This window comes from Microcebus murinus, chromosome 6 (genome assembly GCF_040939455.1).
Source record: "Microcebus murinus isolate Inina chromosome 6, M.murinus_Inina_mat1.0, whole genome shotgun sequence".
In the NCBI taxonomy this organism is placed as follows: Eukaryota; Metazoa; Chordata; class Mammalia; order Primates; family Cheirogaleidae; genus Microcebus; species Microcebus murinus.
Window position 1 is genome coordinate 1,980,559 of NC_134109.1, and position 136,166 is coordinate 2,116,724.

The 136,166-nt window shown below is 60.7% G+C and overlaps 5 protein-coding genes and 3 long non-coding RNA genes across 10 annotated transcripts; 2 read left to right on the top strand and 6 right to left on the bottom strand.

The window, feature by feature from the left end:
* Positions 1 to 4,622: 4,622 nt before the first annotated feature.
* Positions 4,623 to 8,114, bottom strand: LOC142871358 (uncharacterized). Its single transcript, XR_012919603.1, has 3 exons — positions 7,983 to 8,114; positions 5,979 to 6,313; positions 4,623 to 5,018 (listed from the first exon to the last, which is right to left on the bottom strand). It is a non-coding gene; the product is annotated as an uncharacterized LOC142871358 (long non-coding RNA).
* Positions 8,115 to 8,409: 295 nt separating this feature from the next.
* Positions 8,410 to 16,701, top strand: CDCA4 (cell division cycle associated 4). The gene is made up of 2 exons (XM_012746473.3): positions 8,410 to 8,517; positions 14,711 to 16,701. The coding sequence occupies exon 2, from the start codon at positions 14,717 to 14,719 to the stop codon at positions 15,443 to 15,445; it is 729 nt and encodes a 242-aa protein (XP_012601927.2). The 5' UTR covers positions 8,410 to 8,517; positions 14,711 to 14,716; the 3' UTR covers positions 15,446 to 16,701.
* Positions 16,702 to 20,545: 3,844 nt separating this feature from the next.
* CLBA1 (clathrin binding box of aftiphilin containing 1) lies at positions 20,546 to 32,106 on the bottom strand. Its single transcript, XM_012746476.3, has 11 exons — positions 31,819 to 32,106; positions 31,581 to 31,721; positions 30,202 to 30,427; positions 29,179 to 29,235; positions 29,004 to 29,073; positions 28,337 to 28,464; positions 27,324 to 28,288; positions 25,921 to 26,066; positions 24,169 to 24,298; positions 22,662 to 22,778; positions 20,546 to 21,214 (listed from the first exon to the last, which is right to left on the bottom strand). The coding sequence occupies exons 1-11, from the start codon at positions 32,104 to 32,106 to the stop codon at positions 21,050 to 21,052; spliced, it is 2,433 nt and encodes an 810-aa protein (XP_012601930.2). The 3' UTR covers positions 20,546 to 21,049.
* A 9,307-nt stretch (positions 32,107 to 41,413) lies between these two features.
* On the top strand, positions 41,414 to 66,853 carry AHNAK2 (AHNAK nucleoprotein 2). Its single transcript, XM_076003644.1, has 8 exons — positions 41,414 to 41,555; positions 45,426 to 45,484; positions 45,594 to 45,692; positions 46,354 to 46,455; positions 47,224 to 47,374; positions 47,663 to 47,847; positions 48,007 to 65,993; positions 66,317 to 66,853. The coding sequence occupies exons 4-8, from the start codon at positions 46,441 to 46,443 to the stop codon at positions 66,573 to 66,575; spliced, it is 18,597 nt and encodes a 6,198-aa protein (XP_075859759.1). The 5' UTR covers positions 41,414 to 41,555; positions 45,426 to 45,484; positions 45,594 to 45,692; positions 46,354 to 46,440; the 3' UTR covers positions 66,576 to 66,853.
* A 2,595-nt stretch (positions 66,854 to 69,448) lies between these two features.
* On the bottom strand, positions 69,449 to 76,293 carry PLD4 (phospholipase D family member 4). Of its 2 annotated transcripts, none has more exons than XM_012746481.3 (10): positions 76,148 to 76,293; positions 74,010 to 74,278; positions 73,058 to 73,241; positions 72,628 to 72,748; positions 71,961 to 72,088; positions 71,219 to 71,419; positions 70,854 to 70,993; positions 70,551 to 70,716; positions 70,371 to 70,467; positions 69,449 to 69,916 (listed from the first exon to the last, which is right to left on the bottom strand). In XM_012746481.3, the coding sequence occupies exons 1-10, from the start codon at positions 76,172 to 76,174 to the stop codon at positions 69,714 to 69,716; spliced, it is 1,536 nt and encodes a 511-aa protein (XP_012601935.1). In that variant the 5' UTR covers positions 76,175 to 76,293; the 3' UTR covers positions 69,449 to 69,713. The 2 variants fall into 2 exon arrangements, with proteins under 2 accessions (XP_012601935.1, XP_075859768.1); XM_076003653.1 differs by having other exon boundaries at positions 74,010 to 74,170; positions 76,148 to 76,292.
* Positions 76,294 to 81,614: 5,321 nt separating this feature from the next.
* LOC105861060 (uncharacterized) lies at positions 81,615 to 83,038 on the bottom strand. Its single transcript, XR_001149354.2, has 3 exons — positions 82,955 to 83,038; positions 82,713 to 82,808; positions 81,615 to 82,489 (listed from the first exon to the last, which is right to left on the bottom strand). It is a non-coding gene; the product is annotated as an uncharacterized LOC105861060 (long non-coding RNA).
* Positions 83,039 to 86,039: 3,001 nt separating this feature from the next.
* Positions 86,040 to 114,354, bottom strand: CEP170B (centrosomal protein 170B). 2 transcript variants are annotated; one of them, XM_076003655.1, is made up of 19 exons: positions 114,181 to 114,354; positions 110,935 to 111,065; positions 104,223 to 104,312; positions 101,538 to 101,618; positions 101,044 to 101,100; positions 99,966 to 100,104; positions 97,711 to 97,815; positions 97,034 to 97,507; positions 96,029 to 96,747; positions 95,543 to 95,716; positions 94,970 to 95,060; positions 93,137 to 94,837; positions 91,552 to 91,687; positions 89,157 to 89,316; positions 88,686 to 88,829; positions 88,513 to 88,601; positions 87,997 to 88,090; positions 87,824 to 87,875; positions 86,040 to 87,728 (listed from the first exon to the last, which is right to left on the bottom strand). In XM_076003655.1, exons 2-19 carry the CDS (start codon positions 111,037 to 111,039, stop codon positions 87,481 to 87,483), a joined length of 4,659 nt encoding a protein of 1,552 aa, XP_075859770.1. In that variant the 5' UTR covers positions 111,040 to 111,065; positions 114,181 to 114,354; the 3' UTR covers positions 86,040 to 87,480. The 2 variants fall into 2 exon arrangements, with proteins under 2 accessions (XP_075859770.1, XP_075859769.1); XM_076003654.1 differs by having other exon boundaries at positions 91,552 to 91,792; positions 114,181 to 114,353.
* An 8,813-nt stretch (positions 114,355 to 123,167) lies between these two features.
* Positions 123,168 to 134,166, bottom strand: LOC142871359 (uncharacterized). The gene is made up of 2 exons (XR_012919604.1): positions 133,976 to 134,166; positions 123,168 to 123,894 (listed from the first exon to the last, which is right to left on the bottom strand). It is a non-coding gene; the product is annotated as an uncharacterized LOC142871359 (long non-coding RNA).
* Positions 134,167 to 136,166: the final 2,000 nt, after the last annotated feature.

The window sequence follows — 136,166 nt, forward strand, 5'->3', positions numbered from 1 at the left end:
GGCTGCTGTACCTGCCTCCAACTTGGTGGCTTAAGACAACAAAACTAGTCTGTGCGGTCCTGGAGGCCAGAGGCCCCGTTTTCATCTTTTGCTGCCACAGAGCAATGACTGCACAGCCCTATTGCTTCCCGTGTTGGATTCTGCCCTGCACTGCCCGGGGGCGGGGCACCGTCTCTCCCCGAGGGTGGGGAGAGCCTCGCTCTGGGCACAGAGCACCTGGCCCAGGTGAGGGCTGCAAGCACCTGGGGGGTCTCACAGTGGCAAGAAACCCACAGGCAGGAGGTGACGCCTCCCGTGGGGGGCTGAGAGGGTGCCAGGTGTGATGGTGTGGGGCCACATGAAATGGATGCTTGGCGGGACCCAGAGGGGACCCAGGCAGTCACCGGTGGCTGGCACAGAAGTTCCGTGCAGAGACCAGTCCATGGTCCCTGGCTGGAGGGATGGTGCTCCCCTGAGTGGCCGGCCGCTGCAGGGACCTTCCCCAGGGCGAAGCCCAGACGGAAAGGGGCCGCCCCACACACACACTAGGTGAGCAGCCCCCAGGGAGAGAGGCCGGCCCTGTCCTGGAGGCTGACACCCTCGGGGCAGAGGGCCGAGGCACCAGGCTGGCTCCGCAGGACGGGGGCAGTCGAGAGGTGGTGGGCAGGGGACCGCCTGGGCCGCCCCTCCGCCACGCCAGTCCCCAGCTCCCCAGCCACAGGCCGGGCTCCCCCGCTCTGACCGCCAGAGACGGCCACAGCAGGGTTCCACCGTCAGTCACTGACCACAAGGCTTCATGTCGTCTGACTTCTTGTCGTCTGACTCATGCTGCCCCCCACGCTCCCCTGAGAAGTGAGTGGGGGAGGGAGGGAGCGAATGAGTGGGTGGGGGGATGAATGAGTGAGGGAAGGCGGTGGAGCTGAGGAGGGAGCCCGGGGCCACCCTCCGTCCTCCAGCCCCACACCGACCCCGCCCGCCGGGCCCCGAGGGAGGGACGCCCGCCCTGCCCACTTCTGTGCCCTCAGCTCCCAGACAGGACCCGGCCTGCGCGGCCCCTCCTTGCCCGAGTGAGCATGAAAGGGCCAAATGGCCGCGTGCCCACCTCCCCACAGTCAGCAGGTGCCTTGGAGGGCCCACGCAGGCTCCCTGGCATTGCCAGCACTCACCTGTGCCCCAGTAGTTAAGAGTTACCAGCAGACCGGAGGGCCCTGCAGCCAGGTGTGCTCGGGCTTCCCGCCATGACCAGTGCCAGGCGGAGCGGGCTCTGCAGGGCCCGCCTGGTGAGTCCCGCTGGAGCAGCAGCCCACGCTCCCGCTGCTGGGACCACCCGCACCCGCCTGCCACCGAGGGGCCCGGGAAGCTCAGACAGCGCTGCTGGGAGTTCTGGGCTCCCACTGCCTGGAGCTGGTCTGGGGGGGCATGTCCCCCCACCCCGCCGCCCCCACGGGACAGATGTGCCCTGCTGGGAGCCCTGGCCATGTGGGACAGCACAGGGCGGGGGTGGTGTGCCATGCATGCCTGGACTATAGGGTGAGGAACGTGGGAAGGAGTGCACGCTGGTGCCTCGTGGTGCCATGCCAGGGGTCGTCCTGGGCCAGCCGGCTGTGTCTCTGGGCCCGGGTAAAAATCCCCGACAGCTTGCTGTGGGCAGGCTCCTTCAGCCCTCCGCGCTTCAGTCTCTTCACCCATTTGGGAGTGCCGGCAGGGACTGTTCCCCCAGGGCGCTGGTGGAGGTGCCGTTGGTCCCACACTCAGGCTGGCCTGGCACAGAGCAGGTGCTCAGAAATAAGGTCTGTGTCCATCTTAGCTTCGTCACTGGCCCCAAGGTGATCCCATGGGATGGGAAGGTCACTTGTGAAACAGTCTGTCGGCTCCCAGTAGCGGCCCCAGAGGGCACCAGGTGGCAGGTTTAGCTTCCCCACGCCTCACCCGCCCGCAGCCACCAGGGGGCAGCAGCTGACACGGGCGCCCGCGGGCCAGTGGCAGGGCGGCTGCCTCTGACCGCTGGGGCCTTCCCGGCCATCCACCTTGCTCAGCCTCCCACACTTTGCCTAAAGGTTTTCAAGCCTATATAGGCGCCCCTGGAGAACACATGGTATTGCTTTGGGTGTACGCTCTTATCCAACTTTTTATTTTGAAATAATGTCTAATTTGCAGAAAAGTGGCAGACACAGCGCAGAGATCCCGGATGTCCCCTTTGCACAGATTCCCAGTTGTCACATTACCGAATTGTCTCGGTCTCTCTCACGCTCACCCTCCGTGTAACTATCCTTTCCTGAATAAGTTGCAGACTCGATGCCCGTTTCCCATCACATCTCGGAGAGCGTTTTCAAAGTAAACGGACTCTCTCCCAGGTAATCACGGTCAACCCTAAAAATCAGGAAACCACCAGTGACGCATGGTCCCCGCCAAATCCGCACAGCCCTGCCGACGTCCCGCTTTGAAGACACCCTTCGGGGGCCTTTGCGGAGCGTGCCTCACTGAGGCTTACTCTGCGCCTGTGATTTCTGCGTGTCCAGCAGGCATCCCACAGGAGTGAGGCTGGCTTCTTCTCATAGCACCTATGGGAGGCCCATGGTGCCAATGTGGCCACTATTGGTGACAATAACTCCTTTTTTTTTTTTTTGACACAGAGTCTTGCTTTGTTGCCCAGGCTAGAGTGAGTGCCGTGGCGTCAGCCTAGCTCACAGCAACCTCAAACTCCTGGGCTCAAGCAATCCTCCTGCCTCAGCCTCCCGAGTAGCTGGGACTACAGGCATGCGCCACCATGCCCGGCTAATTTTTTCTATATATATTAGTTGGCCAATTAATTTCTTTTTATAGTAGAGACGGGGTCTCGCTCTTGCTCAGGCTGGTTTCCACTCCCAGAGTGCTAGGATTACAAGTGTGAGCCACACCTCCGGCCTGACAATAACTCTTGTCACTTGGGTAAGATGCTATCTGCCAAGATTTCCCACTGTGGAGCTGATTAGCAAGCATTTTGCATTCATTCTAATACGTAATTATTACATAGTTTCTGCAGGGAGACCGTCAGATCTGCTCTGTGAGGTCATGCTTCTGTCTCGGACGTGTGTGTGTCTTGTCCCTTGAGTGTGACTAGGAGACAGCCCCTGAGACTGGGTGATTTACGAAGAAAGGAGGTTTATTTAGCTCATGGTTCTGCGGCTGAGCAGGTCCAGGGCCTGTCCCTGGCTTCTGGGGAGGGATTCCAAGCTGCGTCACAGAGAAGGCCAGAGGGGAAGCGAATGCGTGCAAGGGGGGAAACCGAGGGAGGCCTGGCTTTGTGACACTACCCCCCTTTTTTAAAGACAAGGTCTCGCTCTGTGTCCCAGGCTGGAATGCAGTGTTGTCACTGCAGCCTCTAATTCCTGGGCTCAAGTGATCCTCCTGCCTCAGCCTCTCGAGGAACCGGGACTGCAGGTGTGAGCCCAGCATATGTACATTCTTATGTCTGTATTTAGGTCAGTCTGGGACCACTACCTGTAACTTTAAGTGGCCTTTTGACATGTCTCTTTACTCTTTGAGCACTTCACTACTTCCTGGTACGAAATGTTGAATTTACTCTGATTCTGCAGTCCCAGGCTGACCCACTTCTCCAAGGAGCCCTGCTTCCTTCCAGTGGAGAATGGCTTTTACAACCAAGATCGGAGCCTGGCACAGCGGCTCAGGCCAGCAGCCCCGGCTACTCAGGAGGCTGGGATCTTTGGACTGGGATGGGTGTGGGTGGGTGGCAGTGCAGTCTCCCGCCTGGCCCTGGGGCCGGGTGCTTGGATTGGACGCTGAGGCTGCTACCAAGTGAGGGGCTCCCATGTGAGGCCAAAACCCTGAATGCAGATTTTCTTTTCTTTTTTTTTTTTTTTTTTGAGACAGAGTCTGGCTCTGTTGCCCTGGCTAGAGTGAGTGCCGTGGCATCAGCTTAGCTCACAGCAACCTCAATCTCCTGGGCTCAAGCGATCCTTCTTCTTCAGCCTCCCGAGTAGCTGGGACTACAGGCATGTGCCACCATGCCTGGCTAATTTTTTTCTATATGTTTTTAGTTGGCCAATTAATTTCTTTCTACTTTTAGTGGAGACGGGGTCTCGCTCTTGCTCAGGCTGGTTTTGAACTACTGACCTTGAGCAATCCGCCAGCCTCGGCCTCCCAGAGTGATAGGATTACAGGCGTGAGCCACCACACCCGGCCACAGATTTTCTTTCTGTTTTTTTTTTTTTAGATTTTCTTTATTAAAGAAATATTGTGTTCTTTGACTAGGCAACACAGACACATGGGAATAATTTCAAAGGAACCAAAAGACAGAGCCCCACTTGGCACACCACCCTGAGATAGCCCCTGGGGCTAGCCTCTTGGGCATCTAGCCTTGTTGTCCCCAACATCCCCGGCAGTGGGCTGGTATCTGTGGTGGCCGGTTAGGAACCGGGTCGCAGCCACTCCCCCTCACTCATATCATGCCTGGTCTCCTCCTCTCCCCACCCAGTCTCCCGGTCACCCCAGCCCCCCACCCCATGGAAGAACTGTCTTCCAGGAAACGGCACAGCAGGAGGTGAGTGAAGCTTCATCTGTATCCAGGGCCGCTACCCATGCCGCTACCCATGCCGTCACCGCCTGAGCTCCGCCACCCCCCACCCCCCACCCCCATCCCTGGAAAAATTGTCTTCCATGAAACTGATCTCTAGTGCCAAAAGGGTTGGGGACTGCTGCTTTATGAACTTATTGAAGTAAAAACATGCAACACTCCAAAAGGGAACGCCAATGATTCAGCACCACCACTCAGATCCAGACAGGAACGGTCACCAGGCCCCGGAAGACCCCGTGCTGTCTTGGGGTCATCCCCTGGCACAGTGTCCCTCGGCCTGATCTGCGTTGCACATCTGTGGAATCAGTTGTGACTTTGAGCCCAGCTTCTCTCCCTAAACACTGTGTTGGGGGATCCACCCGTTTTGTTGCCTATAGCAGTGGTTTGTCCGTGCGTGTCGCTGTCAAATACTGCCTGCGTGTCCACTCTCCTGCTGGTGGGCATTCGGGTGGTTTTCAGTCTGAAGCTGTAAGCATAAAAAAATAAGGAGAGATGAATCTCTAAGTTAAAATAAGGTTTTAGGGCCGGGAGTGGAGGCTCACGCCTGTCATCCTAGCACTCTGGGAGGCCGAAGTGGGAGGATCGCTCAGGGTCAGGAGTTTGAAACCAGCCTGAGCAAGAGCGAGACCCCATCTCTACTATAAATAGAAAGAAATCATTTGGCCAACTAAAGATATATAGAAAAAATTAGCCGGGCATAGTGGTGCATGCCTGTAGTCCCAGCTACTCGGGAGGCTGAGGCAGGAGGATGGGTTGAGCCCAGGAGTTTGAGGTTGCTGTGAGCTAGGCTGACGCCATGGCACTCTAGCCCAGGCAACAGAGTGAGACTCTGTCTCACAAAAAAAAAAAAAGAAAAAGAAAAAGAAAAAGAAAAGGGTTTTATTTGGGGGCTGGGCATGGTGGCTCATGCCTGTAATCCTAGCACTCTGGGAGGCCGAGGTGGGCAGATTGCTTGAGGTCAGGAGTTCGAAACCAGCCTGAGCAAGAACGAGACCCCGTCTCTACTATAAATAGAAAGAAATTAATTGGCCCACTAAAAATATATAGAAAAAATTAGCCAGGCATAGTGGTGCATGCCTGTAGTCCCAGCTACTCAGGAGGCTGAGGCAGGAGGATCGCTTGGGCCCAGGAGTTTGAGGTTGCTGTGAGCGAGGCTGACGCCACGGCACTCTAGCCTGGGCAACAAAGTGAGACTCTGTTTCAAAAAAAAAAAGGTTTCATTTGGGAATAATATACAAGAAGTAGGATTGCAGTCCAGGACATGCACACAGACTGGGGTGGCCTCCAGTGTGTCCAGAGGACCAAGAGAAGGGTTAGGGTTTGAGTGTGGATGGGAGGTTACACAGGAGTACTGTTGCCGGCCGAGCCTTTCCAGAGTTGGTGGGCTCTCACTGGCAGGGGTCCGTGGTTGCCGGGGAGGACTCACATTCCCTGGATGCCTGTAGGGCCCCGTGGTTTTGGGCTGGGCTCATGCAGCAGGGTGCCAGGCAGGTGTTCCCCCATAAGCGGCTGCTGTCCTCGCGTGGCTCGCACAGCGAGCTGCGGGCTGGAAACATTCCGTGGAGCAGCTCCTGCCATCCGGCAGATGGTGTGTGAGGACCCCGCCTTCACGGCCTTTCCCGGCTCCAACTTGCCAGGCTTTGACACGCGTGACTCCGTTTTGAATCTGACAGCTTACACAGGCTGTGATGGGTAACTGTTGTAAATTCTCTCCTACACGTCTGTGTGTGAACACACACGTGCCTTTCCATGGGGCACATCCTGAGGAAGAGAATGCTGAGTCACAGGCCACGTGTGCCCAGCTCTGGCAGAGCCTGCCACGTGGTTCTCCAAATGATGGTCCCGCCTCCAACTGTCTCAGTCTACAGGATTCTCCTGGCTCCTTGTGGCCCTTTGTGTTTCCATGTAAATTTTAGAATCGGCTCGTCAATTTCCTTAAAAACTGTCTGGGATTTTGATTGGGATTGCATTGAATCTGAATTGGGAGATCTCTGATGTCTTTACAGTAGTGAGTCTTTGATCCATGAACCTGGCATATTCCCCCACTTATTTAAATATCACTTTCTCTCAACTACAATTTGTAGTTATCTGCATAGAGGTCTTGCACGTTGGTTGTTAAAATGTTTTTGGTGCTTAGGAAATAATATCGTCATATCACAGCATCCTCAAACTCCTGGGCTCAAGTGATCCTCCTGCCTCAGCCTCCGAGTAGCTGGGATCACAGGCGTGCGCCACCACTGCACCCAGCCCCTTTTGGTATCTTAAGATGTTCCCCACCCCCTCACCTAGAGGCCTATATGAACAGTGTACCCATCTCACTCCCAGCTTTTTTTGACAGCATGTACCAACAAGGTTAGCACATAAGCACCTATTTCCTCACCCCTCTCTTCTTCCATTGCACAGGAGAATTTCTGTGTTTGTATCTGGTTCTCAGCTGCAGCCCTGACCTGCTGTGGGCACTCAAAAGTGTTACTTCAACCAGTGGCTTCAGGACTTTGCATCCTATTTAAGACATCTTCCACTAATAAATTATTTTCAAGAAATCTCTGCTTTCTGAGAAGAAAAATAGCGCAGAGCTGTGAAACGGGAACAGGGGACTCACTGGCAAAGCCACACCGGCAGCCACAGCAGCTCCAGAAGCCCGGCCTCCCCCAACCCCCATCCCCCGGGGCAATTGTTTAAAGGCATTGTGTTCCAGACCCCACACGCTGCCTTGCCCATTATCTCCTAGTTCCTAGAACTTGCACTCCAAAGAACAATGTAGAGCCAGTCAATAGCTTATGTTATTTTAATGCAAATTACTGCTAAGCAACAGCACCGTTTTCCCCAAAATAAGACCTACCCATAAAATAAGCCCTAGCAGGATTTCCAAGCGTTTGCACAATATAATCCCTACCCCGAAAATAAGACCCAGTGATGGGCCTGGCTACACAGAGTATCTGCACAACCCATGCATTTCCTCCAGGAGCCGGAAAAAGACCAGCAGCCTTCTCATCTGCCCCATGAGAGAGCTCTGTGGCTCGACAGGAGAGCTTGGGGCCAACGGTTCTAAAGGAAATAGAGTCGCAAGAAATTCAGGATGGAATTCGGGGTTTGCAGAGTTATGATGATGTTCCAGAAGAAGACGACTTAACTCTATTTGAGTAAATGTAGATTGTTGTACCCTCCTTAAAAAAAATAACATATCCCTTGAAAATAAGCCCTGGGGTGTCTTCTGGAGGAAAGATAAATACAAAACCCTGTCTTATTCCCGGGGAAACGCGGCAGGAGCTGCCCCTCTCCCTTAGAAACCCACTCGTCAGCGCTAACAGCAGTGTATGTTGGGGCAACTGGAGCCGAGCTGCGGGTGCCGCCTCCCAGGAGCTCGGCCCCCGTCTCGGCGCGGCTGTCCTCCGGCAGGCGGGCGCCGCCTTCCCGGCTCACTTCTTACCGCGAACCTGGAGGCCCCGGCTGCCGCTTTCCGGACAGCCCAGGACCGACCTCAGAGCCCGGCCCTCCCCGGCGAGAAGCCAGCGCACGCCCCTGCGTGCCGGTCTGTTTCCTCTCAGGCCCGCCGCCCCACACGCCCCGCCCCGCGCGCGCGGCCGAGCCCCCGCAGGTTCGCCCCGACCCTCCGGCGGTCCCTGGCGCAGGCGCGCTCAGAGCCCGGCGCGCGGACTCCTGGGAGCCGGCGGGGCGGGGCCGGCGCGCGGGGCGGGGCGGGCGGCCGAGAGCGCGCGCGGGTCCCAACGGCCGCGGCCGCCGCGCGGGAATACGCGCCGCCGAAGCCCCGCCCCGCGCGCGTTTGAACCCGAGGCCCCGCCCCGCGCCCGGCCAGTCAGCGGGCGCCATGGCGGCCCGGCGAGCGCGCTGAGTGGCGGCCGCGCGCCCGCCCCGCCCCGCCCCGCCCCGGCGACGGCGCCCCTCCCTTGGCGGCGGCGGGGCGCGGCGGCGGACCGGGCCGGGCGGGCGGCCGCGCGGTGCAGGTGAGCGTCCCGGCGGCGCGAGGGCGGCCTCGGGCCGGCTGCGGGCGGCGCGCGCCTTTGTGAGGCCGGCCCGGCCTCGGCGGGGCCTGGGGCGCCGGGGCGCCGCGCTCCGGCTCCAGTCGGCGCCTGCGGTCGACCGGCGCGGCCGCGGCGGGGCGGGCGCGGGGGAGCCCTGCCCTGCGGTCCGAGCCCCGGCCCGGCGTCTCCCCGCGTCCCGCGTCCTCGCGCGGCGGGCGGTGCGTGGCGGGCGGTCGCCGCGGAGCTGGGAGTCGGCCGGGCGCCGGGGCCGAGCGGGCGGCGGCGGGGCGATGCCTGTGCCGGAGCCCCGGGGCGGGCGGTCTCTGGCGGGCTGCCTGCCTGGTGAGTGTTCGCCCCGGGCCTTCCCTTTGTCCCGCGGTGGAGTCGCGAGTCAGGTGGGCGGCGGTCTCCCCTGCTCCCTGCCGCCGGTGCCGCGGGTCGGGCCTGGGGAGGGCGGCCGGGTGAGGGAGGGGAGGCTCCGCAGCCCCGGGCGCGCAAGTGGGCGTCCTCGCTGGGCTGCCCACGCCCGTCTCCCGGCCTAGGCGGCTGGGACTGGGACGGGTCCCGGAGACACCGCCAGAAGTCAGGCAAGCTTCCCTCCGCGTTCTCAGGAGCTGCTTGGCCCTCAGATAGGATCACCATGAAGAAATGTCTTTTATGCCAGTTGGGAGATGCACAGAGTTTTTCCCTGCTGTGTCTCCTCTTCTGGTTGTCTTTGTGTTGGGTGCACAGACAGCAGGACTGAATTCACCATTCTTTCAAAATGAGCTGCAGGGCTTCGCGCCTGTAGGCCCAGGAGGATCGCTTGAGGCCCGGAGTTCAAGACCAGCCTGAGCAACATAGTGAGACCCCATTCCTACAAAAACAAGAAAAACTGGCCGGGTGTGTTTGCACGCGGGAGGCAGAAGCAGGAGGATCGCTTGAGCACAGGAGTTTGAGGTTGAAATGAGCTAGGCTGACACCACGGCACTCTAGCCTGGGCAACAGTAAGACCCTGCCTCTTAAAAAAAAAAAATCAGTTATGACCCTTTTCTAGGAAGAATGGCAGATTTTATCTTGGAAAGAGGACTGGGAAGTTTCCCTCAATGTGCTGCTGGCACGTGTTACTGGGGAAAAGAAAGTTTGTGTATTGTTCCAAGTAACAAAAAATACCTGAAATTGTTTCTGGAAAATCTGCTGCAGACTAGTGGGATGGCAAACTCCCATGTGCCCATCACTCTGCGGGCCTGGGCACTTGGGCCATACTGGGCTCTTTCCCTGTTTGCCTTTGATAAAGCATTTCAAAGCCAGTCTGATTGGGGGCTAGAAATTAACATTGTTAATGTAGATTTACCTTAAAAACCTAGGACTCTAGAGTGCTTGGCAGTGGCTGCAGGCCTGTCCCCGGCCATCCCAGCCCCACTGAACAGGGCCTGGGAAGCTGCATTTCCAGTGGCCTCATGGGACTGCTGGGCCCCTGAGATGGGCTGCAGTAAGTGATGGGGCCCGATGGACAGGGGTCCCTGGGCCGTGGCTCTAGGTGAGCATCTCAGTGCTCTGCCTGCCACTGCTGGCCTCTGCTCCCTCACCTTGTGCCAGCCAGTCCCGCCACTCCATCTGCCCCCATGTGGGACATAGCAGAGGTCCTCAATCTGTCTGGGTCTCTTCATATTTCTCTTTGGCCAGTGTTTGGTCCAGAGGCCACCGGGCAGTGCTGAATGGACTGAAGGGTAAACCCTGAGCCTTGCTGTACCACTGAAGCCCTGAGGAGCTGGTGGGATTTTAGGCCTTTACCTGGATGCATGGAAAGGCCTCCCTCACATCACAACTTAGCGGGGGCTCTGCTCCTCGGATACTTAGGGCCTTTTTTTTTTGTCGCATTATATCAGAAAGGATCCAGTAGCCTTAGGCCAAAGTTGCACAGATGGGCACAGGTGTGCCCAGTCCAGGAGGGTCTGTTCTCACCTCTGTTCTGGGCGACGACTCTTAGGGCCAATGAGACCATGCCCTGCCGGCTTTGTCGCAAACACAAATACCTGAGTGAGGTGGCCCTCACAGGCCACCTTCTGAGCCTAGCCTTGTCCCTTTGCTCTCCAACGCAGGTTCTGGGTGATAGTACTTCAGGGTTGTACACTGTAACAACTGCCTGTGAACTTTACTGCTTTTTGTAGTGATAAATCTGCCAGCACTTTATTTTTCTTTATAATCAAGGTATAATTTAATACACTGCCATGAGCAAGCATTAATTGTATGGTTCAGTGACTCGTGACAAATGCACGGACTCGTGTGACATAGGCACCTGTGTGGATGGTGTTCCCTTCCACTGTTCTGGAGAGTTCTCTCTTGCCCCTTGTCACATCTCCCACTCTGAGGTGGTGCCCTTTCTGTGCTTAGGACGTTGGTTACCGTCGCCTGTCGTAGAGATTCAGGTACATAGGGTCCTGAGGTACCTATTTTTTTGTGTCTTCTTTTTTTGTATAATGTTTTGAGATTCACCCGTGTTGCTGCATAAAGCATTAGAGCTTTTTGTTGCTGAGTTGTAGTCCATTGTCAGAATACACCATATATATGTTGCCTCAACGTATTTATTTTAAATCTTGAAAGAATGTTTACATTGAGGGTGATGAAACAAGGCTAACAGTAGAGCAGGGTGTCTTGTCCTGCTGAAGAGTGGATTTGGGACACGATAGGAACAGTCACCCTGTGCACAAGATTCCCACGTCCCAGGGAGAGGTGGGGTGCAGTGGAGAGGGAAGGAAGGTGAATTTGACTGTGGGGCTCTGAGTATTGGTAACGTAGGGGGAGTTTACCAGCAAATGTGCAGTTCCGACTGCTGCCCTCAGGCTGCCGACACCACCAGGCACCAAGCACTGAACTCATCTGTTTAAGGTCCCCTACAAGAGGCTTCTAAAACCCGTGCCTGGCCTTCAGAAAGGTTCGCAGTCTCCAGGGGTTTACCCACTTGTGGACTCATGAGTCTGGGATTTCCAAGGACCCTTCGGTAGGGTGTTAGGTGCTCAGTGTAACTTCTTGAGCTGCTTCCAGGAGTGAGCTGTGTGTCTCTCCAGCCAGCCCTATTCTTATTCTCGCCCTTTTGTGGTTTGCCCCCACCCTCCTCCTGTTGGCTGTACTCAGTCCTGTACACCCACCCATATTGCCAGGGGTCTTGCTGCTGGTCTTCTGGAGTCAAAAGAAGCCATGGGAGAGGCCACCAGGGGTGCTCTGTTTGTAAACTGGGGCTGAATTCATGTTATTCGATGGATTGAGTTTGAGTATACTAAATTAAATCTGTTGACATGCAGAGTCAGAATTTTAGACATGGTTGCAAAGAGATGCAGAAAACCAAAGAGGCAAAGGGGCTTGCCACAGAGGAATCCTTGGAACTTAAATTTTATTCCCCAACTCAGGGTCTGTTTTTATGGTTTGACATAGTCATATGTTAATTTTCAATATGCTTAGCAATTTTAAGCCAGTGACTTAAAAAAGTGATTTGGTTAAAAACAAAAAAGCCTGTGTACAATTTAAATTTTTAGCTAAGACAAACAGCTTGAATACTCACTAGAGGTAAGAGTATGTTGAGATAGTCTTGTGTTTTGGTGGTAAGCTCTTACTTTCATTGCCTAAAGGTAGCCAAAGGGTCTGTTATGCAGGTGTGACAGATGGCTTCTGGCCTGAGGGGCTGTGTTGAGAGTGACACCTCAGTGCTGTTCTGGGGAAATTAGTCCTTTTGGGGAAAATAAGCTATGATCACTTAGTTTTTCTTTCAACTTTTTACTATGGAATAATTACAGATCCACAGAAAGTTGCCAAGAAGTGTCCAGGACATCCTGGTGTCCTTCCTCTGCTCCCCCAGGGCTGGCATCCCTGCAGGGCACACAGCCCAGCCCAGGTCCCAGCGGCCTGATGTGGGGGCTGTGCCTGTGCGGTCGGAGCACTTCGTGCGAGCACCCCACAGTCCAGGAGTGGAAGGCTCACCCCAGAAATCTCCCCAGGCACGTCCTTTTCTGCCCACGTGCCTCGGCTCTGTCACTGCAGGAGTCTTACATAAGCAGGACCGTGCAGCAAGTACTGAGCCTTCAGAGGCTGCTGCTTCCCCACAGCATCGTGCCCTTCAGATCTGTCCAAGTGATCCTGTGTATCCAGTTCATTGCTTTCTGCTGTGGTGTGGTGGGTGTGGGTGGGTCAGTTTGTGTGGCCACGCCCCCGGTGAAAAGGACTGTCTCTAGTTTGGGACTGTTGTGAACATTCTTGTGCACATTTTTGCATGAACACTGGTTTTCATTTCTCTGGGATAATTGCTTAAGAGGTCACTTAATGTAAAATTTAAGGGTGTCACATGTACAGAAGATGAGATGTGTGGCATTGAAAGGAAATTCAGAGGGAAAGGGGCCTCTTTTTTCTGTCTATTCGAGGGTAGGACCAGAAGGGGTGAGCTTTGGAGGGAGCGCCCAGGAGGGTGCAGTTGGCAGCCAGTTCTGTAGCCCTGGGAGACTCCGAGACCCCAGGTGGGCAGCACACGCCCTCACCTCTGCGCTCCAGAAGCACCTGGGCATGCCCAGTCACAGAGAATTATCAGGTTGGAGAAAAAAAAATTCTAAAGTTTGCATATTTATAAGATTATAATACTGTTTATGCATAACTTGGATTATTAATAAAATAAAAAATGTTTAGCTACATTACAAACGTGTGAAGAGAGAAACTTGATCTTGCATCAGGGCTCAACTTTTTTTTCCCTGAGACTGAGTCTCACTCTTTCCCAGGCTAGAGTGCCATGGCATCAGCCTAGCTCACAGCAGCTTCACACTCCTGGGCTCAAGTGATCCTCCCGGCTCAGCCTCCCGAGTAGCTGGGACTACAGGCATGCGCCACCATGCCTAGCTAATTTTATTTTTTCTATATATTTTTAGTTGGCCAATTAATTTCTTCCTATTTTTGTTAGTAGAGATGGGGTCTCACTCTTGCTCAGGCTGGTTTTGAACTTCTGAGCTCAAACAATCCACCCACTTCGGCCTCCCAGAGTGCTAAGATTACAGGCATGAACCACGGCGCCTGGCGAGGGCCCAACTTTCTGCTCTGGGAAGGGCCCTGTGCCAGGGCCTGCCGGCACGTAGCTCCCCCAGAGGTGGTACTGTCAATAGCTTCCCTCTGCTCTGCTCATAATTCTCCAAAGATCTCCCAGTTTAGGGTCAGTTCAAAGGATCAGTGTCCATGTGTTTTTCTTTCTGGGTGGAGACAGGGCTGGTAGCCCATCCAGCGCATGCGTGCTGTGCACCTGGCGGAGCCTTCACGGCAAGGCTGAGTCTCAGGTGCCACAGCAGGGCTGCCTGGGTCTGGGGCAAGATCCAGGAATTTGCATTTGCAACGTGCAGCACCAGTGCTCTGAGTCACACGCTGAGAGATGTCTCTGCTGGCTGCACACTGCCGCACACATGCCCGGAAGTGTTTTGGTAGCTTGAAAAGAGAGAAAGAGGTGGCCTCAAGGTTGTACAAGCTTGTGCCTAAGGGAGCTTGGGGACAGGATCAGGTCTGAGGAGTGTTGGGAGAAAGCAACCTGGCAGAGGCTCTGAACCCAGCGGGGTCCAGGGAATCCATGTGAGCCCTAAGGCAGGCTGGGTTCGTGGGCTCTGCAGCGTCTGCGGGGGGCACTGCGTCCCTCCCTCCTAGAACGTGGTGCAGAGCCCAGCTGCCCGCACTGGGGAGGAGTGCCAGCAGGCAGGCCCGCCCTGCGTCCTGGAGGTGCCACTCCCCAGGGCTGCCTGCAGTCCGCGTGGACACTCGTGAGTGGGAGCACTGAAGAGGGAAGGAACTCGCCCTTCTGGAATGCAGACGTGACGTCGTCCCTGGTCAGAGTCCCACGGGAGTCAGCAGAAGGGCAGGTGCCCACCCCCGCCCTTGGGCCCTCTGCAGAGGTGCTGCGATTAGATTTGTGAAACAGGCTTCCAGCCTAGCTCTTAAAAAATATATTTCTCCTATTTTTAGTCCCTTTATCTTTTTTGGAGAAAATTGTTTTACAGTTTAGAGATTGGTCTGGATCAGAGACATCCGTGCGGGGGCTGCTGTTCTGAGGGAGAGCTGCCTCCCAGGTCTTCTCTGCCTGTCAGGCATCACTGCTCCTTTCTCGGAGCCAGAGATTGAACCGTGGGGCACTGTCTGCCAGTCTGCCCTGTGCTAAACGGCATCTTCTTGGTCTCGGCAGGACACCATGTTTGCACGAGGATTGAAGAGGAAGTGTGCCGACCACGAGGAAGACATGGGGGGAGCCCTGGCGGGCTTCAAGGCTGTCCCCTCCTACAGCCTGCAGCGGCAGTCGCTCCTGGACATGTCCCTGGTGAAGCTCCAGCTCTGCCACATGCTGGTGGAGCCCAACCTCTGCCGCTCAGTCCTCATAGCCAACACGGTCCGGCAGATTCAGGAGGAGATGAGCCAGGACGGGACGTGGCGAGTGGCAGCGCCCCAGAGCACAGGGCGGGCTCCCCTCGACCGCCTGGTCTCCACGGAGATCCTGTGCCGCTCAACACGGGAGCAGGACGGGGTGTGCCCTGCCCCTGGCATGGGAGACGACCACGTGCTGGGCCCTGTTTCTGAACTTTCCACAGTCACCTCAGCACAGATGCCAAGGAACCCACAGAACAGCGTCTGGGAAATGGACAACCCTCGAGAAAACAGAGGAAACTTCCAGAAGTCACTAGATCAGATCTTTGAAACGCTGGAGACCAGGAACCCCAGCTCCACGGAAGAGCTGTTCTCAGACATGGACAGTTCCTACTATGACCTAGACACGGTGTTCACAGGCGTGGTGAGCAGGGCCGAGCCGGGCCCCTGTGACGGGCTCCAGGGCTTGGCCCCGGTGGCCACCTCTCCCCCCGGCCCCAGCTGCAAGTCGGACCTGGGCGAGCTGGACCACGTGGTGGAGATCCTGGTGGAGACCTGAGGCTGGGCCACAGGTGCCCCGGGTGCTCGCTGGTCTTTGCCACCTGAACATACCGAGCACTCGACCCCGAGAAGAGTGTTCTCTGCAGCTGGTGGGTCAGCGGGGCCACCGCCCCAGCTGGTCACAGCCAAAAAGGGCCACATGGGCTTCCTGGCCCGGACCAGCCTTGACATGTCCACAGCCTGGCCCCTCGTCCCTTCTGTGTTCCAGCTGCAGCCACCTCAGAGGACGGCGAGCCGCAAGCTGCATCAACCTCGTTTAAATTTAGATAGGTGAATTTTAAAAATTAAGTTTTATATGTTTTGGGCAGTATTTTGCCTTAAGAGATATTTTTTAAACTTTTTATACTTTACCTCTTTAGATTTTTTCAGCTATTTTCTTAAAAGTATATTTTTTCTATAAACATCCTCTGCTGCTACATTAGAAACTTTTATAGCAAAACAATTGCAGTTGGTATATTTCATTTTTTTTAAGGTTTAAATAAGGGATTTTTTTTTTTGCAATGAGCTTCACTACACTCTGAGTCACCAGTGTAAATGTATCATGTTTTTACTTTAAATTTATGTGACCCTCTTCATTATGTTGTGCTACAATTAGAGCTCGATTAAAATCGAGTACCATGTACAACCACTACACATTTTTTGTCATTAGAAGATCTACCGTATGAGCCATGTGTTTCTAGACTTTAGCGTAAATTATGGAGGGTTTTATTTATGCCTATTTATATGTAAACATCATTGAAAGTGAAGGTCAGTGATTGGAAATCGTGGGCACTAGGTGCTTTCCTGAGACTGCCCCTGCCGGTGGTGCCCTGGCGGGTGGTGTTCATGGAGGGCCCCCGTCAGGTCCCCCAGCACGGGCACCTGCCAGGTGAGGACTGCTGCTCGCGGGGTGTGCACAGAGGCTGCCGCGTGCCAGGCACACAGGTGTTTAGAAAGCGTGTGTGTCCGTGTGCTGTTGGACCGGAGAGGCCTTTACGTTTAGAATGAAAGGAATCTGAATCCGTGTAATTTATGGCCGTTGGTTTTAAGGGTCTTTGACAGTGCTGCCATAGGAAGTGGGGGGGCTTGCACCTGTCAGACCCTTGTCCCAGGTCAGGCTGCTTCCCCACCCCCACCCACGTTTCCTGTTTGCCATGCTTATTCTAATTTCCTTACCCCTTAGCCAAAAAGGTTTGTTTTCTTCTGTGCATACGACCGTCCTTTAATATTGGTGATGTAAGCCTCACTTTATTAAAAATTATCCAACAAGCAGAATGGAAATGTGTTCTCTACTGTGTCACAGCCATGGACCTCCTCTTCCCGTCCAGCCTTTGTGTCTGGTGTGGAGTGGGAAGAATGCGTTGGGGTGCAGTAAGTAGGCGAAGGATCGCTTTCCTCCTCTTGACCACAGGGGCTCCCAGCTAAACTACCCTGCCTGCCCAGCCCCTGCCTCTCCCCTGGGTCCCACAGCCTGAGACCCCAGGGCTCTACAGAAAGGCTGTGACAGTGCGGGCAGGCCTGGCTCTCCTGTGGGTCTCCACACGCACCGACAGCGCCTTGTGTTCACAGTGCCATTGTCACAGAAACTAGTTTAAAGGGCATGTGTTTTATGGCAATAAACCTAAAGCAGCATTTTGTTTCATATAAACATTTCTTTTTAAAATATCATTTGTTCAGTTTCAGTAGTAGCTGCAGTGTCGATTTTGGCAGCCTACAAAAGTATAAACTATCAGTATGACTTGGATGAGCGTGCAGGCGTTTGCACTCTGCGTAAGGACCCCACTGCGGAGGCGGCTGCTCCTGCCTGCTGCTGTGGGGTGAGGAGCCTGCTCTTACACGCGTGGCTTCTGTGGAAGGCCAGGAGCCAGCAGGGAGGGGTAGTGGCTTGTTCCCCGGCTCTTGGCTTGCTTGATCTGTCACACTTGTAATCAGAAGATGCTTGTTTCTGCTCTGGTGCACAGCAGGTGAACAGTCATTTTCCCAAACATTTCCAAGTTTAATCGATATGTATATGGTATTTTTATGTAGGTCTTTGGAAACAAATGTTCCAAGTGTTTAATAATTTTGTTTAAAAAATGTTTATTCAGAAGCATATATATAAATTTCAGTCACCTAAAATTTCTGCACTGTTACCTGGGATCTGCCAAGCCCTGACTTCCCCTCTGCTGCAAGGTGAGTGGCATTTAACTTTTACCTTAGTTGACTTGTTCTGTAAGTGTGCTTATTGAGCTTACAGACGTGTGGGGGATACCCCTCACGTGTGTGCAGCGTGTTTAGTGTACACCTTCATAGCCCCTTTCAATTTGGAAGGGAGTTAGGATTTTTTTTTTTTGAGACAGTGTCTCGCATTGTTGCCCAGGCTAGAGTGATGCCGTGGCATCAGCCTAGCTCACAGCAACCTCAAACTCCTGGGCTCAAGCAATCCTGCTGCCTCAGCCTCCCGAGTAGCTGGGACTACAGGCATGCGCCACCATGCCCGGCTAATTTTTTCTATATATACATTAATTGGCCAATTAATTTCTTTCTATTTATAGTAGAGACGGGGTCTCACTCTTGCTCAGGCTGGTTTCGAACTCCTGACCTCGAGCAATCAGCCCGCCTTGGCCTCCCAGAGTGCTAGGATTATAGGCATGATCCACCCACCATGCCCAGCCAGGAGTTAGGATTTTAAAAGTTAAAAAGTAATGCACATTTGTTTTAGGAAGTTGGACAACATGAAGATACAGCAGCCTCTCATTTGAGGGATGATACCATTGTTTCCGGTGAAACGTGAGCCGTGGCTCTGTCATTGCTTTCCTATGTGAATCTTCTGTTTCCACTCTGGCTGCTTTTAAGACCTGGAGGATGTGTTTAGGTGTGGTTTTTCTCCATGTTTCACCAGCTTGCGGTTAAAGAGATTCTTGGATCTGTAGATTAGCATCTTTTATCAGTTTTGGAACGTTCTTGGCCATAAAATCCTCAAATACAGGGTGTCCCAAAAGTCGCTATACATAGGGAAAATGGGACATTGTAGCTAAATGTACCTTTATTTACAAAATATTCATTACAAAATTTTACAGAATTTTTCCTTTCTATGGAGACCACAAATTAGACTACATTTAGCAACGATGTCCCATTTCCCTATGTATGGTGGTGACTTTTGGGACATCCAGTATTTCTTGATTATTCTGTTTCTGCTTCTGGGACTCCAGCTACACCTGGGTTAGGCTATCTGACATTGGCCCACAGACCTTTGGACACAGTTACTTTTTCTCCCTACTTTTTCCTCTACATGTTCTGTTTGGATCTTTTCTATTAACCAGTCTTCAAGTGCACTGATTGTTCCTCTGCAGTGTCCAGTCTGCTGTTAAGGCCATCTAAAGACTCGTTCACAGCCAGGCGTGGTGGCGCATGCCTGTAGTCCCAGCTACTCGGGAGCTGAGGCAGGAGGATGCTTGAGCCCGGGAGTTGGAGGTTACAGTCAGCTACGATGATGCCACGGCACTCTAGCCAGGGCAACAGAGCAAGACCCTGTCTCCAAAAAAAATTATTCATTTATGATACTATATCTTCCATTTCTAGCATTTTCATTTTCTCTTTGAAAGCTTCCATGTTTCTGCTGAGTGTGTCCATGGCCTCGCCTCTGTTATAGCTCCTCACAGCCCTTGACTGTCCTCTTACCCCGGGGCCGTTTCTGGTTCTGCACTGCTCACTGAGGCCCACGTCTTCCTGCTTTTTCGTGTGTCTTGTAATGTCTTATTGTAGGCTAGATGCTTTGTAGAGGCTGAAGCAAACAATATTTGTTTCGGTACCGGAGTGGAAACCGAGTGGCTCTTCCCTCCCTGGAGCTGGATCTGGCTTTGCGGCAGCTTTAGTTGGGACTGCAGATGTTTTGAGGGTGCCGTCTGTACTTGACAGCCAAGCCAGCAGCTTTGGTCACTGCCGGCTGCGTTCCCAGATCTCTGGACTCGACTCTCCACTGCCACCCCTTGCCCTGTGCCTCTCCCTCTGCCTTTGGGGGCTGTTCCCGCCCACTCAGCTCCCCTTCTCCGCCACCTGCTGAGGGAGGCCTGTGCACCTGGGGGGATGGATCCCTTGGCTCCCCTTCCCCACGCCAGCCTGCCCGGCAGGTGAGGGTTGGCCTGCCCTCCGACCCCTGTCCCCGAGGGCCCTCTGATGCCCACTGCCCCACCAAGGAGGGAAGCAGCTGGGCCCTTTCTCTCTAAAGGGCTTGTTATTTAGTCATTTTAGGGTTCTTTGTAGACTCTGCTCTGATTTGTTTGAACCATGATTCTGGATCATACTGGGCTTGTTCTGGTCCATCTCTTACAGCTTGACCAGTGGTTATGGCCTCTGTCAGATCCTGCTTGGCTCGAGTAGTCACCGCCAGACTGGCAAGTGGACTGGGGGGTGCCGGTCTGGGGACCCATGGTGGCTCCACACGTACTGACAGGACACTGAGAAGTGGAGGTGGGGGGGTGGGGGTGGGGGCAGTTCAGACTGGGAGCCTGTGCAGTTGGAGCCTGCCGTGAGGTCAGGAGAAAGGCCTGTGGGTCCCGACAGACAGCCAGTGGCGGGAGGAGAGGCAGCTGCCTGGATCTGAACCCTTGAGTGGGAGAAGGCAGCATCGAATATTTTGGCTTGTTAAAGTCTTTAACTTTTAAACCAAAGGTTAGGAATCTAGGGCATGACCAGAGGGCCCCCAAAAGACAGTGCCTTTGAAGGAAGCAACATGTTAAAAAAAAGTCTCCAAATTCACACCCTCTTCAGGTCAGAAATGAACAACTAAAGCAGCTTTCTCAAGCTTCTGGCACCAAAGACGAAATCCGAGTTACCCCTTCATCATACCTCAAAGCCGGCGCAGCTAGGTGGCCAGGGCCAGACAGGCTTGTGCAGGGACGAGAGCCTCCCCCTCACGACAGGCACACCTGCCGGTCGCTGCACGAGTCCCCACTGACAACCGAGTTGACAGGAACCCTGGCATCTTCCGAGTGGCCTTGGCTAGAACAGAGACAGTGGGGTGTCCCACCTGGAGCACCCCGGCCCTTGCCAGGTGGTCACTCTCTGCAAGCCCCCTCAGGCCGCCCCTGGGGGACAAGATTTGAGGCATCAGCCTCTACAGAGCCTCACCAAGAACAAGCACATCCAGGCCATTTTATTTAGTAAAATTTTACAAAAGTCAGTGCTGACTGCTTGGCTCTGCCCTTGGAAGAGAACAGTTTCCTGGGCAGAGAGCCAGGAAAAACCTGCGGCCCGTCGTGCTGTGCGGCCCCGTCCACGCGGGAGAGAGGCCTGTCCTCGGGGCTGCGGGGCAGGGGCAGAGTGTGAGACAGAGGCCTTCCGGGCACTGCAGCCTCTCCACAATGACACTTCAACATCCTCCTCTGCGCTCACAGTCTGACTGAGGTGTCCATCCCCAGGTGCCCCCACCAGGCCCGGCGGCACCTGCACCAGGCGGGGGCCTGTGGGTGTCCTGACCAGGCCTGAGGCGAGCTTCAGGCACAGGACGGCTCCCCGCCCAGAGAGAGCCCAGGATGCAGACTTGGGACTTGGGAAGCAGCTGCGTGATAGTTCTGGTTTCCAGGACCAAACCAAATTAGTAAGAAAATGTAAAATTCTTCATAGTTACAAAGAACTCCGGTTTTTAGCAAACATCACTATTAAAGAATGTCATTTTTAGGTTTCGTGGAGTGAAAATCTTCTTTTTCCTTGGAATGGTGATGTACTGCCCGTGTCCACACAAGGGGGTCTTCAGGAAGAGGCTGTATGTGATGAGGCCCCCCTGTCTGCTGCCGGGCGGCCCTGAGAGCTGAGGCAGGAGGACAGCGGTCAGGCACGCGCACACGTGGCACCAGAGAGGCCACTAGAAAGGCCAGCGTGGGCGTCTGCCCCGGCCCATCACCCCCCAGCCAGCCGCCTCTAGGCCCCTCAGCGCTCTGTCCTTTGTCATCCTAAGACCCTCCCACACGGTGCCCCTGCCCCCGCCGACTTCCTGAGCGACTGCACAGCTTCCTGATGCTCCTCTGACTCTGGCCTGCAGCCCCCGAGACAGCGGTGGGCCCGCTTCTCACACAGGGTCTCTGGCCCTCATGCTCTGTGACTGGCACTGCTGTGGAGGCCACCACCGCCTCCCAGGCCCATGGCCCGCAGCGTCCGCTGCTGCCCCGCACCACGGTTTCCCCCACACGGCTGCTGGACGTTTCCCCGGGCTTGGCTGTCGTCACTGACAGCCATGAACTTGTCCTTATGGCTTGTTGCTGTGACACAACCCTCCTGTCCCAGGGTACTTTCCAAAGAGCAGACGGATGGCCCAGCGCGAGGAGGGCCCTCTCATGTGTGCCTCGGCACCTGTCACCTGTGGGCTGACCGTCAAGGGCGCCTGCCCCACCTTGGCTGGCCAGTGCCACACTTGCGCTCTGGCCCAGAAGCTGGCACTGGCCACCTCCTGTACCACGTGACCTTCCTGCTGGCTCTACTCCAGCTCGGGTCCTTGTCACCACCTGCTGGGCCATGGGCAGCACCTTACACTGCCCCTCCCTGCACATCCCTCTCCGTGCTGACGAGCACCCACACTGCTCCCTGTCCACTGGGCGTAAGTGGTGAGCCCCAAGTGCTCTGGGTCCTGGGCTGAGCATGAAGCTAGGTGAGCTGGCCTGGGCACCTCGCCCCTCTTGCAATACCTGGCCAAAGAGCGGGCACAAGAGCCCAGCCCGGAAAGGCTTTTCCTTCCTTAATAAAGAGAGGGCTGCAGGAAGATGACCCATTCCTGCCCTCAAGCCCTGCTCTGATGATGTGACAAAGTGACTGCAGTGGGAACTTTAGACCAGACCCTGCAGGTGCCCCCGCACTGGACGGGGGCACGTGGCTGCCAGTCTGACCTGCTTCCTACAGCGGCCCACAGGGAGCGCGCATGCCTGCCCAGTAGTCACAGCCTGGCCACCCACGCCCAGCATCGCGGCTTCCCTGCAGCTCTCCTCTCCACCTGCCTCGGCCTCCTGCCAGTCCTCCCACGAGACCTGCTCGTCTCCCGGGCCTGTGTCCTACTGGTCTTTGTGGTGGCACATGTATATTCCTTGGCACCTGCAGTGGTGTTAACGCTTTGCCTGTCTGCCCTAGATAGACACGTTCGTTTTTCATAGGTGCAAAGAATTAAAGGAAGAAAAGTAAGTGGCTGAAGTACAGACGTGAGAAGGGGCTACTCGAGTGCAGACACCAGCCAGCCCAGCCGCCCGCGGCCTCTCCTGGACACCACTCACCTTGGTCTGGATCAGGGCTTTGCAGTGGTGGAGACGGAAGCTGCTGACAGCAAGGAGTCCTTCAGGCTCTTTGAGGTCGGAGCCCTCTGCGACGTGGCCCTGACCTGCAGAAAGGCTCTGAGGAGAGAGACCCTGTCGGCCAGTTAGCACAGCTGTCATTTCCCCGTTTCCTTTTACCTGAGCCCTCTACTAAATCTCATCCCAAAACTGCAGTTGTCTTGGCCCCTCTGGGGGTCAGGCCGCCCTGCCAGGGCTGTGGGGCATCCTCAGGGCCAGCTCAGGACAATGTACCCCCTCACCCTGCCCTGCCGCCTGGAGCTGTCCCACCCCCAAGCCTCCTGCTGAGGGCGCTGCCCCCACATTTCCCAGCCTCCTGGTTTTCTGTTCCTTGAGCGTGATGCAGCCGGGGCAACCTCCTTCCTCTCTTCCTTCCCTGCCAGCCCAGTGTGGCCCATGGGCAACCGACCGTGGCAACTGTTCTCAAGCCCATCTTTGCCAGGGCCAGTCTGCCTGCTTGGCTGGCCCTTTGAGTTTCCCAGGTTTGAAAATTTCCACATTATTTAAAAATCCATCTGGATTGCCAAAGGTGGCCCTCACTATAATCTGCATCTTCTGCACCATCCTCAGTAACTCAGGAGCTTGAACGTGTGCCCGTGACGTGCCTCACTGCGGCCTCTGGCTCACCCCTTCCTGAGCTTCCCCACCTTGGCAATATATTGGGCTTCATCCTGGAGCCTGGACACGTGTGTGGGGCCAGCTCGTGGCTATGACCCCACCCATGCCCAGGTGACCCCACATCTACACCTGCCTCTCGGCTGCATGCCAAGCACAGCCACCCCACCGAGAGGTGTTTGCTCCCGAATACTGATGATTTCTCCTATGCCGCCTGTCCATGATGGAGCTCGCCCCCTCCCCTCACCTCCTGCGTGTCCAGCGCAGGTGCCCACACCCCGCCTCCCTCAGCACCTGGGTGCAGATGCGCCCTGGCAGCCCCCGAGTAGGGAAGGCTCCTGCCCATCCCCCACCCCGCCAACTCCCCCACCTTCCCACAGCTCCTCCCAAGGGAGCTCCCCAGGAGTCGCCTGCCACGCCGGAGGCTGCGTGCTGAACGGGGTTCTGCCACAGCACCTTCGCTCACTGCCCCAAACCCACGTGCAGATCGAGTCTCCACGTCCGTCCCCAGTTCCTGCAGGAGCCTTGCAGGGGCAGGTGTCTAAGCATGGCATGGTGCCCAAGTCCGAAGAATGCCCCACTCCCCTCACCACTCTGCCACTGCCTCACTGGTCCCCACCCCCACTCTGCCAGAGTCACCCTTCTGAGAGGTCAGTGGCTTCGGACCTCGAGGTCCTGGTGGCAGGCATGCCTTGCTGCAGACCAAGGTGTTTTCTCCACTGCCCATCCCTGTCCCAGGCAGATGGCCTCCAAGTGTGCTGTGGCCACAGGGTGGCCAGCCACCGTCAAGTCCAGCCACAGTCCCAGGACCCCGTCTCAACCCAGACCACCTCACCTTCCGAGCAGCGTCTATTCCGAGAACAAGAAAGTAGTTTTCCTGGCAGTGGGATCCGTTCCAGAGGCACCGTGACACGGACGTGGCATTTGTGTTCTGAAGGGCTCTCCACAGGGCTCTAGATTCGGAACTGGAAAACACGCAGTCACTGAAATGTGGCTGAACAAGCCTTCCGAACAGATCCCTGGAGCCTGCCCCAGGCACGCAGAGGGCCCGGCCTCGCCATCCACGCAGAGACTCACAGCCAGAGGCGCTGGCCATGAGGACTCTACAGACCTCGCCCTCCAGGAGCACGGCACGTCTGGTTCGTTGCTCACTTCTACACCTACTCAGACGAGGCTGCCCCCCCCTGCTGCGCCTCCCCACAGAGCCCGTCCCCTGGCAGCCGCTGTCCCCTCCAAGGAGCGCAAGCTCCACGAGGCCAGATGTTTTGCTAGTTTTGTCACTCAAGTGCCTAGAACTATGCTGGGCACAGAACAGATGCTCACAAGCCACAAGTGCAGTGAACACTTGGAAGAATGAGCGACACACACGGTGGGCGTCTGCCACGCGCCGTGTTGACCGTACCGTGGGGGACGGCAGAGGGGTCTGCCTGTGGGAAGCTCCCTTTGGCAGGGGAGGGAAAATGGGTGTAGGAGACAGGACATGCAAAATGTCAAGTCATTTCCAAAACACCCTAGTGTCTGAACACACTAAGTGTCCTACTCCCCCAGAGTAACACCCAGCCTTCAGTTTGAGTGTCCAGCCTGCCCGGTCTCGACATCCAGGATGCCCCAAGCCTCTGGGCCCCCAGCCTGGTGCTGCTGAGATAGGGAAGTCAGCACATCAACCCCCCACCCCTCCAGCTCACAGGGCTGCACTGCTGGCAGTTTCTCCCCAGGAATCGTGCCTTGCAGAAGCACCATGAGCAGAGGGCACACTGGCCATCTGGGCAGCGCTGGCTGCAGCCTTCTGGGCTTCAGTCTCCAGGCCCCTGCGGAGAGTGCCCTGGGGCAGACGCTGGGTTAGACCACATTGGACCCCAGCAGAGGCCTTGAAGGGCCAGAGCTCAGAGGTGTAGGCTGCCACTGCACGCCTACCAGGCTTTCCCCCTTGCTGCTGGGAGACGGGCTCCACAGCCACGCCAGGGACGGAAAGCCAGCTCACTCCAGCCTTCACCTCCCGCTGGGCTTTGGGCCAACATGTCTTGAGCTTCTCAACCACTGCTGCACAGTCCACTCTAGCACTGTTTCCCTTTCACAGTTCAGTTGACAGTGTGTCCTTAGAAAGTGGCCATCTGCAAACAGCTGCTTCTGCGAGTCCCCTCACACCAGCCCTGGGGCTGACCAGGCTGGAGCAGGAGCTCCAGAGCACTGGTTGGCCTCCACTGCTCCCGGGGTGTTTCTATAACTGCTGCTGAGGACCACGAGGCTGCAGTGACCACTCAGCCAAGTCCCCTAGGAGGCTCCTCTGCCCACTGCCCCAGCACTCACAGAGACAGAGGTGCTGCTGCTTGGGTCCACTTGCTCCAGGGACCCAAGGAGCTGGAAGAGGGGTTTGTGACTGAACATGGGTGCAGAGAGGAGGGGCCACAGCAAGAGCCTCACCCATGCTGCCCGCTCCTCATGAGGCCCCTACGACCCCCAGATGGCAGGGGCTGCAGGAGACAGGATGCTCTAGATAGAGGTAAAAGCAAAACCACACTTGCTTTTATCAAACAGAAGTACAAATGCTGAGTTGCTATAACAAACAGTTCCAATGTAAGTTCATTACCAAAATTTATGTACAGATTCAAGGCCAGGCTTTTCTTCACTGCTTATTTCTAGAAAATGGTGTAAGGTGGAAACATCTTCAGTTGCCTGTGGAACTGATACTTCTTGAAAAGCAAACTTAAAAATGTCCTCATAGCTGAGAAGGGGCTGAAAACAAACAAACAAACAAACAAAAAACATGTCAAATTTAGGAGAAGTACACACATTATGTTACCTTATTCCAAATAAATAATTTGGGTACAAATGAAATTTGTGATTATACCATTAGTGCTACCACCACTTGCCATATTCATTGGTAAAAATCACCATGTGATGCAGAACCACACACACACACAGGGCTCATGGGAAAATGGGGCACAACATTCAAACTTCATCAGTGTGGCATGAGAAAAGACGCCTCCTCACCACGTCAGCACCGTTTCCGTGTTAATTGGTCATGAACTTGCATACAACAATAAACGCAGCACTTGTGCTTGGAAAAGTGGGGAGCTTCGTGGCTGAGTTGTGTGGGGTGGTGGGAAGAGGGCCGTTCGACTGGGTGTGGTCCCAGCACCAGGTGTGAATGGGTGCAGGGAACAGGTGCTGGCAGGTGTCTGAGGGCTGCCCGTGCACATTTCAGGTATTCTGACACGCCTCCCTCCTGGATGCAGTTTTATGCATCCACCTAGCTTCTTGGGGGATTCGAAGTTCAAACTGTTCCCTAATAAATCAATCACGTTCTCAGAACAAGCGTCACAGCAGAGCTGACTGTCCGGTCCAGGGAAGCCAGCTCAGGAAACAGACGGCCCAGCTGAGAGCCGGCAACACCGTTATCTCCCTCCTTAAGTGCTTCAGCTTTTGTCTTTCGTTCTTACGGTGTTTGGGGTGAGCCATCTGGGAAGAGATGGCAGACAACAGGAGCAACAAGAAGAAGACGAGAAAGGAAGGCTCGGAGGCTGTCACGAAAGTGTCAACACCGGGCAGTCAGCTCAGAAAGGGCCAGGGGCCGGGGCAGCACCAACTCATTTCTCACAAGCTGACATGTGATGTGACTGTAGAATCTGTGAGACTTTCTAACTGTAGATCAGAATTCAGACAAAAAGCTCCTTCCCCACAGGCCCTGAACTGGGGCCAGCAAAGCACAGCCCACCACTGAGGAGCGGACAGCCCGGGGAGGAGGGTCCCAGCAAGCATCAGGCTCGGGTGGCTCCCATCTGGCCTTCCTGGGACCCACTTCTGCAGCCTCCTCTGCCAACTCCTTGCCTGGCCTCGGGGGGACAGGGCAGTAACCACACGGCCAGGGAGGAAGGCCAGGAGATAAGACCCTCCAAGGCTGGTGGCCCCTCTCTGGCCGGCGCACCAAAGCTTTCAGAGTGCAAAGCACTTCCCACTGACAGGGTGACGACACCAGCACTTTAGAAATACCTCGGAAGGTGGGGCGACAGCGGCTCCTGTCACCCAAGGTCCACCCTGGCACAGCGTGGGGGAACCACACTCCTCTGGGGTGGAAGCGGTTCTCGGTGGCGGAGGCTCTGCGGGTCTCTGCGGGAGCTGAAAGGACTGAGGGAACTGCCCGGCCTCTGCAGAAGACTCCCGGAAGCCTTCGAACTCCCCCCAGGTGCTGTGTTCCCCGGGGTCCCGAAGGCCGGGGGTGCAGGTGGAGCCCTCGCCGGGCCTGGGGGTGCTGGCTTTCCCGCTGCGCAGGAGGAGGCTGGCGCGGGTCCTCGCCCACCCCACGTCGTCACCACTCCGCCTCCCCGGAGCCTCTCGGAGGGCACCGTCGCCCGCTGGCCCTGCGCGGCCGCCCCACGACTGTGCGCCCGACTCCAGCGGGCCCTGCATCTCGGAGCCGCCGGGGCGCGCAGACCGGCCGGGAAGCGGCTCAGGACACATGCGCCCGCCGAGCCGCGCTGCCCGGCCGCCGGCCCTCCCCGCCGCGGGGCCCGCACGACCGCACGCAGGGCGCTGCCGGGCCGGGCTTCCTCCCGCGCGGGCTGCGAGGTCCCGCCGGCCGCGGTCCGAGGGACCCGAGGGAGGGCGCCCGGCGCCGCGGGCCTCCGCCTGCACGGGGTCCGAGAAGGCAGCTGCGCGCGCGGCCGCAGGGTCCCCGCGCGGCCGGGGCCCCGCACCCACCGCCGCCGCGGCGCCTCTGCCTCCACCGGGCCCGGCCGGGCGCAGCTGCCAGCCCGCGTCCCCTCGGCCCAGCGCCGGCGCGTTGCCCGGCAACGGCGCGCGCCCGTCCGGCGTCCGCCGCGTGACGTCAGCACGCCGCCGCGGGGCGTGGCCAGAGCCGACCCCGCCCCTGCGGGAATCCCCGAGCCGCGCCCGCTGCTGCGGGCCCTGGGCGAGCGGCCGTCGGGCTCCGCGCCTCCGTGACGGCCCCAGCGTGGCTGCCGTTCAGTTGCGGGGAGCCAAGTCTCCGCGCGCTCCCCATGCACCGGCACGTGGAGCCGCGCGGGCCCTAAGCGTGAGAGCGGCCACCCCTGCCGCGTCCCGGCCCGCCGCCGAGGGGCTGCCTGCACGGTGGGGCCCCTGATCCCGCTTCTCCGGGAAGGGGGTCCGCTGCCTGCCGAGCGGGAGGAGCGGTGCCGCCCTCCCCTCCAGCCGTGTCCTGCCCGCCGGGTCACTGGCCAGCCCCGGGGCAGCGCTGCTCCTGCCAATACCCGCTCAGGGCAGGGGCTGATGAGCTGCCTTGCCCCTGGGCCAGTCCCAGGGCAGGGCCCTTTCCTCCTGCTGTCTCCCCCAGGGCTTCCAGGCCTTTCCCATCTGCCCCACCCCCAGTCTCTTGAAGTCAACCTGAGTGACCTTAACTCATCCCCGCCCAGGCCTTTCCACACTGGCCCGCACGGCCATCCTGCTGTGGGAGCCATAATCCACGCACCCCCACCACCCAGTCTACCTCCAGTCTCCCTTCTCTCCCACCCCACGACCTCCCTGGCCCCTGTCTGGTCCCTGTCCTTCTTGTATGAATCACGCACTCCCTCGCTGGTCCTTCTCAGCCAAGCTACAGAAAATTTTAATTTCAAAAATGACAAGATGAGATCATTGTCTGCACCCTAGACCATGTCCTCCTGCCTCCCCTTTCTGAGGGGCAGAACAGCCAACAATGCAGCTCTGCGGTCAGACTGCCCAGGACTGGGCCTTGGCTCGGCCACCACCAGCACCCGCAGTGCCCCTGAGGGTGGTGACCAGACAGCGTCTGGGCCTGCAGACACTGCCTCAGCTTGCTTGCAGGCCCCAGCGGGCCGCGTCCATTCCAGTGCCTGCGTCCTTCATTTACTGTCCTCGGTATCTTTGAGGTCCAGGGAGCTGGAAATGGGGTAATGGGAGTGATGTCCTTGTGTGTAGGTGGAGAGACTGAGGCCAGGCCCAAAGGCCTGTGTGAGCAGCAGAGCTGGGACTGCAGTAGCTCTCCTGACCCCCAGCCCCCACACCCTTCTGGGCCTCGGCTTCCAGGTAGAGAGCATTGTGGCCCCAGGGTGGCTGGAGGGTGGAGTGACCCAGGAACAATGCAGCCTCCTCAGGCTTCAGTCCTCAGCCCACAGGCCCAAGGTTGGGCTCATAGCTGAGTACTGCTCCCCAAAGATGTCTGTCCTAATCCCCAGAACCTGTGACTATGCCTGCGACCTTCTCAGGTAAGAGGGACTTTACAGGGATGATTAAATTAAGGATTTTGAGATGCAGAGATGGTCCTAGCTTCTGTGGTTGAGCCCAGTGTAGTCACAGGGTCCTTATAGGAAGGAGACAGCAGTTTAAAGAGAGCTGGAGGGTGGAAGCAGCGGTCGGAGTGCTGCAGGTCACTGCAGGCAGCCTCTAGAAACTGGGGAAGACAGGAAATGGGTCTCCCATGAAGCCTCCGGAAAGAACACCACACTGCCAGTACCCAGAACTGGAAGAGAATAAATGCACTATATGTTTTTTGTTTTGTTTTGTTTTGAGACAGAGTCTAACCCTGTTGTCTGGGCTAGAGTGCCGTGGCATCATCATAGCTCACAGCAGCCTCAAACTCCTGGGCTCAAGGGATCCTCCTGCCTCAACCTCCTGAGTAGCTGGGACTGCAGGCATTCGCCACCATGCCCAGCTAAATTTTTCTATTTTTGCTAGAGATTGGGGTCTCGCTCTTGCTCAGGCTGGTTTTGAACTCCAACCTCAAGCGATCCTCCCATCGCAGCCTCCCGGAGTGCTAGGATTACAGGCGTGAGCCACCGTGCCCAGCCTGTATGTTATTTTAGCTACTACATTTGTATTTTGTTATAGCAGCAACAGGAAACTAATGCACCGGAGTGAGCCCTGGCTGCCTCACTATGAGGTGCTGCTTGGGGAGCTGAAATGCAGAGGAGGAGGCAGAGCTGCCCTGATGTTGGGTGCCCAGCCCTGGCTGCAGGAGGCTGGGGACAGCCCAGGTAGTGGGTGGGCGGCCCCTGCTCCTTGGGCAGTGTCTCGGCAACTGTCCTGTTCACGGCACAGCCACTGGGGCGGCTCCGGGGTGGCAGGTAGAGCAGGCTGCTGCTGAAGTTTAATGGCTCCAGCTGTTGGGGGAGACCGGGCCCAAGGGGGTGGAACCCCATTAAAGTCGGGGTGTGAGAGACAGGCCATGACTCCCCGAGGGGCCATGCAGGAGCAGGTGCAGGGTGGTCAGGATCAGGAGCCCAGGTGGCCCTCCCATGCTCCTCTCTGGCTACCTTCCTATTTCAGGAAAATCCTGGGACAATATAGAAAAACTATCCCCCAAACTGAGAGGGAACCAGAGAGCAGAGGATGACTCCGACAGGTCAGCTGAGGAGGTCGATGAGTTTATCAGGGTTACTTACTGGGGCGCTTGCTCCGGGTGGCACAGGAATTTCCTCCTCAGGATCTTCTAGCAAAATCCGCATCTGCCCACCTGGGAGGTTGCCTTAAATCCCTTCCCTGTTAGTGGCGCAAGGTTTTGACATGGTATCTTCATGCAACTTGTATTATGCTAATGATGTTCCAGTGTCCCACTAGGCAGGGATTTTGGTATTACAGTTGGCAAAGGGCCTGCAGGACAGACGGAGCTGCTCCAAGGCAGCAGGGCCATCTCCGAAGGCTGCTTCCGGTCTGTCACATGGTGGGCAACCTGCATTTTTCTCTCCACTCCAGCCGCCCGTGAGCCCCCTTGCTGAACAGGGGGGGCAGCTTCCCCTCTCCCAGCCTCCGGAGGAAGGGGCCAGCCTCAGTCCTGGGCAGGTGCCGCCCCACCCAGAGCCCCACGGCCATCTTGGCGTCTCCCAGCATCACCTGAGGAGCAAAGACTGGTTGGGGAAAGGTCCCTCATCCCAGAAGCACCCAGACATCCTGCTCCTCTGGATCCTCAGGCCCGAGTCCCTCGGGCGAGTCGGGGAGACTGCGTGTCCCCACTTCTGCCCCCTACCCCCTGGCCCACTGCTGAGTCCTCCGGCAGAGGGTGGGCACCGTGGATTGAAAGAAACCAACCCTGGGATTGGACGAGTGAGCTCAGCTCCCTGACACGCCCCACCGGCCCCTTTCCGGAGCCCGCTGCGGACCCAGCTGCGTGTGTGTGGAGGAGGGGCCTGTGGACAACGCCCAGGCCTGAAACAGGCACTCAGCTTTGGGGGAGAGTGAGGCACTTAGAGGTCAGGGGCCATCTGGTGTGGTCAGCCAAGAGGGGTGCTGGGTGGATAAGTGTCCCCACCTGCTCACAGCAGTTCTCAGGTGCCGGACCAGCAGCCTGGAGCCCTCCCCTGCTCTCTGTGCAGAGGACTGAGGGCCCGTGGTGGGGGCAGGCGGCTGCTGAGGAGGTCTCAGATGCTCCCTCCCACTGGGCACGGGGCTGCGGCTGCGCTGGGGCGGGGCAGGGTCCAGGCTGGGCTGTTTTGCTTATGCTGCTGCAGCTGCTGCAGGCAGACATCAATCACGGATGCGCAGGCAACCTGCCTGCCTGCGGAGGACGGCAGCCAGGCGGCGGCTGGGGCTCCCCACCCAGGCCTTTCCTGTGCCCGCATCCCGGACCTGGGCCCAGCCTCAGGAAGGCTGTGGGCAACCAGTGGGCCCTGGGCCAGGGCTGGGGTGTGGCCCTCAGTTTCCCTATCCTGGTGGTCCCCGGGGGAGGTGGAGCCTGCGTGTGTAGGGGAGATAGCACGTGGTACCACAGGCTGTAGCAGGCGCCCTCCCACCGTCCAAGGGTGGCCGAGTTGGGTTTGTGCAGTGATGCGGGGAGCACGGGCATCGATTCCCGAGCCAAGCCCAGCTGCTGTGGCCTTCCCCAGCCAGGCATGTGTTCCCAGAGAGGGGAGGTTCCCTCTCTCCCATGCTCCCACAGCTGCCACTGGAGCCAGGTTAGGGTCTCCGAGGCTCTGGGGTGGGGGTGGAGGGATTCTGGCTGGGCACTGGGGAGTGAAGACTGACTTGTGGCCAGGCTCTGTCCACGTGGCTGCAGCCTGCCTGTCTGTGGGGGTGCAATGCACCAGGGGACGTCTTGCGTGACATAGAGCTCCCGGGGTGCAAGCAGTACTTGGGGGTAAGCTCCCCTGAGGCAGGGAACTCTCCGGACAGACATCCCAAGGTGTCTGTTACTCAGGACATGCCCAGCTCAACCCACAAGCTAGGAGAGGGCCCTCAAGATGGGGTGGCAGCTCTGGTCCCAGTGACAGCCATGGCCAAGCTGCAGCCCTGGTACTGCCGAGGATGCCAGGCCTCTGTCCAGAGCACGGAGAGGGGCAGCCCTGGGGCCAGGGGTCCGTCCCATCCCCATCCTGAGCCCAGGGCCCTGAGCCACGTTGAGTCGGCTGCCAGGCTGCAGGCGAGCTCGGCTGGCCCTTCACCATGGCCGGTGGGAGTGGGCGGGTAAAGCCCGTGGGCCTGGGCATGCTAGGCCAGGCTCTGGGACCGTGTCTGAGCCAGGGGTGGGCAGGCCAGCGGACACAACTCAGAGGGGCCTCAGCTGTCCCAGGCTGAGGGGCAGGACCAGGGACAAGCCCTCCCAAGTGTGGTGTCCCACACTCCCATGATGCCAGCGCAGGGCTCGCCACACTGAGGTGGCACTCTCACTTGGTCCCATCCAGACAGCCTCGAGGGCTCTCCTGTCTTGGCGAAGGGGAACAGGGGCTGGGGGAGCACTCGGGTAGCTCAGTGTCACGCTGGGGGCAGGCCCCCTCCCCACCAGGGCTCCATCCTCACCCTCCCCACACAGTGGACGGGAGCCACCATAGCCCTGTGTGGAACCTGCCTGACAGAGTGAGGCCACCTGACCCCACCAGGGGCACACACCTAGCGGGGCTGGGCACAGGAAGGTGGGTCTGTGCATGAAGGTGTAGATTCCACAAGACTGTTCCTTACTCCCCAGCCCTGTCACCAGATCGTAGGCACACAGGATGGGCCAGCCAAGACCCCAGCCAGACCTGGGCAAATGCTTGGACACACCCGGGGACAGGGGTACACACCCAGGCACCATGACAGTGCTCTCCCTGTACCCAGGGAGTGACCCCCTGGTGGGCAGAGCAGGTCTCAGATGCTGCAGGTCCCAGAAAGAGGGGTGAGTGCAGGGTGCCTGGCCCCCAGGCTACACTGCTCAGCCACAACAGGGGTATGAGACCTGTGCCCAGTGTCCCCACCTGAGACAGGGCTGTGCCCCATCGTGCATGGGCCAAGGGGAGGAGGCTGCCAGGGCCCTTTCCCGGCAGTGACTCGAGTATCTGTCCGACCTACTGCTGGAAGGCTGCCTGGTGGCTGCAGCCCGGCTGACGGGAACTGCCAGGAGTGAGCTCAGCTGGGTCCTGCCTGCTGGGCATGGCCCCGAGTGAGCCTGCGCGTGCGTCCGCGCCTGCATGGGCATGGCCCCGAGTGAGCCTGCGCGTGCGTCCGCGCCTGCATGGGGAGGTGTGTGCCTGTGCCGGGCATAGCCATGCACGTGGGCCTGAGCATGTTCGCTAGTGTCCGTGTGAGTTTGTGTGTGTCTCTAAGTGCATGGGGGCACATCCAAAGTGACCCGTGTTTGTGTATCCGGTGAGTGTGTGATCTCATCTACAGGTGTGTTTGCGTGTCTGCCCACCCCTTCTGTCTAGACTGGCCTCCTCCTACCCCAGAAGAAAGTGCGCGTGTGTCCATGTGTCTGTCTGGGCCAGGCACAGTCCTTGGCGGTGCCTGTCCTCTCCTGGGTCTGTTCCAGCCCACTGTCCCCTCGAAGTCCCTGTCAGACTCCACTCCTGTCTCCATGTGCCCTCCCCCGGGTCCATACCAGGCCAGGCCTCAGCTCACTAGCTCTGCTGGGACAGAGTTCTCCTGGGCCCTCCCCTTCCTGCCCGTGCCCCCAGATGTCCCCTCTCCGTGTGGTGCCAAGCCAGGGCCCAGGGAAGCGCCTAGCCCTGTCCACCCCTGTCCTCACGAGTTCCTCTCCAGAGTGTGCAGATCCCGACCCTCCTGGTCTGTTGGTCGCTGCCCTGGTCCAGCTGCCCCTGACCCCCCGCAGTGCCTCCCTCATTCTCGGCCCCCTGGGTGGTCTTTCCTTGCTCTCACCCACCTCAGAGGCCCTGCTTGGAGCCTTAGGTGGCCCCTCCTGCCCCAGGAGCCGCCTCCACAGCCTTGCTGCCCTGCCCCCAGACTCGCAAGCCGAGCTTTCAGCCCCAGCCCTTTTACCCTCATCTGCACCCACGGTATTCTGTTCCCTCTGTCCAGAGCACTCTTCCTGCACCATGCCTGTCTCACACGAGGCCTCTAAGGTCCCAGCTTAGACTCTCTGCCAGGAGCCTTGCAAGGCCCCCTCACCACACCCCACGCAGCGCAGCCCCCTGCAGAGGTCGCACCTTTGCAAGCTCACCTGTGTCTTCTCCACACTGGGCCCCCACGCCGCCGCGCAGGGCAGGGGCTCCTGGTCGCCACTGTGTCCCAGCCCTCAGGCTCTTGACAAGAATAGGCGGAAAGGATAACTCCCGGCGGGTGTCGTGCCCGGCCCACTCCCGCCCCGCACTCCCCGCCTGTCCTCACTACATGTCTTGCCCCGTCCTTGCACCTGCCGCCCTCCCTCCCCCGACTGCGGTGTCTCCTCCGGGCCGGGAGGTGAGGACAGCGGCCAGTCCAGGGCCTCGGCGCGGGGGTCTGGAGGCCCCTCCCTGGCTGGGGTCCAAAGTCGGCTCGCGGGACCCCAAAGCCGGCGGGACGGGGCGGGGCCGATGCTGTGGGGCGGGGCCGGAGGCGGGACCAGGGCCGGGATGTGGGGCGGGTCTGACGGGGGCGGGGCCTGTGGGGCGGGGCCTCGGCGGCGCAGCCAATGGGCTGAATGGGATGGTGGCGAGGCCCGCGGGCTCCGCAGTGGCGGGGCGGGGCGGGGCGGGGTCCCGGGGGCGGCGGGGTCGCGGGGCGCTGGGTGTCGCAGTCCCTGGCTGTCCCGCAGCAGCGCAGAACGCCGGAGGCAGAGTGCGGAGCCGGCACGCCCCGGCCGCCTGGTGCGCCGGAGCAGAAACCCGCGACTGGACGCTACGGGCGTGGCCCGCACCGCCGGCGCCGCGATGTGTGACTGCTTCCACGTGGTGCTGCCCACCTGGCCGGGAGCCCCCAGCAGCGGTGCGCCTTCCCCGCCTGCAGCCCGCTCCTCTCGGCCGGCCGGGAGGGCTCCGCGCGGCGCCGTGCGGCCTGGGGCGGGTCTCGCGCGCGCTCTGGGCCTCCGCTGGCTGCTCGGGGCTCTGCCTCCCTCCTCCCGCGCCTCGCCTACTGCCTGTCCCTGCCGCGGTCCCCACCCTCTCTCCCGCTCTGTCTCTGTCTCTGCCGCTCACTTTGTCCCTCCGGTGTCTGCTCGTCCCTACCACTCGCTTTGTGGTTCTGCCTCTGTCTCTGTCACTGGCTGTACCTGTCCCTCTCTCTATCGGGGACCCCCTGCTGTAATCCTCCGGAGGTTGTCGGCCCCCTGGGGAGGCGTTGCGGAGCTCCAGAGCAGGGCCGCGTGTCTGAGTGGGGCGTGACCGCCGCGGCCGCGGGACCCAGGGGAGCTGCCAGGCGTGCCCTCTCACCTGTTTGGGGGAGAGCAGCCCAGCTGGACCAGGAGTTGTCGCTTGGGGCCTTGGGCCAGGGCTGCCAGGGTGGCTGTGTCCATGCTGTGGCTGTGTGGCTGGGTCACTGGCTAGGTGGTGGCTGTGGTAGAGCTAGGCCTGAGGTTTGGGGTTGGTGAGGGTCTTGTGTAGGGTCAGAGATCAGGCCACAGGGTCCCCCAGTGCTGGGCAGGGGAAAGTGGGTGCTGCCTGCAGGGATGAGCCCAGATGGTCAGTACCCACCGGCTACAGAATGGGTACCTGTCCTGGGCCTGGTTCCAGGGCCTGGGCGTCTCAGCATCTTGGAGGGCAGGGTGTGGCAGGGCAGGGGGCAGTCCCTCAAGCTCTGGTCAGCAATGCAGCATCCTGGCCACACCCAGGGCACTTGGCCAGCTGCTGGCAAGGGGGCTGGGGCTGCGCTGCATTGGCGCAGGCTGGACCCCACTCCTGGGGGAAAGCAGATCAATGACCATGATGCAGGGCATGCCCCTCCTGCTGCAGCTGGGCTTCCCAATGCTCCTGTTGCCCACGTGTCTGGAGAGCACCCAGGCAGGGCACAAGGCTTGTCTGAAGGGCCAGAGCAGGGAGGCTGGGCCCCTGCAACACCTCCTTTCACAGTGTCCCAGGTGACCCCTGTCTGAGTCTCTCCTGCCTGGATGGAAGCCCAGGGTGCCCCAACTTCTCTGGACAGTGGTGGGAGAAGGATAGCCCTAGGGGGCTAGTGGGCCCCCAGCCCTCTCCTCCCCTGTGGCTGGCCCATGTGGCTGGGGATCCACCTGGCCAGGGGGAGAAGGGTGGGCACGGCCCCAAGGACATAGGGGCCCTTGCCCTGCCCCCACCCAGCTTCCCTGCTCTGCCCCTCCCACTTCTTCCTCCCTCCAGCGTGGCACTGAAGACTCCTCCGCTTCAGGTCTAGGGCCTCTTACCTGTGCCCTGGCCTGTGCCCTCCCAGCGGAGGGCCAGTTCCTGCTTTCGGCCTGGTGCTTGCTTCCCTGGCCCGTCTGGGGCAGTCCCTCCTCGGGTCAGCCTACAAAGCCATCTGCTCTTAGGGAACGAGGTCAGTGGTTCTTGCTATGGCACTGGTCGGGGGGCCGGCAGGTCAGAGCCCCTTCTGTCACTATACTGATTCCCAGGCCCTCTCCAGCCCTGCACCAGGGAACCGGCACCCCTGGCCAGGCCCCTGGGGATGTGGTCCAGGCATTTCCCAGCTGCAGTCCCCTCCCAGCAACCAGAGACCCAGGCCCTCCTCTGCTCTCACCTTTCTGCCCAGTCCAAACCTGACTCCTGTACCAGCCATGCCGGGCACTGATACCCCTGGGCACCACCCCCAGAGCCTGCTGCCTCTGCCTGCAGCGGAGAGCAGGGTGGGCGTCAACCCGCTTTGCCCAGAGGCTGCCCCCTGGTGGCCATGCTGGGAACTCCCAGCCTCCCTGCAGGGACCAGCTCTGCTCCTTCCCTACCCTCCAGGGAGGGAGCTCCCCTGGGTGCGCCAACCCCACACGGGGCTCCTGTCTGTAATACCAACCAGTTCACCCCCCTGGGCGCTGGGTGTCATACCCCTGCCTATCAAGGGGCGGGCTGGTTCCATCCCAGAGGCAGAGCTGAGCCCGGGGTGGCTGGAGACAGGGAGCCCCTGCCCAGCCCTGGCCCCTGCCCTGCACCTGGCCCTGGCTTGGCCTGAGCACCTGCCACTACAGCCCAAGAAGCCGCCACTGGCTTTGGGAGGGCCCAGGAGCAGTGACACCATGAGGGGACATCTGGGTGGTCTCTCCTCTGGGGCGAGGTGTGCATGGCTGGCGCCTTTCCGAGGGGCAGTGCAGTGGGGGCAGCCGCGAGGCGGTCTTGCGGCTCGGCACCTGGCTGCTGCCCTCAGCACAGCCCTGGGGCTGCAGGGAGCTGTGGATCTGGTCCTGCCACATGGCATGTGCTGTTAGCACTGTGTGGCCTGTCACCAGGCTGCTGCCTCCCTGACCGCTTGTCCACACTGGTGGAGGGCATCAGGGAGAGGTGTCAGGCCCACAGTGGGGAGAGAGGGCTCCATTCCCAGGGTACCTGGGAACCCCAAAGGTTTTAAGGCAGTCCTGGCTGGAAAGGAACTGCCCTGGTGGGGGGCTGAGGAGTGGACTGGGGGAGGGTGGGGACAAGGAGTGTGGACACATGGTGAGGACTGGCCACGCTACCCTGACCTCTTCGACCCCCAAAGGTGGCCAGGGGTCCCTGGTCACGTCGGGAGTGTCTAGCAGTGATGCCACCAGGCCCTGCCTGCACCCTGCCTCAGCTTCTGGGTTTCACTTTATTTTTCTTTTTTTGGAAGCGGAGGGCTGGCCAGGAGCCAAGGCCTTCCTCTCTGGGATAAATATTTAATAGTCAGAAGCACTTTCTAAAATGAAAAATGGAGCTGGGCCCAGGAGGCTGGGGGTGGGGCAGGAGGCTCCCCAGAGCGCAGCAGTGTTTACAGTTGCGCCCTTCCGTCTGGCTGCGGTCCCTGCCCTGCCCAGCCTGCGGTGCCCTGCTCGCTGATCCAGTGCGTGCTTGTGAGAGTGAGGTGGTGGCATTGGGGCCACCTCCCGGAGAGCTCTGGGAGGGACTCCTTCCAGCGGCACGTCTATCTCTCCCAGGGTGGAGGTCAGGCAGAGCCGCACAGCCTGTTCTGGGCAGGAGCCCGGGAAGGGATCTGAGCCACACTCCCACCTGGGCACCACCTGGATGTGGGCCTGTTGCGGAGACCACGGCAGAAAGCAATCCAGGTGCCAGGGACACGGCCGGGGACAGGACACCTGGGGGCCTCTCAGGCCGTGTCCATTTGAGCCCTGCCTGCTGGAGGGGCTGCCCGGGTGCTGGTGTCTGGGTGGGTGGGGGGCCCCGGGCCCCAGCCCCACCCAGTGGAGTCAGGGCCCCTCTGTCTGGGCTGGAGCCTCATCCTCACCTGCTCTGGGGTTGGGGTCCGACTGGCAGGTGGCGCCCTCCCTGGCAGGCCTCAGTCCTGGGTGGCACCAGCACCGCAGGCTCCTTCGTGACACATCCCCTGAGAATGTCTCCTTGCCGGCTGACTCACTATCAGCTGCCCAGCCCCGCCTGCGCCTGGAGATGCCCGGCTGGCCCTGGGGTCCCAGCAGCTTTGAGCCAGCCTGGTCTTGTGTCTGCGGTGCGCTGTCTCTGGCCCTCCGCTGACCCAGCCCCTGCCTGGCCCTGAGCCCAGCCACGGGGAGCCGGGGGTGCGTGCGCAGGGTCCCTGGGAGCTGAGGCAGGTGTGCAAGGTGGACCAGCGCCTGGCCTTCTGGGGAGCCAGGGGTGCCCTCAGGACTGGGCACAGCAGTGGCAGGGTGTCAGGGGCCGCGCCCTCCCTGGTCATAGTGGTCCTGATTCCAGAGCTCAGGGCCTCCAGCCGACCCCTTCCCTACCTGCGTGTCTGCCCCCTCCTGTGGGCATCGCCGTCCAGGGGCTGTGGTGCCAAGAGCCACCTGCGCTGGCGTCAGTATGGGAGAGTCCAAGGGAGGGTCCAGGGTGGGGGCTGGGGGGTCCCAGGCAGAGGCACAGCCCGGAGTCTGGAGAGGCCTGGGGGTACAGCTCATCCTCCTGGCAGAGCTTATATTGGGGGTGGGGGTTGTGCCAGGAGGGGAGGTCACGGCCCCCTGGGCTGGGGGACGACACCATCTGTATAGCAGCAGGGGCCTGGGTGGGCTGATGGCCTGTGCTGTGGGCAGGGAACCTCCCTCTGGCTGCTGGGGGTGGCCACTGCAGTGATCCAGGCCAGTGTCACCAGGGGGGCCTGGGGAGGTGGCCAGAATCAGGTGTGTTTTAGGTGTCCTCAGGAGGCTGGGGGTTGCCTGATTGGCTCAGGAGACCCAGGGAGAGAATGAGGTGGAGTCAGTTTCTGTGCAGCAAGGTGACCCCACTCTGTGCCACCCCCAGTCTTATCTGAGTGAGGCTGGACCTCTGGAGCACTGTGCTGACTCAGCCAGCCCTGGCCCACCTGGGGGGTGGCAGGCAGCAAAGTTCCCAGGTGACCAGGTGAGAGCCGTCTGGGACTGGAAGTGTCCCAAGAGCAGGCCTGGCCAGCTGTCCTGTCACAGTGCAAATAGAGTCTTTTTCCAGCTTTGCCACCGTTAGGTTTTTACATCAGCCTTTTTTTTTTTTGGAGACAGAGTCTTGCTCTGTCACCCAGGCTGGAGTGCAGTGGCATCATCACAGCCTTTAAACTCCTGGGCTCAAGCCATCCTCCTGCTTCAGCCTCCCAAGTAGGTGGGACTACAGGTGTGCACCACCACACCCAGCTAATTTTTCTATTTTTATTGAGACAGGGTCTCACTCTTGCTCAGGCTGGTCTCGAACTCCTGAGCTCAAATGATCCTCCTGCCTCAGCCTGCCAGAGTGCTAGGATAGCAGGTGTGAGCCGCTGTGCCCGGCCACATCAGCCTTTTTAGGGAGTGATGGGGCAAAGCTGGGTGTGGGGGGTCCTAGCCCTGGCTGCCATGTCTGGTAGGGGCCCCTTACTGCTCCTTTCTGTGCCTTTTGTACTGGGCTGTCCCCAGAAGGCTCATCTCTTGGCCGTTGTTGCTTACCGGGGCCTGGCCTTCTGTTGCTGACCTCCCAGAGCTGAGTCTGACCCCTCACTGCCCTGGAGCCCCAGGCTGGGCCGTTCAGCCTGCGGCCTGCGCCAGCCTGCCTATGCGGAGCGGGTGCCCACAGCCAGCTGCGCTCCAGCACCCGCAGGCCAGGGCGTGGCAGCTCCAGTCCCAGCAGATCTGCAGGTAGCACAGCCGGGGCCTGCTGGCCTCCCACAGCAGAGAGGGGCCACAGGTGGAGTCCAGGGGTACAACAGGGCGAGGTGCCCGGGAGGTGGCAGGCCAGGTAGCCAGGGCTCTGAGTAGTGGGTGCCTTGCGTGGACTTGGGGGCTGTTTCTTAACCACCACTTGTGTCCGGATGACTGGGAGGGGTGGGAGGCTTGTTAAAAAATGCTGGTTCCTTGGGCCTACCACACCCAGCTTATGGGGTACCATGGGGCTCTGGGGTGGGGGCTGCTGGTGAGTGTGGGCTGGAGGGGCCCTCGGGGGGCACAGGCAGGTGGGCAGCAGCCAGGGCCACTTCCCTCGGGGTCACTGGCCCGGCCCTTGCTTGGGTTCAGTCCTGCCCTTGGGCTGTGCCTCCCCCTCCCTTCCCTGCCCTGGCACCCACAGGGAAACTGAGGCACAGGCTGTGTGCACAGCCTGCCCAGGAGGGACCTGCTTTACTCTCTGTGCACACTGCAGGCCTAGGCCCCCACACTAGCCAGGCTGGGCCAGGGGTGGTGACTCAGAGCACTGGTTTCCTCCTCAGTCAGCTGCTCAAGCGTGGGGGGGCTCAGGGTGGGGCCCCCGGCTGGCAGTGAGGGGGGCTGGCCAGTGAGGAGGCTGGCCAGTGAGGGGGCTGGTGGGGTTCCTGGCCACGCCCTCTGGTGGGCGTGGGGATCCTGGCAGGGCTCCCAGGGAGGGCGGGATGGTAGAGATGGGTGGGGCTGGAGGGAGGCGGCCAGCTGGGGACCTTCCCGGTGGGGCCAGTCTGCCTGGAGAGCGTCCTCCGGCCTCCTCAGTAAGCTGTGCTGTCTTCTGGACCTGCCCCTGCACCTGGTCTCCTTCCTGGACCAGCCCTGGGGCACCTGCCCACCTCAGCTCTCAGCAGGTCTGTGGGGGCCGGGCAGGCAGCCAGCGAGGGCCGCTGGAGGGGCATAGCGGGGCTGGGCCTCCCCTTAGCCCTTCTGATGTTGAGGGCAGGGGTGTCAGTTCATGGTGGCTCCAGCGCAGTGTCGGCTGAGCCCCGGGCATGCAAGGTGTGTGGCTAGACTCTGGGGCTGCCTGGCCCTGGGCAGGTGGGGACAGTGGCTCTTGTTTCAAGGAAGCCTGGGCCATGGGGGAGGCTAATGCCAAGGGCCCCTGAATGGCTTTTCAGCCCCAGGACCTGCGAGCCCCAGGTTGGGCCTGTGGCCTGGGGAGGGGACCTCAGTTGGTGTACCCTGTCCTGGTGGTGCACGGGGTTCCTGGGTGGCTGTGGAGGGCACTCCGAGCAGATCCAGGTGTACTTTCCCGGAGGCACCCAGGGGGCTCTGGGGGCCTGGGGCAGTGGGCTACCCAGTCATGGGGTCACCCCGTCCCTGGCATCTGGGGTGCTGGGCTGGCAGCCCAGAGGAACAGGCATGAGCTGACCCGACCTGGCTGGGATGGACGTGGGAGAGCTGCTCCTTTTAGCCCCTGAGTCCCCTGGCACTGTGGGCCTCAGGTGCAGAAGGTGAGCCAGGCCCGCCCGCTGTCCCCCTCCCCAGTGACCGGGCCCACCTGAGGGGGCTGGACTTACTCCTTTCCAGGAGATCTGACCAGTGTTCTCACACCTTTTCCTCATCCACTCCCTGCACTGGCATATCCTGTACACCTACTGTGTGCCAGGCTGGGTGTTTAGTGAGCAGAGTGTTCTGGGGGCAGGGACTAGGCAGTGTCCAGAAGCCACAGCAGGGTGTCCACGCCCAGTCGGAGAGTTTGTCCAGAGGCAGAAGGGAGGCTGGAGCAGCGCGGCACAGAGAGGCTTCCAGGCCTGGCTGACCTGAGGACGGCAGAGGGAGCTATGGGGGTTGTTTCGGGAGGGGGTGAGGTGAACCCCCTTGTAACTGCAGCTGGCCGGGCTCCCCACCCTTCTGGAGCTGGGAGGCAGAGGCAGCTGGCTCTGCCCCATCATCCCGAGCTATCTGGAGCAGCATCGGGAGGGAGTGGGCAGGCCCTCCAGCGCCCGTGGGCGTCGCCCAGGAAAGTCTGAAGGTCCCATGACTCCTCGTGCAGCTCCCGAGCGGGCTGAGCTGAACTTGCGTGTGAGGCTGTGTGTGCCGTGGGCCCCGGGCCCACCCCACGAGGCAGGGACCCACAAGGCTCCCCCAGCCAGGGCCTCACTGGGGTTGTCCGCTGGTGCTCAGAGAGAGAGGGAGAGGCCCAGTCAAGTCCACACATGTCCCCATGCACGGGCACGCGTGTCCTGTGAGCACTCACGTGTGTACACCCCCGCAGATGTGGAGTGGGCTGTGCTGCCCACCCAGGATGGACCTCTCAGGCCACTGGGGGTCCGACAGCCCCACCTAGTCTCGTACAAAACTCCTCCCTGCCATCCTCCGTGTCCCTAAGAACCCCATTGCCCTGGTGACATGCAAACATGTCCACCATGCCTGGTCCTGCCTGGAGGCTGGAGCTGGGCCCTGAGGGTGCCAGTTTGGATGCAAACTTGGGTTTTGTTTAAGCAAAATACCCCTCCCCCCATCCGTCCTGTGCCCTACTCTGGACCCCCAAGATCCTCCATTTGGCTGGTGGCTTGTGGGGGGAGTCACCCCAGCTGGAAGTCCCTCCTTGCCCTTCCCTGTCTGTGTCCTTCTCCCCGCCATCCCCCAGGCCAGCATCTGCCCCTCCTCCAAGCCTTGCGGAGGCCCCAGCTGCTAAGGCCTCCCCCAAGAATATTCCAGTTTCTGGGAATGCCAGTTTTCTGGACCAGAGGCAGGCCTCAGCTACCTCCACCCACCCTGGAGTGCCAGGGGGTCCCTCCCAGGGTGCAGGCTGGCCCCTGCAGGGGTGAGGCGTTAACAGAGGTGTCTGAGGCCTTGTGGAAGGGGCAGGACGGACCAGTCGGGGCGCTGGAGGTCATGTCCACCCCCAGGGTGTTTGGGGAAGCACCAGGTACCTGCAGCCACCAGGTACCTGCAGGGCCTGACTCAGGTGTGTCACCTCCACATCCTCTGTAAAGTGGGGCTTTGGTGACTGTCAACAACTGGTGTCATTACTCAAGTGACCGTGCTCAGTGCTGGGCTGTTGGCAGAGCCTGTCTGGGAGGAGGCAGCTTGGGGGTGGGGCTATACTCTCTGGCCCAGGTGGGGCTCCCTTGAGACTTGGGGTCTGGGAGGATAGTGCTCTTTGTGGGGGACTCTGGATGGGGACACTGGGGCTCCCTTCTCTCAGCCCAGGGGTGTGGGCAGAGGCTGGCAGGGCTGCCCCATGCCGCTGCGGTCAGGATGTCCCCCTTCCTGTTCCTGCGTCCTGACGCCCCAGCCGTGTGGCCACAGGTACGCCGGGCGTTGCCCTGGGCCTCTGCTCTTCCCACCACGGCGCAGGGACGGCAGCTGCTGGAGTGATGGCTGACAGGTGGGCCTGGCCTGTGTGGGCTGCTGGCAGGACCAGGCACGCGGGCCGGCGGGAACAGGCGGGCTTCCCTCCCTCCCTCCCTCCCCCACGCGGGTTCCCAAGGCAGGGTGTGTCCACTGCGGCCTTGGCACCCAGCAGACTCCCCTGGAGCAGACTTGGGGTGCAGCCTCTCAGGGCCGGGGCAGGTCCCTACGCAACTGTGAGGCCTCCCCCACCACCCTGCACACTAGTGGCTGCGCCCCTGCATGGGACCCTGCTTGGAGGAGCCTCACTGGGCTGGAGTTCTGCTGTCTGGCTGGGACTGGGAGGAGCCGAGGAGCCGCCTGGGGGTGCTGGGTGGGGAGGGCGGGGAGGGTGGCCCAGAGGAGCCCCTCATCCCTGTCCCTGACAGCCCAGCCTCACTGCAGGCTGGGGCACAGCTGCAGGCCAGAGACCCTTCCCTGTGCCCCCAACTGGCACAGGGCACCAGGACTGTAGTCCCAGCCCTACCCCTAATGGCTGGGCTCCCCTGGGCAAGTAGCTTCCCTCTCCACCCTCAGTTTTCTCACTTTACCCACCTTGGGGTTGAGTGTGAGGGTCTGGGCTGAAAGGAGAGGACACTGAGGCCCAGAGAGTGGGCTCACCGGCCACTGCCACTGCCCTTGGCCTCCACCACAGGGAGCAGGCTTAGTGGTGGGCGGCCCTGGCCCAGAATCCCCTCCCTTCCTGGTCCCCTCCCTCTCCTCCCACCGGCTGCCCGCCCCTGCAGGGTCTGGGAGGCTGGAGCCCCAGGCAGGGCCAGGGATAGTTGTGGTCTAGCTTTAGTAGAGATGGGGTCTCGCTCTTGCTCAGGCTGAATCTCGAACTCCTGAGCTCAAATGATCCGCCCACCTTGGCCTCCCAGAGTGGTAGGATTACAGGCGTGAGCCACTGCGCCAGTCCACTTTTAGTGTTTTGAACAAACTGATAAGAGTTACTTCGAAGTCTATTAAATCTAACACCTGCAGATGTTTACAGACAGATTCTAGTAGTCGTTTCATTTCTCAGTGTGGATCATATATTCTTGTTTGTTGTATGACTTGTGATTTCTTGTTAAATGCTGGGCATTTTAGATAAGGCATAATAGCAACTCTGGATTCTTATCACCCAGGGTGTGGCTATTGTTTGTGTCTGTTTAGTAAATTTCTGCGACTAAATCTGTCCCAACTCGCTGCTCTCTGTCCTGTCACAGCCTCCCTAGCCCAGTGGCCGTGGCTCTTGTGCACCCTGCATTTGCTGTCAAGTCCAGTGTGCAGGACAGGACTCCACACCCCCACGGGCACACACGCCCCTGGGTCCCTGCCCCTAGGTCCCCCATGTGGCCCTCCCACCTGCATGTCAGCACTGACAGCCACTCTCTCTACAGTGTCTGGCCGGCAGCTACAGCCCGAGGAGCCAGATGCAGAAACCGAGGATGACCGTTCCGTGAGTGAGGCCCAGGGAGCCCGCGTGTCTGCCTCGTGCCCTGCCCCCCTTTCCCGGGCCCTGGGAGAGCCTGAGTGGCTGGAAGTGACTTGGTTTCTCCTCCTGCCAGGTGACTGAGGGGCCTGTGGATGAGATCCTTCGGCCGCGGCCTCAGGGGTCCTCACCTGTCTACGAATGCACAACTGAGGGTGCCGACTTTGGGCCCCAGGTAAGCCTGCCAGGCAGAGCCCACGGACTGGGGGAGGCCCAGGTGTGGGGTCCTGGGCATCGCAGCTCCTCCCGCGTCACCCTGTAGGCGCAGCTGCCGCATGCGTCTGTGTGGCCACACTGCCCCCAGGCCCACTGGACTACAGCTGAGCCCCTCTCGCCTTCCCGCGGACTGCTCCGTATCCCCGGGCCTCTCTCCCTGCAGCTGGCCAGGACACAGCAAGAGGGAGAGGCCCGCAGTACAGGAGCACACGTGTACTGGCGGACAGCGGACGCCCTGCTCCTGTGTGGGGCTTTTCCAGGACACGGGATGTGTGCGCACTTGCACCCGTGTGACACGCACGCTGTCTTTGGTGGGGAGACACGGGCCCCGTGGCTACCTCTGGAAAGGAGAGCTTTTCCTTCTTATCTCCCCCATACAAGATTCCAGCTGCTGGGGTGTAGCGTGGGAGCCGCGGGCCGGGCCCTGTGTGGAAGCCGGAGGGCCGAGAGCTGCCTCTCCCTGGTGGAAGGCTCTGGAGGGACACAGACCCTCCCCGCACAGCTGCGCCTCGGAGGGTCTGGGCCCCTCTGAGCTGAGGTCTCCTGGCCCAGTGCCAGCCTACCTGCGCCCCCCGCCCCGGGCGTGTGCAGTGTGTAACTATCAGCACTTGCAACCGCAGGAAGACGCCCCGAGCCGGCACGTCCCCGCAGGGAGACGGAGATCCTGGTGGAAGTGGGACTCAGGGGACTCGCGGACATTTTTCAGGATGAGTCGTCCGGAGGTGGGTACAGCAGGAGCTGAGGGTCAGCGAGGCATGCCCCTGCACACGGGCTCCTGCCAGAAAGCCCGGGCCCAGAGCAGGAAGGGGAGGAGCTAGGAGGCTGGCGGCGTTCTTGTCCCCCTCGTGAGGCCTGGGGAGGGGCGGGGACTCTGCCCCTGCGATGAAGAGCCAGACTCCTGGCCAGGTGGACCCGGGTGCATGACCTTGTTTTCTCGTCTGCACGAGGGAAACGCTGTGTCTGCCGGCTCCGGCCAGGGCATGAAGGGGCAAGGCAGCACCAGGCCACGTGGCCAGGGCAGGCGCTAGACTCTGCAGCGCCTGGTGAGGAGGGCGTACTGCCACCAAAGCAGCCTGGTCTTCCCTTGGTGGCCCCAACTGTCCAGCAGCTCTTCTGGACGCCGAGGCCCCATCTGTCTGAGGTCTGGCTGGCAGCTCCTTGGCGCCTGTGTCCCTCCCTGGTTTCAGCGCCAGGTGGCCTGCGTGCAGTCGGTGCTCCGGCACTTGTGGAGACAGGCAGCGGGAGGGAGAGCTGTGCCTGTGGGGGAGAGCAGAGCCGCTCTGCCCGACGTCCTGGCAGGGCAGGGGTGGGCAGAGGAGACGGCTGCCACCTAAGGCTGCCTGTGCCTGGTGCCCCACCCCTGCTCTGAGTTGCCTGGGGTGCTGGGCAGGAAGGTGGGGTCCCCATGCTCAGGAGACACAGGCCCCAGCAGCGAGGCCGTGGTGGGACAGGCACACGCTCACCACGGCCCTGATGTGCTTCTTCCCCAGTCCGTGCAGGAAGCCACAGAGGTGACATTGAAGACAGAGGTGGAGGCGGGAGCCAGCGGCTACAGTGTCACGGGCGGCGGGGACCAGGGTATCTTTGTCAAGCAGGTGCTGAAGGACTCCTCTGCCGCCAAGCTCTTCAGCTTGAGAGAAGGTGCGTGGCCAGTCCACCCCTGGGCCCGCTGTCCCGGCCAGCACGGGCGGCACTGGGGGGCCACACCTGGAGCTGGGGATGCCCGTGTCACCTCTCTGCCCAGCTGCGGCCAGACTGGGGACCCAGCTCTGCACACTCGTGGGACGGGGTGACGCCTCCACCCGCTCAGGTGCTTGGTGGGGGAGCTGCGGGCCTCATGGGGCAGCACCCCCTTTGTGGTGTCCCCCGCAGCCTCCTCCCCAGTGAGGGCAAAGGGGCACTGAGGCCGCCTGCTCCTTTTCCGTCCAGGGGACCAGCTGCTCAGCGCCACCGTATTCTTTGACAACATTAAATACGAAGATGCTCTCAAAATCCTTCAGTATTCAGAACCATATAAAGTTCAGTTCAAAATCAAACGGAAACTCCCTGCCTGTGAGGATGAAGACTGGGCGATCAGCGGTACCCAGCGCGGCCCAAAGGGCAAGGAGAAGCAGGTGAGCCGCCAGGTGAACTGCCATGCCTGGCGGGGCGCCCCAGCTGGCTTCAGTGCGTGGCTGAAGCTGGGATGGGGCCAGGACGCCCACCGCTCTCTCCCTGAGCCAGGGGCCCAGGCTTCCTGTACTGGCACCAAGTCCCCTCTCCCTGTGTTTCAGGATGAGGCTGTCGCTGACGAAAGCAAAGAGACTCCCACGAAGACGCTGGAAGGAGATGGGGACCGAGAGAGACTCATTGACAAGCCCCGGGTGGGGAGAGGCAGGCGGTCCCAGAGGGACAGGTTCTCCTGGCCCAAATTCCAAGCAATAAAGGGCAAGCGGCTGCCGGGACCCCGGAGGTCACACAGCTCTTCGGAGGCCCACGACCGCGGGGACAGGCCCGATGTGTCCCCCACGAGCACAGACACGGAGGGCCAGCATGCAGCTGAGCACCAGCAACAGGAGCCAGGGCCAGGTAGCCAGCGCAGGAGCAGGTTCCTGAACCTCAGATTCAGGACCGGATCCGGGCCCGGGGATGGCAGCCGGGAGGAAACTGGGGCTGCCTGGTACTCCAGGAGGCAGGAGGGGGAAGCACAGGTGCAAGAGGCTCAGAGCATGCAGCAGTCCACAGATGCTATGAAAGGCCCCAGTGGACATGCAGGCCCCGCGGCCAGACTCCAGAGGACCAAGGAGGAGATGGCCCAGGGGGAGGCTCTGCCACAGAGGAAAGCCAGGACGAGTCAGGAGAGGGAAGGACAGGGAGTGCAGAGCCTGGAGATAGGCATTGCAAGACTGTCCCTGCAGGACTCAACAGATAGAGGCAGCAGCCACATCTGCCCAACAGACATCAAGGTGCGAATACAGGATTTGAAGACACCCAAATTTGCATTTTCCAAAGAAAGTGTGCTAGAGAAAGAAACAAGCATTGCTGCCCCAGAGGCGACCCAAGGCCAGGGCATGTACTCTACAGAGGGCCCTGGCCCCGAGGTTGAAAGAGCAGGAAGAACAGAAAGCCTGGCAGCCACGGAACCCACACAGGCAGTGCCAAGCCACGAGGGGGCAGGACGACCCAGGAGACCAGGAGAACAGACCACAGAAGAGAGACAGGAGAATGGCACCAACAAGGAGGGAAGAGAAGAAAAAATAAAAGGGGCGAAGTTCAAAATGCCTTCCTTTGGATGGTCACCGAGTAAAGAGCCAAAGGCAGTGAGGATGACGGAAACAAGAGAAAAAGCCAAGGAAGAAGACAAAATCGCAAGAATGGGAACCCCAAGGGTCAGAGAAAAAACAAAGGAGGGAGAAGAGAAAGACACTGAATATATTTCAGTGGACAATAAAACAATAAAAATTATAGAACAAACACAAGAAAAAGAAAGAATAAAAGAAGAAATAGTATTGGAAGAAAAACAATTGGCAGCAAAAGACAGCAGGTTCAAGATGCCCAAGTTCAAGATGCCGTCCTTCGGGGTGTCGGCCCCCGGCAAGTCCATGGAGGCCTCGCTGGAAGTGTCCGCGCCCAAGGTGGAGGCCGACGTGTCCCTGCCCTCCGTCCAGGGCGACCTCAAGACCAGTGACCTGACCATTGAGCTCCCCAGCGCCGACCTGGAGGTCCAGGCTGGCCAGGTGGGCGTCAAGGTCCCGGAGGGCCAGCTGCCCGAGGGAGACCTGGCGGCCCAGGCGTCTGGAGCCGGCCTGAAGGGCCACCTGCCCAAGGTGCAGATGCCCAGCTTCAAGATGCCCAAGGTGGACATCAAGGGCCCCCACGTGGACGTCAAGGGCCCCAAACTGGACCTCAAAGGCCCCAAGGGGCAGGTGACGGCCCCTGAGCTGGACGTGTCCGTGACCCTGCCCGGCGCGGAGCTGGACGTCCAGGCGCCCGGTGCCAAGCTGGAGCCCGTGCGGCTGGAGGGGGACCTGTCCCTGGGCGACAAGGACGTGGCCGCCAAAGACAGCAAGTTCAAGATGCCCAAGTTCAAGATGCCGTCCTTCGGGGTGTCGGCCCCCGGCAAGTCCATGGAGGCCTCGCTGGAAGTGTCCGCGCCCAAGGTGGAGGCCGACGTGTCCCTGCCCTCCGTCCAGGGCGACCTCAAGACCAGTGACCTGACCATTGAGCTCCCCAGCGCCGACCTGGAGGTCCAGGCTGGCCAGGTAGGCGTCAAGGTCCCGGAGGGCCAGCTGCCCGAGGGAGACCTGGCGGCCCAGGCGTCTGGAGCCGGCCTGAAGGGCCACCTGCCCAAGGTGCAGATGCCCAGCTTCAAGATGCCCAAGGTGGACATCAAGGGCCCCCACGTGGACGTCAAGGGCCCCAAACTGGACCTCAAAGGCCCCAAGGGGCAGGTGACGGCCCCCGAGCTGGACGTGTCCGTGACCCTGCCCGGCGCGGAGCTGGACGTCCAGGCGCCCGGTGCCAAGCTGGAGCCCGTGCGGCTGGAGGGGGACCTGTCCCTGGGCGACAAGGACGTGGCCGCCAAAGACAGCAAGTTCAAGATGCCCAAGTTCAAGATGCCGTCCTTCGGGGTGTCGGCCCCCGGCAAGTCCATGGAGGCCTCGCTGGAAGTGTCCGCGCCCAAGGTGGAGGCCGACGTGTCCCTGCCCTCCGTCCAGGGCGACCTCAAGACCAGTGACCTGACCATTGAGCTCCCCAGCGCCGACCTGGAGGTCCAGGCTGGCCAGGTGGGCGTCAAGGTCCCGGAGGGCCAGCTGCCCGAGGGAGACCTGGCGGCCCAGGCGTCTGGAGCCGGCCTGAAGGGCCACCTGCCCAAGGTGCAGATGCCCAGCTTCAAGATGCCCAAGGTGGACATCAAGGGCCCCCACGTGGACGTCAAGGGCCCCAAACTGGACCTCAAAGGCCCCAAGGGGCAGGTGACTGCCCCCGAGCTGGACGTGTCCGTGACCCTGCCCGGCGCGGAGCTGGACGTCCAGGCGCCCGGTGCCAAGCTGGAGCCCGTGCGGCTGGAGGGGGACCTGTCCCTGGGCGACAAGGACGTGGCCGCCAAAGACAGCAAGTTCAAGATGCCCAAGTTCAAGATGCCGTCCTTCGGGGTGTCGGCCCCCGGCAAGTCCATGGAGGCCTCGCTGGAAGTGTCCGCGCCCAAGGTGGAGGCCGACGTGTCCCTGCCCTCCGTCCAGGGCGACCTCAAGACCAGTTACCTGACCATTGAGCTCCCCAGCGCCGACCTGGAGGTCCAGGCTGGCCAGGTGGGCGTAAAGGTCCCGGAGGGCCAGCTGCCCGAGGGAGACCTGGCGGCCCAGGCGTCTGGAGCCGGCCTGAAGGGCCACCTGCCCAAGGTGCAGATGCCCAGCTTCAAGATGCCCAAGGTGGACATCAAGGGCCCCCACGTGGACGTCAAGGGCCCCAAACTGGACCTCAAAGGCCCCAAGGGGCAGGTGACGGCCCCCGAGCTGGACGTGTCCGTGTCCGTGCCCGGCGCGGAGCTGGACGTCCAGGCGCCCGGTGCCAAGCTGGAGCCCGTGCGGCTGGAGGGGGACCTGTCCCTGGGCGACAAGGACGTGGCCGCCAAAGACAGCAGGTTCAAGATGCCCAAGTTCAAGATGCCGTCCTTCGGGGTGTCGGCCCCCGGCAAGTCCATGGAGGCCTCGCTGGAAGTGTCCGCGCCCAAGGTGGAGGCCGACGTGTCCCTGCCCTCCGTCCAGGGCGACCTCAAGACCAGTTACCTGACCATTGAGCTCCCCAGCGCCGACCTGGAGGTCCAGGCTGGCCAGGTGGGCGTCAAGGTCCCGGAGGGCCAGCTGCCCGAGGGAGACCTGGCGGCCCAGGCGTCTGGAGCCGGCCTGAAGGGCCACCTGCCCAAGGTGCAGATGCCCAGCTTCAAGATGCCCAAGGTGGACATCAAGGGCCCCCACGTGGACGTCAAGGGCCCCAAACTGGACCTCAAAGGCCCCAAGGGGCAGGTGACGGCCCCCGAGCTGGACGTGTCCGTGACCCTGCCCGGCGCGGAGCTGGACGTCCAGGCGCCCGGTGCCAAGCTGGAGCCCGTGCGGCTGGAGGGGGACCTGTCCCTGGGCGACAAGGACGTGGCCGCCAAAGACAGCAAGTTCAAGATGCCCAAGTTCAAGATGCCGTCCTTCGGGGTGTCGGCCCCCGGCAAGTCCATGGAGGCCTCGCTGGAAGTGTCCGCGCCCAAGGTGGAGGCCGACGTGTCCCTGCCCTCCGTCCAGGGCGACCTCAAGACCAGTGACCTGACCATTGAGCTCCCCAGCGCCGACCTGGAGGTCCAGGCTGGCCAGGTGGGCGTCAAGGTCCCGGAGGGCCAGCTGCCCGAGGGAGACCTGGCGGCCCAGGCGTCTGGAGCCGGCCTGAAGGGCCACCTGCCCAAGGTGCAGATGCCCAGCTTCAAGATGCCCAAGGTGGACATCAAGGGCCCCCACGTGGACGTCAAGGGCCCCAAACTGGACCTCAAAGGCCCCAAGGGGCAGGTGACGGCCCCCGAGCTGGACGTGTCCGTGACCCTGCCCGGCGTGGAGCTGGACGTCCAGGCGCCCGGTGCCAAGCTGGAGCCCGTGCGGCTGGAGGGGGACCTGTCCCTGGGCGACAAGGACGTGGCCGCCAAAGACAGCAAGTTCAAGATGCCCAAGTTCAAGATGCCGTCCTTCGGGGTGTCGGCCCCCGGCAAGTCCATGGAGGCCTCGCTGGAAGTGTCCGCGCCCAAGGTGGAGGCCGACGTGTCCCTGCCCTCCGTCCAGGGCGACCTCAAGACCAGTGACCTGACCATTGAGCTCCCCAGCGCCGACCTGGAGGTCCAGGCTGGCCAGGTGGGCGTCAAGGTCCCGGAGGGCCAGCTGCCCGAGGGAGACCTGGCGGCCCAGGCGTCTGGAGCCGGCCTGAAGGGCCACCTGCCCAAGGTGCAGATGCCCAGCTTCAAGATGCCCAAGGTGGACATCAAGGGCCCCCACGTGGACGTCAAGGGCCCCAAACTGGACCTCAAAGGCCCCAAGGGGCAGGTGACGGCCCCCGAGCTGGACGTGTCCGTGACCCTGCCCGGCGCGGAGCTGGACGTCCAGGCGCCCGGTGCCAAGCTGGAGCCCGTGCGGCTGGAGGGGGACCTGTCCCTGGGTGACAAGGACGTGGCCGCCAAAGACAGCAAGTTCAAGATGCCCAAGTTCAAGATGCCGTCCTTCGGGGTGTCGGCCCCCGGCAAGTCCATGGAGGCCTCGCTGGAAGTGTCCGCGCCCAAGGTGGAGGCCGACGTGTCCCTGCCCTCCGTCCAGGGCGACCTCAAGACCAGTGACCTGACCATTGAGCTCCCCAGCGCCGACCTGGAGGTCCAGGCTGGCCAGGTGGGCGTCAAGGTCCCGGAGGGCCAGCTGCCCGAGGGAGACCTGGCGGCCCAGGCGTCTGGAGCCGGCCTGAAGGGCCACCTGCCCAAGGTGCAGATGCCCAGCTTCAAGATGCCCAAGGTGGACATCACGGGCCCCCACGTGGACGTCAAGGGCCCCAAACTGGACCTCAAAGGCCCCAAGGGGCAGGTGACGGCCCCTGAGCTGGACGTGTCCGTGTCCGTGCCCGGCGCGGAGCTGGACGTCCAGGCGCCCGGTGCCAAGCTGGAGCCCGTGCGGCTGGAGGGGGACCTGTCCCTGGGCGACAAGGACGTGGCCGCCAAAGACAGCAAGTTCAAGATGCCCAAGTTCAAGATGCCGTCCTTCGGGGTGTCGGCCCCCGGCAAGTCCATGGAGGCCTCGCTGGAAGTGTCCGCGCCCAAGGTGGAGGCCGACGTGTCCCTGCCCTCCGTCCAGGGCGACCTCAAGACCAGTGACCTGACCATTGAGCTCCCCAGCGCCGACCTGGAGGTCCAGGCTGGCCAGGTGGGCGTCAAGGTCCCGGAGGGCCAGCTGCCCGAGGGAGACCTGGCGGCCCAGGCGTCTGGAGCCGGCCTGAAGGGCCACCTGCCCAAGGTGCAGATGCCCAGCTTCAAGATGCCCAAGGTGGACATCAAGGGCCCCCACGTGGACGTCAAGGGCCCCAAACTGGACCTCAAAGGCCCCAAGGGGCAGGTGACGGCCCCCGAGCTGGACGTGTCCGTGTCCGTGCCCGGCGCGGAGCTGGACGTCCAGGCGCCCGGTGCCAAGCTGGAGCCCGTGCGGCTGGAGGGGGACCTGTCCCTGGGCGACAAGGACGTGGCCGCCAAAGACAGCAAGTTCAAGATGCCCAAGTTCAAGATGCCGTCCTTCGGGGTGTCGGCCCCCGGCAAGTCCATGGAGGCCTCGCTGGAAGTGTCCGCGCCCAAGGTGGAGGCCGACGTGTCCCTGCCCTCCGTCCAGGGCGACCTCAAGACCAGTGACCTGACCATTGAGCTCCCCAGCGCCGACCTGGAGGTCCAGGCTGGCCAGGTGGGCGTCAAGGTCCCGGAGGGCCAGCTGCCCGAGGGAGACCTGGCGGCCCAGGCGTCTGGAGCCGGCCTGAAGGGCCACCTGCCCAAGGTGCAGATGCCCAGCTTCAAGATGCCCAAGGTGGACATCAAGGGCCCCCACGTGGACGTCAAGGGCCCCAAACTGGACCTCAAAGGCCCCAAGGGGCAGGTGACGGCCCCCGAGCTGGGCGTGTCCGTGACCCTGCCCGGCGCGGAGCTGGACGTCCAGGCGCCCGGTGCCAAGCTGGAGCCCGTGCGGCTGGAGGGGGACCTGTCCCTGGGCGACAAGGACGTGGCCGCCAAAGACAGCAGGTTCAAGATGCCCAAGTTCAAGATGCCGTCCTTCGGGGTGTCGGCCCCCGGCAAGTCCATGGAGGCCTCGCTGGAAGTGTCCGCGCCCAAGGTGGAGGCCGACGTGTCCCTGCCCTCCGTCCAGGGCGACCTCAAGACCAGTGACCTGACCATTGAGCTCCCCAGCGCCGACCTGGAGGTCCAGGCTGGCCAGGTGGGCGTCAAGGTCCCGGAGGGCCAGCTGCCCGAGGGAGACCTGGCGGCCCAGGCGTCTGGAGCCGGCCTGAAGGGCCACCTGCCCAAGGTGCAGATGCCCAGCTTCAAGATGCCCAAGGTGGACATCAAGGGCCCCCACGTGGACGTCAAGGGCCCCAAACTGGACCTCAAAGGCCCCAAGGGGCAGGTGACGGCCCCCGAGCTGGACGTGTCCGTGACCCTGCCCGGCGCGGAGCTGGACGTCCAGGCGCCCGGTGCCAAGCTGGAGCCCGTGCGGCTGGAGGGGGACCTGTCCCTGGGCGACAAGGACGTGGCCGCCAAAGACAGCAAGTTCAAGATGCCCAAGTTCAAGATGCCGTCCTTCGGGGTGTCGGCCCCCGGCAAGTCCATGGAGGCCTCGCTGGAAGTGTCCGCGCCCAAGGTGGAGGCCGACGTGTCCCTGCCCTCCGTCCAGGGCGACCTCAAGACCAGTGACCTGACCATTGAGCTCCCCAGCGCCGACCTGGAGGTCCAGGCTGGCCAGGTGGGCGTCAAGGTCCCGGAGGGCCAGCTGCCCGAGGGAGACCTGGCGGCCCAGGCGTCTGGAGCCGGCCTGAAGGGCCACCTGCCCAAGGTGCAGATGCCCAGCTTCAAGATGCCCAAGGTGGACATCACGGGCCCCCACGTGGACGTCAAGGGCCCCAAACTGGACCTCAAAGGCCCCAAGGGGCAGGTGACGGCCCCTGAGCTGGACGTGTCCGTGTCCGTGCCCGGCGCGGAGCTGGACGTCCAGGCGCCCGGTGCCAAGCTGGAGCCCGTGCGGCTGGAGGGGGACCTGTCCCTGGGCGACAAGGACGTGGCCGCCAAAGACAGCAAGTTCAAGATGCCCAAGTTCAAGATGCCGTCCTTCGGGGTGTCGGTCCCCGGCAAGTCCATGGAGGCCTCCCTGGAAGTGTCCGCGCCCAAGGTGGAGGCCGACGTGTCCCTGCCCTCCGTCCAGGGCGACCTCAAGACCAGTGACCTGACCATTGAGCTCCCCAGCGCCGACCTGGAGGTCCAGGCTGGCCAGGTGGGCGTCAAGGTCCCGGAGGGCCAGCTGCCCGAGGGAGACCTGGCGGCCCAGGCGTCTGGAGCCGGCCTGAAGGGCCACCTGCCCAAGGTGCAGATGCCCAGCTTCAAGATGCCCAAGGTGGACATCAAGGGCCCCCACGTGGACGTCAAGGGCCCCAAACTGGACCTCAAAGGCCCCAAGGGGCAGGTGACGGCCCCCGAGCTGGGCGTGTCCGTGACCCTGCCCGGCGCGGAGCTGGACGTCCAGGCGCCCGGTGCCAAGCTGGAGCCCGTGCGGCTGGAGGGGGACCTGTCCCTGGGCGACAAGGACGTGGCCACCAAAGACAGCAAGTTCAAGATGCCCAAGTTCAAGATGCCGTCCTTCGGGGTGTCGGCCCCCGGCAAGTCCATGGAGGCCTCGCTGGAAGTGTCCGCGCCCAAGGTGGAGGCCGACGTGTCCCTGCCCTCCGTCCAGGGCGACCTCAAGACCAGTGACCTGACCATTGAGCTCCCCAGCGCCGACCTGGAGGTCCAGGCTGGCCAGGTGGGCGTCAAGGTCCCGGAGGGCCAGCTGCCCGAGGGAGACCTGGCGGCCCAGGCGTCTGGAGCCGGCCTGAAGGGCCACCTGCCCAAGGTGCAGATGCCCAGCTTCAAGATGCCCAAGGTGGACATCAAGGGCCCCCACGTGGACGTCAAGGGCCCCAAACTGGACCTCAAAGGCCCCAAGGGGCAGGTGACGGCCCCCGAGCTGGACGTGTCCGTGTCCGTGCCCGGCGCGGAGCTGGACGTCCAGGCGCCCGGTGCCAAGCTGGAGCCCGTGCGGCTGGAGGGGGACCTGTCCCTGGGCGACAAGGACGTGGCCGCCAAAGACAGCAAGTTCAAGATGCCCAAGTTCAAGATGCCGTCCTTCGGGGTGTCGGCCCCCGGCAAGTCCATGGAGGCCTCGCTGGAAGTGTCCGCGCCCAAGGTGGAGGCCGACGTGTCCCTGCCCTCCGTCCAGGGCGACCTCAAGACCAGTGACCTGACCATTGAGCTCCCCAGCGCCGACCTGGAGGTCCAGGCTGGCCAGGTGGGCGTCAAGGTCCCGGAGGGCCAGCTGCCCGAGGGAGACCTGGCGGCCCAGGCGTCTGGAGCCGGCCTGAAGGGCCACCTGCCCAAGGTGCAGATGCCCAGCTTCAAGATGCCCAAGGTGGACATCAAGGGCCCCCACGTGGACGTCAAGGGCCCCAAACTGGACCTCAAAGGCCCCAAGGGGCAGGTGACAGCCCCCGAGCTGGACGTGTCCGTGACCCTGCCCGGCGCGGAGCTGGACGTCCAGGCGCCCGGTGCCAAGCTGGAGCCCGTGCGGCTGGAGGGGGACCTGTCCCTGGGCGACAAGGACGTGGCCGCCAAAGACAGCAAGTTCAAGATGCCCAAGTTCAAGATGCCGTCCTTCGGGGTGTCGGCCCCCGGCAAGTCCATGGAGGCCTCGCTGGAAGTGTCCGCGCCCAAGGTGGAGGCCGACGTGTCCCTGCCCTCCGTCCAGGGCGACCTCAAGACCAGTGACCTGACCATTGAGCTCCCCAGCGCCGACCTGGAGGTCCAGGCTGGCCAGGTGGGCGTCAAGGTCCCGGAGGGCCAGCTGCCCGAGGGAGACCTGGCGGCCCAGGCGTCTGGAGCCGGCCTGAAGGGCCACCTGCCCAAGGTGCAGATGCCCAGCTTCAAGATGCCCAAGGTGGACATCAAGGGCCCCCACGTGGACGTCAAGGGCCCCAAACTGGACCTCAAAGGCCCCAAGGGGCAGGTGACGGCCCCCGAGCTGGACGTGTCCGTGTCCGTGCCCGGCGCGGAGCTGGACGTCCAGGCGCCCGGTGCCAAGCTGGAGCCCGTGCGGCTGGAGGGGGACCTGTCCCTGGGCGACAAGGACGTGGCCGCCAAAGACAGCAAGTTCAAGATGCCCAAGTTCAAGATGCCGTCCTTCGGGGTGTCGGCCCCCGGCAAGTCCATGGAGGCCTCGCTGGAAGTGTCCGCGCCCAAGGTGGAGGCCGACGTGTCCCTGCCCTCCGTCCAGGGCGACCTCAAGACCAGTGACCTGACCATTGAGCTCCCCAGCGCCGACCTGGAGGTCCAGGCTGGCCAGGTGGGCGTCAAGGTCCCGGAGGGCCAGCTGCCCGAGGGAGACCTGGAGGCCCAGGCGTCTGGAGCCGGCCTGAAGGGCCACCTGCCCAAGGTGCAGATGCCCAGCTTCAAGATGCCCAAGGTGGACATCAAGGGCCCCCACGTGGACGTCAAGGGCCCCAAACTGGACCTCAAAGGCCCCAAGGGGCAGGTGACGGCCCCCGAGCTGGGCGTGTCCGTGACCCTGCCCGGCGCGGAGCTGGACGTCCAGGCGCCCGGTGCCAAGCTGGAGCCCGTGCGGCTGGAGGGGGACCTGTCCCTGGGCGACAAGGACGTGGCCGCCAAAGACAGCAGGTTCAAGATGCCCAAGTTCAAGATGCCGTCCTTCGGGGTGTCGGCCCCCGGCAAGTCCATGGAGGCCTCGCTGGAAGTGTCCGCGCCCAAGGTGGAGGCCGACGTGTCCCTGCCCTCCGTCCAGGGCGACCTCAAGACCAGTGACCTGACCATTGAGCTCCCCAGCGCCGACCTGGAGGTCCAGGCTGGCCAGGTGGGCGTCAAGGTCCCGGAGGGCCAGCTGCCCGAGGGAGACCTGGCGGCCCAGGCGTCTGGAGCCGGCCTGAAGGGCCACCTGCCCAAGGTGCAGATGCCCAGCTTCAAGATGCCCAAGGTGGACATCAAGGGCCCCCACGTGGACGTCAAGGGCCCCAAACTGGACCTCAAAGGCCCCAAGGGGCAGGTGACGGCCCCCGAGCTGGACGTGTCCGTGACCCTGCCCGGCGCGGAGCTGGACGTCCAGGCGCCCGGTGCCAAGCTGGAGCCCGTGCGGCTGGAGGGGGACCTGTCCCTGGGCGACAAGGACGTGGCCGCCAAAGACAGCAAGTTCAAGATGCCCAAGTTCAAGATGCCGTCCTTCGGGGTGTCGGCCCCCGGCAAGTCCATGGAGGCCTCGCTGGAAGTGTCCGCGCCCAAGGTGGAGGCCGACGTGTCCCTGCCCTCCGTCCAGGGCGACCTCAAGACCAGTGACCTGACCATTGAGCTCCCCAGCGCCGACCTGGAGGTCCAGGCTGGCCAGGTGGGCGTCAAGGTCCCGGAGGGCCAGCTGCCCGAGGGAGACCTGGCGGCCCAGGCGTCTGGAGCCGGCCTGAAGGGCCACCTGCCCAAGGTGCAGATGCCCAGCTTCAAGATGCCCAAGGTGGACATCACGGGCCCCCACGTGGACGTCAAGGGCCCCAAACTGGACCTCAAAGGCCCCAAGGGGCAGGTGACGGCCCCTGAGCTGGACGTGTCCGTGTCCGTGCCCGGCGCGGAGCTGGACGTCCAGGCGCCCGGTGCCAAGCTGGAGCCCGTGCGGCTGGAGGGGGACCTGTCCCTGGGCGACAAGGACGTGGCCGCCAAAGACAGCAAGTTCAAGATGCCCAAGTTCAAGATGCCGTCCTTCGGGGTGTCGGTCCCCGGCAAGTCCATGGAGGCCTCCCTGGAAGTGTCCGCGCCCAAGGTGGAGGCCGACGTGTCCCTGCCCTCCGTCCAGGGCGACCTCAAGACCAGTGACCTGACCATTGAGCTCCCCAGCGCCGACCTGGAGGTCCAGGCTGGCCAGGTGGGCGTCAAGGTCCCGGAGGGCCAGCTGCCCGAGGGAGACCTGGCGGCCCAGGCGTCTGGAGCCGGCCTGAAGGGCCACCTGCCCAAGGTGCAGATGCCCAGCTTCAAGATGCCCAAGGTGGACATCAAGGGCCCCCACGTGGACGTCAAGGGCCCCAAACTGGACCTCAAAGGCCCCAAGGGGCAGGTGACGGCCCCCGAGCTGGGCGTGTCCGTGACCCTGCCCGGCGCGGAGCTGGACGTCCAGGCGCCCGGTGCCAAGCTGGAGCCCGTGCGGCTGGAGGGGGACCTGTCCCTGGGCGACAAGGACGTGGCCACCAAAGACAGCAAGTTCAAGATGCCCAAGTTCAAGATGCCGTCCTTCGGGGTGTCGGCCCCCGGCAAGTCCATGGAGGCCTCGCTGGAAGTGTCCGCGCCCAAGGTGGAGGCCGACGTGTCCCTGCCCTCCGTCCAGGGCGACCTCAAGACCAGTGACCTGACCATTGAGCTCCCCAGCGCCGACCTGGAGGTCCAGGCTGGCCAGGTGGGCGTCAAGGTCCCGGAGGGCCAGCTGCCCGAGGGAGACCTGGCGGCCCAGGCGTCTGGAGCCGGCCTGAAGGGCCACCTGCCCAAGGTGCAGATGCCCAGCTTCAAGATGCCCAAGGTGGACATCAAGGGCCCCCACGTGGACGTCAAGGGCCCCAAACTGGACCTCAAAGGCCCCAAGGGGCAGGTGACGGCCCCCGAGCTGGACGTGTCCGTGTCCGTGCCCGGCGCGGAGCTGGACGTCCAGGCGCCCGGTGCCAAGCTGGAGCCCGTGCGGCTGGAGGGGGACCTGTCCCTGGGCGACAAGGACGTGGCCGCCAAAGACAGCAAGTTCAAGATGCCCAAGTTCAAGATGCCGTCCTTCGGGGTGTCGGCCCCCGGCAAGTCCATGGAGGCCTCGCTGGAAGTGTCCGCGCCCAAGGTGGAGGCCGACGTGTCCCTGCCCTCCGTCCAGGGCGACCTCAAGACCAGTGACCTGACCATTGAGCTCCCCAGCGCCGACCTGGAGGTCCAGGCTGGCCAGGTGGGCGTCAAGGTCCCGGAGGGCCAGCTGCCCGAGGGAGACCTGGCGGCCCAGGCGTCTGGAGCCGGCCTGAAGGGCCACCTGCCCAAGGTGCAGATGCCCAGCTTCAAGATGCCCAAGGTGGACATCAAGGGCCCCCACGTGGACGTCAAGGGCCCCAAACTGGACCTCAAAGGCCCCAAGGGGCAGGTGACAGCCCCCGAGCTGGACGTGTCCGTGACCCTGCCCGGCGCGGAGCTGGACGTCCAGGCGCCCGGTGCCAAGCTGGAGCCCGTGCGGCTGGAGGGGGACCTGTCCCTGGGCGACAAGGACGTGGCCGCCAAAGACAGCAAGTTCAAGATGCCCAAGTTCAAGATGCCGTCCTTCGGGGTGTCGGCCCCCGGCAAGTCCATGGAGGCCTCGCTGGAAGTGTCCGCGCCCAAGGTGGAGGCCGACGTGTCCCTGCCCTCCGTCCAGGGCGACCTCAAGACCAGTGACCTGACCATTGAGCTCCCCAGCGCCGACCTGGAGGTCCAGGCTGGCCAGGTGGGCGTCAAGGTCCCGGAGGGCCAGCTGCCCGAGGGAGACCTGGCGGCCCAGGCGTCTGGAGCCGGCCTGAAGGGCCACCTGCCCAAGGTGCAGATGCCCAGCTTCAAGATGCCCAAGGTGGACATCAAGGGCCCCCACGTGGACGTCAAGGGCCCCAAACTGGACCTCAAAGGCCCCAAGGGGCAGGTGACGGCCCCCGAGCTGGACGTGTCCGTGTCCGTGCCCGGCGCGGAGCTGGACGTCCAGGCGCCCGGTGCCAAGCTGGAGCCCGTGCGGCTGGAGGGGGACCTGTCCCTGGGCGACAAGGACGTGGCCGCCAAAGACAGCAAGTTCAAGATGCCCAAGTTCAAGATGCCGTCCTTCGGGGTGTCGGCCCCCGGCAAGTCCATGGAGGCCTCGCTGGAAGTGTCCGCGCCCAAGGTGGAGGCCGACGTGTCCCTGCCCTCCGTCCAGGGCGACCTCAAGACCAGTGACCTGACCATTGAGCTCCCCAGCGCCGACCTGGAGGTCCAGGCTGGCCAGGTGGGCGTCAAGGTCCCGGAGGGCCAGCTGCCCGAGGGAGACCTGGCGGCCCAGGCGTCTGGAGCCGGCCTGAAGGGCCACCTGCCCAAGGTGCAGATGCCCAGCTTCAAGATGCCCAAGGTGGACATCAAGGGCCCCCACGTGGACGTCAAGGGCCCCAAACTGGACCTCAAAGGCCCCAAGGGGCAGGTGACGGCCCCCGAGCTGGACGTGTCCGTGACCCTGCCCGGCGCGGAGCTGGACGTCCAGGCGCCCGGTGCCAAGCTGGAGCCCGTGCGGCTGGAGGGGGACCTGTCCCTGGGCGACAAGGACGTGGCCGCCAAAGACAGCAAGTTCAAGATGCCCAAGTTCAAGATGCCGTCCTTCGGGGTGTCGGCCCCCGGCAAGTCCATGGAGGCCTCGCTGGAAGTGTCCGCGCCCAAGGTGGAGGCCGACGTGTCCCTGCCCTCCGTCCAGGGCGACCTCAAGACCAGTGACCTGACCATTGAGCTCCCCAGCGCCGACCTGGAGGTCCAGGCTGGCCAGGTGGGCGTCAAGGTCCCGGAGGGCCAGCTGCCCGAGGGAGACCTGGCGGCCCAGGCGTCTGGAGCCGGCCTGAAGGGCCACCTGCCCAAGGTGCAGATGCCCAGCTTCAAGATGCCCAAGGTGGACATCAAGGGCCCCCACGTGGACGTCAAGGGCCCCAAACTGGACCTCAAAGGCCCCAAGGGGCAGGTGACGGCCCCCGAGCTGGACGTGTCCGTGACCCTGCCCGGCGCGGAGCTGGACGTCCAGGCGCCCGGTGCCAAGCTGGAGCCCGTGCGGCTGGAGGGGGACCTGTCCCTGGGCGACAAGGACGTGGCCGCCAAAGACAGCAAGTTCAAGATGCCCAAGTTCAAGATGCCGTCCTTCGGGGTGTCGGCCCCCGGCAAGTCCATGGAGGCCTCGCTGGAAGTGTCCGCGCCCAAGGTGGAGGCCGACGTGTCCCTGCCCTCCGTCCAGGGCGACCTCAAGACCAGTGACCTGACCATTGAGCTCCCCAGCGCCGACCTGGAGGTCCAGGCTGGCCAGGTGGGCGTCAAGGTCCCGGAGGGCCAGCTGCCCGAGGGAGACCTGGCGGCCCAGGCGTCTGGAGCCGGCCTGAAGGGCCACCTGCCCAAGGTGCAGATGCCCAGCTTCAAGATGCCCAAGGTGGACATCACGGGCCCCCACGTGGACGTCAAGGGCCCCAAACTGGACCTCAAAGGCCCCAAGGGGCAGGTGACGGCCCCTGAGCTGGACGTGTCCGTGTCCGTGCCCGGCGCGGAGCTGGACGTCCAGGCGCCCGGTGCCAAGCTGGAGCCCGTGCGGCTGGAGGGGGACCTGTCCCTGGGCGACAAGGACGTGGCCGCCAAAGACAGCAAGTTCAAGATGCCCAAGTTCAAGATGCCGTCCTTCGGGGTGTCGGCCCCCGGCAAGTCCATGGAGGCCTCGCTGGAAGTGTCCGCGCCCAAGGTGGAGGCCGACGTGTCCCTGCCCTCCGTCCAGGGCGACCTCAAGACCAGTGACCTGACCATTGAGCTCCCCAGCGCCGACCTGGAGGTCCAGGCTGGCCAGGTGGGCGTCAAGGTCCCGGAGGGCCAGCTGCCCGAGGGAGACCTGGCGGCCCAGGCGTCTGGAGCCGGCCTGAAGGGCCACCTGCCCAAGGTGCGGATGCCCAGCTTCAAGATGCCTAAGGTGGACATCACGGGCCCCCAAGTGGATGTGAAAAGCTCTAATGTTGATCGTCATTTTCGTCCCCTCGTTCCTGACTCCGTCTCTGAATGTGGCCCTGGCCTGGTTCATCCTGTAATTCCCGCTTCCCATAGTCACGTGAGTTTCCCTAAATTCTACAAACCAAAGTTTGTGTTTTCTATCCCACAATCAGAAGGTCATGAGGGAGACCCACTGGCGGCTGATTGTGCCCCGGTCCTGTCTCGTCTTAGTCCCACATTGGGGCCTGACTCACCTCAGCTTCCTGAGGGACTCCTGTCCTCGGGCCCTCAGTTGCAGGGCACAGGTTTTCCTGTGCCCCACGGGCTGGAGCCCTCGGAACCCTTACGGTCATCGGCCACAGCTACTGGAAGAGCCCCTGCTGAAGGTGCTGACCGTGACGGGAAAGGGAGTCCATTTAAAGTGCCCAAGCTAGAGCTTCCCTCCTTTAGCTGGTCTCCAAAGAAGTCTGAGCCCACAGCGGGCCCAGAACGCAGCCTGGAGGACTCAGCACACATCCCAGTGTCAAGGCCAGGCCAGAGGGACGCCATGCCTGGGATGCAGGTGTACCGGGTAGATGTGCCCGCACATGTGCCTCCTGAGAAGGACGGGGACCAGGCAAAGTCCATGACGCCCAGCTTGGCCGCGCCAGAACTTGCACTTCCCAAAATGAAGGCTTCCAAGGGCAGAGGCAGCCTGCCACCCGGGGACTCCGACCCCTCACTTTCTGGTAGTGCAGCAGGAGGTGACTTCCAGCCTTCAGGAGGAGCCCACAGTGCCCATGGAGCGGGCACTGGTTCAATAGCAAGTCCCGCAGAAGAACTGGGCGCGATCCCCCATCTTCCCCGGGTGCGCATCCCCAGCCTGGGCTTCGCCACACCGGATCTCAGGTCTTCCAAGGCCAAGGTGGAGGTGAGCCAGGCTGAAGCTGACCTGCGGCTTCCCAAAGGTGCCCTGTCTGTTGGAGGTGGCAGCACGGGCCTTGGGGACGTCTCGGCAAGCCAGCCCTATGGGGTTCCTACAGGCCCTGCAACAGAAGACCCGCTCCAGCCATCCCTCAGGAAAGCAGAGGCTGACGTCCCCGCCGTGGAAAGTCCAGAGGAGGAAGCCGCGGCGGTGGAGACGCCCGTGGACTCTCAGGAGCGCTGGTTTAAGATGCCCACGCTCCGCATGCCCCGGTTCCGGCGCTCCTCCCGGGACAGAGGCCGGGTCGGGAAGCAGAAAGTGGCTGCAGCTGGAGCCAAGGAGCTCCCTGGTCCTTCATCAGAGGTGGAGGGCAGCGTGTCCCTGGGGCCCCCAGAAGCAGAGGCAGATGTGACAGCTTCTGAGAGCAAACTGTCTGCAGGTGTCCTCGGGCAGGATCTTGACAGCACAGCCCTGATGCCTGAGGCCGACCCTTCTTCCAAGGCCAGGATCCAGCCAGCCAAAGGCTCCCTCCCACTCAAGACGGCTGGCCTGGGACTCTCAGAGAGCCGGGCTCCTCCAGAAGGAGGCAGGATTCTTCTTCCCACGCCAGGAGAGTGTGACCCTGCCAGGGTGGAGGAGATGACCCTGCCAGGGAAACGGTCTTCCCAGCCGGAAGGTCCTCTTAAACTGAAAGCTTCAAGTACCGACGTGCCATCCCAGATTTCCGTGGTTAATACGAATCAGCTCTGGGAAGACTCTGTGCTAACTGTCAAGTTCCCCAAGTTAAAGGTACCGAGGTTCTCTTTCCCCGCCCCCAGCGCAGAGGCCGACGTGTTCATCCCCACCGTGAGGGAGGTGCGGTGTCCGGAGGGCGCTGGCGTGGACCTCGGCAGGGAGAGCCCGGGGCCGTGGGAAGCCAGCATCCTGACGGCAGGCGCTGGGGGCCCCGGGGAGCAGCCTACGGACCTCGACCTCTCCTTGGCAGCTCCCCCAATTTCTAGGGTCAGAGTGCACATCCAGGGTGCTCAGGCTGAGAGTCAAGAGATCACCATACACAGCAGGGTGACGCCAGAGTTTGCAGACTTCTCGGCGCCCCGGGCTTTTTCCACTCAGATTGTGCGGGAGTCAGAGATCCCTCCGTCCAAGATTCAAACACCTGCTTATGGGTTTTCCTTGCTAAAGGTGAAAATCCCGGAGCCCCGAACGCAAGCTACGGCACACACAGTGACAAGAGACGCTTGGGCTCGGGAGGGGTCGGAAGAGGCTCCCACACAAGCCTCCCCAGGAGCAGACTTTGTCCCTGGAGAGCTGCAGCCCGACACCGGGGAACCATTCGAGATCATCTCCTCCAGCGTCAGCACACCAGGACCACAGACATTCACCCTGGAAGTTCACTCTGGCCACCAGCTTGCAGACAGCTGTTTGGATGAGGAGCCAGCAGAGATTCTGGAGTTTCCCCCTGATGACGACCAAGATGCAACCACGCCGCTGGCAGACGGAGACAGGGCTCCGAAAGAGAAACCAGAAAGTAAGAAATCAGGTCTGCTCTGGTCCTGGCTTCCAAACATTGGCTTTTCTTCTTCTGTTGATGAGACAAGTGCCGATTCCAAAGAGGATGTCCAGAGACCTGCCCCTGTGCAAACACAGCCCGAGGCAAGGCCAGACACGGAGCTGCCCAAAAAGCAAGAGCGGGCAGGCTGGTTCCGGTTCCCCAAGTTAGGGTTCTCCTCCGCCCCTGCCAAGAAAGGCAAAAGCACCGAGGAGGAGGCAGACCTGGCAGAGCAAAAACTCCACGAAGAAACAGTCACCTTTTTTGACGCCCGAGAGAGCTTCTCCCCCGACGAGCAGGACGACACGGCTGGCGATGACTCTGCGCCCAGACCACAACCACGGGAAGGCCACACGGTGTGACCCGTCATTGTGGCGACACGACAGACCGAGTTAGAAGGCAGAGGCTGCGCGGGGTGCGACCTCCCCGTCCCTGCGGCATGTGGCGTCCGCCTTGCTTCTCAGCACTGGGAACGAAACAAAACGCACTCTGCCTGTGTGTCCCCGCCACATGGCCCTCCCGACGCCCCACCAAAGATGTGCCTGGGTCCCCAAAGCCCGGGCCGGGGAGCAAAGAAGACGGCCTGACTTTCCGTGGACGCCAGGATCCCCCCGGCTCAATGGCTCTCGGTGACATGATGGGGACGTCTGGGGTCTCTGCAGCTTCAAGAGACCTGCCCGCACTGTTCGTGAGAACATGGCTGCTTCTCCCAGGAAAGAGCTGCGTGGGCTGCGGAGCCCGCGGCGTGGAGGTAGCTGCTGGTAACGTCTGTCCTGCTGCTGCTTCCTGGCAAACGTGGTTTTCCGATTTCTGGCAGGGTGCGGGGCGCCCCAGGAAACCCTCCTTCCTGCTCACCTCACGCTTCCTCCTCCACGCGTCTCACTGACGGCAGGCTCCGGGATGCTTCACGCGGCGACACACAGGCCGCGACGGCCGGGGCTGCCCGATGGCTGAGCCCAGTCTGCGGCGGTGGGCGGGGCACGCGGCAGAGGTGCGACAGCAGTGTGCTATCGGGAGCCGTCTGTGTGTGTGCACCCACCTGCTGGCACCTGTCCAGTGTGCGCGGTTCCCCCTGCGCCCCAATGCACGCGCTGCGGCCCGGCTGCAGACAGGGGGGCTTAGCTGGTCCCTGGATGGGCAATAAAGGAAGTGACGTGCCCCACGGTGGAGGCTGCCGGGTCTTTTGTTCTGGGGCTAAAGCCCACCAGAGCCTTGCTCCCCCACATCCCAGCCTCTGCCCAGCTGCTCTGGAGAACAGGCAGGGGACATCACAGAGTTTGTCTGGTCACCTCTGGGTCCAGATCCTCCACAGAGCTGGAGCCTACGAGGGAGATGAAGAAGGAGACCAGGCCGAGTCCACAGTGCGTCAGGGACACACTACCCTCCCCACCCCCCCACGGGGATGAGGGCGCAGTGCAGAGCAGGGACAGTGCAGGGCAGGGACAGTGCAGAGCAGGGACAGTGCAGGGCAGGGACAGTGCAGGGCAGGGACAGTGCAGGGCAGGGACAGTGCAGGGCAGGCCATGGCTGTGTTTAGGGCTGGGCTAAGAAGCTTCCTTCATCTCCACGGCCCTCCTTCTGGGCAGCCCCGGGAGGCGACCCCACGTGGGTAGCAGAGTGAGGTTGTGGGGGGTTCCTAGGGCCTCACACCCCTCCCAGCTGCCCTCGGCTAGCCCGGCCGTGCCCACCAACCCCCCTGCGCGCAGCATACTGGGCAGGTGGCTAGGACCTGGCCTGGGCAGCTCCCGGCAATGAGCACTCGTTGTCTCCGGGGGAGGCGGCTGCTGTCCTGGCTGTGGGTGTGACAGCAGAGCTGGGCTGTGAGCCGCCCTGGAGCACTGCGGCCCCACTGCCTGTGCTGCCCTGAGCAGGGACGAGTGGCGGCCGTGGGTGCGGGAGCATGTGCTGTGGAGGGGAGCTGGGTCCTTGCCCTGTGCCAGCATGGCATCTGTGTCTTTCCCTGTGGCTGGGGGGTCACCCAAATTAGGGGACAGTGAGCTGACACAGGACCTCCTGGGTGCTCGTGAGTGGGGAAGGGAAGAGGGGGTCAAGCCAGGCTGCGGCTTCTCCCAGCCAGGGTTCCTGCCTCCGCTGCAGCCCGAGAGCCAGACACATCTGCAGAACGTAGCCCGGGAACACGGCAGTGGGAGGCTGCCCAGCTCCACAGGGCCTTGGTCCCCCTCTGAACCTGCAGTGAGGGCTGGGGATCGGGTCCTTGGTGCTAGAGGCCAGGGGCAGCTGTCACACCATGTTGGATTCCCACATGGCCTCGGTTCTCGTGTTTGAGTCATCTGTGCCGTGTAAGGATAGTACCACAAATTAGTGGCTTAAAACAACACACATTTATGATCTCCCAGTTTGTGAGGATCAGGAACCCAAGCACAGCCTCACTGGGTTCTTTGCTCAGGGACCACGGGCTGCAATCACGGTTTCAGCTGGGGCTCCGGTCTCTTCCGCAGCGGGGCTGGGGACGGAGCCACTTCTGAAGCTCATGTGGCTGCTGCTCCCGCCCAGTTCAGACTGGATGGCTGAGGCCTTGGTCTCCCGCTGGCTGGGCGCTGCAGCTGCCACCCCAGTGCCTAGCCACGCCGCCTCTCCTCAGGATAGTTCCCAGCCCAGCAGCTCGCTTTGGCAAGGCCAGCAAGGGACAGACTTCTAGCAGGATGATGGCACAATCTTGTGTCATGTGATCATGGGAGGGACACCCCATTGCTTCTGGGTATTATATTAGTTCCAGTGGGGTGCATGGCACAGGTCCTGTGCATGCCCAAGGCCAGGTCACACGAGGGCATCAGTACAGGGGGACCACAGGAGCCATCCGAGTCTGTCTGCCCTGTCCTAGAAGGGGCCACATCATGGTGCCCTTCTGGGGTCTCCCAAGCCCTGTCACATGGGGTTTCCTTGGGAGTGGGGTCTTCTCGGGAGCAGGCCTTTGAGGCTGCCACCGAGGAGTAGCGGCCAGACCCAAAGTGCGTGGAAACAGGCTTTTCACTGGCTTAGGGCCACCAGGCTGTTGTCCCAGTGGCCAGAGCTGGGAATCTCTCTGGAACACGGCCTAGAACAGCAGGCTGGGTGCTTGAGAGGCTGTCCTGTGCTGGGCCAGGAACCAGACGGCAAACCACGTGCAGCCCTGGAGAGCACTGGAGCATGGGTGGGGGGTAGAGGCCACAGGGAGCATGGCAGCTTGGCTCGGTCAAGGGCAAGCCCCCGCAAACCAGCTCCCCGCCCCCGCCCCGCTCCCTCAGCCCCAGGTCCCCTCCGCCCACCCACCCCGCCCCCTGGGGACCCCTCCGTGCACCCACACTTGTAACACATTAAGAGCCACCCTTGGTGGTCATCCTGCGCCCCATCCTTTGTCCCCTGGGCTGTGCCCTCTTCGAGGACCTTGGTCTCACGCTCTAGCTTCCCCTACAACCCCTGAGTCCATGGCACTGGAATTTGGGTCCTGGAGCACACCTGCCCCTGCCCCGTCCCCTGCCTGTCCCTGAGTTCCTGTGGACTCCAGACTGGTGAGGAGGTCACACAGCAGACACCACGGTGGCTATGCTGGGGTGGTCGCGTGGCGACGGGCCCCTCGAGGGTCCCAAGGAGCAGGGAGAGGAGGAGAGGAGGAGATAGGGGAGGAGGTGGGGGAGGAGGAGGGGGAGGGGGAGGGGAAGGAGGAGGGAGAGGGAGGAGGATTAGGAGGAGGAGTTGTTGTTGGAGTGGGGCAGCCCCTGCCCCCTGCTGGTTCACACAGAGGGACTCGAGCACACGCACTTGGGAAGCACACAGCATTCTTTAGGCCTGGCTCATGGGCCAGGACGGGTTCTCTGGGTGTCAGAGGCGGCCAGGCTGGGGGGCTTTCTGGCAGAGGTGGGCTTAGGAGGGGCTGGGTGTGGAGAGCAGAGAGGAGGGAATGGTTTGCAGGTAGCACCAAGAGCAGTCCTGACCCCAGCAGGCTTGGGCTGAAAGCCCAGGCAGAGGGAGAGAGGGGAAGGCCTGGGGGGCCCAGTGTCCACCCGGAGCCAAGAAGGGCCAGGCCTCAGCTGCGCCACACGCAATCCTGGCCTGGAGCTTGTCCATCCAGGCCCACGGCGTAGCGGGAACTCCAGTCCCGCTCGAAGAGTTGCCGCAGCTGCTCCTGCACGGTGGCCACCCCCAGCCGGGCGCAAGGGGCCGTCTGGTTGACCACCAGGCCCACGCCCGAGGTGCTGCTGAAGTAATCTTCTGACCAGTTGGAGGTGCCTGGGGCAGTGGGCAGGAGGACACGCTGGGTCACTGGACTCGCCCAGACAGGCCCCTGCAGCCTGGCTCAACACTGTGGCCCCAGCTACAGGTGCACGGACGGTGGGCACACTGGCCACTCTGCCGTCATCAAACTCCAACCAGGCACTGTACCCTTGCTTAGGTGTGGGAGGGCCCGCTCTTTGCTGTGGGACACCATCCTTATCATCTGACATAGGTGTCCCAACGTCAAGATTTCCCCACCTGCCCCTGTGACAGTTTGGCAGGTTGTCTCATCCCCAAAGTCAGCTCAAGACCCTGACCGCCTTAGGCAGCCCCTCTGTCCTGAGGGGTCCACGCTGAACACAAGAGCAAGGCCTCCTTCAGTGCCAGGCCGCCACCTGGGGCCACATCCCTCCTGCGGTTTGTGTGGTCCCTGTGCATTGCTGGGCCTGGGCCTCCTCCCCGCACTCACCTATGTAGGCCGCCCTCTCCGTGACCATGAACTTGCTGTGGTTCACCCTGCTGAACGGGATGTTGGAGTGATTCCCCACCGGCACGATAAACACTTTCTTTGGAGAACAGAGAGGAGGCACGTCAGGCTGGCAGGGCGGGGCTGCCTCCCCTGCAGCCTGGCCCCCGAGTGCGTCCTCACCACGTCCACGGAGATGTTGGCCGCGGGGTTGCTGAGGGCCTGCAGGGAGCGCAGGAAGGGGAACATGGCGGGGTCCGTGTGGAGCCAGCAGCTGACCAGCAGGCGCACGCGCACTCCCCTGCTGAAGGCCGCCGCGCGCAGCGCGTCGTCTAGCGCTGGCCAGTACCTGGGGAAGGGGAGGTCGGGGCCTGCTTACATGCCCTGGCGCGCACAGGGGACCCGGCTGGAGGGTACGGTGCCAGGCGCTGCCGGGCAGCAGAGCAGGCCTCCAGCTCCAGGGCCGCCGGCTCTCACCAGACCCACCTGGCGGGGCGGGCGAAGCGCGTGGTGGGGAAATACTCCATCACTGAGGCGTAGATGAACTCCTGGGCAGCCCCCATCACCGCCAGCAGCGCGTCCAGGTCTCGGGTGCGGCCTCGGGGGCAAAGCACGGGCGGCGAAGCCTGTGCCAGGAGAGCTGTCCGTGAGGGCCATGCCACCCCTGCCCCGTCCTAGACCTGTGACCCCGCCATGCACCACCCAAAAGGTCCCGTGGCGCCGGCTCCCTGAGCCCTCGGCAGATGCCGCTGGTGTCTGCATAAATCCCAGAGCGAACCAGGGTCCCTTGCACGTCTGGCTAGCCAGGGCAGAGCTGGGGGCTCCGGCGGGCCCCTCCTCAACCTGCTTACCGAGAAGTAGGCGGTGGTGGGCACCCCGTCAAAGAGGCCCTGGAAGGGCTGGGCAAGGTTGATGTGGGATGAGAAGTTCTGAGGCCAGGTTTTGGGGAGGACGGCCTGGGGCGCCCCCAGCACCCAGTAGGTCTGGAAGGTCTTCTCCAGGTCTCGGGCCAGGTGGCTGCAGTTGTAGATGATGGTGCCAAGCTCTTTCACCTGCGGGGACCGGGGCGGCTGCTGCAGGGCGTGGGGCTTCCCTGTGGGGCTGCACGGGGCCCAGGGACAGCCCTGGCAGCACCACCTGTGGGGGGTCTAACGGGCTGTGCTCAGGTGGGTGCCCAGTGGGTTATGATCAAAGACATACATGTTTGTTACCAAACAATGCATCAAAACACAAAAAAGAAAATAAAAATCCTTCCTAATTCTTCAGTGCTAAACACTGTTGCCATTTCCATGATCATTCTTTGACACATTTTTAATGCATTTCTTTCTAAAAATGCTCATGCTTTGTCATCTGCATGGTTCCCTTGACATGTGACCCAGACATCTTTCCCTGTCATCAACCATCACTCCACAGCATGAGCTCAGTGGCCGTGTGGACTCCGTAACTTATTGAACGGTGTCCGGTTGTTTCCGCCACCCGGACATTCTCAATGTGACTTTCTCCAGACGCGCCCTGACGCCAGGCAGAGCCCCAGGGAATGTGGGAGGGGAAGAGCTCTAGGTGGGCGTCGCGTCTCTGGGACCTGGGGCTCACCTGAGTCAGAGACCGCCAGTCCATGTTGGCACTGCCCAGGTACACGTGCCGTCCATCCACGACCCAGAACTTGGAGTGCAAAACACCTCTGGTGAGATGCCCCATGGGCACCTGTCGCACCTGGGCACCTGGTGAGAGTTCAGGGCGATGGATGAATCCGCCCCCATTACAGGCTAAGTTCCTGCCGAACCCGACTGGGCTCTTCACAGAGGGGCTGACGCACGCCCTTACGATACTCCCCCATGGTGATGCCATCACTGTCCCCATTTTATAGGTGAGGATGCTGAGGAAGAGACCAGCCCAGGGTCCCTCCAGGCAGCCTGGCTCACAGCCTGCATTTGTAATGACTGTGCCACATGCCTCTTGCTCCCCAGCCAGGCTCCAGCCTAAGCCTCACCAACAGGTCACAGCAGCTGGGCTCAGCAAGCCTGAAGCTATGCATGCTCTGGCCCGTGGAAAATGACACTTCTAGTCCGTTGGAACCACCTATCCCAAGGGAAGCCACCTCTAAGGAGCTCAGAGCCTGGGCCCTCGTGCTCCTGGGGGTCCTTTCCCACCCATCCACCCCCGTCAACTCTGCTGTTCCTTGTCCTTATCCGCTGGTGCCACAAGAGGGCCAGTGCCCAACTTCCAGGGCAGCAAGGCCCAGGGCAGTGCAGGCCCCTACCTTGGGCTGCCAGGGCCTGTAGGTCAGTAGACTCCCTGGCCAGCGTCGGCTTGCTGGTGGCCACAGCCAGGGAGACGTTCCTGTCCAGCAGCTGCTGCAGCTTCTGCAGAAGGGCCTCCCCCTGCAAGGCCAGGCCAACCGTGAGAGAGGCACCCCTGTTCCGGGATGCAGCCCTGCCCTCAGAAGGCCATACGGACTGCAAACCACTCAGTGTCCGGACAGCTGTCTGGATGAGGATGACCCTTGCTTGGGAGCTGAACTCCACCCAGGCATAGTGGGAGTGCTCTGTCCCCAGAGGCCCACCCCGGACACCTGCCCTGAGAGCCCCAGAGGGAGGGCTGGTGTCCTGACTTGCTGTGTGCCCAGCCTGGGGTGGAGCGGGGTGGGGACAGCCTGTGCCTCAGAGTCAGCAGTGGGGCCAGGGGCACACCGGCTGGGAAGATGAGTCATTGACCCCGATGTCGTGGCCCGTGAGGGACCAGTAGTAGGAGGCCACGTGGACACTCTCCTGGGCAGTGTCTAGCAGCTGCAGCCAGGCCCGGGCCAGTGGCTGGGCAGATGGGCTGCCGGCTGCAGACGGCAGGTCCTGGGGGACACTCTCCACGATGACAAGCCTGTGGGGAAAGATGAGTGCAGGAGTCACCGGCACCCAGCCACAGGGTGGACAGCATCCCCGCACCAGCTAGCTGCTTCACACAGCCTGCTCTGACCCCAGTGGCCAAGCTGGAGGGACTGGCCTACTGTGGCCCTCAGGCCAAGCCCAGGTCAAGGTGGGTGGGTGATGGGGGTGGGCAGGCCTGAGCCCAGCAAGCTGCTGGGGGTGGCGACACTCGGGATTGAGTCCAGGGAGGAGCCTGGGGGGAATGGGGGTGACCCAGCTAGGCTCCCCCTCTCCTGGGGCCCCAGGCGCTGCCCTCAGGGAGCAGTTGCTTCTAAAGCCGAGCAGAGCAGAACCACTGGGTCTGGGGTGGCCTCCTGGTGGGGAGCCCTTGGTGACAGCCAGGGTGGCTCAGAGGGGAAGGGCTGGACTGGGCTGGGAGGAAGTTCGCTCCGCTTTCTAGGGCATGTGTGCCAGGCGGCCGGCAGCCTCTGCCCAGGGCAGGTTCTGGACCCCAGGACCCCCGAAGCAGGAAAGAAAGGTGGAGGGAAGGCCCAGGGGCACGAGGGACAGTGATGCTACCCCTGGAGTGGAGGAGTCGGGCCCCCAGGCTGTGCTTCCCAGTGGCCGGGGCCCCCAGGTTGCAGCCTGTTTGCTGCAAAGGGCACCCTGCATCCCACCCCCACCCCTGCTCTCACCCCCACCCCAGCCCGTAAGGTCCATGCGCAGCCCACAGCGGACACCTGCCCACCTGCCTGCACCCGCAGCCCACAGGCTCACTCACCGGCAGGACTCCTCCCCATCTTGTCCCGTGGGCGCCCAGGCCGGGGGCACTTCCTCAGGGTGCACCTGGCCCCGGGTACCAGGAGTGGGCAGTTGCCACAGAAGGTAGGTGAGGGTCCCGGCACCCAGCCACAGCACGGCCAGCATTCCCAGGACCTGCAGCTGGGCAGGACCGCGCCCCCAGGGGCCTGGGGTGGCTGTGGGCCTCCAGTACTGAGACAGAGACTGTCCCGGCTTCCCAGGAGGACGAGGGCTACAGCAGGGGTGGGGCTGGAGGCAGATGAGGGTCAGGGGAGGATGACACAGAGAGGGGCCCATGCCTACACACTGGGGTCAGGTGGCCACAGCCCCCTCTGCAGTGCTGTGGCCGCGTGCCCTGCAGAGGGATGCGGGCCAGGTCTCAAGCAGCCGGGTGGGCTTGCCTTGCCCACGGTCAGGGCACCCCATTCCTCAAGGCTCCTCTGGGGTAGGTTTTGTCCTTTGAGGCTGTTGAGCCCTGGCCAACACCACCCCTGGATCCCCAGTCCTACGATACCAGCCCCTCTATCCTGTGGGCCATGGGGCTGCTCATAGCAGGGCCACATGGAAGCCACCACTATCTGCAGAGGTTTCAGCATCTGCACGGGGCACCCTGGGGTCACCCGCAGCTCCAGCCCCACCTGGAACTGCCCCTCAGTGCCCAAGCAGCTGGGTGCTGAGGAAACCCCCTCGTGACGTCCCTACAGACATGCACAAGAACCCCCAAATGCTTCCCCACTGCTGCCCAAGGCTACCACCTGCATGTGGGGCTGACCCGGGGCTCCATTCCACACCTTGTTCCTGGCAGCCCGGCCTGCAGGTGGCGGCCCCCACACAGCTGAGCCCTGCCTCTGAGCAGGGGCTGTGAGGCCAGCATGTGGCTGGGACGCGCCCACGCCTTCTGCTCCCCTCTCTGGGTTTCACAGTGGGTGTCGGTCAGAGTCTTGTTTCCTTTGTTTCAACCACAAGTGAAACTGAGTCTGAAAGGGCCATTTCTGCTTTTGCTGCTTGTTCCCTTGTTACTACTGGCCTATAAATAGCGCTTCCCTCCCAGGGCTCAGCCCCATGCTGCCCTTCCTGGGAGCCGTGGGTCAGAGCGGAGCTGGGCAGCACCTGCGTCCTCCTGGACCTGCATGGCTGAGTGGCCCCTACACTTCGGCTGGGACGGAGGGCTCGCCTTGCCCTCAGACAGGCCACTCCCAAGGAGCCAGAAGCGGATTGGCTGGGCCCTGGCTGGCCACACACACAGCAAAGTGACTGTGCTGCCCCAGGTGCCACCCTAGAGCAGGGTGCCCCTCGAGTTCAGAGGTGCTGCCCTGGGGTGCAGGGAGGGGCCTGTGCACAGACAATGGGTCACCTTGGCTGGCCAATGTCTGACCGAGACAGCCACAGGTGCAGGAGTGGTCTGGGGGCTGGGCCTGGGCAGCACCAAGCGCCTGTGTGTGTAGCCGGGCTGGACACTGGGCTGCAGGGGCTCTGGGGGCCAGGCTGGGCCATGGGGACACCAGAGACATCATTGGAAGGCTTGCTCCCCACCCCCATACCTCATGGGAAGAGGGCTTTTGTACCCCTAAATGCCCCAGGTAGACAGGCAGATCAGAGCACAGAAGCTACCACTCATAGACCCCAACTCAGACTTGCAGCCTCAGGCTCCCGGGCCACAGACTCTGAGTGCCGCCCGCCCCAGCCACCAGGAATGGCACTGAGACAGGGAGGGCCAGCTAGGGGGCTCCAAGCGGTTGCAGCTCTGTCCGCTCACTGCAGCTCTGAAGACCTGTGTGTCCCTGGGGTGAGGCTGGCATCTCAGGGCAGAGATGTGCTGCAAGACCCCCGTGGGGCAGAGCTTGGAGCCCCCAGTCCCGTGGTGAGCACCTCCGGACCCTGCAGGCCTCAGCGGTCCTGGCTGAGGCTGGACTTCCTGCCCTGAAGCATGCTGGCACGGCTGCCACCCAGGCTGGGAAGGCTCTGGCTGTAGCGGTGGGGAGGGATGGGCCACCTGCAGAGCCTGTGGAGGCTTCAGGTCCAACCCTCTGGACCTGCGGCTGCTGGGAGGACAGGCCATGGGGAGGTGGGCCTGTGCTTGGCTCCTCCCCGGCTGGCCCAGGTCTCGCCGGCACATACCTCTGGTGGTCCTGCCTTGGTGTCCATCCTGGCTCCAGCCACAGACTGCAGGCCCTCAGCTCCCTGGGCAGACTCAGGCCGGCCAGTCTCCGCGCCCACCTCCTGGAGCAGTTTCCTCTTCTGCTACTTCCTCTTTGTCCGGAGCACACCCCACCCCACAGGCAGCTGCTAGGTGGGCAGGCTGGTGGGTGGGGCTGAGAACCTTCACCTCCAGAGAGAATCTACCCCCAGTCCCTCCCGTCCTCCAGGCGGGGGTCACAGTCCCAGCCTGCAAGCCACAGAAACCCGAGGAACAGCGCCTGAGGCAAGACTGCTCCCTCCTCTCTCACACCCACCAAGTCTAGGGCTGTGGTCGAGAAAGGTCGCTTGCCCACACAGCCCTGGGAACCAGCCCCTCCGGCACTCAGTTCCCATGCACGCACGATGATGACACAGAACAATGCTGACACCCCCAAGCCCCAGCATGTGCCCTGCGATCGTCTCTCCCGACCTCTTCCCCATGCAATCTCCATTCTGAAACTTGGGCTTTTTGTCCCTGGAATTTCGAGATCGTCTCACCAGGCATGTCCTCATCTCCTCACGGAATATTGCGAACTTCTCTCTGTATGTGGGCATCGAGACTCTTCGGTCACTTGCCCTTTTCATGCAGACACATGGATGTTGATCTTGGTTCCCAAGGATTTGGGGGAAGGAATTTTATACAAAATCAGAGAGAGTAACGTTAAGTTGTGTTCTGAGTGTGGGATTGTTCTTAAATGGGCAGGGTCATCCCTGTGTCCAGACTGTGGTTCCTCATGGGAGGTGCTGCTGACCACAGATCACGCACACGGCTGGACAGAGGTTACCGCTCACACACGTGCTTTCACAGTCCAAATCATGTCCCCACGTCTAATGCCTGCAAAAAGGCTCAGGCGTGTGCTTTTTTTGTTGCTGATTTTTTCCTTAGCAGGTGTGCTAAGACACCTTTGTCACTTGCAAGACAAAGCTGGGCTGTCATCCCAAGCGGCGGTTCAGAGAGTTCCCGTTGTTCCGCGTTCCACGTCCTCCCTAAGGCTTGTTAACTTCGTCAGTCTGGTGTATGTAAAGTGGTGTCCGAGTGCAGCTGTCGCAGCAGGTCCCCGAGTGTGACTGACGTTCGTGTTTTAGACACTCACAAGTCACAGGGGCCTCCTCTTCTGGGAAGTCCTGTTTAAGTCTTGCCCATTTTTAAATTGAGTTGTTGACTTTTTCTTCTAGATGTGGAGGATTCATTATATTTTCTAAATTGTCAGTTTTATGTGCAGCATTATCTTCTGTCACTTTGCTGCCTTTTTCCATTATACTTTTTATTTAAAAAAAATTTTCAAACATACAGAAAGTAGAATAGTGTAATGGACACCCCCGTGGTTGGCACTTGGATTTAACAATAGCAAACACCCGTCTCATTTGTCCCAGTGTGATGTTTTTGTGGACTTCATACTCTGCACACATCTGTAAGGGCTCAAGCACACACGAATAACACCTGATCAGTGTAGTTTTTGTCAGGATGACACAGATAACATTTCACTTCTAAATCCTTCAGTAGCACTGGCCAGGCACGGCGGCTCCCGCCTGTAATCCTAGCACTTTGGGAGGCCGAGGCAGGAGGATTGCTTGAGCTCAGAGTTCAAGACCAGCCGGAGCAAAAGCAAGACCCCGTCTCTACTATAAATAGAAAGAAATTAGCCAAACAACTAAAAATAGAAAAAATTAGCTGGGCACAGTGGCGCATGCCTGTAGTCCCAGCTACTCGGGAGGCTGAGGCAGGAGGATCGCTTGAGCCCAGGAGTTTGAGGTTGCTGTGAGCGAGGCTGACGCCACAGCACTCTAGCCCGGGCAACAGAGTGAGACTCTGTCTCAAAAAATAATAATAATAATAATAATTAAATAAATAAATCCTTCAGTAGCATTTCTGAATAAACACATTTGCCACAAAATCACAGCATCATCACTCCTGATGAAACCAGTAATTCCTTAGTATTATCAAATTCACGGTTCAAACTTTCCACACTGTCACCAAAACGTTCTTTACAGCTGGTATGTTTAAGCTTGAACTGAACTGAAATCCACACATTGCATTTGGTTTTCACATCTCTTAAATAACTTTTTCCTCCCCAAACCTTCCCATGCTCCTCTCAGAGTCCCTGCTCTTCCTTTTCCCAGATTACCTATCCTGAAACTGAGACTTGAGGGGACACATTTGCTAAGAATACCACCCAGGTGATGCTGTGTGCCGTGTGCTGTTGGGGTGGAGACCCTGCTGGATTCCAGTCTCCCCACTTGCAGGGAGCAAAGTCCGACCATTTGAAACTGCACATTCTTCCTTACAGCCCACAGGCAGCCTGAGGCTGGTACTTCAGCACCTTGGAAATTCCCAGCTCCTCATCAACTTTTGCTTAGTGGATTTAGTGTCCATTGCTTTTCTAATTTGATAAATATTAGTCCGTCTAACATTTTTTTGGATGCCAGTCTTCTACAAAGAAGTGCTTTCTGTCATCAGCTAAGGTTATTTGCTTATCCCAAAATACACAGGAAGACCTCATGCTATTGCACTTGGCTTTAGTGTGCTTCTCAGACGCTGCATGTTTCACTGAATGAAGGTAGTGGCTATCCTACGTTGATCAAGCCTCTACTGGCGCCATTTTTTCAACAGCATGCGCTCACCATGTCCCTGTGTCACATTTTGGTAACTCTCACAATATTTCAGACTTTTTCAGTATTTTTGTATCTATCATGGTGATCTCTGATCAGTGATCTTTGATGTTACTATTGTAATTGTTTCAGGTGCCACGAACTGTGCTCGTGTAAGACAACAAACTTAATTGCTAAATGTGTGTAGTTCTGCCTGTCCCACCAACCAGCCGTTCCCCCGTCTCTCCCTCTCCTTGGGCCTGCCTATTCCTTGACACCCAGCAATACTGAAATCAGGCCAGTTAGTAACCCTACAATGGCCTCTAAGTGTTGAAGTGAAAGGAAGAGCCACACATCTCTCACTTTAAATCGAAAAGCTAGAAATGATTACGCTTAGTGAGGAAGACATGTCATAGCTGAGACAGGCTGAAAGCGAGGCTGTGCTTATGCCAAACACTTAGCACGTCGTGAATGCAAGGGAAAAGTCATCAAAGGCAATTAAAAGTGCTACTCCAGAGAACACAAATGACGAAAACCCAAAACGGCCTTATTGCTGATAGGGAGAAGGTTTGAGGTCAAACCAGCCACAACATTCCCTTACACCAAAGCCTCAGCCAGAGCAAAGTCCTGACTCTTGATTCTCTTCAATTCTGTGAAGACTAAGAGAGGTGAGGACGCTACAGAAGACAAGTTTGAAGCCGGCAGAGCTTGGCTCATGAAGTTTAAGGAAATAAGCCGTCTCCATAACATAAAAGGGCAATGAGAAGCCACAAGTGCTGACGTGGAGGCTGCAGCAAATCATCCAGAAGATCTAGCTAAGATCATTGATGAAGGTGGCTTCACCAAACAACAGATTTTCTTTTTCTTTGGAGACAGGGTCTTGCTCTGTTGCTCATGCTGAAATGTAGTGGCACGATCGTAGCTCACTGCAACCTGGAACTGTTTTGGCTCAAGCCATCCTCCCACCTCAGCCACCACACCAGCTAATTTTTTTTCTGTAGAGATGGGGTTGTTTTTGTTTTATATTTGTTTTGTTGTTGTTGTTGTTGTTGTTGTTTTGAGACAGAGTCTTGCTTTGTTGCCCAGGCTAGAGTGAGTGCCATGGCATCAGCCTAGCTAGCAGCAACCTCAAACTCCTGGGCTCAAGCGATCCTGCTGCCTCAGCCTCCCAAGTAGCTGGGACTACAGGCATGTGCCACCATGCCCGGCTAATTTTTTCTATATATATTAGTTGGCCAATTAATTTCTTTCTATTTATAGTAGAGATGGGGTCTCGCTTTTGCTCAGGCTGGTTTTGAACTCCTGACCTCGAGCAATCCGCCCGCCTCGGCCTCCCAGAGTGCTAGGATTATAGACGTGAGCCACCTCGCCTGGCCTGTTTTTGTTTTTTTTGAGACAGAGTCTCACTCTGTTGTCCAGGCTAGAGTGCTGCAGCATCAGCCTAGTTCACAGCAACCTCAAACTTCTGGGCTCAAGCAATCCTTCTGCCTCAGCCTCCTGAGTAGCTGGGAGACATGCATCACCACGCCCAGCTAATTTTTTCTACATATTTTTTAGTTGTCCAGCTAATTTTCTTTCTATTTTTAGTAGAGACGGGGTCTTGCTCTTGCTCAGGCTGGTCTTGAACTCCTGAGCTCAAACTATTCACCACCTTGGCCTCCCAGAGTATTAGGATTACAGGCGTGAGCCACTGCACCTGGCCTGAGATGGTGTCTTGCTATGTTGTCCAGTCTGGTCTATAACTCCTGGCTTCAAGCAATCCTCTCACCTAGGCCTCCCAAAGTGCTAGGATTATAGTCATGAGCCACTGTACCCAGCCCAAGTTAAGATGATCCCCCTGAGATCAGATTTTCCATATAGATAAACAGACTTCTACTGGAAGAAGATGTCATCTAGGACTGTCATAGCTAGGGAGGAGAAGTCAACGCCTGGCTTCAAAGCTCCAAAGAACAGACTGATTCTCTTGTTAGGGACTAATGCAGCTGGCGACTTTAAGTTGAAGTTAATGTTCATTTACCATTGTAAAAATCCTAGGGCCCTTAAGAATTATTTTAAATCTCCTCTACCTGTGCTCTAGAAATGGAACAATAAAGCCTGGATGACAGCACATATGTTTACAGCATGGTTTACTGACTATTTTTTTTTTTTCTTTTTTTGAGACAGAGTCTCACTCTGTTGCCCAGGCTAGAGTGAGTGCCGTGGCATCAGCCTAGCTCACAGCAACCTCAAACTCCTGGGCTCGAGTGATCCTTCTGCCTCAGCCTCCCGAGTAGCTGGGACTACAGGCATGTGCCACTATGCCCGGCTGGTTTACTGACTATTTTAAGCCCACTGCTGAGACCTGCTGCTCAGAAAAAAAAGATTCCTTTCAAATTATTACTGCTTACTGACAAAGCACCTGGTCACCTGAGAGCTCTGATGGAGATGTGCAAGGAGATGAGTGTTGTTTTCATGCCTGCTAATGCAACATCCATTCTGCAGCCCATGGGCCAAGGAGTAATTTTAAATCTTATTACTTGAAAAATACATTTTGTAAGGCTACAGCTGCCATAGACAGTGATTCCTCTGATGGATTAGAGGAAATTGAAAACCTTCTGGGAAGGATTCACCATTCCAGATGCCATTAAAAACATTCATGATTCATGGGAAGAGGTAACCCTATCAACATTAACAGGGGTTTGGAAGAAGTGCATTCCAACCCTCATGGATGACTGAGAGGTCCCAGCCTTCAGGGGAGGAAGGCGCTACAGGTGTGCTAGAAACCGCAAGGGAACTGGCGTCAGAAGTGGAGCCTGAGGATGGGACTGAATTCCTGCCATCTCATGATAAAACCTGAGCGGATGAGGAGTTCCTTCATATGGATGAGCAGAGAAAGTGGTTTCTTGAGATGGAATCGACTCCTGGTGAGGACGCTGTGAGCACTGTTGAAATGACAACCGAGGACTTAGAATATTCCACACAGTTGGTAAAGCAGCGGCAGGTTTAAGAGGATCAAATTCAATTCTGAAATAAGTTCTACTGGGAGGAAAATGCTGTGAAACAGCATCGCATGCTACAGACAAATCCTTCGTGAAAGTCAATCAATGTAGCAAACTTCATTGTTGTCTTATTTTAAGAAATTGTCACAGCTACCCCAGCCCTCAGCCACCTAACTGGTCAGCAGTGTCATTGTCGAGCCAGGACCCTGCACCCAAAGGCTGCCGAAGGCTCAGGTGATCTTCAGCATCTCTAGCAATAAAGTATTTTTAAATTAAGGTGTATAGATTGCTTTCCAGACGTAACGCTATTGCACACACAACACACTTCAGTACAGTGTAAATGTAGCTCTCATATGCACAGGGAGACCCCTGCGACTTGCTTTGTCGGAGTGGCTGGAAGCTGGCTTGACTCGGATCTGAAACGTCTCTGAGATGTGTCTGTAGTTCCCGAGGGAAAGGCAGGGTAAGTGCTTGAGTCTTTCTCTTTAATTACCAATTTTCAGGGTGAAAGGTCTGTGCCCTGGGTCATCTCTGGTGGTGGCAGATGAATGTTTGTTTGCTTTTTGTTTTGACTTTAGGTTTTTTTTTTTTTTTGGCTTTTTAATGTCAAATGAGTACATATCATTATGTACTCATAAATTATCATATATTTAATGTGTTTCAGTTCCACTTCAGTCATCATTCTTTGGTCAATGGAGCCTTTTCATCATTTTTCCTGGGGAAGTTTGAGATAAAGGACAGACATAAATGACGTTTCATCCCTAAATACTTCAGCATGCATTTCTAAATAAAAACAGAAAACGTCCTGCATCATCACAACCCTCTTATCCCCCAACATAGTCCACAATGCCAGCTTCTGTGTTCTTTTACACGGCCCCAATAATCCATAAATGATTGATTCAGTTGTTTTCTGGCACAACAAAGTGTTCCAGACTCACCTTGGTACACATTTCCTGCGCCAGGCTGGACTCAGCCACTTTTTCTTGGGGACTGCTGAGTTATTAGATCCAGGGGCTTTATAGTTTTCATCACATCTGGAAAACGTTTTTGCTGTTATTTCTTTGGATATTTTTTTGGGCCTCCACTCAGCAGCATCACAAACCCCCTTGGAGCCCCTCACCCCCACACTTTGCCCTCTAGACTGCCTGTCAGTAAGGTGGCAATTATAGGTTCCCCTCACCTGCTTTCCTTCTTGGAGGTTGCAGTCTTGTGCTGTCTGTTGTCCAATGTCTGCGAACTGCTGTTTGAGATATTTTGCCAGATTTCCCACTGTTGAAGGTGAGAGGCCTCAGCCACCTATACCTCACAGCCAGACACAGAAGCTGCCTGTGTCATGATAAGTTCTTCCTCAAGATAAATAATATCAGCCTTCTCATTAAAATTTCATTTTGAACAGAATTAAAATGTACTTTTTGGGCATAATTTGAATGTTTGGCCATTATTTTAATATTTTTTTCCAAAAGATTTCCCTGGAAATAAAAGGCCATTAATTTTTGCACAGAAAATGTATAGGTTACTTCTTTGTAAAGACCTTTATATATTTGTTGATAACAAAATTAACTGGAGAGGAATTCACGAATCCATGTTTGTGTGCTTTTCTTCGTTTCTGTAAATGACAGGAGACCTGAAGCAGGCTCTGAGCCCAAGCTACCCTGTCTCTGTGCCCACAGGGCTCTCGCTCCCAAACTCCAAGCCACATAGGCAGCTAAGTGTGTCACCCACACAACCTGCTGCTGCTCCACTGCCCCTGTCTCTGGCCAATTAGGCCACAACCTGGCGTCTCCTTTGCCCTGTCCCACCCGCTCCTGGGGGCTGGGCCCTGGTCCAAGCTCCCACCTTGCCTCCCGAGTCCTTTCTAGGCTGGTGTGGTCCACTCACCACACTTGTCCACAGCAACCCCTACAACAGCAGTCCCCAACCTTTTTGGCACCAGGGGTGGGTTTCATGGAAGACAATTTTTCCATGGACTGGGGATGGGGGTTGTCATGGGTGGGGGCATGTGGCACAGAGCTCAGGTGGTGATGCCTGGCCCTCTTCCTAACAGGCCCCAGATGGGTAACGGGCCATGGCCTGGGGGTTGGGGACCACAGGCCCTACAACAGCACTCCCTGGTTAAAACCGTCCTCAGGGAAAGACCTGAGTGTTGAGTCCACCATGCTGGATCCCTGCCCTGCCTGTGCCTCCGGCCACCATGCTCGCCCGCCTCACCTTACCGACCGGCTCACCTCCACCTGCCACAGCCCCAGGCTCTGGGGGCGACTTTCCGAGGTCAGGGCCTGGCCCCGGCAGGCCTTTGGGAAGACTCACCGCCCAGACTTGGGTCTCCCAACCCGGCCCACCCTCCCTCCTCCATGAGGGCCGCCAGGCTGGGCTGTGCGCCCAGGAGCCCTGTGTTCGCTCCCGTCGAGGCGGACACCCCGCAGCTCCTTGCAAGCTCTCCTCAACGTCATGCGTGGATCCACGGAGGGACGCCTGCGGCCTCCTCTCCCCAGCAGCCGTCACTGGGAGCGGAGGAGTGGGGATCCCATGCAGCCAGGACGACAAGCGCGGCTCCCCGGGGGCGGGCGACAGGTCTGGCTAGGCTGGCAGAGGCGACGTGCTGGCCTCGGGCGGGGACTCCAGGTCCGTGGGACACGCAACAGGAGACCGTGGGCTGGGTGTGAGCCGCCTGGCAGCCGTCTTCCTGCTCGCGCCTGCGAGGTGTCCACGGCCCGCCGGGCTCCCGGGTCTCCTCAGGTCCCGCCTGGCTCCCGGGGTCTCCCGGGGTCTCCTCAGGTCCCGCCTGGCTCCCGGGGTCTCCCGGGGTCTCCTCAGGCCCCGCCCGGCTCCCGGGGTCTCCTCAGGTCTTGCCTGGCTCCAGGGTCTCCCGGGGTCTCCTCAGGCCCCGCCCGGCTCCCAGGGTCTCCTCAGGCCCCGCCCAGCTCCCGGGGTCTCCTCAGGCCCCGCCCAGCTCCCGGGGTCTCCTCAGGCCCCGCCCGGCTCCCGGGGTCTCCTCAGGTCCCGCCTGGCTCCCGGGGTCTCCTCAGGAGACCAGCTCATCGCCGGGCTGGCGATGGCGCGAGCAACGCAGGGTCCTGCGTGAGGGGACAGTGCGGCGGGCAGGAAACGGGGCGTCCCTCCTTGCTTCCTCCTCACGTGGGGCCGGAGGGTTTTGAGAACTTGGTCTCCTTCCGAGGAGCAAACATCTGGAAACTTCGCCCGGCGCGTCTGCGCATTGGCTGCCCCCTGGCGGCGCAGCCCGGAACTGCAGCACTGTGTTCGGGACGTCCCGCAGGGCAGGGGACCCCGCACACGGGGACGTCGCCTCCTGCAGGGCAGGGGGACGTCACCTCCCGCAGGGCAGGGAACCCCGCACATGGGGACATCACCTCCTGCAGGGCAGGGAACCCCGCACACGGGGACGTCGCCTCCCGCAGGGCAGGGGACCCGCACACGGGGACGTCGCCTCCCGCAGGGCAGGGGACCCCGCACACGGGGACGTCGCCTCCCGCAGGGCAGGGGACCCCGCACACTAGGACGTCGCCTCCCGCAGGGCAGGGAACCCCGCACAGGGGGACGTCGCCTCCCTCAGGGCAGGGGACCCCGCACACGGGACGTCGCCTCCCGCAGGGCAGGGGGACGTCACCTCCCGCAGGGCAGGGAACCCCGCACACGGGACGTCGCCTCCCGCAGGGCAGGGGGACGTCACCTCCCGCAGGGCAGGGAACCCCGCACACCGGGACGTCGCCTCCCGCAGGGCAGGGGGACGTCACCTCCCGCAGGGCAGGGAACCCCGCACACCGGGACGTCGCCTCCCGCAGGGCAGGGGGACGTCACCTCCCGCAGGGCAGGGAACCCCGCACACGGGGACGTCGCCTCCCGCAGGGCAGGGGACCCCGCACACGGGGACGTCGCCTCCCGCAGGGCAGGGGACCGGCGTGGCACCCCCGGCACTGGCCCACCCGCCCCACACACCATGGAAGGACAAGCAAAGCCCAGGCGACAGACGCCAGTGTGCTGCCATGTGATAGAAGAATGATTTATTAGAACAAATTCCATGACAAATCATATAAAATAACCATTTTCTGAAAGACATCCACGAGACCACCTGAGAACAAACGTACAGTGAAACCTCCGGGAAGCCAAATAAGTTACTGATCCCAAGTCACAGGCGGGCAGGGCAGGGACGAAGAACCGACGTGGGAGGAGCACGCATTGGAGGATGAAAGAAAGTGTGTGACGACTGCGAGGGCGGGTGTGGGGGAGGTTCTGGGCCGGGGACAGGGCCACAGGAGCCAGGGCAGGCTGTGGGCAGCCGTGTGGGGCATGCAGGGGCGGGTGAGGCTGGACTAGCACCTCCTCCGTGTGGACAGCAGGCTCTGGGGCTGGGGACAGGCGGGGACACCCGCCACCCCGCACCTGTAAACGTCAGGCGGGCTGCAGGGCAGAGGCGCAGGGACTCGGCCAGCTAGTGTAAACAGGGCCCCGCACGTTCCTCCCCCCAGCTGGGCCCTGCCCAGGCCCACTCTCGCAGGTGACAGGAGGGCTGTGGAGCTCACCTGGCCACCAGCAGGCTCTTTGGCTTAGAGACTCCAGCATTGGCCGCCCGGGCGTGGGGGGGCCGCAGCAGAGGGGCCACGCTCTGCCCACCTGTCATGTTCCCAGCTGAGAGGATCCTGAGAAAACACAACCGTTCCGGGGGCCCGTCCCTGCCCCCACCCCCACGAGGCTGCAGCTGCCCACTTAATGCCCACAGGAGGATGGGGCGAGGCCGGCGGGGCCGTGCTGTCTAGGCACCGGGCGGGAGCTCCTGGCAACCTGCTTCCCACTCGCTTTGGTCCAGCTCTCGCCTCCACCTGGAAGGGCCGCCCCCAGCCCCGCCCCCAGCCCCACCAGAAAAGCCCAGTGCAGAGGCCCAAGGTGCCTCGCCGGGACATGCTCTGCAGCTCCTCAGAGCGCGGCACGGAGGTGTGCCTGGGCTCACTCCATGGACGCACGTGTCTCCCCACCTGTGCGCACCTGTGCACACAGCCCCAACTCCAGGCTAGCCCCAGGGCCCACGCTCACTAGGGTCCCACTGGGGCAACCCCAAGCTCAATGGGTTTGGCAGTTGTGTTGGCACCAAGGCCTTAAAGCAGTGGGGTCCCTGCCCCAAGCGTCTCCACGCACCACCTGCCTGCCCCAGGCTCCAGGCTTGGGGTCAGGTGGGAGCCACCAGGGCAAGAGCCCTGCCTTCCTCCAAAGTCCCAGCGACAACCGAGCCCTCCCCAGCTCTGCATTTGGCACTGAATGACCACGGCCAGCCTCTCTCCCTCTGCCCAGCACACCGGGATAGGACAGGTCAGTGCACCGGGCCTCCTGGAGGGGCTGGGCAGGCCCTTCCACAAGGGAGGCATTTCGGCGAGCCCTGGAGGGGCTGCTGCAATGGCACAAACGACTCTTTAAAGCTAAAGACAAAAGTAACAGTGATGGAGAGGAGGCGGGGTGCATGCCCCAGGGCTCGCCCTTGGCAGCGGCCACAGCAGGCGCTGGGCCAGAGGCCCACGTGGGCAGGGTGGCCACGGGGCTGGACATGGTTGGGTGCTGGCTGGGAGCTGAGGAGGGGCCTAGGCGTGGGAGGCGCCTGCCCACAGGGTTATGGCACGTGTGGGGTCTTCAGGGAGAACCGTCTGCACCGGGCAGGGGCCGAGGGCTGGACAGGAGGCTGGCCTGGCCGGGTCCACAGGCCTAGATCAGGAACTGCTCGGCGTCGGGGAGGAAGGCGGGTTCCGGGAGTCCGGGGGGCCCGCAGTTGGCCCGCGGCGGGAAGCTCCTCAGGGGCAGGGCTGGCAGCAGGGTCTCTGCCGAGGGGGGCGAGGACGGGCTGTGGGCGGTCACTCGGCCCTTCCCGAGCCCCGGCTGGGCCGAGCCCGCGGAGCCCCTGTTTCCTGTGAGCAGGTCCAGGTTCCCGCTGGGGTCCACGATGGCGTTGATAACTGGGGGGTGGGGGGAGGGTCAGGCACCCAAGGGCCGGCCCCCTCCCCCAGGTCCTGCCGCCTCCCCCACCAGCCCTGGTCTGGGCCACACCCACCTTCCAGCTGCTTCTGTACCCGCCTCAGTTCTTTCAGGATGGAGCTGATCTCCTGGAATGCGGCAGGGGGAGCAGGTCACCAAGGAGCACGACCCCTTTCCCCGGGGGTGGGGGGGCCCGGAGCCAGGGTCGCGGGCTCGGGCCAGCTGGGCAAAGCCGGGAGGGCTGCTCACCTTGTTGGACGTCTTCAGGATGGGCACCTCGTTCTCCGAGTTGATCCGTGCCTCCAGGTCCTCCCAAGCTCGCCCTGTGTTCTGGAAGAGGATCCTGTGGAGGAAGGGGCGTGGCAGGAGCAGGGATGAGGACGGTGACGACAAAACTGAGGCATGACAGCCTCCCAGACCACCCCGCACCACCGCCACAGTGAAGCTCATGCCACCCTCTCCTGGGCCTAAAGGGGAAACCAAGGCCCCGCCACGGTCCCGTGTCTGTGTCCGGCACTGAGGGTGGGAGGAGTAGGCTGAGCCCGGCAGCAGGGCTGGAGGGGCAGGGGAGCGTGCCCCTCTCCAGGAGGCTCTGGCTGCCCTGAGCTCAGGGTCTGCGTGAAGAGAGCCGCGTGCACGAGAACCCGGCTATGCGTGTGCACACACGTGTACGTAACGACAGCCTGGCTGGTCCTGGCTCTCGTGCATGTGCTATCTGTGCCTGAGAGAAGTGGGGGCATCTACTGAGCAGGGCTGCCAACTCACTTCATCTTCTCCGCGAGGTGCTCCGTGTTCTCGCGGATGGCCTGCGACAGCTGGGACACGGGGTTCAGCATCAGGTTATCGAAGATCACCTGCAAGAGCCTGGCGTCAGCACGGCCCCCCGCGCCCTCTCGGCCCCGACGCCGGCTCTCAGGGCGTGGGGGTGGGTGCCCTGCCTCCTCTCGGTGCCGCGGCTTCGTCCTGTTGGCCAGGGCGTCCTCACAGGTATCGTTCATGTTCTGGTCCAAGTCCCGAGAGTTCAGCGAGCCGGGTGGCACCTTCTGGAAGTTGAGGCTGGCCTCGGGGATGCGCTGCACCAGCTGCAAGAGGGAGGCAGGGCAGTACCAGCCCCGGGCAGGGCAGCCTGCCTGCTCAGGGCCCTCACACCAGCTCCCCAGCCCACGGGCTCTCCGGGTGGCCACTTGGGGGGCAGACCCAGGGGGTGTGCTCCCCCCACGCAGCGGGACGCATGGTGAGGCCTCTGCCGTGGTGTGCAGGGGCGGCCTGGACCGTGACCCGCACTCCTGGGGCGGGGCCAGGCTCAGTGAGGTGACAAACCGTCCCAGCCATGGACACTAGGGGTGGGGGTGGGGGTGGCGGGGCCTGGCCAGCTCCGGCACGGGGCCCTCTGGAAGCCCAGGGCTCACCTCCTCGCGGGCAGAGATGGTCGAAGCGGGGGTGCTGGGCATGTTGCCGAGGGAGGGGCTGCGGGCAGGCCCCGGTGAGCCCAGGGAGTCACCGTCCCCAGCCACATCGTGGATCTCCCGGGCCAGGATGGCCACGTCCTTCACCAGCGTCTGGCTCAGCCTGCAGCGACAGCAATGGTGGCAGGTCCCGCGGGGGTCCGCTCAGGCCGGACCCCAGCACACGGGAAGCTGTGGCAGCTACAGCCTGACGGGCCCACACACGGCCACTCCCCCCAAGGTCTAGCTCTGCTGTGGGGAGGCAGCCGCCCTCAGGGGCAGGGGCCTGCGTGCACCGCAGCTCCCGAGCCCAGGGCCAGCCAGCTGCTGGCAGCGCAGGAGCTGGGGGCTGGCATGGCCCCCTAGGAGGCTCAACTCCCCACGGCCGTGGAGGATGGCGGGGGCTGGAACAGAGGCCTACGAGATGGGTGGGCAGACGCCCAGATGCACATGGGCCCCCAGGCGGCCACACCTCCTTCCCACCCACCAGGGCCGGCATCACAGCTGCTCGGCCTGCACGGCCTGGACACAACTCAACCGTAGAATGTGTGGGTGCCACAGGTGCCCAGGTCTGCAGGCAGGGAAACTGAGGCAGAGGCTAGGTAGGCTGAGGCCACGGTAATAGAACCTGGGGCTTCTGACCCGAGGGTCACAAGTGGGCAGCTCCAGAGAGGCTGGAGATCTCCCCATGGGGCAGAGGCCACTCGGCCCCCCTCTGGCTGTGCCCCTGGGCGGGACAGGCCTCTACCCTGCCAAGAGTGACAGGCATCTCTCAGGCAGGTGCCCGGGTAGCCACAGAGGATGGAGGCCTGCTGGGGACAGGAGCAGCTCCCTGCCCTCCTGCCTGGCCCCCCAAGCCCCAGGTGGCCCCTCGAGGAGGCCCTGATGGAGACCACAGCCTCATCGCCCATCCTACTGGCCCCTAAAGCCCCTCCAACCCACAACCAGCAGGTCCTGCCAGTGCTGGGGCGGACAGGCCGCACGCCGGCAGTCACCCTGGGGCCCACAGAGGGGGGTCTCTGTCCTCGGCTGTGCCAGCCGTTCCAGGGCCCCTCCTGCGTCCAGCTCCCCAGCTGCACTCTGCTGGACGGCCCCGTGCTGCCGCCAGGGCTGCCTTGGTGCACTCGAAACCCCAGCCACACCCACCCTTCCTACGTCACGATGAAGGCCGTCCCTCTACCTCTAGGTGACATCAAACTGCCACATGCCCCTGCCCCAGTGCCTACCCCACCCCAGCCCCCAGTGCCAGCGTGTTGAGCACTGCAGCTCACCCACTTTGGGAAGCAGAGACCTCAAGAGACCCAGAGAGGCCTCCCGTGCCCCTTCCTGTCTCCTCCCAGCCCTGCGGAGGTCTGGGGTGCCCCCGCCCCATCCACCTCCCTCAACCAGGTACAGACCCCGAGCCTGCCTGCCTGCCTCCGTGGCCGCTGAGGCTCCTGCCCGAGTGCTGTGCAGGCGGCTGCCCCCACCTTGTCCCTCAGGCGTCCCAAGAGCTCCATCCCTGGCCCCTCCCCACCAATCGCACGCCTCCCACGGCCTCAGGTGCCACCTTCAGGCTGACATTGCCGGTGCCTCTGCTGCAGCTTGGGCCACTCTCTTGAGGCCACCTGCTTCTGGACACCTCCTTCCGGGCACCTCAGGGGCTTCAAGCTCAGCACCCTTAATAGCAGACACTAGCTAACCACCTGGGCCCTGGATCCCCTCCTGCCTGAGCCCTCCACCCATCCCCTCCACCACCCTCCCCAACACCTGGCTTGAGATGACCCCTCTGCTGAATGAGACAGTTCATCCATCCATCCACCATCAACCTACCCACCCACCCCATCAGTCATCTACTCACTCACCCACCCACCCAATCATCCACCTACCCACGCATCCACCTACACATTCACCCACCCATCCATGCACCTATCCACCCCACCATCCACCCATCTGTTCACCCGTTCATCCACCCACCCACCCTACGCACCTACCTACGCACCCACCTACACACCCACCCACCCACCCATCTGTTCACCCATTCATCCGCCCACCCATCCACTCACACACCCACCTACACAGGCACCCAGCCACCCCACTACCCACCCACCCCAACATCTACTCATCCATCCACCCACCCACTCACCCATCCATCCATCCATCTGCTCACACACCCACCTATCCAGGCACCCACCCACTCACTCGCTCATCGATCCGTGCTTCTATCTGCTCAGCCACCTGCCCACCCACCCACCTACCCGCAGGCATTTGCCATGCCTGTTTGGGAGCAAGAGAGGAGCTCTCAGCCCAGTCCCTGCCTTTGTGGTGCTCTCAGCCGAGAGGCGCCAACCAGCAGACAGATGGTGAACTTGTTGCTCACCTTGCAATCTCCGCAATCTCTGCCGTCTGCACGATGAAACCGTAGTGGTCAGGCTCCTCATCGTCATCCGTGTCCCGAGGGGCGGGGGCCCGGGACCGCGCCCGGGTGGAGCTGCCAGCCCGCGAGGCCTGCGTGGCTGTTGGGGCATGGGAGCGTGTGTGTTTGGGGGAGCCGTGGTGGGAGCCGTACTCCTCCTCGGAGGTGGACGTGTAATCGGAGCCCTGCTGCCGGCGGCGCGCGTCTTGGTGAGTGAATTGGTTTCAGAAGCAAGAACAGAACAAAGCAGTGCTCAGCGCCCCGTGCAGCCCCAGGGTCCCTCCGAGTGAGGGCCCAGCGCTGCAGGACTTGGGGGCATCATGGCTGGCAGCCCTGCACCCAGAAGCCCTTTAGCTAAAGCACAGCAGCTGCTGAGCTTGGGGGGCCGAGAGACCCCCACCAACCCAGAGGCGCATGCGAGGAGCAGCCTGGCACTCCGGGGCCAGGGGCAGAGTCCTGGGGCTGGCTCTGCGCCCAATCAGAAGGGAAACTGGCCCCTGGGTGACAGGGGCAGTGCCTGGCAGACAGCGATAATCTGTCTCCCCACACGGCCAGCTGCGGCCCCAGCGGGTGAGGGCAGCCCTTGCAGCCCCCAGCCCCACGCCTCAGGTGCGGCCCGCCTGGCAGCATCCTAGAGTGCGTGCCTACCCCTGCTGAGCCCCAAGCAGCTGTGAGCAGGGCGGGTGCTCAGGCAGCACAGCAGCAGCACATACGGCCCAGGCAGGGCCGGTCCTCCGCCCACGGCCACCGCAGCCCTCACCACAGACCCCACCTTGGCCTTCTGGCCTGGGCTGGGCGTGGCGGGGGTGCGGGGAGCGGGGAGGTGGAGGCACGCAGGCGGGAGGCAGGAGCTGGTCCAGCAGCACCTTGGCCTCAAACCAATCCACTCGCAGGACGGCGCGGCTCCCTCCACGGGGATCCCAGCCGTGTGGACGGAGGTGTCCAGCCGCCCCAGCAGGAGGCCAGTGCCGGCAGCCACAGCAGCCCGTCCCGGACTGCGCACGTGAACCCCGGTGGCAGGGTGGGGGCTCTGCTCGTGGGGAGCCGACAGGACCTCCCCACCGTGGGGTCTGTGGGCTGAGGTTAGGGCGGTGCGGCTCCCACCACAGGGCACAGGTGTGGCCGGCGCCCTTCGCTGAGCCGCGTGGCCACTAGGGGGGACAGAGGGCCACAGGACACCCATTCCCAGGGCCCTGGGCCCCACGGCAGATGGCACGGGGCTCTACGTGTGACCCCCAAGCCACCAGGTTCCCAGCCTAGCACACAGGATGAGTAGCAGGGTCCACCGGACTTCAGGTCCCCTTTGGCCCCGCCCCCCTGGGGGATGGAAGGAGCCCTCTGTGCTGGGGACCGTCAAGGTCTTCTGCCCACCGAGGGGACAGCACACCCTGCCTGTGCATGTGTGTGCGTGCGTGGAGTGTGCTGACACACCCGCCCGCTGTGGTAATTGGGTTCCTCCTGTGCTGGGACCAGGGCCACAGCGGGCACCCGGTGGGCATCCAGGCAGCCCCACCTCCGCCCCGGCCTCCCGCCCACTCCCAGCACTCACTGGAGGTGTATCTGGCGCTGCCCGAGCGTGCCCTGCTGAAGGGCTGGCGGGGGCCCGTGCTGGCGGCCGTGGCAGCGGCCCTCCTGGCGGCAGCCCGAGCTTCGGCCATGGTGGGCTTGCGGCTGGCACAGCACAGCTCGACGCTGCGGCCAGAGAAGCTAGTGCGGGCAGGGGCTGCCTCGGGGTCGCTGGGCCCTGTGAAGGAGCCGGCCCGCTTCCGGGGCATGGCCAGGATGTCCAGACGCGACAGCTTCTTAGTCTGCTCGGTGGCCGGCCGGCCTGCCGGCTCAGGGTTGGCTGGAGCGCTGCGCTCACCGTCCACGGCCTCGGTGTCTGAGGCGTCCCCCAGCCGGGCCCGCCTGAGCCGGGAGGCCCGTGTGGGCCGCGGGGTGGACAGGCTGTTGGAGCGGGTCAGGGCCTGCTGCCCCTTCTGGGCGCCCGCTGAGCTGCGGCCCTGCTCCTCGCGGGCAGCTGGGGACGGCGGGGGCGCCACCGGTTTCCGGCGAGGCCCTGGCCGCCCGGCCCCGGTGGTCTCGGAGGTTTCGTGGTTGGAGGCAGCCGTGTCTGAGCTCGACGGGGGGGTGGGCCCGGAGCCACGCTCCTCGTCGGGCCAGTCCAGGGACCCCCGGGACCCGTGGCCACGCCGCACGGACGGGCGGCGCACCAGCTCTCCGCGGCCCGTGTCCGCCAGGCGATGCTGCTTCCCCGAGAGCCGCTCTCGGGCACCACCCGGGACAGCGCCGCCCAGGTCCTGCCCTGCCGGCGGGGACGGCGTCTTCTTCTGTGGGCCCGGGGCCTGAGGGGTCGTGGGGCTTGGCCCGTTCCTGCCACTGAGCAGGCTGGCTGTGCTGCCCGTGTCCACGTCTGAGTCCCCGGACAGGGAGTCCGGTGGCCGGGGGGTGCTGCCCTCCTCGCGCTCTGCATCCTCGGACTTGGAGAGCAGCCTGGCCTCCAGGGCCGCCAGGGCGGTCTCGGTCTCCTTCAGGATCAGGTGGGTGTCCTGGGAGTGGAGGTCCGAGCGCAAGGCCCGGGCCGCGGCCAGGTCCTGCAGCAGGGGGTGGCTCGTGATGTGGGGGGGCTTGCCGGGCGCTGGGGGGCCGCTGGCTGGCTCCTTGGTGAAGCTCTCTTGCCGGACAAAGGCCAGGGCCTCCGTGGGTGGGGCGGGGCCAGGGCCGGGGCCGGGGGGCTCGGGGGCCCGCGCGGTCTGCAGCTGAACCACCATCCGCCCGTTGGCGCTGACGCAGACGGGGGCGCTGGGTGGGGCCGCCCGTCCTGGGCCCTCCGCCTCCCCCACAGCCACACGCGGTTTCCTGGGGAGGGTGACCTCCCCGTTCTGGTCCCCAATGTAGAAAGAAGTGGGGGCTGGCTCCCCAGGGGTCCTTGGCGAGCGCCGCCCCCTGCTCCACGCCGGCCCCTCCTGGGGGCTGCGCTGTCTCTCCTGCTGCGGTGCCCCTGGCTCGGGCCCCCGGCCTCCATCCGACCCGCTGGCATCGCTGAGGCTGTCAGGGTCCAAGTCCTCCTGGCCTACGAGGCGGCTGGCCTGCTCAGTGCCCGGCTCTGGTGGCCCAGGCCCGCTCCTCCTGGTGGCCTCCGGGCCCGCGGGGCTGCCCGCCCTGTCACTGGGCAGCTGAGGGAGCCGTCGGCGTGTGCGCACAGGCAGGGCCCCCTCGGGCTCCCCGGCTCTGCGCCCCACGCTGTCTTCTGTGAAGCACAAGGACAGCCCGGTCAGAGGGGCCGCGGGAGCCCGACCCTCCCCGGGCACAGGTCCCAGGCCAGCAGCCCGAGGCCAGCCTGTCCAGCCCGACCCTCCACAGCAGCACTGGAGCCACTCACCCGTGAGGCCTGGCTCCGAGTAGCCATCAGCCAGGCTGGCCCAACGGGACACCCACTTCTGAGCCCCCGGGGAGCCCGGCACCTGGAGGCCCTGCAGAGAAGAGGTGGGGTGGGGGTGGGGTGTTTCTACAGCAGGGGGTCACAGGGAGGTGCAGGGAGCAGGGGGGCGTCAAGGGCGGCCCACCCTGACACAGCCCCACCCACACCACCTGGGGCCTGGGGCACATGTCCCCCGTCAGCTGCCTGGGCCTGCGTGCCCCAACGTGACCCCTGCTGGGGCCAGCTCTGCCACAGGGGCACCCAGCGCAGTTCAGTGTCTCGAGGCTCAGTCCAGGTCAGCGGCCGGGGCTCCACCTGACCCCTGGGCTCCACTTGGGCCAGCCCATGGGGCAGTGAGCCCAACTCAAATCCAGGCCTGATACTGGCCCCCAGCCCTCCACACCTGCCAGGTGAGCCCACCCCCTAGAGGAAGGTCCAGCGCAGCCTCTTCCAGGCCCGCTGACCTCGGGCCCCGCCCGGACGCTGCCCTCTTCCTACCCCAGCCCTGCCCGGGGCAGCCGTCTGGGCTTGTACCTGGTGCTCCGCCTGGGGGGCCACACCCAGGGGCCGGGAAGCAAACTCCTGCAGCAGTGCCACCCGCTGGGCCACGGCCCCATTGCCAGACTCATCTCTGTCCCCTCTGATGACTGGGCGGAAGGTGGCTGAAGATGCCCTGGAGAGTTCAGGGGACTCCAGCACCCCAAAGACCTGCCAGGAGGAGATGGCCCCAAGCACTGGTGGTCAGAGGGACCCAAGCTCTCCACCCCCTACTCAGACAGAGGCCCACCACGGCCACCAGGAGAGCTGGGGACAAAAGCCTGGCTGTTGGGCTGAGCACGTCACTGGGAAAACATGCCCAGACCGGGAGAGGCGGGGCCTGCACCCCAGCCTGCACGCCAGGCCCCCCGCCTCTCCCGCCCAGCCAGACCAGACGCAAGAGCCAGACCCAGGCCACAGCAGGCCAACGTCTGGCCCCGACATCACAGCAGCCCTGCAGCACCCTCTGGCCCCAACAGGCACCTGGTCGATCATCTTCCGGGCCTCCTCCACCTCCTTGTCCTGCGCGTCCGTCTCGATGGTGTAGGTCCCCGCGTCACTGAGGCTGTCGTCCTCCTCCTGTTTGCGCGCCTTGGTCAGCTGGGGGTCAGCGGCGGGTGGCGGTGGGGTTGAAGGGGCCACGGGACTGGCACCGCGGGGCGTCAGGGGAGCAGGAGACACTGGGGGCGGCTTCTCAGGGCTGGGCCGGGCGGCTGGGGAGCTCTCCCGCAGACACTGCGCCATGAAGTCCTGGGCCAGGCGAGAGCGGCGCCCCACGCTGCCAAAGGGGCGGGCAGGGGCCCGGGCGGCGGGCGAGGGGCTGGCCAGCCGCTCCTCCGTCTTCTCTCGCTTGAGCGAGCTGGCCCTCTGCGGCCCGGTGCTGCCGCCTGCCGCCCGGGCTGGGGCGGGAGCGCCGGTGCGGTCCCTGTCAGCCGGCCCGGGGCCTCGGCGCTTGTCAGCCTTGAGGTCCCCAGGCGGGGCGTGCGTGAAGGACTGGGAGCGCTTCTTTCGGGGTGTGTCCTCATCGAAGAACTCGATGACGAAGGCCTGCTGGTTGTGCAGCAGCTCCTGGGGGTCCCGTTTGATCTGCCTCTGCAGCCGCACCTGCTCCCCACCAGGCTCCGGGGGTGCCCCTGCCGCCTCGGCCGCCTTGGCCAGGGGGTCCTCCGAGTCGCTCTGCGTGCCATCCTCGTGCTTGTGGCCTGGGGAGAGGGGAGACCTCGGTTAACCGCGGTCCACCTCGGGCAGCCTCGTCGCCCCACGCCCGCTGGGGACAGAGCACCCCACGCCTCGGGAAGCCGGGCGCACACGGCCGAGACGTGCAATGGAAAGACGCCAGGTGCGCACCCCGATTAGGCAGGCGGGACCTGGGGACAGGCAGTTAACGCAAACGCGAAGCAGCAAGCTGGCAGCCAAGGGTGCAGACATGGCCGGCGTCCGGTCACCCGCCTGCTCCGGGACGAGCACAGCTGCCGGCCAGGCACTCACCCTTCAGGGTGCGGGTGTGGATGGGCAGGTCGCTCTTGGTGCTGTGGCGGTCGTCCCCTGGGCCTGCCCGGCGCAGCAAGCTCGGGTCGTTCTGCACCAGCCAGTCGGCCACCTTGGTCTCAGCCGAGACCACCTCCACGGGCGTGGCCTCCCTGCTCGGGGGCCGCCGCTGGCGCAGGGAGAACTTGGTGATGTGGTCCTTGATCTTGACTTTGCCGGGGCTGCAGTCGTCAAACTCGATGGTGAAGGAGGCGTGGCTCTGCACCACGGGGGCCGCCCCGCCCACACCCGCCTCCACGTCCCTAGTGGGTGCCTCGTGGGCCGGCACCTCTGCGGGCTGCGGTGGCTGCCGGGCCTCCTGCACGGGGATCTCGAAGTAGCTGGACTCCCGCCTGAACGCGCAGCCCTGGGGCTCGACGGGGGCGCGGAAGCCGTCCAGCTCCCCGTCCTGCTGCGCCGGCTCCTTGGGACGCTCTGGCGAGGGGAGACGTCCTCAGACCAGGCCCAGGCAGCCACCCTCCATCCCTCCTCCACCAGGACCGTCTGTCTACTGCACCCAAGGGGGAGAGGCTCCGTCTCCCCTGGAGCAGGCACCTCCAAGGCCAGGCCACCCCCTCACCTGTGCACCACCCTCTGGGAACCCTGGGGGTCTCACGAACCTGGTCTCCAAGACCAACCTGGGCAGGGCTCCTCCTGGCGCGGGTCCACAGGCGGGGTGCCGCCATCATCCTCACCCCACCAGGACGGCTGCCCATACAGGGGCGTGCGGTAAACTGCAGTCTCTGCGGAGGGAGGGACAGTTCAGACCCCAGGTCTCTGCGGCCTCCAAGGTGGACAGGAGGAGATACCTGGAGCTCAGGAGAGGCCAGGTTCCGGGGTGGCCCTGGTGTCACCTCCCAGCTCAGACCTGCAGCAGCCCAGGACCCCACTAGCTGCAGACAATACTGAGACCTGCCTCCAAATCTGTGGGGAACAATTGCCTTGAGTGTCACAGATGCTCACCTGCCTTGGCCCTGCCTGGACCTCCCTGCGGTGGCTGTGCCAGGGAGGTTCATCCCTGGGGGGTCTTGGCAACCCCACTCTGGGGTGGGTAATCCTTTGAGCCCTGCCCTGGCCCTCTGCCCCTGGGGCCTGCCCAACAGAGGGGCAGGAGGCCGGTGGAGCTCACACCTGGGTCTGACACCCTCCCACCCCCAAGGCTCTGTAAACGGTCAGGTCATAAATGGGTGGCCCGGGGGGCTGAAGGCCACTGCAATCTGGGTGGCTCATGTGGCATTTGGTGTTTGATGTTTGAATCATTGGCCAGAGGTTAAAAATTATATTTCATGTGAAATTCAGTTTCCAGCTCCTGGTGAGAAGCTGGGAGCCCAGCAGCCTCCAGATGGCAACAGTGGAAGGGACGGTGTCCAGAGCCCCCGGGTCAGTGCTGGCTCTGATGCCCAGAGCTCCCTCCCTGCCAGAGTCCACTCTATCCCGGCCAGAGCCCTGTGGGCAGCTGAGTCGTGGCCAGCTATGGCTCCCAGCTGCACACACCACCAGGCAGCCAGAGGGTCTGGCCGGGTCTCTGGTCAGGCGGCACGTGTGCACTATGCCATGTGGGACGCAGGACTCCCTAGATGTGTCCTGCATGCCTCACCTCCTGAGGACCTCATTCCTGACCCAGTGCCACACCAGGTGCTGCTGAGGTGGGGCATCTGTTCCCAGGGAGCCTCTCACAGCTGCTGTCGGCCCTGCACCCTCCTCGGCCCCCCACATGCTGCCTCTGCTCTGCTGATGCCAAAGAGCCAGCCTGCCCCGCTGGCCGCACCTGCCAGAACCTCGGGGACAGCTCCCAGCGGCTGTCGCCAGCTGTGTCTTATGGCCTGGACACTGACAGGTACTCTGGGGAGCTCAGGTGACTTTCTGGAAAGCCTCCCAGTCCTTGGCGGAGTTCTGCTTTGGGCGGATCTGCATCCCAACCAGGTGCCAGCAGCCGAGAGGCTGCAGAGCGTGGACACCTGCTGGCCATGGAAACAGCAGACATGGGGCCAAAGCTGAGGTGGCGGGGTGACCTTTCCTGGACAGAGGTGGGAGCAAGAGAGCCTGATCCCTAGACACCTCCTCTTATCCAGAACTCAAGTCACGTGCTGGGGTCTCAGGCTTGCACCTTGCACCTCATCGCCCTCCACGCCTGGCCAGGCACTCGCCCCTTGGAGCCAGCCAGGCCTGTGCAGCAGCCGCCGTCCGACCAGACTTCTGCCCAAGCCGTGTACCAGCAGCCAAAAGGCACAAATCAGGTCTCATCAAACACTCACCCACCTGTAGGGGTGCGGGCATGCACAGGTAAGCATGTACAGGGATGAGGGTTGTGGGTGAGCATGGGTAGGCGTGTACAGGGATGAGGGGTGTGGGCATGGACAGGTAGGTGTGTACAGGGGTGACGGGTGCGGGCACGCATGGGTAGGTGTGCAGAAGGATGAGGGGTGCAGGTGCACATGGGATGTGCATAGGTGTGCACAGGGGTGTGGGTGTGCACAGGGGTGAGGGGTGTAGGGGAAGGTGTGCACAGGGGTGAGGAGTGCAGGGGAAGGTGTGCACAGGGGTGAGGGGCGCAGGGGAAGGTGTGCACAGGGGTGAGGGGTGCAGGCGCACATGGGAAGGTGTGCACAGGGGTGGGGGGTGCAGGGGAAGGTGTGCACAGGGGTGAGGGGTGCAGGTGCACATGGGAAGGTGTGCACAGGGGTGAGGGTGCAGGGGTGCAGGGGAAGGTGTGCCCACACACGAGCAGGCTTGTGCTATGGCTGCTGTGGGTGCTGGAGCCCAGGATGAGTGTGGATGGTGCTGGTGCAGGTGCCAAGTGGGGAAGGTGGGGTGTAGGGGAAGAGGCAGCTTTGGGGCCAGGCCGGGCCTGGGGGTGCCCTGTGTGCTCGCCCCTGACCGTGCTCAGGCCTACCTGCTGCTGGTCTCCGGTCCCCCTTCTCCGGCTTGGGGTTCAGGGACTCGCAGTAGGGCGTGTGCTCCGGCAGCGCCTCGCCCCTCTTGGGCGCCAAGCCCTTGAGGCTCACCTGCAGCTGGCTGGTGTACTTCTCGTGCTGCGGGCAGGCCGGCGGGGTGAGGGACAGGGCGCCAGATGCAAGGAGACCCCCATCCCGAGCAGCCCGGCCTCCCCTTCACGGGTCCCACAGTCTCAAAATCCCAAGGGTGAACAGGGCCAAGGCCTGAGGCCTGCCCGGGCCACGTAGCTTGCGGTCCACAACTAGGCCCGGGGTGGGGCCTTCAGGACCACACGGCTTCCAGGAGGGAGCTGGGGCTTGCTGGGCTGGGGCGGCCTGCGTGGGGGCACGCTGGGCAGAAGGGGCCCCTCCCCAGCCACGGGACCCTATGCTGCCCAGACTTCATCTGGGAAGCCGGGCTAAGCACGCTCCACCCCACACGGGGCTCTCGGCAAAGCTCCGATTCCCCCGAACCTGTGCTCTGTGACTCCCACACAAACAAGCAAGCACCCTGAGGAAGGGTCACTCCAAGAACGCCGGCCATGCAGGCAGCCGCCCCACCTCCACACATCCCCCCTGCCAGCTCCGGCCATATCCATGGTGCCCTCACCAAGATGCTGGGGGGCCCAGGGCCACCAGGTGTCGGGTTCCACGCCCTCCTCACCCCCAGCGAGGCTCCTGGCCGGGCTCTTGCCTCCCACCTCCCGCCAGGGCTTCCCCAGCAGCCTCCTCCTGGCGCCCCGGCCACCCAGCGTGCCCTGATGAGCCACCCAGCTGAGAAAGCCACTCAGCTCACCCCCCATCCCCCACCAGCCCTGGGTGCTGTCACGGCCCCGCAGCACCCCCATCTGTCGGCATTGGCCTGGGGGGCTGACCACCTTCTCCACCTCCAGACGGGGCCATCTGGCAGGGCAGGCCTGATGCACGGCACCCACAGCCAAGCCAGGGCGCCCCGAGAGGCCTGGGGTTTGCCGGGGAGATGGCAGTGGGAACACCAAGAGAGCAGGAAGGTGGCCCTGGGGACTGGCCAGCACCAACCTTGAGCGCCTCCTCAGGGACACGGTGTTGTACACGCTCCAGCACATACATGTTGGGATGTGGCCACGCGTTAAGGAGAACACAGAGCAGAGAGAGCCAGAGGACACATGCCTGGCGCCCAGAGGCCAGCGCTGGAGTGTGCGCCCCATGGCAGGTGTGCCAACTCCAGGGCCCGTGGAGGCAGGTGGAGGAGAGGCCCCTGCTGCCCAGAGTGGAGTCCCCTTCCCTGGTGGCAGGCAGAGCATGCCCACACTCGCCCACGTGTGAGCACAGAACGCCACACCTGTGCACCCAAGGTCAGGCCAGGACCCTGGGTCCCAGGGAGTGGTCACTGTTCCCAGGCCCTGGTAGGTGCCTGTGGCCGGTGCCCCAGCCTCAGGGTCATCCTCGAGCTGTGACTGTGAAGGCCCCTGCCCTGCTCCCAGGATAACAGGTTGGCTGTGGCCTTGGGGACTGAAGGAGGAGCCCAGAGGAGGTGGCACTCAGGGAAGGATATCATAGCCAAAGCGGACGACGTCATTGAGTTTCAGTGTGACATACTTCTGGTCCGGGATGCGCATGTCGTTCACAAATGTCTGCGGAGGAGACAGGTGGCAGGAAGCTGAGCCAGCGGCAGGGGGGAGGGTGGGGGTCGGTCTCTGGAGTCCACAACAAGTGGACAGCCCTGCAGCACCGGGCCCAGCCCCAGCCCCCTACACGGCTCCAGGCACCCGCACCGTCGGCAGGTGTGCGCCCAGCCCCCAGCCCCACTGGGACCACAGGGCAGACAGCCACTGGGGGGCCTTCCTCAGTGCCACAGGGACTCTGGCGTGGACCCTCAGGAACAGAGCCCTGTGACTGCCTTTGGAAAGTGGACCCCTCCAAAAAACACCTTGTCCGCAGGTGCTGTCTGCACAGCAGGAGTCCATGGGCTGGACTCCAGGCAAGGGTGCAGACAGCAGCCCAGCGTGGGCCTGGTGTGGGGACAGCTGCTGAGGCTCTGCAGACCCTTCTGGCCAGCCCTGTGACGTCACCGGCCCCTGAGGTAGCCAGCCCTGCAGGACCAGGCTGGCACCATGTGCCCAGGGCCAGCAGCCCCCCCGAGACCCTCTTGAAGCCCGTGGGGGCGGCACAGCCCGTGCAGGCAGGGGAGGGCCCGGGGTGAGCAGGGCTGCTTCTCTGACGGGCAGGCCTGAGCCCCTGGGCTGGAGCACCTTGAGGGGTTTCTGGGGTGGCGCCCAGCGCTGGCTGCCGTGCTCATGCAGTGGAGGCTGCCCTGAGGACCCCAGCTCAGGACTGCGCAGGCCCAGGCAGGACAGAGGCGGGTGGTTCCTTACTGAAACAGCGTCCCCGGGGCAGGCTCACGTCCACCACGCTCAGAGACAGGACGCCCAGACGAGTTCCTCCAGGACAGACCCACGTGCCCCCAGGAGCACCCTCCTGTCCTGCCTGCCCCTGCAGTCATGGCCTCCACCCCGTCACCTCCCAGCCCCTGCTATCCCCAGCTCACAGAAGGGAGGGTTGCACGCCCCCTGTGCCCACACGGGTACCCCGGCAGGGCCCTTCATCTCAGGGGCCCTGTTTCCCAGCCCAGCACTTCCGCTGCCTGCCTGAGTGGTCAGCTCTTCAGCCCCGCAGGTCGCAGACCCTGCCAGTGGGAGCCCAGGGAGGGGCCCACTGCAGCTAGGCGTGGAGCCACAGCTCAGGGAGGGGTCCAGAGCTGAGAGGTGGGGCTGGAACTGGGGGGAGGGGCTGGAGCTGGGGCTATAGCTGAGGGGTGGGGCCAGAGCTGAGGGGTGGGGCCAGAGCTGAGGGGCGGGGTCCAGAGCTGGGGGGCAGGGTCCAGAGATAAGGAGTGGGGCCAGAGCTGGGGCTGGGGCTAGAGTTGGGGGGCAGGGTCCAGAGCTGAGGGGAGAGGCCAGAGCTGGGGGGCGGGGTCCAGAGCTGGGGGGCAGGGTCCAGAGCTGAGAGGTGGGGCCAGAGCTGAGAGGTGGGGCCAGAGCTGGGGGGCAGGGTCCAGAGCTGAGGGGAGAAGCCAGAGCTGGGGGGGCAGGATCCAAAGCTGAGGGGCGGGGTCCAGAGCTGAGAGGTGGGGCCAGAGCTGAGAGGTGGGTCTGCTGAGAGGTGGGGCCAGAGCTGAGAGGTGGGGCCAGAGCTGGGGGGCGGGGTCCAGAGCTGAGGGGCGGAGTCCAGAGCTAAGGGGAGAGGCTAGAGCTGGGGGGTGGGGTCCAGAGTTGAGGGGAGAAGCTAGAGCTGGGGGGCGGGGTCCAGAGCTGAGGGGAGAGGCTAGAGCTGGGGGGGGTCCAGAGTTGAGGGGAGAGGCTAGAGCTGGGGGGCAGGGTCCAGAGCTGAGGGGCGGGGTCCAGAGCTAAGAGGTGGGTCCAGAGCTGGGGGGCGGGGTCCAGAACTGAGGGGAGAGGCCAGAGCTGGGGGGCAGGGTCCAGAGCTGAGGGGCGGGTCCAGAGCTGAGGGGCAGGGTCCAGAGCTGAGAGGTGGGGCCAGAGGTGGGGCCAGAGCTGGGGGGTGGGGCAGAGCTGAGGGGTGGGAGCAGAGCTGGGGGAGGGGGTCATAACTGAGGGGGAGGGTCTATAGCTGAGGGTGGGGTCCAGAGCTGAGGAGTGGGTCCAAAGCTGAGGGGTGGGGCCAGAGCTGGGGGTGGGGTCCAGAGCTGAGGGTGGGGCCAGAGCTAGTGGGGTGGTTCCAGAGCTGAGAGGTAGAGGCAGAGCTGGGAGTGGTTCCAGAGTTGGGGGAGGGGTCATAGCTGAGGGGGAGGGGCTATAGCTGAGAGTGGGGTCCAGAGCTGAGGGGCGGGGTCCATAGTTGAGGGGGTGGGTCCAGAGCTGGGGGATGCCATCCAGAGCTGGAGGGGGTGGGGGGGTCCAGAGCTGAAGGTGGGTCCATAGTTGAGGGGGTGGGTCCAGAGCTGGGGGATGCCATCCAGAGCTGGGGGGGGGGTCCAGAGCTGAAGGTGGGTCCAGAGTTGAGGGGGTGGGGCCAGAGCTGAGGGGTAGGATCCAGAGCTGGGGGATGCGGTCCAGAGCTGGGGGGCTGTCCAGAGCTGAGGGTGGAGTCCACAGCTGGAGGGCAGGGCCATAGCTGAGGGGTGGGTCCAGAGCTAAGAGGGCATGCTGCAAAGGAAAGGTGGGACCCTGTGGAGGGGCGGGGCCAGTGCAGAGGGGCGGGGCCAGAGGCACACTCACCCCGTTGAGGCTGCCCAGGTCCTTCACCCAGTGCTCGTCCCTGTCCTGGTCGTAGTTGATGACAGCATGCTGCTTGTCCACACTGCGGGACTGGGGAGACAGCCGGCCCTCAGGTGCCGCATCCCAGGGAGACGACGCCCAGCAGGCAGAGACTGCTCTGCACACCCTCACGACAGCCCACAGGGCCCCGCCACCCCCACGGGGCAGACGCTGGCAAAGCCCCTCCGGACGCCAGAGCAGGCCACAGGGATTCACCAAGATGCCAGGGCCACTTCCCCCACCCTCTGCTGCCAGCTGGGCCCACCCTCCCAGGCGCTGCTCCCGGGTCAGCTGTGGGAGGGTGGGAACCCTCTGGTCATCAGGACATGCTGCTCCCTCCCAAGGTCAGACAGCTGCAGCCAGGACGGAGGCAGAGCCCAGGGGGAGGGTCGAGAGGCTGGGGTTGGGGAGGCTGTCTCAGGGGGAGGGCTCCCCCACCTCTCGCCCAGCCCCCCAGGGACACACCCAGCCCCCCAGCAGGCCTGTTCCTGGTACCTACCTGAATGTGCACACCTGCACGCACATGCACGCGTGTGCATACGTGGTACTTCCACCCTGAGCGCTTCTACTCTTTCCTGCCTACCAGCCCGCCCGGGGCCCCACCCCTGAGGACAGTCGCCCTCGCTCTCCCACGTGGTCGCCTCACTGTCCACTGCAGGGCCACAGCCCAGCCCCTGCCACTCTCCCACGAGGGCTGGGGGAGACAGGGGCAGGGATGGGGTCACGTTCTACTTGCTTAGGCGCTGCCAGCAGGGATCTCCGCAGAGAGCACACCCCCCGCACACCACCCCAACGCCACACATCCTCTTGTGCTGCTGGGGCTGCGGGTGTCTGGCTGGTGGCTGCATCTCTCCTGTCCCCCAACCTGAGCAGCCGCAGGCCTGGGGGCCCAGACCCAGGACACGCCAGCAGAACCAGCCTACTCAAGGGGAGCTGTCAGGCCCTGGCCCAGATGGCAGTGTGACCCACACAGCCACCTGGGGACCGTCCAGGCACTGCCCGGCAAGACACCAGGTCAGCCTCCGGAGCACACCAGCGACAATGAGCCCACAGGGTCACTCCCCAGCCCGGGGACAGGACAGCCCTGGACCCACAGAGGGGTGGCCCAGGACCTGAACATCCCCCTGCATCCCAGGGGGCTTCCCAGGTGGACAGGTGAAAGCCCCAGGACCCTCAGGGCAGTCACCGCCTCCCTGGCACCTGCTGCCACTGCCAAGCCCCACCTTCCCTCTGACGTGCTCCACCTGCCCTGCCCCAGCACCACCCTGAAATAACCAGTTTTAGGGGGCGGTCCCAGCACCCCTCCCAAGGACTGGAAGCCCCAGGACAGGGCCTCCCCCACCTCAGAGACACTGCAGGGGCTGGGAGTGGCCCCACCCCTGCACAAGGTCGCCCAGCTTGGCAAGGCCTGGGCAGAGGCACCAGGGCAGGCCCCAGAGAGAGGCCTGCAGCTGGGCGGGGCTGGTGGTGGTCAGCAGGCCTGAGCCGGCCACAGCCTGCCGGTGGGGCCTCCACGCGCCCACAGCCACTGCCACGGGAGCATCGAGTGCTCAGGAGCCTCACGGTGGCCCGCCTGAGCCCTGAGGAGCGTATGGCAGCAGCGGGACCAGGGGTATCACAGTGGAGGGAGCGAGGAGGGAGAAGAGGATGGGGGCAGGGACCAGCCTCCTCCTGCCAGGACCCCCCAGGAAGGGGGTGGGTGCCAGGGACAATGCAGGGGAGAGGAGGGCCCTGGGGTAGCCATCCTGAGGGCCTGCATGGCCCACACCGCTCCTGAGGAAGCGCAGGTGGGAGGCTCAGCCCGTCCCGGGCGCCCTCCTGGGTCTGATCCTGGTGCCCACTCACCTGCCGGCCAAAACAACAGGGTGGGTCTCACCTGGAGACCTCTACCCCCACCCCACCCCCACCCGCATCCCGGTCCAAATTCCTCCTCCAAAGTTGGCACCCATAGCTGAACGGCCCCAGCTGCTCCAGCAGTAGCCTCTGCCCATGCGGTTGGGGACGAGCTCTGAGGGGCCAGGCCGGAGGGGGACGCCAGACACGCTTCCTCTGTTGGACCTCCCAGTCCAGCCCTGCAGGCCTCGGCCACAGGCCACACCCCTCCCCCCAGCACACAACTCCTTCGAGAACTGGCCCTGGTGACCCCACAGCAGCCCCTCCTGCTGGTCCCTGGCCCAGCATAGGGCCGTGGGGGGGGTGCTATTAACCAAGACCTGCTACAGGGTGGGGGCTGCCTCAGGCCACTTAACCGCCCCTCTCAGTACCCCCGAGGGGCATGATTCCTGCCTCAGAGTCCAGCCCGGAAGCTGGGGGACTGGGGCTCCCTGATGGGATGGGAGCTCCCCTCCCCCCACCCGACCTGCGCACAGACCAGCACCTGCCTCACCTGCCTGACACATGGGCCCAGTGGGGCCACGGGGACCTACCGTCTCAGGAAAAGAACCCCTGAGGCCCGAGGGCCATGTTGAGAGTCCTCCCTGCTGGGCACCAGACCTCCCTGGGGGACAGGTCTGGTGGGGCATGGGGGACGTGGTCCAGGGGCTGCTGGCCCTGCTCCCCACTGACAGGTGCCCGGGCGGTCCCAGCTCTGCTGGCCCAGGCAGGCGGGCTGAGCGGCTGGATGCATCTTTGCCAAGGAGTGAGCCCTCAAGGGTTTCCAGGAGGACCTTCCAGCCTGGACACATCCCCACCGCTCCCCAAACCTCAGACCTTCGGGCCTGACAGCCACCTCCCAGGCACACACCTACACACCTCCCAACACTTGGAGCTCTCCCTGCCCCACCTCGAGGCTGCCCTAGGAGCCAGGCGCCAGCCCCACTAATCCTTCTCAATCTGCCTCCAGCCCCCGGCCACCTCTCCTGTGCCCCAGCCCCACCCGGCCCAGCCGTCCCTCTGCCGGTCAGTCTCCTGTGCAACTCTCTGGGGCTCCCCTGGCCTTGTCCCACGGGCCCTGGGGGCCCTTCCAAACCTTCTCTCCCTGCCAGGCCACAGCCAGGCTCTGGCCAGACTACTCCGTGGGTTCTGGACACACCACGCCCTTCCCTGGGCCTCAGCCCAGGAGCGCCACCCTCCCCCACCTTCCCTCCCCCACAGGCCCCCATTCACACCAGAGCCTGGGCCACCCCCACTGCCGGCCTTTGTCACCAGACACACCAGATGGCAGGGAGCACCCAGGACTAACGGGGAGGGCCTGGGAAGGGGCCAGGGAGAAGCCCCCTTCCAGAACTTCCTCCCCAGCCCCAACACCCCAGGCCAGAAGCAGACCCCACCCAGCCGAGCCCACGAGCTCAGTGGCTAGAAGCCAGCGCCTGTGACAGGTGGCCCCTGTCCTAGGGCTTAAGACTTACGACAACACAGACCAGTGCCTGCGGAGAGGACCCCCGAGCAGGAAGAGGGACGATTGCAGATGTGTGAAATGGCCAGAGGTGCTCCAGTGGCCTTCTGATTTCAAGACTGCTCTTTTTTAAGCACCAAAGGAAGCAAGAAGTGCTTCATCTTTCCCTGCCGCACCCCTTTTAACAAAACGGTGTGTTCTGTAAAATTTGGATTCAGTCAAAAGGCTACACTTAAGGACCTAGAAGGCCACATGTGGCCTTAAGGCCATAGGTTCGCTTCCCCCGCATGGATTTTGGGAAAAGGGCCTAATAATTTGGACTCACTTTAACACGGAATAAAGATGTCCCCACACTGTGTGTCTGACACTCCCCGTCGGCGAGATCCCTGCCCAGCTGTGCTGACCCTGGCGGTGGCCACAGCCCAGAGCCCCGGGCACTCCCTCCTGCCAGCTCACCCACCCGCCACCCCCAGCGCGGCCACAGGCACCGCAGCGCATGGGCTGGCGCACTGTGTGTGCAGGGCCCCGGCCTCACGCTGTGGTTTCTGGGTCAGGATGAGAGCAGGAATCCCGGCTGCCGCACACTCCATGGACAGCTGAAGGGTGAACTGGTGGAGACAGGGAGGATGCTCCCCACAAACACACAGCATGCACACGTGTATACATGTACACATATGTGCACACAGGGAAGCACATACACGCACTGCACACACTGATGTGTGCACACACGTGTGCATATGGATACATGTACACGTACACACGTGCACAAGGTACCACACGCAGTCACACAAGTGCATGTGTGCACATACATGTGTATGCATAAGCACATAGACATACAGGCATGTGTATACGGTCACATGTGTGCACTGTACGCACGTGTGTGTGCACATGCATGTGTATACATATGCCTGTGTGCACACACGCACAACAGCAGGGAAGGGAAGGCAACATGCAAAAGCCTTAGGGTCTGGGGCCCAGGGGATGGACTGGAAGGTGCTGGGAGGAGCCCGGAGCAGGTGGGGTGGGTGGCGGCAGGTGCCGTGGCGGTTGGGGCGGAGGTGAGGAAGGTCCTAGCAGGAGTGGCCGCCCAGGGAGGGTGGGGTGAAGGCGGCTGCAGAGGAGCGTGAGGGCAGCCATTGAGGCGGGATGGGTAGGTGGGAGGCTGACCGCCCCTCCCACACTCTCTGTACTCACATGACCTCCCTAAGCCTCAGTTTCCCCATGCATGATGGAGACATGGCTTACACGGCCACTCCACCCAGGACAGTGAGCAGCAGAAACATGGGCGTGCCCAGGCCGGGGCTGGCCCAGTGCGGGGGCTGAGACGCGCCCATCGCTCCCGTCCTGCTCAGGGCTCTACCACCGACAGGCTGGAACCCGGGAGTCAGACCTCCAACGCCCTACGCACACTGAGCCCCGCACGGCGGCCGGCCCCCCATTCCTAGCAAGAGAAGCGAGCAGAGCTGGGGTGGGAAGAGTGCCTGGCCCGGCCCCCAGCACCTGCAGGTTTACTCTGGCTCCTCCTCCCAAAGGCCCTAAAGTGCCACCTCCTCTGAGAGGACCTCCTGGCCACCCCGGGTGGAACACCGCCATCACCAATGCCACACGTGCGTGTAGACGACGCCGCGCACCTTCGTGGGGCAGCAGCCCGCCAGCCCCAGCCGCGGGGCGGTCCTTAAGGCCGGGCACGCCCTGCTGCTTCTGCCAGGCCTGAGAGCTGGGAATGGCCTTTACCCCTTTAAACGGCTAAACATCACAAGGCGATTTGGTGACACATGCAAATTATGGGTGTGGCTATTTCAACGTCTGTGCACAGAGCGCCACTGGCGCACCTGTTCCTAAGTATCGTCCACGGCTGCTTTCCCACAGCGGCAACGGGGCCGGGCGCCCCACGGAGCCCAGAATGTCACCCAGCCCTTTACAGAATACAGCGGCCAACTCCCGCACGCGCCATCAACTCCATCTCACCGACTACCAAAGGCACGAAGTAGAGACAAGAAAAGGGGTGAGCATGCTGTAGATTAAAGAACTTAAGAGCCTGAGCAACCAACCTCAGTGTGAGGAACTTGCTGGGTTTGGATTCAAGCCGATCAGAGGGCATTTGGGGGGAGGCTGGGATGTCTGGACTTCGTCCATCCCTGCTGCTATAACAAAAATGACCTCTGAGGGGGTAATTCACGGCAGCGGCAATGAACTGCTCACAGCCCTGGAGATGCAAAGTCCAAGATCAAGGAGCCGCGGATTCAGCGTCAGGGAGGCCCTGTCTCTGCGTCAGACGCAGTGCCTTGAATGCCGCGTCCTCGCTCGGCAGAGGGGACGAGCTTCCTCAGGCCTCTTTCATGAGGTCCCTTGGCCCTCGCCTGAGAGCAGAGCCTCGTGTCCTGTCACCTCCCAAAAGCCCCTCCTCTGAAAACCACCACGCTGTACACTACGCTGCAACATTCACATCACGGCACGGGCACCGGCAGTGTCGCCGGGTCGGGGCTTGCCCTGGGCAGAGGCGGGCAAATGTTTGCTGCCCGAGTGAATGTCCATGTGGCCAGGACCCCTCGTGAGGGCCTCGGCCACCCTGGGCTGTGCCACGTGGCGCCGCTTTGCACTCGGGAAGCAAGGTCTTAGTGACAGGACGCCCCCAGGTGGGCAGGGCAGCCCCCTGCCCCGAGCAGGCCCCTCAGCTGGAAGGGACAGCCACCCAGGGCATCGTTCTCCTCTGACAGTCCCATGCGGGGCTGCCTGGGGGCTTGGAGACAGCCCCCCCACCAGGATGGGTGGGCAGGGCTGCAGGGAGCCCGACTCACACACACCCACACGGGGTGGAGGAAGGACGGATGTCCCAGGCCAGCACACCACCCCCAGCTTGGTTCCCAAAGAGCCAGATGCAGGAGCCTCACCAAAGCTGAAGGTGGACTCTGAAGCCCAGGCCCAGAGAGGAATTCTGACCGTCCAGAGCCCGGCGTCCTGCCAGCCTCTCCTGCCCAGAGGAGGCCCCACACCCAGGGCACCCTCAAAAGGCGCCAGCCTTCCCCAGGGCACATCCGGGAATGAGACCGACAGGACCAGCCAGGCGGCACCCCCACCCGATGACACGCGTGTGGCGGTGGGTGCTCAGCCCCCTGTCCACACAAGGCACCTTCCTGCCCAGCACTTTGAGGGGGTGACAAAAGCCTAACCCTCCCGTCAGAAACCAGGATGTGTGAGCGGCAGGGCCCCAGCCTGCGCACACACTCTCGTCCCCCACGCGCCCCCCGGGAGGCCCAGAGCCCCCCTGTGGGTCCATGGCGGCCTCCTCCCCGGGGCATCCTGCATTGGCGGGCAGCGCCCTCCCAGCGCCCCACGCACCTGCAGCATGAGCTCGCACTCCTCTCGCCCCACGAAGATGAGCTCTCGCGGGAGCCGGTGGCGCGCGCCGCTGCTGCTCACCAGGAACCAGGACGTGACGCTCATCTTGGCGCTGGCCAGGCCCCACGGCCCTGCGGGGAGAGGGGGTGGTCAGCGTGGGGCTCCCCGGCTTGGGCTGCGGCCCCTGGACACGGCAGAGGCCCAGCCCTGATCCCACACCCCAGAGGCACGCTGGCCACTCTGCAAACACTGGGCTCCAGGCACGCCAGGCCACCCACCCTCCCTGGAGTGTGGCCCGAGTCCCACTGTCGGCCGTGCCCTGCCTCCCCCGCCACGTCCAACCACGGACGCCTCCCCACTCCGGCCAAGGCCAGCCGGTCCTCCCGCGTCCTCTAAGACCGCCACACCTAATCCCTTCCCTCTTCTGGGGGTCCGGGGCCAAGGTTCAGGGGACATTGGATGCACTGCCTGTGTGTGGACCCCACATCCACATGACCCTCTAGGAGTAGCTCATGGGTGGGACCCCACGTGGCCCATCAGGACCCCACAGTGCCAGGTCCAGCCACAGCCCAGGACACAAACCCTGAACCAGAGGACCTACTCCCCCCAGCAGGACTCGCTGGGACTGAGCCCCAAGCAGGGGCCCTGGGAGTGGGGCGCAGCAGGAACAGAGCTGGAGCCGGGCCCTGGGCCATCAGTACGCCCAGCCCCAAGAGGACATAAACATCCCTTGGTGGTCACTGTGCAAAGACAGCAACAGGCAGCTCTGCGGGGGCCCAGGAGGGGGGTGGGGCCTTTGGTGCCTGTGGTCCCAGGATCATCGGCAAAGGTGGGTTTGAGGGACTGGTGTGGGCAGCACAGGCAGGGAGCAGCACAGCAGCATGAGGGGCACGGTGGGGGCAGCCAGTGTGCACAGACCGCACTCTCACGGCACTCTGCACGCTCCGAGCACACAGCCGCGTGGCCCCCGGCCGCTCTGCCCTGCTGGCACACCACGGACACACACAGTCTGCACTGCTATGTGCCAGGCGCTGGCCTGGGCTGAGACAGCGCGACCAAGACGCACAGAGTCCCCACACCTCGGGGCTCCCCTCCAGCTGGGAAGCAGGCAGCAGAGAAGGCAAGTAGCTCGTGAGAACGTGTGAGAAGGTGTGACAAGTGACACAGAGAATGGGGAAGCAGGGGCGGACGCTGTGCTGGGCGGGGTTTGGGGAAGGTGTTTGGGAAGGCTCACTGAGAAGGCGGCATCTGGGCACGGCCAGCAGGGGCAGAGGCGAGCACGTGAGCATCTGGGGGACCACATTCCAGGCAGAGGGAGCAGCCAGTGCACAGGCCTGGGACCGCAGAGGGACGGAGGCCTGCCTCCATGCCTCCCGGAGGCCCGAGGCTCGTCCAGGCCCCGAGGCTTGTCCTGGAGCCAGATGGAAGTCCGCGGAGGGCCAGGGACAAGCTCCATCACGGTAGGGCCCAGAGCAAACTGGCAATGCGGTGCCCCCGCTCAACAATTACGAAGAAAGTGAGCGTCTGAGCAAGACGCTCCAGGGCTTGTCTGGTCACCCGCTTGTGTGGCTGGCCCTGGAGCTCTTGGGTCTGCGGGCACCAAGTTCTGACTCAGGACAGACAACAGCTGCAGGTGAAGCAGGAGACTAGTCAGGAGGTGACCGGGAGACTGGTCAAGAGGTGAGGACGCTCACCCAGGACACAGATGACAGTGGCCAGGGCCCTGTCGGGAGCAGAGAAGGTGAGGCTGCCAGGCCGAGTGCGTCCTGAAGGCACAGGCCGAAGGGATGGTTTGGACTTGCACGTGAGGGTGCGAGGGAGGGGTTGGGACCAGCTGCACAGGTGGGGGCCACTGCTGAGCTGGGATGGCGGGGCAGGGTCCCCCACACTCGCTCCCCAGGAAGCGTGCACATGGCCACCACACATAAGGCCACGGTCACATGCAGTCACTCTCCTCGCAAGCAGGGTCGGCCCTGCCCCTGTGATGCCCACACCCAGGGTCCTCAGCCATGAGAATCTTGGCATGGAAGGTCCTACTCCCTTTGGCGTGGGGAGCTGGTGAAACCAACGCCCGCTGCAGCCATGAGCAACTGCCCCCGTGACCACATGTCCCACGGCATACCGGCCCCTGTGCAAGCAGGTGGGACGACCTAGAACTACCCACACCAGGAGAAGGCAGCTCCAGGCAGCCAGAACCTCCCTTACCCAGGCCCTGCCCTTCCTTAGGGTCCAGCTGGAGGCCAAACCGGTGGGACTTCATTGCCCTTGTAGGCCCCGCCCCCTGGAGGCTGGGGGAGGGGCAGAGGGGGGAAGATGCCAAGGGTCTCTCCTGGAAAGGCCACCCATGATGTGTCTCCCAGCCCTCAGCCAGGCCCCCCATCTCACACTCTGCCATCCCATGCTGCCAGCTCCCAGGGGCCAGGGGCACGGGCCTCCACCCGGAAGAGGCCACGGCAGAGGCTTAAGGCAAAGGGAGGCCAAGCCCCCAGAGCCGGGCTACCCATGGCCACCAGCAGCCTACCCGGCAAAGGCCTGGAAGCCACAGACGCTTCCAAACAGCCTCGGGCTGCTTCAGGGCTGGGCTGGCCATGTCGCTAGGGGGGGAGAATAATAAACACCCCAGACTCGTCCCCTTGACCCGGCCGGAAGAACCACCAGTCCACAGGTGAGGAGGGGTAGAGGTGGAGACGCCCAAGGAAGGGCAGGGGGTGCGGCGCGCTGGGAGGCGCAGACGAGGGACAGCGGGAGAGCAGGCAGGGACAGCGGAGGGACTGCGGCGGAGGGAAATGAGAGAGGAGGAAGACGGAGGGAGGGACGGCGGGAGGAGAGACCAGGCCAGAGGGAGGCGGCGGGGCGGGAGCGCCAGGCCCGGAGGGGGAGGGAGCGGCGCTTCTGAATCAGCGCTCGCCGGGGGCGGCCATGGCCGTGCCGGTGCCGGGGCGGGGACCCGGGCGCCCAGGCCTGCCGCCCCACTCCGCAGGCCGCGTAGACACGCACCCGGCCGGGCCTCGTAGACGCGCGTCGGGCGGCCCCTCCCGGCCTGGCGCAGACCTGGGCCGCCTCCGCGGCGGCGGGGACCGGCCTGGCCAGGTGCACCGGGCGGCCCCCGCCCCCGCGCCTTTGTCCGGGCCCTGCCGGGACCCCGCTGCCCTGGCGGCCCCCCGTACCCCATGCCGTCCCGCGGGCGCGCAGGTGCGGGCGGTGGGAGGCCCCGGCCCCTGCGAGCGCAGGGCCGGCGCGTCTTACCTGCGGCTCGGGTTGGGTCGCCGGCTCGCCCTCTCGGTCCCCGGCTCGGCCCGGCTGGGTCCCGGCCCTCCCGCCCGGCCGGCCGAGCGCTGGGCGGGGCCGGCGCCTAGGACATGCCCGGCGCGGCCCGCACGCTCGCCGCAGCCCAGCCGAGCCCACGGGCAGAGCGGCCGCGGCGGCCTCGCGCGGCGGGTCCCTGACGTCTGCGGGCGCCCGGCCCCGCCCCCGCCCCGCCCTGCGGCCCCGCCCCCGCCCCGCCCCCACGACCGCCCCGCCGGAAGCCAGGTTGGGGCGGGCCCGCGGCCGCCAGGTGAGCGCGCCTCCGCCAGCCCCGCGCGCGGTCCCGCCCCGGAGGCTCCGCAGGCCCCGCCCGCCCCGCTGAGCCCCAGCACTCCTCGCAGACCCGGCTCCTGCGGCCGCGGCCCGGCCCCCGGGTTCTGCTGGTACCCGGCCCTGCGTGTCGGGCGGAACCGGTGACCAAAGTGGCGCAGCGTCTGGGCCCTGCGCCCGCAGGTTAACGCTTAACCACGCTCCGGAGCCCGAGGCTCAGCCGCGCCCTCGGCCCCCAACCTTTGGCCCGGGTGGCCCAAGGGCGGCGTGGAGGGTGAAGGAGGTAGGTCGAGTCCCAGACACCCGCCCCCAGCGCCGGACAGGGCGAGTGTGCTGCCGACCCCGAGCGCCCTGGGCCGGGCCGGGGCCGGGTTGTGGGGGTCGCCGTCCTACCTGGACGCCCTTGGTGGGCCAGAGCGTGCGGAGCGGCGGGGCTGGGAACCCCGGGCGCACAGGGCTCCTGCGTACGTGCTCTCCGGCTGCCCGCCCCCCGCGGGCGCCGCAGCCGAGGTACCCGGGAGGGGATTAACGCGGGGCGGGGGCAGCGTGGGGTGGGACACGCTGCGGTGGACGACCGCTCTGAGGGCAGCCTGCCTTCCGAGTGAGGGGACTGGGAAAGGGGCGGGAAGTCCCGGGAGACGGGGTGGGGGCGCGCACCAGGCCTCAACCCGGGGAGGAGTCTAGGCCTTGTCTTGTGGGCCATTCCTGGCTGCGACAGTGCCCGCCATGCCATGCACCTGCTCGCCACCCCGCGGCGTCTCTCCACAACCTCGGTGCCGGCCCTGAGCCGGGTGGGAGGTGGAGTCCGTCAGGTGCACCCTGGAGTACAGAGGGGAGCGTGCAGTAGAAGCCCACCTGGGCGGGGAGAGGGCGAGGAGTGTGCCGGGCAGCAGACGCTCTGTGCTGGCTGCAGGAAGGACCTGTGAGCTCGGATGGGGGGCCGGAAGAGTAGGGCCAGGTGAGACCTGTAGCCAGGTGATCCAGGTGTTCGGACTTCATCCCAAGGACAATGTGGCACCAAATGAGGCTTGATGCCAGCTGAGATCTGCTCAGATGAGGGTTTTAGAGCGAGAGGACAAGGTCTGGGTGTCAGAGTGAGTGGGTGGGGGTGGCCAGGTATCTAAGCAGAGGCCTAGGCTGGTAGAGGTGGGAGCAGAGGAAGGAGAGATGAGGGCAGATTTGGGAGGAAGGGTAGGCAAGGACTGGTGCCTAACTGGGTGGGGGAAGGGGGCCGTGTGTTCTCAGTCTGCCCCTCCAGGCCCACTGGCCCCTGTGCCAACACCAGGTGGCCCCACCCCCACCCCATCTACTTCCAGGAGAGTTTAGGGAACTTCCCCAGCTCCCCTGCTGCGGGAGCACCCACCTGCCCTCTTCCTGAGGCCCCAGCCCTGCCCATCCCTTTTTCCTGCCCTCTCCAGGCTCCAGGACTGCCCACCCCAGGGGGGGGGCCTCACCATCTCTCTTGGCTTTGTCTACACCTTGGTAAATGACCCTTCACAAAAGTCACTTTCTCTCTTTGCCTTCCTTCTGCCAGGACCCTGACTTCCTCCAGGGTGAGGAAGAGGGGAGCAAGGATGTGTCCAACTTCTGCCCCGACGCAGCCAGTGCATGTGGCTGTCACAGGCTGGGAAAGCAGGCAGAGAGGTCAGCAGTTGAGTTTGCCGCAGGGGTGGAGAGCTGAGTACACGCAGGTGAGCCGTCCAGGGGCACCTGGGAGCCCAGGACTGAGCTAGAGGAGCAAGTGTGGGTGACTCTCAGAGCCACGGGCATGGGGGGGCGGGATAGAGAGGGTGACACAGACCAAGCATGGAGCCCAGAAGAGACCAGGACAGTAAAACCAAGGAGGGCTGAGGCCCAGTTTCCCAAAATTGACCCACCTGTGGAATGCATCCCCAGTACAAATTGTTACAGGGTGTGTTTTATAACTAACACGAACAATTCTGAAGTCCGTGAGGAAATTAAAGGTACGAGAAGAATTGTCTGAAAAGACGTGAATAGACCCATCTGCAGGGGACATGCACAAGTGGCCGACGAGCTTGTAAAAAGATCGCTGGGGAGACGCGAATCAAAATCACAACGGGGAGCCAGGTCACACTGAGGGACACTACGTCCAAACAGCCCAAACAGGTGCTGGCGAGGGTTGGAGAAACTGGACCCTGACACCCTGTTGCTGGGAGTATAAAGTGGTTGAGCCACTGTGGAAAACAGGGTGGCAGGTCCTCAAAAACAATTGAAAAATAGAATTACCATAAGATCCAGCAATTTCACTTCTGAGAATATACCCAAAAGAATTGAAAGTGGGGACATGAACAGGTTATCTGGGCACCCATGTTCATGGCAGCACTAGTCACAGTAGCCACGAGATGGCAGCAACCCCAGCGCCCCCCACAGATGTGTAAACAAAACGTGTGTGTGTGTGTGTGTGTGTGTGTGTGTGTGTGACGGAATGCCATTTAGTCTTTAAAAGTAAAGAAATTCCGACACATGCTGCAGTGAGCATGAACCTTGTGACATTACGCTAAGCAAAATAAGCCGGTCCCAGAAGGACAAATGCTGTATGATCCCACGTATAGGAAGCCCCTGAGCCGTCAGAATCAGAGACGCAGAAGGTAGAGCGGTGGGTGGCTGTTTGATGAATCCAGTGTCAGCTGGGAAGATGAAGAGCTCTGAGAGGGGCAGTGGCGGCTGCACAACAATGGGAATGGACTTGGTGCCACTGAACTAACTGTTCACTTAAAATCAGTTAAAATAGTATCTTTTCTGTTACATATATTTTGCACAACAAAAGAAAAGAATGAATAGCCTATAACATTCTGAAAAGGAAAAAAGAAGGCCTCATCCCTGCCAGAGAGGAGAATCTGTCCTGGGGCCAACCAGAACATTTTGGTACAGGCAGTTGACACACAGATCAGAGGTCTGTGTGGTCATTTGGCATGTGATCAATTGGGCACTTAAAATCCACGGGGAAAAGGGCATTATTTAATAAAGAGTGTTGGAACTACTGGGCAGCTGCCTGGAAAAAACATCACGTCGTCAGGCCCCGTCCCACTGCTCACTCCAAAATAAATTCCATATGGGCCAAAAATATAAATGCAAAAAAACCAAAGCCACAAAGTCATCTGAAGAAAACACAGGAGCCTATTTAAAAATCTCGGGGTGAGGAAGGCCTTTCTCAGCATGACACAAAAGCAGAAGCCACACAATTTATTTTGAAAAATTTAATTACAAATGGCAACATTTTGCCAGGACAACGACATCTTTAAAATCAAAGGCTGTGCCATAAACTGGGGGAACCTATGATGACGCAACGCCCCGCCAAGGGTGGAGTCTCCTAGTGAGCTGTCCAATAAGCACAGACCTTTGGTCCCCCACAGGTGCCTTCAGCTCAGACGCTTCACCTGCCCGTGATCCTGCGGCCTGGAGGTGCCATTCCTGCCTGTCAGACGTGTGGACACTGAAGGTTTTGATGAGAGATGGGGAAGGGAGGACGCACCCGGTGCTGGCGTGGTGTGGGTGAGTTTGGGGTGTGGATGGGGGCTTTGTTTCCACCGTACCTCGGTGCTGCTGGGATTTGTTAAGTGAGGAAGCCATGTTAACAATGACAACATTTACCGTATTCTTTAGGGAACAGAGTCAGGAGGGGGTGGGGGTTCCCCTAACCAAGTAGCAGAGTCAGGGAAGCCCCAGCAGGTCTGATGGGCTTAGGGACAAGGTGCCACAGCTTCAGGGCTGGCAGCGCCTGAGCCGGTGCCCGGGCTGGAGGCAGAGTGTGCAGGTGCCTCCTTCTAGGAGTAGGGCGGGACCCAGCGGGGTCAGAGGCCAGGCCTCCGGCACACCCGGACCCCAGCCCCAGTGCCCTGCAGCTCTTCAATGCCACCAGCCTGCAGGTGGGCTAAGGCTCTTCCTGAACTCCATACTCTGCTCTCCCGAATTTGGTTCAGGGGTCTCTGGTCAAACGCATGGAAGCTGAGCCCCCACCAGGCACCCCGTCCTCCTGGAGCGGGGTTCATGGGGCTACCTAGTGTCCCCTTGTGCCTGCATTTCTGCGTCCACTCCTTCATCTCATGCAGCAAACGCTCCCAGGCTTTTACTGGGAGGACCGGGGCGTTTGCTGCCAGTGGAAGGAGGAGGCTTGGTGCTGGCAGATAGCCACGGACACAGCCGGGACACAGCGCCCACTCTTCCTCCCCTGTCTGTGCTGGCTTGCGCACCTCTGCTGGTGACCAGAAGCCACAGGTCAGCTGCAGCCAGGAGCTGGGGCATCTGGGGGTGAGGACAAGCAGCACCTCCCTAGGAGCAGGCCTGGAGCGGGCCGACTCCTCGCACTTTGAAAGTGTCCTCTGCATGGCTACCCAGGTCTCTGCAGGCCTGTCCTGCCCAGGGAGGGCAGGGGTCACCTGCAGCGCCTGTGACCCCTCCTGGGACAGTCCCCAGTGGGGTTGGTCTTTCTCTGCAGGCCACCGGCCCAGGCAGCCTTGGCAGGACAGGGCTCAGGGAGGGAAGCTGGCCTGGGCAGGGGCCAACCTTCAGGCCTCTCTTGCCCAGCAGAGGCACGGGGGAGGGGGGGGGCTGGCTGCTCTCCCAGCCTGGCTTGCTGCCCTCCCTGAGACCCAGGACTCGGCCCTCCTGCCAAGATAATTATCCACAAACGGCAGGAGGGCCCAGGCCCTTGAGGGCACTGCCTGCCTGCATTGTGTCCGCAGCTAATTAGCGCCCAGCTGAGACCCAGGGCAGCCGGCTGGCCAGGGCGGCGGGGTGCCCTGCTCTGGGGTGCTGCGCTCACCCCTTCCAGGCCTGCCGGGGGAGCAGCGGGGGACAGCTGAAAGGCTCCTGGGCTGTGTCACCGCACCCCTCTCTGAGCCTCCTCTGAAGGGCAGCGTCTGCCTGCAGGGCTCACCCTGAGACTCGGCCGGAACCGCAGAAGGCAGAGTGTCCTTCCCCGGTGCCCACCCCCATGCTCCCCACACTCACGCCCCGAGCTCGGTGGCCCCCAGTGCTCCCTGCCTCACGTACCCCAATGGGTAGATAATCCGATGAGAAGAGACTTATGGAGTCCCCCTCTCTGCCTGGGTGGGAATCCTCTCCCTGCGGGTCCACTGGAGAAAGGGGTCTTGCTCTGCTGCGGATCACCATCCGCTTCTCACCTGGGACCTGCTCTCAAGGCCACCTGCCTCGAAGCCTTTCCTTGCTCCTTCCCACAGAGCCAGGCCTCTCAGTCACCTCTGGAGAGCTCCTGGTCCCGTGGTGGCCTGAGTGTGTAACTGGCGTTCAGCTGAGGAGACGTGAGAGGAAGTCTTCTGTCGCAGGGAGGTGTGGGTGTGAGAGAGGGTGGCTCTGGAAGTGCTGTTCCCACCATGAGGAAGTTGTGTGAATGAAGACAGTCTGCCCTGCACTTATGGCCTTTGCTGGGTGAGGACGTGATGCCTGGAGCCGCAGCAGCCCTCTTATGACCACAGGAAGTCAGGAGCAGAGCGGAGAAGCCGATCCCGGTCCCTGCTGCAGAGACCTGGGCCCAGCACAGACAAACTCCCTACTCTGGTTAAGTGAAACAAAAAGCCCTCAGTGTAGTTTAAGCTACTTTGGGTAGCATGTTCTGTTAATTGCAGCTGAAACGTCCATTTAGCACCATAGGGTCTGATCAACTTTCTCCAAATTCTGTTCCTTGGAATAGTGGTAATAAATGTTTCTTTTAAAAGCCTCTGTTAGTGAAACAGACATTTTTTAATTAAATAAAAAAGGTGTTGCCCGGCATTCACCCCCACGCCTGGCAGTGGTGGCCACTGACCACGGAGCCAGGGGCCCCCCTGTGAGGTGTCTTAGCCCCAGGGAGGGTGAAATCAGAGGAGGCGCCTTTAAACCTCCCTTAGGAGGGGCCGGTGCCAGAAAACGCCACGGGGGGAGGCCGAGCTCTCAGGAACCCCCATGCACCGCCCGCCCCAGCAGCGCACGCGCCCACGGCAGCGTGGGCTGGGACGGACGGAGGCGCGTCCACGTGGGGAGCCTTTCTGTCGCTCAGCCTCCCAGCTCTCTCTTGGGACGTCCCTGCGGCCCCTGGAGTCAGACAGGAACAGGGACACCGAGGGGGTGAGGCTGTGCCCGCACCCTGTTCTTTCCACGTGCTTCCTCCAGCAGTTCTTCCCTTTGGAATGTGAGTTCTCGCGCATGCGCACGCACAGCGCCACCGGAGCGCACCTGCGGCCGCCCTGTCCGCTGTCCTCCCGCGGCCTGGTGGGCGCCCTGGTCTTTTCATTCACGCCTGGCCAGGACCTGCCTGGGGGTTTTCTGAGTGTGCCCCCCGGGAAGCAGCAGAGGGGAGGGGGTCCCAGGAGGGCGGCACAGCCCGGTGCCCTCTGATGGCCACCTGGATCCTCCTGTGGACTCTGCAGCGGGCCTGAGGACACACCGGGCAGCGTGTGTTGTTCAGCGTGGAAAGCCCACGCTCGGAGTCGCGGGGGAAAGCAGTGGCTGGTGACAGCCGAGAGGGTGACACCCACAGTGTTGGGTGGCCACTGAAACATTCACTTTGGGAGGCCAAGGCTGGAGGATCGCTTGAGGCTGCATTGAGCTGTGATGACAACGCTCCATTCCAGCCTGGGCCACAGAGTGAGACCCTGTCTGGGGGAAAAAAAACAACACAAAAAAAGAACTTATTCATTGTCACACCTCACAGACACGGTGCCACGTGCAGGCGTGTGCAGCCGCTGGGCACCAGGGCGGGCAGGATGAAGTGCCGTCCACTCCCTGTTCGGCAAGGCTGCGTCGGATCCTGTAATGGACGGCTGCAGAAAAGTCTTCTGCTTCATTCCTAATCAAAGGCTTCTTAACATACTGAAATGTCACCTTTTTAGTAAGCAAAGTGCCTTTTGATTTTTCCTAAAAAAATAATATTTTATTTTATGTCTCAGCTTTTATATTTCTTTTGCAACACTCTACATTTCCTCTCGTGTTTTTATTTTTTAGGGACAAGGTGTCGTCACTCTGTCACCCAGGCTGGAGAGCAGTGGCATCATCGTGGCTCACAGCAACCTCAACTCCTGGGCTCAAGGGCTCCTCCAGCCTCAGCCTCCCGAGCAGCTGGGAACACAGGCATGCGCCACTGCACCTGGCTCTCTTGTGTTTTTTAACTCACGCACATGCACTCTTCATACAATTTTTAAAGTTTGATAAAAGGTAATGTATTTTGAGATTGCAGCAGCAGCGATTATAGATATGTCTCGTGGTCGCCTACCTTCAGACAGCCTGTGCCGTGCTGAAAAGGCCAGGCCGGCCCCCACCACTCGAGGGACGCGGAGCCCAGGCGTCCGCTCCGCGTCTCTGCCGGGCAGCGCCCCCAGCCGCCCAGGGTCCAGACCGTTGTTTGGTGACTTCGACAGGTGTCGTGACGCTCATCCATGTTTCTCCATACCAGGCACATTTGCCGCAGGGACCTGCCTCTCCTGGTTCTGTGACTGGAAGAGGGAAGCATTCGTCAAAACGCAGCGAGGTCTCATGATCTCAAACTGGACCCAAATCCAGTAAGAACAAATCAGATATGCCGGGCACAGCGGCTCACGCCTGTCATCCTAGCACTCTGGGAGGCCGAGGCGGGAGGATCACTCAAGGTCAGGAGTTGGAGACCAGCCTGAGCAAGAGCGAGACCCCGTCTCTACTAAAAATAGAAAGAAATTAGCTGGACAGCTAAAAATATATAGAAAAAATTAGCCGGGCATGGTGGCGCATGCCTGTAGTCCCAGCTACTCGGGAGGCTGAGGCAGGAGGATCGCTTGAGCCCAGGAGTTTGAGGTTGCTGTGAGCTAGGCTGACGCCACGGCACTGTAGCCTGGGCAACAAAGTGAGACTCTGTCTCAAAAAAAAAAAAAAGAGCAAATCAAAGACATCCTAGTGAAGATGCGTGAGCGAGGCCTGGCGGGGCGGGAGGGGGGGAGGACCAGACGAGCTGACGTGCTGTCGGGCCTGGGCGCACCGTGTGCTCAGCACACCCTCCCTCCCTCCGCGTGGACGAGCGGTTTGCAGACTGTGCAGGCAGAGGACGGGGCCGAGCCGAGTGTGAGACTGCGTGCAGTAGCCATCGGCAGGTGACTCAGACGGGCTTGCGTAAGGATCTTGCTCCCAGGTCACATTTTACGAGGAAGAGGAGAAAAGAAAAATAAATTATCTATCTTGACATGCTGTCTTTCGTAATAGTTCTTAATAAAAATAAATGCAACTTGATTTCTCTCATTCTTCTGTTATAAAGTTTAAGACATACACATATATAATTTTTTTTTTTGAGACAGAGTCTTACTCTGTTGCCCAGGCTAGAGTGCCGTGGCATCAGCCTAGCCCACAGCAACCTCAAACTCCTGGGCTCAGGCAATCCTCCTGTCTCAGCCTCCCAAGTGGCTGGGACTACAGGCATGCGCCACCACGCCCGGCTAATTTTTTTCTATATATTTTTAGTTGGCCAATTAATTTCTTTCTATTTATAGTAAAGACGGGGTCTCGCTCTTGCTCAGGCTGGTCTCCAACTCCTGACCTTGAGCGATCCACCGGCCTCAGCCTCCCGGAGAGCTAGGATTACAGGTGAGCCACCGCACCCGGCCCACATATATAATCTTAATGATTTCTTGTATTAATCAAATCACCCAAGAGATCATTTTTCCTGTGTGCCAAGAAAATCTACAATACCCATTATCGTTTATTAGAGCATCTCATTTTATGATAATCGTGAACCTCCCCGTGCCCTGAAATGAGGCAGAACTTGTGCGTGCAGCCGTGGGGAACGGCAAGTGTCAGGCAAACTCCTGCACCAGAGGCGGCTCTCAAAGCTGGATTGTGACAAGCAGCTCTTGGAAGCTTCTGGAGAGCGATGGGCCAGCCGGGACTTGCGTTGCGGGAGTCCTGAGGAGAGGGAGTCATGTCCACACGAGCCTGGAATTCTCTGCCATTTTCCTCCCCGGGGAAATTCGCTCTGGGTGTGCCTACAGGCCCCGCAGAAGTGGCAGCTCGGGGCTACCGGCGTTCTCAGGTACAGGCTGCCGAGCCGGGTGTCAGGTCGGGACCTCCCGCCCGGCCTTCTGTGCCTCCTTCCTCTCCGGTACCTGCCAGTCTCTGGGCTGTTGGGGCTGGGACGCTCAGAAGTGAAGCAAAAGTGGCAGCTAAAAGCCTAGAAGCTACGCAGAATTTTAGCAGCGCGCCGGCGTTGGGGAGAGACGGCAGCGAGGCCTCCAGGAGAGGCAACCTGTAAACGCTCAACTCTGGAAGGTGGCGCTCCAGCGGACTAGACAAAATAATCTTCCCGGCCGGGCGCGGTGGCTCACGCCTGTCGTCCCAGCACTCTGGGAGGCCGAGGCGGGCGGATCGCTCCAGGTCAGGAGTTCGAAACCAGCCTGAGCAAGGGTGAGACTATAAATAGAAAGAAATTAATTGGCCAACTAAAACTATACATAGAAAGAATTAGCCGGGCATGGCGGCGCATGCCTGTAGTCCCAGCTACTTGGGAGGCTGAGGCAGCAGGATCGCTTGAGCCCAGGAGTTTGAGGTTGCTGTGAGCTAGGCTGACGCCACAACACTCTAGCCCAAGCAACATAGTGAGACTCTGCCTCAAAAAAAAAGAAAAAAAAAGACAGGATGGAGACTTTTACCAGAGGCTTAGAATCTATAAAAAACAACCAGATGAAAATTCTTGAATTAAAAATAAGATAACTGAGGCTGAGCAGGGTGGCTCCCACCTGTAATCCCAGCACTTTGGGAGGCCAAGGTGGGAGGATTACTTGAGGCCAGGAGTTTGAGACCAGCCTGGGCTACATAGCAGGATGCTGTCTACAAAAAAAAAAAAAAAAAAAAAAAAAAAACCCACAAAAACTGAAATTAAGAACTTGACAGAATGTTTGATACCTGAAAAATAGAAGATTTTACATTTTAAATCCGTGATTGTCTCCTTGTTCCAGTCTGAATATTTTCTACTGCCCCAGACTAGAGCAGGGGAGACAACAGGAGGCAAAAATTATTTCTAAACATGAACGTGGGATCCGTGGATCCGTAGAAAAGGTCGGGCACACGTGCAGCTGGCGACCCGGAAGGTGAGAAGGAAGAAAGCGCAGAAGCCATACCCAAAGAGGCAACAAGTGGAAACTTTCCAAAACTAGCAAAAGATGTCAACCACAGATTCAAAAATCCCAGTGGATCCCCAGCAAGATCAACAAAAAGAAAACACACAGAGGCACATCTTAATGAAATCAGGGAAAACCAAAGGTGAAGAGAAAACATTAAAATCTGCCAGAGGAAAAAAGACACATTAATTTTTCAAGGACCAACAAGGAAACCAAGCAATACATTTTCAACAAGAATGTCGGAAGCCAGAAGACAGTACAATGACATCTTTTAAGAGCTGGAAGAAAACGTAGCATTCTATACCCAGAATTCTATTTCAAAATAAAGATGGCAGAAGCATCCATGGGAAGTGAGACGCTTTGTCTCTAAGGAAGGAAAAACAGAACCCCGTTTCCTTTCTCATCACTGAAAAGGCGCAGAACAACCACCACGTCCGAGCGATGAACGCCCCTGCGGCCCACCGCCCTTTCCACAGACTCCTGCACCACGAGGACCTGGCCGTGGGCCGTGCACAGCACAGCCTGCAAAACCTCGAGGCTCCCAGGGGTCAACGGGACCGTCAGTGCTTCAATCAGACGATAAAAGCAACAGATTGAAAGACGTCAAACACATTCATTCATTCATTCATTCATTCATTTATGAGACACTCTCACTCTGTTGCCCGGACTAGAGTGCCGTGGCGTCAGCCTCACTCACAGCAACCTCAAACTCCTGGGCTCAAGTGATCCTCCTGCCTCAGCCTCCCGAGTAGCTGGGACTACAGGCATGCGCCACCATGCCTGGCTAATTATATATATATATATATATATATATATATATATATATATATATACATTTTTTTTTTTTTTTTAGTTTTCCAGCTAACTTTTTTCTATTTTTAGTAGAGACGGGGTCTCCCTCTTGCTCAGGCTGGTCTCAAACTCCTGAGCTCAAACGACCCGCCCGCCTCAGCCTCCCAGAGTGCTAGGGTTACAGGCGTGAGCCACCGCGCCCGGCCTGTCGAACCCATTTAAACCCGTAAGTTCCCCCAAATACCAAAAAATATGAGTCGTCACTGGAGGATGTCGGTGCACGAATGCATTGTTTTGAATACCAGTCGATGAAGGGAAAGAACCAGCATTTACCCGGCCTTTTCCACGTGAACCGTATGTACCTTTAGACACAACCGAAACGTTTTCCTTTATAGAAATATTCTAGCACAACTATGATATATCAACTAAAAAATACCAAAGAAAGAGGAACACTCTGCGTGTTCGAGGAATAAGGAGTGACAGTGAGCACGTCACCGTTCCGTGACCCTAACTTAAGGATCCAGGCTGATCACAAATGGCTGCAGACACGACAGAAACAGAGAGGCCCGATGACAGGTGCATTCGGGGGCGGCGCCTGGAGCTACCACGCAGCAGCGTCACACCTGAGCCAGTGAGGCGGTGTCCTGTGCAGTCCGCAGCGCCCACCGCAGGAGGCCGTAACCACGGGCCGCTCCGGCACTACGGGCTGGTGCATGAAACTGAATTTTTATTTTTATTTAGTTGTATTGACTCAATTGCAGCCTGTAACCAGTGGCTACCACGGTGGCCAGCACGGCTCTAGGTCCCACGTGTCACGGCCGGCCCGCACAAGCAGGAGGGACCTGCCACCGGACGTTTGGGTCCAGAGTCCAGACTGATGATGTCACACACAGACACGCCAAGAAGAGGTGACAAGGCTGTGACTCATTCAGTCGCAGTGTCTCTAGGGAGGGCAGGGCAGGACTCGTAAGCAAATGGCTCGCAGGAGCCAGAAAGGGACACTGGCCTGGGTATTCGTGGGGTGGGCGGTGGGGCCGGGTGAGAATTCACACAGGTGGGCAGGAGCTCGCCTGGCTTGAGCCTCCCACCTGCACCCGAGGGGGCACCGGCCTTTCTCATCAGCTTGTCCAGACGTGGGGCCCACGGGCGGGCGGAGGCTCGAAGGCTGGCGGCAGCCAGACATTAAGAAACGGATTCCAGCTCCTGGTTGCAAAGCATTCACCGCCTTAGGGAATACAGGGGGCGCAAGGAGATGTCACAGGACAGCCGGCCAAACCCAGACTGGGAAACCACGGGACCCTTGCTAGGGGGAGAAAGGTGGATGGGAAAACTGTAGCTTCAAATAGACCAGCCAGGTGCAAAGTGTCAAAGGGGCTTCAGTTCTGATCTGAACTGACATTTATGAGACAATTGGAAATTTGGACATTGACTTGATATTTAATAATAGTAAGACTTTTTCAGATAAAATAATATTGTGCATTTTTAAAAAGTCTTATTTCGAAGCCTACTGAAATGTTTATGGGTGAAATGATATGATACCTGCCAGATATGATGATTTGCTTCAAAATAATACAGGAGGGGCGAGAGTTGGGCGTGTATGAAACAGAATTGGGTAAGAGACAATGATTGTTGAAGTGGAATGGGAGACGCACGCGGCTTATTAAACTACTCTATCGCTGTTTAGGGTTGACATTTTCCATAATAAAAAGTTGTAAGAGTAGCAATATAAAGAGATTTTAAAACAAAAACTGAGTTGATTAATTGCTTTCAGATGGACTGGACAAATAATTAAATAAAGGCCATGCTCACCCTAGAAGAAATGGGCTGAGATGAGGCACAGCAACTCAGGAGGAAATAACTCAGAAAACGGTAAAGATGGAATGAGTCTCATATTGAAGGGTTCAGGGAATCACCATATTTAACGTACGTCGTGCAGAATCAAATGTATCACAACTGTGCAGAAGGTTGGGGGGGTATACGTAGGGTCACAGCGTTGCAAACGCCTGACACATTTGGGAAAAGGAAAGTTACCATCTGTAGAAGTCTGATGTGCAAAGAATGAGTTTGCAATGTCTAGGTTACCACTAAAAGGATAAAAAAATATAGTCTTAATAAAAGCCAATAGAGGGGGACTGGAACAGAATAATAATGAGTACTTGATTAATCCAAAAAGAAGTCAAGAAAAAAGAAAAATGAAAGGAACAAAACATAAAGCAAACAGATTACAAATTGAAAGATGGTAGATTTAAACTCAAATATATTAGTAATTATAATAGATGTAAATTATTTTAAAGAGAACACCAGGATGGCATAAAAACAAAGCAATACCCAACAATAAGCAGCTTATATAGATACACCTTAAATAAAAGACTAGGAAAGAAACTGAAATTAAAAGGGCAGGACAAGATATTCCATACAAACAGTAATCCAAAGGAAGCTGATGCGGCTGAAATAATATCAGAGAAAGCCACAAGAGACATGACTAGAGATAAAGAAACCATTTCACGTTATAAAAGGGTCAACCCAATAGGAAGCTATAGCAATCATAAACCTATATGCACCTAATAACACAGCCCGAAACACAGAAACAAAACCTTTTCCTACTACTAAGTAAAAGTAGTAAATCCACGGTTGCAGTGGGAGATGTTAAAACATTTCTTCCAGGAACTGGTAGAACAAGCAGATAGAAGATATCAATAGAGATACAAAACATTTTAACACAAGAATTAACAAACTTGATTTAATTTACACATATAGAACACATCATCCAACAACTGCTGAATACACATTCTTTTTTTTTTTTTTTTTTTCAAGACAGAGTCTCATTCTGTCGTCCTTGCTTTCCCAGGTGTCAGACAGGTCTCTAAAGCTACTATAATCCAATATGGCACTGATTTAGGAACAGACAAGTAGATTCCTGGACCAGAATAGAAATTCTAGAAATAAACACATTGCGCAGGAAAATTTCATTTATGACATAAGAGGAAGGTTAACTCAGGGAAAGAATGGATTATTTAATAATTGTACTGGTAGAATTAAGCAACCATCTGTAAGGAAAATTTACATAGTATGCAAACATTGCAGCCATAAAGGTAGAAGCCAAAGAACTGGAAAAGACTAGACCAGCACTTACGCAACCCAGCATCGAGGAGATAGCTCCAGCCAGATACCCCAGAGCTACACAAGGAAGGTAAATAAATACATTTGACTCCATAGCAATATTAAAATTTCGTGTGGCAAAAGATACCATAAACAAATGCAATGCCAATGTGATAAACTGGAGAAAACACATATTTGTGAGGCACCCGACAGACAGATGATGAACATCTACAATATATAAAAGGCTCATGGAAACCTACAAGAAACAGGTTTTTAAAAACAACAGAAAAATGGGACAAAGGTATAAATAAGCAATTCACGGAAGAGCGGAGAGAACGGTGGAACCGTCTGTGAGGATACACAAACTCATGGGAAGCACAGCTGGCACCCGACCCACCCTCGGGCTGCCAGGATTGAACGCGGGCTAGTGCCCAGTGCTCTAGGGACCTTCACATGCTGTTGCCAGAAGTGAGAATCACTACAACCACCTTAGGAAGGGGTCTGTCAGCCGAAAACATGATTAAGATTGGAAATGGACACTGACCCAGCAATCCCTGATTGAGAATTTCCACCATAAACATAAAACGTGCATTGCAGAAAATACATATTCACAGCCATCTAGCATTGCTTGTAGTGGCAAAAAAAAAACAGACAAAAAAAAAAACATGTTAGGTAAGTGCCGATATAAGTAAATGGTTCCTCATTCATCGGTGCGCTCAAAAATTACACACTGTTCATGTGTCTGATGCTGTTTTAAGATTCCAGACTGGGGCAAAAAACAAACCAAAGCCCTAGTCCTGACGGAAGGTTTGTTCTAGTAAGGAAGACAGAAATAAACAAATATACTGAAAATGTTAGGTAGTGGCAAGCATTAAGATCAAAAATAATTCAGGAGAGAAAAGGAAATTAAGAAAGCCATTCCATCTACATAGCATCTAAAAGAATTAAACATTTAGGAATAAATCTAAGGAGGTGAAAGACTTGTACACTGAAAACTACAAAACATTGCTGAAGGAAATCGAAGAGCTAAATAAATTGAAAGATACCCCATGGTCATGGATGGGAAGACTGAGCATTGCTAAGATGTCAGTACTCAACAGAGTGATCTGCATATTCAGTTCAGTCCCTGTCAAAATTTCAACAGCCATTTTTTTGTCGTTTTTTTCAGAAATAGAAAAGCCAATCCTCAAATTCATATGGAAATGCAAGGGACCCCAAATAGTCAAAATAAAATTTTAAAAGAAAAATAAAGTTGCAGGACTCATACTTCTTGACTTCAAAACTTACTACAAAGCTACAGTAATTAAAATAGTATGGTACTGGCATAAGGACAAATAGACCAGTGGAATAAAATAGAGAATCCAGAAAGAAATCGTCACATATCTGGCTAAATGGCAAAGGTGCCAAGACCTCTTAATGGGGTAAGGACAGTCTTTCAACAAATGGTGCTAGGAAAACTGAATATCCATATGCAAAACAATGAAGTTGGAGCCTAACCTTATGTCATATACAAAAATTGACTAAAAATGGATCAATGACCTAAACCTAAGAGCTGTAACTATGGAACTCTTAGAAGAAAACAGGGTAAAATCTTTATGACCTTGAATTTGGCAATGGTTTCTTAAGTATGACACCAAAATCACAGAGAATAATTGGACTTCATTATAAGTAGAAAATTTTATGCTCCAAAGACATTATCAAAGGAATAAAAAGGTGACTCACAAAATGGAAAAAGATATTTGTAAATCATTTATCTGATAAGGAATTAGTGTCCAGCATGTATAAAGAGTTGCTACAGGCCGGGCGCGGTGGCTCACGCCTGTAATCCCAGCACTCTGGGAGGCCGAGGCGGGCAGATTGCTCGAGGTCAGGAGTTCGAAACCAGCCTGAGCAAGAGCAAGACCCCGTCTCTACTATAAATAGAAAGAAATTAATTGGCCAACTAACATATATATAGAAAAAATTAGCCGGGCGTGGTGGCGCATGCCTGTAGTCCCAGCTACTCGGGAGGCTGAGGCAGAAGGATCACTTGAGCCCAGGAGTTTGAGGTTGCTGTGAGCTAGGCTGACGCCACGGCACTCACTCTAGCCTGGGCAACAAGGTGAGACTGTCTCAAAAAATAAATAAATAAAAATAAAGAGCTGCTACAACTCAACAGCAACAAAAACGAAAGAACCCAATTTATTACACTAATGAGAAAAGGACTTCAATAGACATTTCTCTAAAGAAGATACACAAATGGTAAGTAAACACATGAAAAAATGCTTAACATCGATAGTCATTAGGAAATGCAAAACAAAACCAGAAGATACCATGTCACACCCATTAGGATGGCCACTTAAAAAAAAACAGAAGAGAAAAATAACAAATGTTGGTGAGGATATGAAGAAATTAGAACCCTTATGCATTGCTGGTGGGGATGTAAAATGGTACAATGACTACATAAAACATTTTGGCAAGTCCTCAAAAAGTTAAACATAGAAGTACCAATATGAGCCACTAATCCCACTCATATGTATTTACTGAGAGAACTGAAAACAAGGACTCGGACAGACACCTGTGCACCAGTGTTCACAGTAGCTTTATCACAACAGCCCAAACATGGAATCAACCCAACCAGCTATCCACAGATGAATGGACAAACAAAATGTAGTCAATACGCACAAATGGAATATTCTTCCGCCATAGAAAGGGGTGAGGTTCTGATACATGCTACAATATAGAAGGATCTTGAAAACATTATACTACATGTAATAAGGCAGACATAAAATTTCCAATGTTGTATGATTCCACTTATATGGAGCATCTAGAATAGGTAACTTTTTAGAGACAGAAAGTGGAATAGCGGTTACCAGGGATGGGGGAGGGAGGAATAGGGAATTATTGCTTAATGGGTACAGAGTTTGGGATAATGAAAAAGTTCTGGGCTAGGTGCGGTGGCTCACGCCTGTAATCCTAGCACTCTGGGAGGCCGAGGCGGGCGGATTGCTCGAGGTCAGGAGTTCAAAACCAGCCTGAGCAAGAGCGAGACCCCGTCTCTACTAAAAATAGAAAGTAATTAATTGGCCAACTAAAAATATATAGACAAAATCAGCCGGGCATGGTGGTGCATGGCTGTAGGCCCAGCTACTCGGGAGGCTGAGGCAGGAGGATCACTTGAGCCCAGGAGTTTGAGGTTGCTGTGACCTAGGCTGACACCACGGCACTCTAGCCCAGGGCAACAGAGCAAGACTATTTCTCAAAAAAAAAAAAAAAAAAAAGTTCTGGAAGTAGGTAGTGGTGGTGATTATATGCCATTGTGAATATACTTTTTTTTTTTTTTTTTGAGACAGAGTCTCGCTTTGTTGCCCAGGCTAGAGAGAGTGCCGTGGCGTCAGCCTAGCTCACAGCAACCTCACACTCCTGAGCTCAAGCAATCCTGCTGCCTCAGCCTCCCAAGTAGCTGGGACTACAGGCATGCACCACCATGCCCGGCTAGTTTTTTCTATATATATTAGTTGGCCAATTAATTTCTTTCTATTTATAGTAGAGACGGGGTCTTACTGTTGCTCAGGCTGGTTTCGAACTCCTGACCTTGAGCAATCCGCCCGCCTCAGCCTCCCAGAGTGCTAGGATTACAGGCGTGAGCCACCGCGCCCAGCCATTGTGAATATACTTAATGCTGCTAAATTGTACATTTAAAAACGGTTATAGTGGTAAATTTTATGTTATGTATATTTTACCACAATAAAAAATAAATGCAAAAATATATAGCAAAAGGAATGATAATTAAAAGGTACACTAGAAAATATCAATTTAACACAAAAGGCGGCAATATGGAGGAACAGGAACAAAATATACAAGACAGGCTGGGCGAGGTGGCTCACATCTATTATCCTAGCACTCTGGGAGGCTGAGGCGGGAGGATCGCCAAGGTCAGGGGTTCGAAACCAGCCTGAGCAAGAGTGAGAACCTATCTCTACTAAAAATAGAAAGTAATTAATTGGCCAACTAAAAATATATAGAAAAAATCAGCCTGGCATGGTGGCGCATGCCTGTAGTCCCAGCTACTCGGGAGGCTGAGGCACAAGGATTGCTTTAGCCCAGGAGTTGGAGGTCGCTGTGAGCTAGGCTGACCCCATGGCACTCAGTCTAGCCTGGGTAACAGAGTGAGACTCTGTCTCAAAAAAAAAAAAAAAATCCAATATGTAAGACATGTAGAAAACAAATAGTGAAATGGCATACATAAATCCTACCTTATCAGTGATTACATCAAATATTAATATATGAAACACTAATTGAAAGGAAGACATTGGCCGAATGGATTTATAAACATGATCCAAGTATGTATGTCTGTTAGAGATTCACTTTAGATTCAATGACACGATATGTTGAAAGTAAATGATTAGAAAATATATAACATGCAAACAGCAATCCAAAGAGTTTCGATACCAATGTAAGAAAATACAGACATTAGCAAAAAATACTCAGCCATTAAAAAAAATGGCCAACTAACACCTCTCGTATTATCCTGGACGGAGCCCATTCTTCTAGGTGAAGTATCACGCGAATGGAAAAACAAGCACCACATGTGCTCACCGCCAATTGGTACTAGTCTAGCTGAACTCATGCGCACACGTGGAAGTAACATTCATCAGAAATCAGGCAGGTGGGAGTAGGGGGAGCGCAGGTAAACTCACACCTAACGGGGGACTGGTCGCGGGCGCAGGAGGCCTCCGCGGGGACGGTCGCAGGGCCTGGGGCACGTGCAGCCCCTCGCCTCCCGCCTTGGCCCCCACCTGCGCCTGCCCTCGCGCTTCCCGCCCCGCCCCGCCGCCCCACGAGGCACACAGACCCTTGCGGGCAGCCCCACGCGGCCCCTCGCACCTGCGCCCTGGCTGCCTGCGGGTCCACTCTCCCTCCTCTGCCCCAGCCCCTGTCTCCACCCGCTTCCGTGACCAAGGCCCGAGCGCCCACCAGGTTGTGCCCGCAGCCCCCACGTCCCGCCCACCCAGGCCTGTCACTGCTCCTGAGTGGCCCCCGCGCCCCTCCGCAGACCCGGAGCCGAGGCCACCGTCCTGCCCCTTCACTGTCCACTTGAGACCCAGCCCCTCCCCCCTCCACGCGGCTCGGCCACTGAGGCCTGCACCTGCCAGTGTCCCCTGACCCTGGCCCGTCCCTCCGCGAGCCATTGGCTGGCGGGGGGCTCGAGCCTCTGCTCTCCGCCCCGGCCAGGGCTGCCACCCCAACTCTGCTGACCGCCTTGTCATTCTCCGCTCAGCAGACAAAGCGACCTCCCCGAGCGCCGGCCCGCCAGGTCGCAGGCTTGCTTAAACCCCGCCAACTCTGACTCATTTCTCCTAGGACGCCCTCCCCGCGTTGCCGCCTCCCCCGCCTCCCGCGGGCCCAGACATGCTGCTGCGCCCCAGCCACTCGTGTCCCGCCAGGTCTAGGTACCCGCTGTCGCCTCCCCGAGAACCTCCTGCCCCGGGAACCCCGCGCACCTTCCGAGCCCGCACGGACCCCTGGTCCCCGCAGACCCTCGCAGTCCTCTGCGGCCCCTCCTGCCGTCTCAGAACGAGCGGGGCGCCCGGGGTCCGCCCTCCCAGCCTGCGCCCCCCACGGGGCGCCCCCAGCGCAGCGCCCTCGGCGGAGGGAACTCAGCAGCCCTGGGCTCAGGGAGGGGCCGCCCGCGTCCGCTGTGTCCAAGGACTGTACTTGCGTGCAAGCTCCGCGCAGACGCCGAGGGGGGGCGGGAAAAGAAGGGGACCCGGGCCGGCCTGGGGCGCTTGGTCGCAGGACAGGCCAAGCAGGCAGTGGAGCCTGCGCGACCCAGGGCGCCCAGCAGAGGCCTCCCCGCCCAGACACCAGGGCTGGCCACGGGTGACCTGAAGATAAGTGGGACACTGCCCCAACCCCAGCTGTCCCAGGCCCCACAGCTTCCCAGATGGGTCAGACCTTTGCTCTGGGCGTCATGCTCCGTTTCCCCGCAGTGCCTGGAGGGCCAGGCTTGGCCACGGCCTCCTAGGGGGGTGCCCACCATAGCCTGAGTGTAAGACAGGGCTCTCTAGCCTCTGCAGACCCCCCTCCCAGACCACCCCTAGCATCTCCCCTGCACTGTGGCCCTGCACTGTGGCCCTGCATTGTGGCCCTGCATTGTCACAGAGTCCCCTCACTGGCCTCTGCCCCTTCCGCCCTTGCCCCATGCACCCTCCACCCAGAAGCCAGGCTTCGGTCAGAACCCAACCCCAGCTCCTGTCCTTCTACAGATCAAACCCTTCCTTGGCTCCCATCTTCCCGCAGAGTGAAAATCAGAGTCCCCGTGACAGCCCTAAGGCCTCCTGCCACGCCCCCTCCCACCCCCTGCGCTGGGCAAGGCTGCTCTGCTGCACCCAGCAGCCCCCAAGACCCACTCGAGCTTCTGCCCCTGCAGTTCCCTCTGCCAAAATCTTCTGCCCCCTCTGCTCTACTATCCTGGTCAGTGAGGCCATCCTGGCCAATCTTCCCACCTGTCAGCATCTGGCATCCTGAATATTACTTTTTTATTTGCTTGTTGAGCCAGGGGGATCTGCCACTTGCCTTCATGAATCCCACCCAGAAGGTCCTGGGCCTTCTGTTTAATATTAATAGAATGGTCTAGAGTCCACAAACGACCTTCTCCAGAAGATCTCAGAAATCCCAGCACTTGCACCAGTTTCCTGCCTGTGTCTCTTCCACACCTCTGTCCTCACAGCGGCCCATGCCCCAACCCAGCCCAGGAGGAAGCCTCCCCATTCCTGGCTCCTCACCCCCAGGACAGGCCCTCAGGCCCCCATGATCAAGGTTCCCAAACTTCCCAGAGTTTGTTCTCAGGCAGCACCCTGGCCCATCTTCCATCCATCCATTATCTTCCTACCCACCCATCCCCAAACATCCATCCATTCATTCATCTATGCATCTATCCTTATCCCCATCTAACCATCCATCCAACTGTCCATCCAATAATCCATCCAATCATTTATCAAACCATCCAATCATCCATCCATCCATCCATCCATCCACCCATCCATCCAACCATCTAAACATCTATCCAATCATCCATCCATCTATCCAGTCATCCGTCCATTTAACCATCCATCCATCCATCCACCCATCCATCCATCCATCCAATCATCTCTCCATCCAATCATCCATCCATCCATCCAATCATCCATCCATCCATCCATCCATCCATCCATCCATCCACCCATCCATCCATCCAACCATCTAAACATCTATCCAATCATCCATCCATCTATCCAGTCATCCGTCCATTTAACCATCCATCCATCCATCCACCCATCCATCCATCCATCCAATCATCTCTCCATCCAATCATCCATCCATCCATCCAATCATCCATCCATCCATCCATCCATCCATCCATCCATCCATCCACCCATCCATCCATCCAACCATCTAAACATCTATCCAATCATCCATCCATCTATCCAGTCATCCGTCCATTTAACCATCCATCCAACCATCCATCCATCTAACCATCCATCCAATCATCTATCCATCCATCCAATCATCCATCCATCCATCCATCTAAACACCCATCCACCCATCCATCCAACCATCTAACCATCCGTCCATCCATCCATCCCTGTTCCACCCAGTCATCCACCTGTACTTGCTTTTTGAGGCATCTCTATTTTTTGGGGCTCCATCCAG

Excerpts from the sequence above, each read along its gene's own strand:
- AHNAK2 (XM_076003644.1), top strand. Across the intron at positions 47,375-47,662 it reads GCTCTTCAGCTTGAGAGAAG|GGGACCAGCTGCTCAGCGCC; the intron begins GTGCGTGGCCAG and ends TTTTCCGTCCAG. Across the intron at positions 47,848-48,006 it reads CAAAGGGCAAGGAGAAGCAG|GATGAGGCTGTCGCTGACGA; the intron begins GTGAGCCGCCAG and ends CCTGTGTTTCAG.
- CDCA4 (XM_012746473.3), top strand. The coding sequence starts at position 14,717 with ATGTTTGCACGAGGATTGAAGAGGAAGTGTGCCGACCACGAGGAAGAC.
- CLBA1 (XM_012746476.3), bottom strand. The coding sequence starts at position 32,106 with ATGCCCGTGCTCCCCGCATCACTGCACAAACCCAACTCGGCCACCCTT. Across the intron at positions 29,074-29,178 it reads CCTCAAAGATACCGAGGACA|GGGCACTGCGGGTGCTGGTG; the intron begins GTAAATGAAGGA and ends CACCACCCTCAG. Across the intron at positions 22,779-24,168 it reads GAATAGACGCTGCTCGGAAG|AGCCTTTCTGCAGGTCAGGG; the intron begins GTGAGGTGGTCT and ends CTCTCTCCTCAG.
- PLD4 (XM_012746481.3), bottom strand. The coding sequence starts at position 76,174 with ATGGACACCAAGGCAGGACCACCAGAG. Across the intron at positions 72,089-72,627 it reads ACAGGCCCTGGCAGCCCAAG|GTGCCCAGGTGCGACAGGTG; the intron begins GTAGGGGCCTGC and ends AACTCTCACCAG. Across the intron at positions 70,717-70,853 it reads CGCTTCGCCCGCCCCGCCAG|GTACTGGCCAGCGCTAGACG; the intron begins GTGGGTCTGGTG and ends CCCCTTCCCCAG.
- CEP170B (XM_076003654.1), bottom strand. The coding sequence starts at position 111,039 with ATGAGCGTCACGTCCTGGTTCCTGGTGAGCAGCAGCGGCGCGCGCCAC. Across the intron at positions 100,105-101,043 it reads TCCCTGAGGAGGCGCTCAAG|CACGAGAAGTACACCAGCCA; the intron begins GTTGGTGCTGGC and ends GCCTGCCCGCAG. Across the intron at positions 97,508-97,710 it reads CCAGGAGGAGCCCTGCCCAG|AGCGTCCCAAGGAGCCGGCG; the intron begins GTTGGTCTTGGA and ends TCCCCTCGCCAG.